The 144,179-nt window shown below is 35.8% G+C and overlaps 9 protein-coding genes, 1 long non-coding RNA gene and 3 pseudogenes across 10 annotated transcripts in view; 4 read left to right on the top strand and 9 right to left on the bottom strand.

Moving 5' to 3' along the window:
- The window catches only part of LOC124828086 (Zn-dependent exopeptidases superfamily protein), a 17,120-nt gene extending 315 nt beyond the window's left edge, over positions 1 to 16,805 (bottom strand). Inside the window, exons 1-11 of the mRNA XM_047301305.2 lie at positions 16,613 to 16,805; positions 16,392 to 16,527; positions 16,218 to 16,296; positions 15,108 to 15,310; positions 14,945 to 15,017; positions 5,278 to 5,400; positions 4,931 to 5,086; positions 1,083 to 1,256; positions 777 to 851; positions 563 to 703; positions 1 to 55 (exon numbers count right to left, since the gene is read on the bottom strand). The exon at positions 1 to 55 is cut by the window's left edge and continues 315 nt beyond it. Of these exons, the coding sequence (XP_047157261.1) occupies positions 1 to 55; positions 563 to 703; positions 777 to 851; positions 1,083 to 1,256; positions 4,931 to 5,086; positions 5,278 to 5,400; positions 14,945 to 15,017; positions 15,108 to 15,310; positions 16,218 to 16,296; positions 16,392 to 16,527; positions 16,613 to 16,694 (1,297 nt within the window). The 5' untranslated portion in view covers positions 16,695 to 16,805. The remainder of the gene's footprint in view (positions 56 to 562; positions 704 to 776; positions 852 to 1,082; positions 1,257 to 4,930; positions 5,087 to 5,277; positions 5,401 to 14,944; positions 15,018 to 15,107; positions 15,311 to 16,217; positions 16,297 to 16,391; positions 16,528 to 16,612) is intronic.
- Positions 16,806 to 21,260: 4,455 nt separating this feature from the next.
- LOC148203672 (uncharacterized) lies at positions 21,261 to 21,995 on the bottom strand. The gene has a single exon (XM_088107709.1). The coding sequence runs from the start codon at positions 21,993 to 21,995 to the stop codon at positions 21,261 to 21,263; it is 735 nt and encodes a 244-aa protein (XP_087963835.1).
- An 11,993-nt stretch (positions 21,996 to 33,988) lies between these two features.
- Positions 33,989 to 38,887, top strand: LOC124828085 (transcription factor GTE10-like). Its single transcript, XM_047301301.2, has 11 exons — positions 33,989 to 34,249; positions 34,443 to 36,058; positions 36,400 to 36,448; positions 36,547 to 36,705; positions 36,909 to 36,982; positions 37,085 to 37,154; positions 37,269 to 37,349; positions 37,426 to 37,541; positions 37,804 to 37,870; positions 37,963 to 38,093; positions 38,172 to 38,887. The coding sequence occupies exons 2-11, from the start codon at positions 34,748 to 34,750 to the stop codon at positions 38,442 to 38,444; spliced, it is 2,331 nt and encodes a 776-aa protein (XP_047157257.1). The 5' UTR covers positions 33,989 to 34,249; positions 34,443 to 34,747; the 3' UTR covers positions 38,445 to 38,887.
- Positions 38,888 to 39,522: 635 nt separating this feature from the next.
- Positions 39,523 to 50,722, bottom strand: PDE312 (Nucleic acid-binding, OB-fold-like protein). Its single transcript, XM_047301300.2, has 12 exons — positions 49,949 to 50,722; positions 49,157 to 49,216; positions 49,032 to 49,061; positions 48,593 to 48,666; positions 46,894 to 46,975; positions 45,524 to 45,597; positions 45,335 to 45,401; positions 44,673 to 44,765; positions 40,673 to 40,849; positions 40,546 to 40,596; positions 40,218 to 40,369; positions 39,523 to 40,136 (listed from the first exon to the last, which is right to left on the bottom strand). The coding sequence occupies exons 1-12, from the start codon at positions 50,699 to 50,701 to the stop codon at positions 39,704 to 39,706; spliced, it is 2,046 nt and encodes a 681-aa protein (XP_047157256.1). The 5' UTR covers positions 50,702 to 50,722; the 3' UTR covers positions 39,523 to 39,703.
- A 10,466-nt stretch (positions 50,723 to 61,188) lies between these two features.
- LOC148203671 (uncharacterized) lies at positions 61,189 to 64,447 on the bottom strand (annotated as a pseudogene).
- Positions 64,448 to 67,040: 2,593 nt separating this feature from the next.
- On the top strand, positions 67,041 to 67,526 carry LOC148203670 (uncharacterized). Its single transcript, XM_088107708.1, has one exon. The coding sequence runs from the start codon at positions 67,041 to 67,043 to the stop codon at positions 67,524 to 67,526; it is 486 nt and encodes a 161-aa protein (XP_087963834.1).
- A 1,002-nt stretch (positions 67,527 to 68,528) lies between these two features.
- LOC124834352 (uncharacterized) lies at positions 68,529 to 73,797 on the bottom strand. Its single transcript, XM_088106474.1, has 8 exons — positions 73,120 to 73,797; positions 71,890 to 72,048; positions 71,357 to 71,452; positions 71,198 to 71,272; positions 70,963 to 71,061; positions 69,957 to 70,094; positions 69,492 to 69,809; positions 68,529 to 69,084 (listed from the first exon to the last, which is right to left on the bottom strand). The coding sequence occupies exons 1-8, from the start codon at positions 73,618 to 73,620 to the stop codon at positions 68,800 to 68,802; spliced, it is 1,671 nt and encodes a 556-aa protein (XP_087962600.1). The 5' UTR covers positions 73,621 to 73,797; the 3' UTR covers positions 68,529 to 68,799.
- A 10,172-nt stretch (positions 73,798 to 83,969) lies between these two features.
- Positions 83,970 to 91,165, bottom strand: LOC148203669 (uncharacterized). The gene is made up of 5 exons (XR_015784079.1): positions 90,836 to 91,165; positions 90,578 to 90,704; positions 87,331 to 87,389; positions 84,730 to 85,084; positions 83,970 to 84,221 (listed from the first exon to the last, which is right to left on the bottom strand). It is a non-coding gene; the product is annotated as an uncharacterized LOC148203669 (long non-coding RNA).
- A 10,022-nt stretch (positions 91,166 to 101,187) lies between these two features.
- Positions 101,188 to 104,083, bottom strand: LOC148203668 (glyceraldehyde-3-phosphate dehydrogenase, cytosolic-like). Its single transcript, XM_088106473.1, has 12 exons — positions 103,950 to 104,083; positions 103,787 to 103,810; positions 103,571 to 103,671; positions 103,320 to 103,435; positions 103,126 to 103,225; positions 102,760 to 102,906; positions 102,606 to 102,666; positions 102,418 to 102,515; positions 102,159 to 102,301; positions 101,927 to 102,010; positions 101,707 to 101,796; positions 101,188 to 101,535 (listed from the first exon to the last, which is right to left on the bottom strand). Exons 1-12 carry the CDS (start codon positions 103,951 to 103,953, stop codon positions 101,487 to 101,489), a joined length of 1,017 nt encoding a protein of 338 aa, XP_087962599.1. The 5' UTR covers positions 103,954 to 104,083; the 3' UTR covers positions 101,188 to 101,486.
- Positions 104,084 to 113,849: 9,766 nt separating this feature from the next.
- On the bottom strand, positions 113,850 to 116,696 carry LOC124824686 (glyceraldehyde-3-phosphate dehydrogenase, cytosolic). The gene is made up of 12 exons (XM_047297162.2): positions 116,562 to 116,696; positions 116,430 to 116,453; positions 116,223 to 116,323; positions 115,975 to 116,090; positions 115,772 to 115,871; positions 115,426 to 115,572; positions 115,298 to 115,358; positions 115,107 to 115,204; positions 114,848 to 114,990; positions 114,613 to 114,696; positions 114,385 to 114,474; positions 113,850 to 114,171 (listed from the first exon to the last, which is right to left on the bottom strand). Exons 1-12 carry the CDS (start codon positions 116,563 to 116,565, stop codon positions 114,123 to 114,125), a joined length of 1,017 nt encoding a protein of 338 aa, XP_047153118.2. The 5' UTR covers positions 116,566 to 116,696; the 3' UTR covers positions 113,850 to 114,122.
- A 1,549-nt stretch (positions 116,697 to 118,245) lies between these two features.
- On the top strand, positions 118,246 to 119,626 carry LOC148203667 (uncharacterized; annotated as a pseudogene).
- Positions 119,627 to 120,300: 674 nt separating this feature from the next.
- Positions 120,301 to 138,743, bottom strand: LOC148203666 (uncharacterized; annotated as a pseudogene).
- Positions 138,744 to 139,994: 1,251 nt separating this feature from the next.
- Positions 139,995 to 140,492, top strand: LOC124841480 (uncharacterized). The gene is made up of 2 exons (XM_047317759.2): positions 139,995 to 140,204; positions 140,304 to 140,492. The coding sequence occupies exons 1-2, from the start codon at positions 139,995 to 139,997 to the stop codon at positions 140,490 to 140,492; spliced, it is 399 nt and encodes a 132-aa protein (XP_047173715.2).
- Positions 140,493 to 144,179: the final 3,687 nt, after the last annotated feature.

Raw genomic sequence — 144,179 nt, 5'->3', positions numbered from 1 at the left:
CAAGAATAGGACCAATGGTTGAACCACAAGACATGTCATTGCGCACCACAAAGTCCTACAAACATCAATGTACCTTGTTATATAATCCATTATTGCTTACCAAGGCTTACACAACTCTAGGCCTGACAAGAACAAATGTGTCTTCCATTCCTAGACTTCCAAACAAACTTGTTTTTTATCCTCGAGCTTTTAACTTGATGGACTTTAGTCCTTTTATTTTAGAAATATGTGAATTTGGTCCTTTTGTGAAAGTTAAAAACTGTCATTAAATAATAAATTATGTGAGGAGGCTAAATTCACACATTTTGTTAGAAAACTACTTTGTCAATTTGAAAATGCATGAACCAAAATTAAGTTTGATATAAAATACAGGAATCAAAAATACATTTTTCTCTTGGGGATGATTTAAAATAGGTAATAATATTGTTCCTTGAAATATTACAAATACTATAGTTGAAAAGTCTTTTCTGATAGTTAGATTGCCTGGTACAAGCAAATCTATTCCAATTACAATCACAAAAGATGAAGAAAAGTGACAGATTAAATTGTTCACTTAACTTACCTGAACGGGGAGGTTATGTTTTGTTGCTATTTCCCTGAAATAGAAGGATGTGACAGCATTGGTTGCATAGCGCTGGTTTGCATTGTTTTTAATGACAAGTCCTCCGTGTAGTTTGGGTTGATGGTTTGCTTCATGCTTCTCCTGCAAGAAATTTGGTCATGATAAGGAGCAACAGTTTGAATTATTTGCAATCAAAGCATATGGGAAGACTTACCATGTAATTTGGGTGCAGTGCATGTGCCATATCAGCAGATACAAGGTAGCTTCTTTGAGCTGCTTTCTCCAAAAGCTAAAAGAAATCACCGCAACGAAAACTAATTAAATACTGAAAGCACAATTAGAGTGTGGTTATTCCACTTTTCACAGTTGAAATATCTAAAATGCTAAAATGGTGGAATGGTGCTGTAAATTATGAGGGCTGGCACGACAAAGCCATTCTAGATTTAACTAATTGTAAGTAGTAAGATCATCCATGCAGTACACCGGAATAAAAAAGAGTAAAGGAATAAATGTATTATACGTTGGGATTTGTGCCAAAGGTATTGGTAACCCTAGTCACAGCATTTAGCATAACAGGAGAGCCAGCTCCTTGTGCAGAGGCAGAACCAACTTCCTCATGGTCAAATAAAGCCACCATTCTAACTCCCGTCTCTTCCTCTAGACTGCTTTCAGAGGATGTAGCATCTATTAAAGCCTGAAATAGAAACCAAGATGTTAGCGTAGGATAATCAACAACGAGTACATCATGCAAACACATTTCCAATTTCCAGACAGATAATCTCACTGTCTTTTAAGTCTTTAGATTAAGCCCCAAAAATGCCTGAGTTTGATGCCAAAACAAAACCAGCAACCGAAGGCATACACCAGAGGCACTAGAACTTGTGATAGTGTGATGCCATCCAAACCACACCTTGGTTGACACGGGAAAAGATAATATTTAATCTTAAGTTGATTGGCATTTTCCATAGGACCACGGTAATTGACAAAGGAAGCCAAACATCAAGGTTATGCATACCCTTTTGAGAGGAAAAGTCACCAGTTGAGGGGAAAAGAGGTAAAAGGCCCAAGGTCATACATACCCATTTGAAGCACGCAATAGAAACAATGTGGGAGATAAACAGCTCAACACAGCCTGGGTAACCCCTTGTGGGTTGGCTGTTCAGGCCAGGGTCTAGTCCAGTGACCCTAGTCCCAAGGGAATACTAAAATGCCAACATTACTGCTCAAGCTGCATATTTGTTAGAGATGATATTTAAGCTTTAAGACCCTGTGAGATAAGCTTGAAAAGCCCAACCTAAAAGCTAGTACTGAAGAAAAGAGCTCGAAGTAATATGTGGCATTCATACCACTGTGAGACTCCTCCAATGAAGCATAACCACAGAAATAGATTTTGCATGTATTATACTCTTTTAAATACTGTCTTGTCTAGTCTGTTTCTATAACTAGGTAAAAAGGTGGACAATGACTCATATACTTGGGGTTCTCTCAAGATCCTTGTTGCAATAGTAACAGCCATGAGAGGGTTCACATAGAAAGCTACCACTTTGTCCACAGCAAAAACACTACCTAAGCATAATATTCTTCAATAAAATAAAAAAACGAGGAACCAGATTTCATAACCTAGCATGTATTACGTGTGGAAAATGACAGGACATTGAAAGCATAAGCAAAGTAAAGATTCAGGATTGCATATAGGAGTAGAGACTGTCATATTATATTGAGTGTAAAGCATCAATCTTGTGCTCCGAAGAATAACACGTCACCACATCAAACATCCAAAAAGTTTTTTTTTACCAAATTAGTCCCTTAATACCACATCAAACATCCAAATTTTCCCTTTTGTGTCACTAGTCTTCCATAAGAATTAATATGGTACCATTACAGATCTGATAAATGGCTAATTTGACGAACTTAAGACAAATTCTTTAGAGGACTAATGTGGTAATTACACTAATATTGGAAGAATAAAATAAGGGTTCAAAGGTAACCAAAAACACCTTACAGCCGCTATGTATTCACACCCCATATGGTTAACATCATGGTATAGATACATTCATCTAATAAGCACACTTTCCTGTTCTCTGCCATTACAGGACTGCAATCAGAAAATTGCCTAACTTCATGGATTTCCATCATCAATTGTTTCTAGAAGATACAAGGTTTTCTCAGTTATGTATGGACTGATTTATCAAATATGGAGGAAATCAGGACCAAACTCAAGCTCTAGAGTCAGCAGGTGTCTAGAGATCCAAATGCAGTGTTTGGTAAGATCAAAGCCTAAGCAGTGACCTCATTGGCTTATCTGGACGGGATTTTGGTAAAATACCAATTGCAACAGCACAACCAAAGTATCCCTTTTAAAGGCCTTCATGGAAGGTATCGAAGCCCTGTTTAAATGTCCAACAAATCCCTCCACTATTTAGGAAGTTAGCAGGCAAGTGGCTGAAAGGGATGAAGAATCTAATGAAGGAGAAAAGAAACTTCAAGAATAAATAAAAGAAGCATAACAAAGAAGAATAAAGAAGATTCCAGGGGAGATTCACAAGAGACAAACTAAAAAGGAGCAGAAGAAGATATAGAAGCTCTCAATTTTGTAAACTTAGATCATTAGAATATTCCTTCCTTCTCTTGGAATATTCTACCATTCAAGACTCACCAAGAGTTTTGTTGGACAAATTTGGTTTGTTCAAAAATAACATGAAGAGTTACTAACCAACACATGTCACTTTCATCAGTGTAATGATGGTTCATCGCTTTCAACTAACCCATGTGTCACATGTGCTTCTCGGAAGTATAATGATGAGCTTTTACTTAATTTTAGGAGCAACTGTGTGTTTTTTCCCTAATTTTAAGGAACCGCCCAGGTGCTAGGATTAATTGAAAGTTAACTAAGTATTGAACATTAGATTAGTTGAGTTAACTTTAGTTTAAGCAGTCTTATGTTTGTATTTGGACCTCCTAATGTTTCTAAACACTTGAAAGGAGTCTTTTCCTCTTCAAAACCACGGCATGCTCCTTATGAAAGAGAACCAACCCTCTTGTAAAATCACTTGTGAAGATTGAATGAAATCCTTGTGAGTTCACTTCGAAAGTCTAGGTTCTCTAATCTTTTCTTGGTTCTTATCTTGAGAATCTTTCTCAAGTGGCAAATCTCCGTGCTTGTTATTTCTCATTTCTATGTCTTATTTTTTTAATTTCTTTGGCAAGTTGGGTGATGTGGTTTATGTTAAAAGTCAAGATTATGGTTTGAAGTCACAAAATCCTTTAACCAGAAGATGTAGTCAAGCATGACCTATGCTATATGGGAATTTCTAAGTCCTGGAAAAAATTAGAGAAGTGCTTACAAGATTGTTAAGGAAATCCATTTCTTCCCCACACGATTTCACCTTATTAATCTCTTTTTCATCCCTACTATAACAATAGATATGTAACAAAGGCACAAAGTGTTTGTTTGGTTCTACGATCCATTTTTAATGCAAAAACAACTAGTAATAGTGCTGGCAATCCACATTCAGCAAGTCCCAATATGCTCCCAAACAGACTAACATAAAAACCATTTGAGTTTGAATTAATGAGCTATCGATTTAGAGATTCGTAGAATTGGAGAAGATGAAATTATACCTAGAGATCATGGGCTGAAAGCATTCCATTAGGACGTAACTTATAATGATGTTATTAACTGATAGACTTCTTTAGTCAAGAAGACTGTCACCTACGCTGTAAGGCACACTCTCACACAAAAGAAGAAAAGAATGTGTATTTCTTCAGTAGAAAACAATAACAGTGTACAATATATCCACCCTCAAGGGAGTACTCCCCCTCCACAGGAACTAATATCCTGTCTATACAAAAGGAACTCAAAACTGAAAAACCTTTACAGTAACTCCTAACCTTCTTATAAGGTTTTCCCTCCTATCCGCCTAACTGTTAACTGAACAGTTAACCGTCTTACACATTCATTAACCACCTAACAACCCTATTAATTCTTCTTCCTTCTCTCATATACTCTTAATATTCTATCATTAACATATAAGGTAATGCTATTCAGAAATGATTTTCTATTCCTTGCAATACAGAATAGCTGCCTGAACTGACCCAGTTATCTAGACTCGTAAACTTTAAAAATGAAGGTTATATTTTGAAGTTCATATCTAAACTATACACAAGTATTTGAAATTTTACTTAAAAAAAATATATATTCTCTATAAAAGTTAAAGTTCAGTGAGCAAAATGACATGGAGAGATTATCAAGTCGTCCTGAAAAAATGAGTCTTTTGCGGGCCCACTAACATTTTGAAGTTTATATATCTAAACTATACATAAGCATTTGAAACTTTACTTGAAAAATAATCTCGATGGAAGTTAAACCTTCAGTGAGCAAAATGACATGCAGAGGTTATCAAGTCGTCCTGAAAAGATGAATTCCCTTGCAGCCCCACCAACTGTACTTGGTTGTGTATCACAAGCTTGCAATTCAAAATCATAAATGTCATCTGGTTCACATCCAAGCTTACTTGCAAGCAACTGGTGAAAATGGGAAAGAAGAGAATAACCAACAATGAGACTCTACATCGTCATATATACATCCCAGACCCAAATTAAGAAAGTTACAGATTACAACTACATGTGACTGGTGTTAATACACACAACCCAAGAAAGGCAACTGAAATAAAAATAACAAAAATACATTCTCAGATTCCAGGTCAGCTGTTAACCTGCAAAAGAAGAAGGTGGTGCTTCGTATTGGTGGTGCCTGTTTTATCAATTGCTTTATTTCCATCAGTCTGATTTCCATTTTCAACCGGACCATTTTCAGAGGACAATTTATTAAGCTCACCCTGCAAGACAAAGATCAATGAACGTGTAAAAGCTAGATCTAAATAATTAAAAATGAACACTTTGAATCTGAATATGCACTGTTTGTGGTAGTTTTACTTCTGTCAATTAATAACAAAGTATAAATGCATAGTATAACAGTCCAAAACCATTGCATCAAATGTTTAATGAAAACACAAACACAATATTAAGTAACTTGCAACATTGGATAGGTTTAGTGGCAAGGTTTATGTGAGAAGAAATAGAGGTGTTAGGTTTCTTAAGAGTAAGAAACCAATGTATAGATCATATATTAGGATTAAACACTCAAAACTGACAATTCAACGTAAGTTCACATTAACATTAATGGAAAACGTAATTAAGGGAATATTCAACAGCATCCAAGGGAAATAAATCCCTTCATACAGGATAAACCCTATCCAAACTTAAGAAAATACAACCCAACCCACCAGGAGGAACCATTTCCTCCTTAAAAGATAACCCTACTAAACTTAATAACTACCTCTAACCACCCCTAAACTGCCCAACCACCGTTAACTGTCATGAAATCTTCTTATTTTGAAACCTTCTTCCATATACACGTTAAAGGTCTTATCAGGAGGCAGGTAGTTATAACCTCCTAGCAGGTAGTAATAACCTCCAATTGTGTTGTGTAATTATCTTTTATATTTTTTTTATGTTAGATGATTGTGGGCGGTTTTTAGTTGGTTGTTGGGGTGAAAATCTGGAGAGACCGGTTCTCTCAAAAGACTTAGAGAATTGCATGTTGATATTTTCTGTTTTTACCACTTTGGTAGAACAATTTGTGGTTTCTAATTAAGTTCTTCTGTGTAATCTGTTTTACATCTATTTAGTGATTTCTGGATACCACCGTTAACTGTCATGAAATCTTCTTATTTTGAAACCTTCTTCCATATACACGTTAAAGGTCTTATCAGGAGGCAGGTAGTTACAACCTCCTAGCAGGTAGTAATAACCTCCAATTGTGTTGTGTAATTATCTTTTATATTTTTTTTATGTTAGATGATTGTGGGCGGTTTTTAGTTGGTTGTTAGGGTGAAAATCTGGAGAGACCGGTTCTCTCGAAAGACTTAGAGAATTGCATGTTGATATTTTCTGTTTTTACCACTTTGGTAGAACAATTTGTGGTTTCTAATTAAGTTCTTCTGTGTAATCTGTTTTACATCTATTTAGTGATTTCTGGATACCTATCAATTTGGTATTTAGAGCCACTTTCTTGGTCCTGTGAGGGCGTGTGAGGAGTATGGTTCATACAAGAATGGAATCTAGATTAGATGTAGTGGACAAGATGCTGCAAGAATTTATCCAAGATAAGGACAGACAGGAAAATCAGTCTAATGAGCGCTTCCAGCGTTTGGAGGACATGATTCGAGGCTTAACCACCGTGGTTGAATCGCTGTCTTGTAGGGCTGCCAAGGGTGAAACTGCTTCAGCGATGAATGTTGGTCAAGGGTCACGTTGGGAGGAAGAGACAAGTCATCATTTGTCTTCCTCCAAATGGAGAAAACTGGACATTCCAGTTTTTGCAGGGGAGGAAGCGTCTTAAACATTATTTTCAATCGAAGGAAGTCAAGGAGGAGGAACAAATGTAGGCTATCATAGTTGCTTTGGAAGGGAGGGCCTTAAATTGGTTTCAATGGTGGGAAACCAGCAATCCAAATCCTATGTGGTCGTTGTCCGCCGTTTTCAACCCATGATGCTTCAAAATCCTTTTGAAATTCCGATTGGCTTGCGCCAATCAGGGTTGGTAGAGGATTATATTGAGCAATTTGAACAATATGTTGGGTTTCTGAAGGGGATTCATCAGGAATATTTGGTTGGCATTTTTTTGAATGGGTTGAAGGAGGAAATCAAGGCTGAAGTTAAGTTGTATAAACCTAGCACTCTTCATGAGTTCATGATGAAGGCTCAAATGGTGGAGGAAAAGGTTCGAGTCATCTCAAAAGGTGGACCTTTCCATGTTCAACGCAATAATAATGTCTCCAAACCTATTTCAATGACTCACAGTTATTCAAAGAACGGGGAAGTTCGCTAGGCTTTAATATTTCCAGCAATGGTCGGGGGGAAAGCAACGCTTCTGCAAGTACTTTTCATAGTGTGAATCACCCAAGTCGAACGCCTTTTTAGAAATTGTCTCAAGAGGAATTACAGGATAAGATTAAGAAGGGTCTCTGTTTCAGGTGTGATGAAAAGTTTGGTCCTACTCATATTTGTAGAAATAAACAATTGCATATGTTGCTTATGTTTGAGGAGGAACTATCTTGCCTAGATACCCTTCAAACTCCTACTGATACTCAAGAGGAAGGGAAGGAAGAGATAGGTCAGATTTTACAACTATCTCAATGTACCATGGCAGGGCTTACAACTAGGAAGTCCTGGAAACTTTAGGGAACAATTGGTCCTGAGAACATAGTGGTTTTGTCGGACTATGGAGCCTCACACAATTTTATTTCAACAGATCTGATTGCCAGATGTGGGTTACATCAAGAACCAACTCTTCCTTATGTGGTAGACATGGGGGATGGACATAAGGTGCATTGTCAGGGGAAGTGTCATGGTTTTATTCTAGAAGTACAGGGCCTGAAAATTCAACGAGATTTTTTTGTTTTCACATTGGAGGGGTGTGAATGTTATCTTGGGATTGGAATGGTTGGCTTCAGTAGGGGAGGTAAGGGCTGATTTTGGTAGTTTACGATTAACAATTGGTAAGAGGCACGAGGTGCACATCCTTATGGGTGATCCCACTCTATCCAAATTTGAATCTTCTTTGAAAAGGTTGGTGCATGATTTCAATAACAAAGGCTCATGTTATGTTATTAAATGACCAGGAGAAGGAAGCGAATGGTAGTACTGTTCTTGAACAACTTCTCCAATATTTTGGAGTTGCATAATGAAGTTTTTCAAGATCTAGTTGGCCTTCCTCCCAACCGCCCTTATGATCATGTTATACATCTTCATGAGGGTGCATCTATCCTAATCTTAGGCCCTACAAATACTCTCATCAACAAAAGAATGAGATTGAACGCTTAGTCAAAGAAATGTTACAGGCGGGAATCATCAGACCTAGCATCAATCCTTATTCAAGCCCAATCATATTGGTCAAGAAGAAAGATGGAGGGTGGAAGTTTTGTGTGGACTATCAAGCTCTCAATAAGATCATTATTCCCAACAAATTTCCTATTCCTGTCATAGAGGAATTGTTGGATGAGTTGGTTGGTGCAACCACATTTTCAAAATTGGATTTAAAATCTAGTTATCATCAAATTCTCATGAGAGAGGAGGACATTGAGAAGACTTTTTTTCAAACCCATGAAGGCCATTATGAGTTTTTGGTTATGCCTTTTGGCTTGACTAATGCTCCAACCACTTTTTAGGCTTTAATGAATCAGATTCTTCAACCATTTTTAAGGAAGTTTGTCCTCGTTTTTTTTTTATGACATACTGGTTTATAGCCCTACTATGGCTACTCATGTGCCTCATCTAGCAGAGGTATTAACGTTGTTCCAATGTCATCAATTAAAACTTAATCATAAGAAGTGTGTTTTTAGCCAACTACAATTGGAGTAGTTGGGTCACATCATTTCCAAGGATGGTGTGGTTGCAGATCCAACTAAGGTGGAAGCTACAACCACTTGGCCAGTTCCAAAAAGTGCCAAGGTTTTGAGAGGATTTTTGGAGTTAACCAGATACTATAGAAGATTTGTGAAAGGGTTTTGTCAAATTGCCAAACCTCTCACACAGTTATTAACTAAGGAGGGATTTTGCTGGACAGTTAAGGCTCAACGGGCATTTGATGCATTGAAGGGTGTTGTTTCGCAATTGCCAGTATTGGTTGTCCTAGATTTTTCCAAATCTTTCACCTTGGAAACAGATGCATCTAGCAAAGGATTGGGGGTTGTTTTATTGCAGGATGGTTGACCTTTGGCTTTTTAGAAGGCTTGTTTGAGAGGGGTCAGCAAAAATGAGTGTACGAGCGGGAGTTGATGGCTATAGTCCAAGCAGTTCGGAAATGGAAACATTACCTCATGGGCAGTCATTTTGTTATCGTTACATACCAAAAGAGCCTTATCATCTCAAGGAAGTGGCAAAGTGTCCTTATCTTCTTCATTAAACTTAAATTTTGTTTTGTATATTCCTCATTGTCCTTATAATTTAATCTCCTTGAGTCAATTGACACGTTCATTAAATTGTTCTATAACCTTTACTGCTACTTCCTTTGTCATACAGGAATGGTACGAGTCGTCGAATTGGAGAAGGATATGAGTCAGGAGGACTATATTTCCTAAAACCTAACTCTTTTGTTTCCTGCATTTCAACTTCATCTCCTAAAATTTTACATGATCATTTGGGTCACCCAAGTTTGTCTAAGCTGAAGTTGAAGGTTCCAAGTCTTAAACACATTCCTGTCTTAGATTGTAAGTCTTCTCAATTAGGAAAACACGTTAGATCTTCTTATCCAAAGAAATCTGAGACACGATGTAAGTCTATTTTTTCTACCATTCACTCTGATATTTGGGGACCGAGTCAAGTTACTTCCTTTGGTTTTAACTATTTTGTAACCTTCATTGATGAATTTTTTCGGTGTACGTGGGTTTATCTTATGAAAGAGAGATCTGAACTTAGTCATTTTTATGTCCTTTGTTAATGAAATTAAGAATCAATTTGGAAAGACAATTAAAATTCTCAAAAGTGATAATGCTAAGGAATATTTTTCTGCTGCATTTTCTTCATTTTTATCTTCCAAAAGAATTTTACATCAGTCAACATGTCCTCACACTCCACAACAAAATGGCATAGCTGAGAGAAAGAATAGACATCTCATTGAAACAGCACGTTCCCTGATGTTAAATACTAATGTTCCTGTTCATCATTGGGGGATGCAATCCTCACTGCTTGTTTTTTGATCAATAGGATGCCTTCTTCATCTCTTGACAATAAAGTTCCTCACTCCGTAATTTTTCCATTGGTCCTCTTTACCATGTCTCTCCACGTGTTTCTGGGAGCACTTGTTTTGTTCATAATGTCTCCCCAAGTCTTGATAAACTTTCTCCCAAGTCTATTACATGTGTCTTTTTGGGATATTCTTGCATTCAGAAAGGATATAGATGTTATTCTCCCTCCACAAGAAGGTATTATATGTCTTTTGATGTCACCTTTTTTGAGGATACACCTTTCTTCTTGTCTTCCAAGGAGGATCGTTCATCTGTTCAAGAGATACTTCCTATACCATCATGTGATCCCTTGGTCATTCCCGCTTCTCCATCTTCAGCTCAAACTCAAAATGCACAAGATATTGTTCAACCACCTTCCCCCTTGCCTGAAGATCCTCGAGACTCGGCTCCTTCTCCATCAGATTCCCAGACCATGGATCCTTAATCCTCCTCGTCCTCTCTTGACTCAAATCAGGCTTGGCCTATTGCTCTTCGAAAAGGTATTCGATCTACTCGTAATCCTTATCCTGTTTATAATTTTTTAAGTTACCATCGTTTGTCTCCTACATATTTCTCCTTTGTTTCCTCCCTTTCTAACATCAAAGTTCCAAATAATGTTCGTGAGTAGGGATGGCAACGGGTCGGGTCGGGCACGGATAGTGCCTACCCGCAACCCGACCCGCCGGATAAAATCGTACCCGTTACCTGACCCGCTACCCGTCGGGTACCCGTTTAAAAAATACCTGCGGGTATTTTAAAACCCGCAGATACCCACAAAAAATTAAAAAAAAAATTATTTAATACATTTTAAAAATAAAATTTAAATAAAAATACAAATATATATATATAATATAAATTAAATTAAATGTAAATTAAAGTTTAATTTTAATTAAATTTAAACTAATAAAATATAATTTTATTTTATTTTTAATTAAATTTAATTAAAAAATATATAAATTATTTATTTTTTAATTTTTTGCGGGTAACGGGTACCTGCGGAGCGGGTAGTATACTACCCGTACCCGACCCGTTTAGAAGCGGGTATTAAAATACCCGCTACCCGCGGATAGTTACTACCCGCCTCGGATTTTACCCGCGGGTAAAATTGCCATCCCTATTCGTGAGGCACTTGATCACCCTGGATGGCAACAAGCCATGATTGATGAAATGCAGGCACTAGACAATAATGGCACTTGGGAACTTGTACCTCTTCCTCCTGGTAAGAAACCCGTGGGATGTAGATGGGTATATGCTATTAAAGTTGGTCCTACTGGTGCAATTGATCGTCTTAAAGCTCGTCTAGTCGCAAAGGGATATACTAAGGTTTATGGTCTTGACTATTGTGATACTTTTTCTCCATCAGTAGTGTTCGTCTTTTTCTTGCCATGGTTGCCATTTGACAGTGGCCACTTCATCAATTGGACATTAGAAATGCCTTTCTTCATAGTGATCTGGAAGAGGAGATATACATGGAGCAAACTCCTGGATTTAGTCGTGTTGCTCAGGAGGAGTCTAAGTTAGTTTGTAAAGTACGTCATTCACTCTACGGCTTGAAACAATCACCTCAAGCTTGGTTTGGTAAATTTAGCCATGTTGTGCAACAATTTGGATTGAAACGATGTGAAGCAGATCATTCAGTATTTTATGGGCATTCTACACCTGATAAATGTGTTTATCTTATGGTTTATGTTGATGATATTGTGATTACAGGAAATGATGTTGCGAGAATTGCTCAATTAAAGGATCATTTGTTCAACCACTTCCAAACCAAAGACCTAGGTGGTTTGAAATACTTCCTTGGTATTGAAGTGGCACAATCAAAAGAAGGAGTCATCATTTCACATAGAAAATATGCCCTTGATATTTTGGAGGAAACAGGTTTGACAGATTGCAAGCCCATTGATAGTCCTATGGACACAAATAAAAAATTAACGAGAGACCACGGTGAACCTTTCTCAGATCCAGAAAGATACAGAAGGTTGGTTGTAAAACTAATCTATCTTACCATAACAAGACTTGATCTCCAGTGGGAGTTGTGAGCCAATTTATGCAAAAACCTCATATTGATCATTGGAATGTCGCGGTACGCATCCTTAGATATGTAAAAGGGAATCTAGGACATGGATTGTTGTATGAGAACAAGGGAAGTACTGAGTTAGAAGGATATTGTGATGCAGATTGGGCTGGTTGTCCGAATGATCGAAGATCTACCACAGGATATTGTGTACTCCTTAGAGGGAACCTTGTATCATGGAAAAACAAGAAACAAAGTGTTGTTGCTCGATCTAGCACAAAAGCTAGATACCGATCTATGGCCATAGCTACATGTGAACTTATTTGGATCAAACAACTCCTTCAAGAATTAAAATTTTGTGAAAATAAGCCTATGAAGTTGTATTGTGATAACCAAGCAGCTCTTCACATAGCCTCCAATCCAGTGTTCCATGAAAGAACAAAACATATAGAAATTGATTGTCATTTCATCAGAGAGAAGTTGTTGTCCAAGGATCTCATTACAGAGTTTGTCAATTCTAATGAACAATTTGCAGATATTCTAACTAAGTCTTTAAGAGGGCCTAGGATTCAGTTTATATGTTCCAAGCTTTTGCATATGATCTATATGCTCCAGCTTGAGGGGAGTGTTGAAATGTATTAAGTTTATGTTGTTTTGTGTGTGTGCACCCAACTTAAGAGGTGGGTTGTATTCTGTCATAGTATTTTATATATATAGAATACCAAAACCTTGTTAGGGTTAATGAATGAATAAAATGTTTCAGTTAGTTCTCTAACAAAACGGATGAATGGGAGACTTGGGAAGCCAAAATCCAACGTGATCCTAAGCTGGTTTCTCTCATCCACGAGTTATTGTTAAATTTGCGAGCACGTGCAGGGTATGAGTTGAAGAAAGGAAGATTGTTCTACCATGGGATACTGGTGTTACCCAGGAACTTTAGGAACTTTTCTCACATTCCTGGCATCATCATGAAGCTGCATGAGTCTCCTTTAGGAGGCCAAAGTGGGTACTTCAAGACATTTAAAAGGATAGCAGGCGTAGTCTACTGGGAAGGGATGAAACGAGATATCAAGAAGTTTGTGATGCAATGTGCGGTATGCCAATGCAACAAAACAACATTGGCCCCTGCAGGTCTATTACAACCACTGCCTATTCCTACACAGGTCTAGTTAGATATTTCTATGGATTTTATTAGGGGGTTACCCAAGGTGCAGGGCAAGGATACTATTTTGGTCGTGGTGGATTGGTTTACCAAGTATGCTCACTTTTTGGCCCTCGCTCATCCTTTTACAACAATCCAAGTGGCTCACTTGTTCATCAAAAAAGTGGTAAAAAACTCCACGGGTTCCCTTCCAAAATAGTTTCTGACAGTGACAAGCTGTTTTTGAGCAATTTTTGTCGTGAACTATTTAGACAGGCTGGCACAAGTATAAGTTTAGCACAACCTACCATCCCCAATCAGATGGCCAAACCGAGGTTGTTAATCATTGTTTAGAGACTTATCTAAGGTGTATGAGAGGGTCTCAACCCAAGAAATAGCCATAGTGGTTGCCCTAGGCTGAATTTTGGTTTAATACCAATTATAGTGCCTATACAAAAATTCCCCTTTAAAAGCTCTCTATGGTCATGACCTTCGTTAATTTTCAAGGGCAATATTATTCCTTCTAAGGTCCAAAGTGTTAATCAACTCCAACAGGAACATGATGCACTCTTGAAGGAGTTAAGGGAAAACCTATGCAAAGCCCAACACCAGAATCGAATTCAAGCTAATAAGCATAGGCGAGAGGTGGAGTTTCAGATTGGTGACTGGGTTTATCTTAAATTGCAGCCTTATAGATTAAGGTCCTTGGCAAGAAGACCAGATGAAAAACTAAGTCCAAGGTTCTATGGCCTTTAAAAGGTGCTTGAACATATAGGGGCAGTTGCTTACAAGTTAGAACTTTCTGCTCACTCCCGAATACATCCAGTCTTCCATTTTGCAGCATCTCCCCTCTTTAAAAAATAGTTGGGAAGCAGTAGCTACTATCAACAAGGAGTTTCCTAGGATTCACCTTGAGGACAAGGTGAAACTTCATGGAGGGGGTATTGATAGGTTTAGTGGCAAGGTTTATGTGAGAAGAAATAGAGGAGGCAAGTAGTTATAACTTCCTAGCAGGTAGTTATAACCTCCTGCAGTTGAGTTGTGTTATTATCTTTTATATTTTGTTTATGCTAGATTATTGTGGGAGGTTTTTAGTTTGCTAAGGGGAAAATCTGGAGAGACCGGTCCTCTCAAAAGACCTGGAAAATTGTATGATGATGTTTTCTGTTTTTACCACTTTGGTAGAACAGTTTGTGGTTTCTAATTAAGTTCTTTTGTGTAATCTGTTTTACATCTATTTAGTGATTTCTGAATACCTATCACATTGCATGCTATTATAAGTTTAAAATCCATATTTAACATAGCCACGTGCAAGCACTTAAATAACATTTCAGATAGCCTAACATTAAATGCATTTAATCCGCGGGACTTGATATATTAAACCAGGGCATCACAATAATAACTATTTCCATAGAATAATCAGTAACCACTACGATTACCTTCAGCGATGTTGCCAAGATTGGAATGAGGTGTGTCTCGTTGTTGAATTTGAATCCATCAGAAGAAACAGTCCTGTACACGATGAACCAGACGAAAATGATAAACCCAAAATAATGATCAAGAAAGCTAACAGACAATGCATCTCAACAACAGTGACAGAACCTGTCCAAGTGAATTGCCAAAGTTGGGATCCGCATTATAGGTTCCTCAATCCTAACAAGATGATGCGAGTATGAAACAGAGCCTGCATTCTCTTCTCGAACAATGACCCTCCCCGCCACAGTCAAGTCTCGGTCAAACCACGTGTGCCACAAACCACCTCCATAGATTTGAACACCTACCTCCAAAATCCCACCCTTAACCACCTGCACAACACACACCACTAATTAAACATGTCTTCCACTGCATCCATATAATAACATATCAAACTCAAAATCCAATACACTAATTATGAATTCAAATTTATTTGAGTAAACAGAAACTCCATCCTTGAGGTTGGTGAGTGCTGTCACATCATTCTCTGAATAAAAAAATTAAAAAAATCTTGAAAACTATCTATCTCAATCACATTAGTCCAACACATTTAACTTAAATGATAATATTAAAATAGAGTAAACGATCACTTTGAACCCCTAATTTCCTGAATTGAAGGAAATTAGAAAAAAAAATCCTCAAAGTGTAAACTTATATAACCCAGATTCTATGGAAACCAAAAGTGTATTATTGATAGAAAAAGTGAGGAATAGTATAACCATTGTACCCAGAGAAAAGCTCCTCATAGAAAAGATCATTCTCTCTCTCCCCAACCCATACGGTTTCTAACAAAAAAGTTACAGAATGAATTACAAGCATTTCCCTCTCCCTTCGCGTACCCCAACTAACTGCCACCTCAGCAGCTCTTCTCAAAGTACTCTATTCAACTCAGTTGCTTGTTCAGGCCCAAACTCAATATCCTTACATAAACCGAGAATCACATAAATCTACATTTCAGAAAACGTGTCACTAAAGAGATAGTGAGTAATCAAACTGAGGAACTTACTCGACATCTTAAAGAACTTATTTAACATTTCATTAATCACAGTGACTAACATAACTAGACCTACTAAAGTGGTTGTTTTCACTCTGTTGACATGCTTTCAGGGACCAAAATGACAATAGCTGCTTAAATCGTATACTTAGATTAAACCACTTACAAATACCTATCTGACATTTTTCTAACTTTACTACTACGACAGACCCAGAACTTGGGAACCTAAAATAGAAATCTGTTACCTTGGAGACAGGCTTGAGTTTGAGACATGGACTATCCGTGTGAGCGCCAATTATGTAGAATCCATTTCCAGCAACGTACCTGAGAAGAAGTTGAAAAGGGAAGCACCATTAGGAGTATTGGTGTTGTTTCGTGTTTGGTTGAAAAAGAGGGGGACGGAACGGAACGGAACGAACTTTTTGCCGACGGCGAATGCTACAACGGTGGAGTGGTTTCTGGTGAAGAAGTACTTGTGGCCAGGTTGCAGATCCCACAGTTCCCTCTCGGAAAGTTGTTGGAACCCCGCGCTCTTCAAACGCTTCTTCGCCTCATCTGAAACGAAGGAAGAAAGAGAGAATGAGGATTTGCGATCCGGCTAGTACAGAAGGAAAGGAGAGAGAGTTAGTTATGGTGTTACCGACGGCGTGGAAAGCCGTTGGAGAAGCGTTCAGGAAGTCGATAAAATCGGAAACGACGTCGTAGCTCTGCTGCTTCGCCATTGTCGTTCAGATGCTAACACTGGATCCGCGATTCTGAGACCCTAAAACCACATCTCGTTTTCACCGTAACGGATATATTGAAAATAAATAAAATAAAAAGCATTTAAACCGTGAACGTCTCCACGTTCCTTAGGATTTGATAGTTAGAAAAACAAGAATTGTTATTATTTATACCTAAATGTTGTTTCTATATTCTTTTGTCTATACCTAACTATTTTTTGTGGTGTGATTTTTAATTTCTCTAATATTTTTAATTAAAAATTATTTATTATTTAATAATTTAGAGAATCCACTAATTTGTTAATGCAAAAGTAATTATAAGATTCATCAATTCAAATATTAATTATGTAATTTTATCATCGTTAACCCTACAAAATTATATATTTCTTAAGCTTTTAAAATTATAATATTTTATTGTTGTGATGGATAAATTATAATAATTAAAACTTGTTTTATTATGTTAATTTATATGAAAAATATTAATTTATAATTAATGAGCATTAATTATAAGTTTTATATTATTTTTATAATTTTAAACAATTTTTCTCACTTATTTTTTAAGTTAGTTTAAATGCATAATGATTTTATTTGTGCAAAAAGTTTCTTCAATTTAAGATGTTTATAAAAAGTAAAATCTAGTGGCATATTTGTAAATATAACAAAGTTAAATTTAAAAAAAAGTCAAATCACAACGTTTGGATTTAGAATCATCGTGGAATTGAAAAATCACGATGGTTTGATGAAGTAAACGTCATGAAATTGCTAACGAGGGTTAAAACTATTTTACCTTTTAACTTATGTGTATGCCTAATTCATCTTCCTGCCTTCGAAGCACACTGCATCATTATCTTTTCTTCATTCTTTTTCGTCATTCCATTTGTTGCCCTTTTCGCACCACTAAAGTATCGTTGTTTCCTCACCTTATTGTGATTTTTGCCTTGCACCCAATCCTCGTGCCTTAGTGGTTTTGCGCAATATTCTCTACCATTGGCCCTCCTTTAGCACATCATTCATCGTGTTTATCTCTTCAAGCACGGAATGATGGCAATGTTCTAGCTAGGACAAGCCAAATCTAGAAGCAACCAAGGCAAGAAGAACAAGATGCTTAAGGTTTTAGATGGAGTGCGGAATGGTGATGGTATAAGGTGGAGGTTGTCACGATTTTGGGTGTTTGAATGGTGATTGAAGGGTGTGTTTGGTGGTTCTTTAAGAGAGGTTGGGTCATCTCTTAGAGGAAGGTGACTAGAGGAGACCACTTGGGTTGCTCTAGCCTAGGGTGACCTTAAAAGAGTAGTATGGCACAAAAATGGCAGGATAATTGTACTTTAAATCAAAGGTGATTACATGATGGAGGGCACCTCTATTTATAGGCTACAGTGTCTCAAAATGGACATAAACTTTAACTTGAAGGAGCCACCTTGGTTGGCTTAGAGAGCAAGGAGAAATCCTCTCCAATAGGAAGGAGACAAGTGGCAAAAATTCTCTCAAATGAGAGAGTGACATGTGACCACTACTTATGGAAAAACTCTTCATTCCTAGAGTAACACATGGTCACTAACTAGGAGGAAAACTCTCCAATGGAAAGCCTCCACATGCCTAGGACGACATCTTTCTTCCTTGTCCTCCAAGCTTAGCCAAAATGTTGACCCCTTGGTCAACACACCCATTTTGGATGTCCAAGCATAGTCAACTTTGGGCTTTGACCTTTGTTGACTTGTTTGGTCAAAATCCTATTATACTTGGCATAAAATACAAGGCCTAATTGAAATTATACATTACTAGACCCATAATACAAAGTCCGAATAAAATCTAGACTACTTCGTCCAAAATATAAAGCCCAAATAAAATCTAGACTACTTCACCCAAAATACAAGGCACAAAATTATTCTTACTCTACTAAATTTTCATGATGACTTAAGATGGCCCAAGAGAAAGAGTTTAGGCTCATCTTTCATAGATGCCTCTAAATCTTCCATAGATGCCTCTAAATCTTCATGAATGTGCTAGGTCATGGCAAGGGGTATGCCATCAGTTTGTCTTCATAGTTTGTCGTTCTTCTTCCTTTTCATTCATTGTCGGTCTCTTCGTCTTCATTCCTTCTGTCTTCATTCCAGGTGAGTATTTTTTATATTGTTTTAATTTTTTTAGGCTTAATACCCTCTTTGGTCCCTAGTTTCAGTGGTTAATGTCAATTAAGTCCCCATTTATGAAAGTGTTTTTAATATGTCCAAAGTTATTCAAATTAGTATCAATTTTGTCCCTTCCGTTAACTAGTAGGAAACAGAGTTAATGCGTTGATGATGTGGCAGTAATTATTGGCAATGTGGTAATAGATTGTTGTGTGTGTGGTGACGTGTATGTTAGTAAGTGAAGTACCCCTAAACGTGGGGAGGACACTGATCTAGGGCATAGAAAAAACCAATAAGGGTCTTCTTCTCCATTACGGCACAGGTACAGTGGTAGGGTTAGGTCTTCTTCTTGAAATTTGTCTTCTTCTCCTCTGTGTTGTTATTGTTTACGGTTTAGATGTTACTGTTGTGAGTTGGTAGTAAGGTGGTGGTTCGTCTTTGGCGGTTCGTCTTGGGCGAGTTCGTGTTTGGTCGTTCATAGTTGGTTGGCGAAGTGGTTCATGGTTGGTGGTTGTCTCGCTTTGAGCTTCGCGACGTACTGGCAATGTCTTTCAATCAAGGTTGTTCGTCTTGCTCATGGGGGAGCTCTCGTGGTGCTTCATCGAGGGGATTCGTTGCAAACCAAATATGCCATTGCGGGGAGGTTGCTGTGTTGAGAGTGGCAAGAACAGTTAAGAACCAGGGGAAGCAATTCTGGGGCTGCCCTAATTACAAGGTTTGTAGTTTAATTTTTGTTATAAATTGTTTTGGTGATTAACTAAATGTTTATGGTTGGATACTTTGAACAGCGGACAAGAAATGAAGAATTTTAAGGATGCAACTTCTTTAAATGGCGTAATGATGATAATGTAGATGATGGTGGTAGTATTATTGCTTGGCAAAGGAGAAAGATTAATACTCTGAAGAAATCTCTTATGGGTTGTCAAAAAAGGGAGAAGATGTGGTTAGGGAAAAGATTAATACAACTGAATGTTTACAAAGAAGCCAATAATGGCTATAATACTTAAGCTAAAGTTGATCATATTGTGATGTCAATGTTCAAAATACAAGTGAAGTTGTATATAACTTCTAAAGTCCTGTTGTAGATGGTTGGGTTTGAGGTTCCTGACTTGGTCCTGAAGTTGCATGGGTTTCAGGTTGCTGACTTGCTTCACATTGGTTTGTTGGATGTCGTTGTGGGCATGTATTTCTTTTGTGACCAAGTTGTCTGCATATGGAACATCTCTTACGAGTTCCATTTTGCTTTAGCTGTGTCTCATCCTTCTTCAGTTCCCAAGCCTCTAGCCTTCTCTTCTTTTTTTGTCTACCAGGTAAAGTCCTTTTAGGTGGGGGCAAAACATCAGGCTGAGATGTGATTTTCCACAGTTGATGACCATTGACAAGGTATATGATTGGGATGTATGTTTCTTGGTATGTTGACCTTCTAAACCAATTTGGCACGTAGTTTTCTCCATTGATGTTTAAGAAATTCATTGCAGCTAATGCATGACAGCATGGCATGCTTGTTAAAGTCCACTTTCTACAAGTACAGTCCAATTGGTCTATGTCAACCACATACTTCTCACCAATCATTGAAGTGTGTCTGACCTCAAAAATTTTATCTCCTGCCCAACTACAATGACAACCAATTTAAATAAGTATATATAGAATAAAAAATTATAACATCAACATTAAATCCAAATTCTTATGTGCAGATGTTCACATACCTAGGTATCCAAAATTGAGTCATGTGCAATTCCTTTTGAAATCTTTTTTTTATCTTTGGGCAAAGATGACCTTCAAGTGTAGTTATTTTCTATCTATTTGTTGACCATCTCTTCATGAGATACAAACGAATGTCTTCCATCATTGTAATGATGGACTTACCTCTTGCATGTAATATGACACTGTTAAAAGCTTCAGACATATTATTCACTAAGGTGTCACATACAGCTCTACCCGTAAACCTTGAACGTGACCAAAATCTAATTACAGAAAAAAAATAGTTACATATAATCAACTAGGCAAACAAACAAGAAGAATGGATTTCAATATATGTTACCTTGGTGGAATTGATAGCAAGTGTTTAAATGCATTTGGATTTACATCTTTAATATCTCTCATCACTGCCTCCCATGATGCAGGGTGTGTAGATGAGGCTGCCTTCCATAATAGACGTCTTAGAATTTGGCCAGGAAATTTCTTCCTAAAATTTGCATAAATGTGGCGAACACAAAATCTTTGCTCCACACCAGGGAGAAGTTATTGTAATGCTGGCAGAAGTCCCTATTAGAGTTCCAAACATGAAGTTATACATGGTATAATACAAAACAAGAAGCTTTGAAAGATATATAACAGCATTGGGCTATGTTACTTTTTGTTGATCTGAAATATATGTGTTAGTTGAACACAGCTCTACACCACCAAGATCATCAATGAGCAATTGTAAAAACCAATGTCAACTGTCCTTATTCTCCACTTCAACAACAACATATGCCAAAGGACACATTTGGTCATTCCCATCTCCTGCAACTACAGTTAACAACTCACCTCCATATTTTCCTTTTAAGAAACAACCATCTAAACCTATAATAGACCTACAAGACACAAAGTTGTCTTTACAGGCCTTCAAACACACATACATTCTCTTGAATATTGGATTGTCCTCATTAGGTTCAACCTTTACTTTCACAGTTGAACCAGGATTAGACCGGAGCAATTCATTTGCATAATCATAAACTCTTTTATATTGTTCTTTAAAATCACCCTCAATTCTTTTAAAAGCCATTGTTTTTGCCCTACAGGTAGTAGACCGAGAAACACCAATGTTCCACTTCTTAGAAACTTTGTTTTGGAGGTTATATAGATTAATATTGGGATTCTCTTTGATGGTCTTTTCTAACCTCCCACTCAACCATTTTGAAGTCATTAAACGAATGTTAAATTCTCTACTGCATGTGTGCTTGTCTATAATCTTCCTCAACTGCCATGTATCTTCAGCTGCTTTATATGCACAATATGCATACCATGAACATTTACCTTTTGCCCCACAGCATCTGACACACACTCTTCTTTTGTCATTTTTGTAAACTTTTAACTTCCTTCCATTCTCTACTTCATATGTTCTTATAGCTTCTGTAAAATCTTTTTTCTTAGCAAAATAGGTGCCCACTTCCCATTCATATTGCTCCATACTTTTGGGCATTGAAAAAGTACTGAAATCACCATACCCATCTCTATCATCATCATTTGTGTTATCACTTTCAACAACACTGTTCAAACTCTCAGATTCCCAATCATTTTCAACCCCGAGGTCCCCCGAGTTATATTTGGTTACCAGCTTCAAATACATCACATTCCACTTCATCTCCATCGTTAGTGAAGACATCCTCTTCAGACCTAGTCCAACTTCTAACATCATACTCATCAGCATGTACATCACCCTCACCCTGTCCATCCACACCATTACCATCTACCTCAGTCACTCCCTCTACCTCAACTTGTACATGAGGCTCTACATAAGCCACTCCCTCAGCCTCAACTTCTACCTCACCTTCTATCACACCTTCTACACAATCTTCAACAGCACCATTTACATCACCCACTGCCTGAACTTCAACTTCTACCTCACCTTGTACCACAACATCTACATCAACCACTGCCTCTACTTCAACTTCTACCTCACCTTCTATCACACCTTCTACATAATCTTCAACAACACCATCTACATCAGCCACTGCCAGAACTTCAATTTCTACCTCACCTTGTACCACAACATCTACATCAGACACTGCCTCTACTTCAACTTCTACCTCACCTTCTACCAGAACATCTACATCACCTACTACCTCTACTTCAACTTCTACCACACCTTCTACTTGTACTTCAGCCTCTACCTCAAACTCTACATTACCCACTGCTTCAACCTCTGGTTGACCAACCTCCATCTCAACACCCAATTCAACACTCTCTCTGTCAACTTCTGCTTCAGCACTAGGTGCCACAATTTCTGGTTGAGAAGAGTATTCCAACTCTAGAATATACTCAGGCTCACACACCTTGTGTATAACATAAATGTGACCTTGACCATTCAACATAACAATATTCACTAAATGACATGCACCTTTGTCATCTAATAAAGGTTCCATACAATCTTCTAACACAGGACCACAACCCAATGAATACCACAAATCCTTTACATTCATATAACCCATCTCCTTAAGAATGCTTAATATTTCAAAATAACTCCATCGATCTAGATCAATTTTTAAAGTTGTGGTTTGACCATAATGGTATCTGAATGTTCCATTATTCTCAAATTTCCCCACATGGTGAAACACAATTTCAACGTCTGAGTTGGCCATCTAAACTAATATAAAAATTGTTTAAAGTTAATGATTGCTTAACCCAAATGTTATATACCCAAAAAAACAAGTAAAACAAAGCAAAAGCACAATTACAAAAGCAGAATTACAAAAATAATCAAATATTGTCCACAAACCAACAGGGGGGACCACAACCACAATGGTGCAACAAAAAACAAAGCACATGCACAGATAATGGGGGACAATAAACAGACAGACCATAAACAAACTTTTGAGGGACCATACGGAAAGCAACCAAACACAGATAAAAGGTTACCGTAAACGCACCTTGGAATCGCGATTTTCGTAATACCCACAATACCGTAAACGTCTCAACGCACCTTCCAAATCCAACGAAGATAGATCTATCCACGATTTCTGTGCTCGCAATCTTCGTCAGCGACAACGACTCTATCTACTCTATCTACTCTCTCACACTTCCAATTGCCCTAATCTCGCGTATCAGTGCCCTAAATCACATTTTCCCTCTCTTATAAATCCCAATCTTTATTACAGCAGGGTTACTTCACTTACTAACATACACGTCACCACACACACAACAATCTATTACCACGTTGCCAATAATTACTGCCACATCATCAACGCATTAACTATGTTTCCTACTAGTTAACGGAAGGGACAAAATTGATGCTAATTTGAATAACTTTGGACATATTAAAAACACTTTCATAAATGGGGACTTAATTGACATTAACCACTGAAACTAGGGACCAAAGAAGGTATTAAGCCATTTTTTTATTAGTGTTTACTTTTCATAAAATTATGTTTGATTAATCTTTCTTATTTATAAAATATAAATCATATATCACGTGTATGATTTAGAGATATTTGATTAATTTTATTATTTATAGATATTTGATTTATTGAATGCAAAATTCCTAGTTAGATAGTTCAACGTGTTGGTATTGAGTCCACGGGTGTCTGACCCTTAACAAATATTATTTATTGTTTTGTTATCTTGCATTCCTTAGATATGCATAAAAGAAAATTAATTATGTTCACGTACCTACATAACATAAATATGAATCGGAGGTTGATCAATTTAACATGTATAAGTGATGATTATGAAAGAGGAGTAAAAGAGTTTATATAGTTTTTAACACTCTTGGTGAGATGCCACATGTATTTTTTTTTAAAACACCAATGGTATAAAACATCATCATCATGAAAACATAACCTTTCTTTTAAAATACTACAAAATATAAACGATGTTCTTACAAAACATGAAAGTTTCAAACATAACTTTTACAAAAAACACCAAGTCTGAAATTTAAAATTAAATAACTATAGCAAATCCCCAGAGAAACTATTTCCCCTTCTCTCGACAGGCTACTGCAAACTAGCTTCATTTGCAACATTGTCCACTCTTGTACAAGTACAATCATCGCAAGTGGAAACCACAATCACAAAACATGCAAGGGTGAGCAACCAGAAAGTCATATCATATAACACAATATAAGCACATTAAACACAGATTAGTTTAGAACATAACATCATATCTCAACATAGAGCTAATATCACAACCAAACCAATCAGAAACCAATGTTGTTTCCTTGCATTGTGTCGTTATAACATGTTCTTAATAACAGGCGATTCAAGTCGTCTTCCATCACAACTTCAGACCTATCTCCCAGACTTTTCAAGGACTAACGAGTAAAAACACTAATATTATGTGCACCGATGCATTATACTCAGCACGAGCTGAAGTCTTTGGGTGATACATCCAACCCTCTCGATTCCTCACATAAGAGGAAGGATGTCACTCAAATCACTATCTTTATGCGAGACTCAAACTCCTTAACATATTGCAATACGAAAAGTTCAGTCAACCCACGACATTGCGAGGAAATAACATAGTCGTATACTCGCATCACAATCCATACATATTCTCAAATCAACCAATCCCAAGATTTTAAAACTCAATTATCAATACATTACATTCATAATCTCAATAATACCCACCAAATTCAAGGCATTAAGATACAAGAATAAGTATTTAATCTAAATAAATAGTATCAAGAGGCAATTAATCTCAAATGAACCCACATAGGTACAAAAGCACACTACTCATATGCCACACGAGCCCAATAGGAAAAATGGCACATCAAGCTTACCTTTGAATCACACTTCCCACTCACAAACAAAGATGAAGCCCTTGGATTTTCCTATACAACAGAGTCCTCCCTGGTTAGTGATAACAACACCTAACTACTGAGATAACAATTTTATTTCATTTTTTTCTTCTCATAAGGTGGGTCCCACACCATTATCTACCCATTTTTTTTTGGAAAGAAAACCACGAACCTAAAGGAAATAAAACCTTCCTTTCTGCATCCAACAAAAAAGTAACTCCTATTTTTAAGGGTGTAATAAAACTTATCAAAGAAAATGTAGTGGGCCCACGTGGGTCCCTAGCTCTAAAAAGAAACATTCAACTCTTTCTTTCTTAGCCCTTGTACGTAAGTTTCCCATGCAAAACATCACACACTCATTTTCTATTCCTTCTTCTTTATAAACCTCAACCTCAACCTCCTACTACTACCATTTTTTAACTCTAGAACCATTCTTTCCTCTCCTTCGTAACAACCCCGGAGCTACTACTCCACATTCTTTCCACCGAACCTCACTCTTCATTTACATTCTCTTCCAACCTTTTCATCACTCTTTCTCATATATTTATTTTTCTTTCTTTCTAAACCCCACTCCTATCTCCTTCTAAATTTCCAAAACGATATAAATATGCACAATTCCCCTCCCTCCTCCTTCTCTTTTCCCTTAGTCCTTATCGTATAACCCTCACTTTCTTTCTTCTTCATACCACACTTCCCATGTTCCTCCTCGCTCCTTGCCAACCACACGCCTAATAGAGAAATTTTCTAGGCTTATGTGTAAATTTGAAAAAGTAAAGAAGGGTTAAAATGCAATTTTGGGAGAAAATTCAGTTGAAAGATAATTAAATATGGGAATATCAACATAAGATATCTCCCAAATTTTTACAACCCATTTTACAGTTCTGAAATCCTAATTTTTGGAGAGGAAGAGAGTTGTCATGTATGGTAGTCTCTCATCGGATAGTTTAATCTGGTCAAAATTGGTCAAATGATAAGCTCTGGTCAAGGTTGGTCAAAGGAAAGGGACTAAAGTACAAATAGAGAAATTTTCTGGACTTCTGGACTAAAGTACAAGTAAAGAAGGGTTGAAAAGCAAATTTGGGGAAAATTCAGTAGTTAAGATAATTAAATATGGGAATATCAACAGAAAATATCTCCCAAATAATTTTATAATTATCTAAATCTATTAATTATTTGGAAGATATCAGATAAAAGATTTTATCAACAAAATAATTAGAATCCAAGCTCCATCAATTCCTATATAAAGAGACACAAGAAAAGCGTCAATCATTCATCACTCATTCATTCACTGAGACTCCTCAACTAGAAAGCAACTCCACCACTACTATCATTTTATTTTACCATGTATTTCACTCCATTAATGAAGTGTTAAGCTTTTAGGGTTATTCCACTATAATTTCATTATGGATTGTGAGGTTAAGTTGAATTAATGTAACTATTTCTTTTGATTATTGATTTGAGTTATCCTTTTTCTTGTCTTTCATCTCTCAATCGCATTAAAAGTAATGATTTTTGCATTATAAGATGTTTGAAACTACATGCATATTGATCATATGAGTTCATATTTCGAGGTTTGATTGAGAATGTACTTTTATTGAATTTAGAAACTTTCATATGATTAAACGAGTTTTTGCTATTAATTGAGAATGTACTTTGATTAGTGGTAAGAATTTTAACTATCGTTAATTGAGAATTTACTTTGATTAATTAACTTCTAATTTGGTTAGGAGATTTAAGAATAGACATGGTTAAACACAATAGGATCCGATTGAGAATTTACTTTGGTTAACTTCATTGTGAATAATCTATAAAGGTATTGCTTTTGATTGAGAATCTACTTTAATTAATTGTAAGATTGCCATCAAGTTAATTAAGAATGTACTTTAATTAATTTGAAACTTGAATAATAATCAATTGAATGATAATCTATGGATAACCGATGATTAATCTATCTTGGAAGAGTAGTAGAATTAGCCTATTTCATTACAATATTGTTTCTATGTTTTCTACTAGTTCTTCATTTAAACTCAAACATTCTCCAAACATTAATTCTATTAGCGTAGCTTTTCACTTTTATTTTTAAGCATTCCATAGCGTTTACTAGCCTTTCAGAGTCTTCATAAAAATCAAGTATTAAAAAGTAATTCCATATTCGTTGGGAAATGACTCAGGGTTACTTTAACCATATCTCGTTTGTTGACTATTAACTTGGAAATACTAAAGTTGCCTTGTAAGGTAGTATTAATTTGATAGCTTCAACAACAACGTGTCACCCTTCAATGCGAGAATTAGATACACAAAAGAAAAAACCTAATTCGAAAACGAAAACCCCAAATCCCTAAATCGCAAGCCAAATGTGAGAACAGAAAAATCCCAAAATGCAAGATCATGAACCTTAAGCTCGTACCAACAATTTGCAAAGAGGAAACAGGAAACCCACCCAAATCGCAAAATCAGAAAACCCCAAAATCCCTAAATTACAAATCAAGAGAGCAAGAACAGAAACCCAATCCCCCAAAACGTGATGCTCATCGTTGCCTTCGCCAGCCACTGTGACACTACTCTCAAATCCCCTCACCAATCCCAAATGTAAGAACGGAGCATAACCACCTGAAATCGCGAGAGCAAGAAACCCAAAACCCAAATCAAACCCTAACCCCCAAAATGTAAATGCCCTATCGTCACCATGAAACTGCAATAGAACGCATACCCTCGCGCCGCGAAGACCTATCGTCGTGATACCAACCATGTTGCAAAGATGGAGGTCACTCCTAGGCACTAAAATTTGTCTCTCCTTCCTATGAAAAACACACCAACACAGAGTAGAAGAAGGGAGTCTCCCCTCCCTATGAAATACAAACCCTAACCAGGGAAGGAGAAACCGAAAAATGCTCCCCTAGCCAACTCCTTGTGCAAGACCAAAAAGCCCCCAAGATTGGGTTATCCGAGAGAAGAAACCAGGATTGAGGAAATGATTTTGATTAGGGTTCTTAAATTCTATTGTAAAGCACCCATTGGGATTTAGAACTAACAAAAATGGGATTTAATTAGGATTAGGGAAAACAATCTGATTTGGGAAACCCCAACCCTAATTGATTCCTAATTATAATTAGAAGAAAAACCTTAATGCTATTGTTATGTTCTTTCATAATTTTTGTTTTGCAGATTTGATTAAAATTAATCCATTAACTATCTTGTCACATTGCAACCAGCAAAATTGCCATTTATTCATATCATTTTTTTAACATTCACACCCTGATACAATTAATTCCAAGTATGCATAAAAACAATAAACCATGATTTAATGGTCCTAGAACAATACTTTATGGTTACATATACTTCTAAAATTCATGAATCACCCAAATAAAACACCAAAATCCAACCATCTTTTAAGGCATTCAAAATTAAATTAACAACTATAAAGATCAATAATTAAATAAGGTTAGCTCCCATGGCCAATTTTAGGGCTTTATCTACACAAGATTAATAAATCCCCAATCTCTCACTCTTTGACTATTTATATAGAAATTCCTTTATCTTTTTAAATTTCAATCTTTTTGTCTCACAATGCTCTCTTTTTTTTCCTCTTAATTTGTATGTGTCTCCCTTTTTATTTCTAGTTTAGTAAAATCTTTTTTTTCAAATTAAAATCTATAATAAACTAAAAGTAACCGCCTAAATAATACTTCTTATAATATCCCAACTGGTTTTCTAAAAACATACAACTACATTTTAAATCTTTTATTATTATTTTTAGCTTATTTTATTTCAAGTGTAGACCTTTACTTCCTATGTCCCATTTATAATTTCTACACCACAAAGAGAAAAGACATTTTTGTCCTTAAGCAAAAATATAACTAAATAAACAAAGGTTTCCCATTAAACCTCTCTTCTTAGGTTTTGAACTCCCATTAATTTAATTCTTAGCAACCATTTTTATCAGCAAGCCTACACATTACATTGAAAATATCAAACATCACAAATTTAACAACCATACAATAATGTTGCATATCAACAAAATAAATAACTAGCATAATATTTATGTTATAATAAAAAGCTCTTTACAAGTGAGTTACACAAAACATGTAATCTCTTAAAAAAATATATATACTCAAGTCTCAATACTATTTTATTCTAAAATCCTATATTTTTCTTAGATCTTATACCTTAGTATAATATTATAATCGATTGACGTTATGTATTGTTTTTTTAATATATTATAGATTTTTTTTACAAACATTCTATTTTGTGTTAAATTATTTAATAGATCTCATGCACCATATCAATAATTTTATCTCCTACAATTATTTTTAAATTAAATAATTAATAAACCATTTTATCTCTTAACAAGTCTTCTAAACGAAACATATCTTTTAAATTAAATAATTAATAAACCAATTTATCTTTTACAAAATCTTCTAAATAAAATAAACTTTTTTAAATTAAATAATAAATAAAAAAATTATCTCTTAAAAAATATTTTAAACGAAATAAATCTTCTAAATTAAACTATTAATATATCTCTTAGAAAATCTTTTAAATGAAACAAATTTTTTTAAACTAAATAATTGATAAACTAGTTTATTTCTTAGAAAATAATTTAAATGAAATGATTTTTCTAAATGTCTTTGAAAATCTTTTAAATAAATGAGAAATTTTTAAACTAAACAATTAAGGTTTAATACATCATTTGGTCCCTACTTTTGAGAGTTTTGTTCAAAATGGTCCCACCTTTTGAAAAAGTTCAGTAAGGTCCCATATTTTGGTTTAAAATGTTCAATTCGGTCCTTTTCGTGGACGGCGTTAGAAACTTAACGGTGGTGGTGCCACTGTGGCGAAATTTGAGTGAACTGTTATGTTTTGATGGTTACGTGGCACTGTAAATTGGGGAAATATCCTAAATTGGGGACCTTAAGTGGAAATTAGAATCAGAAGCCCTAAATTGGGGAAAAATCCCCAATCTTCTCCTGCTTTTTCTTCATCTCTACTCCCTGCAACCTCATCCAGACTAGACACACCTTCTTCACATTCCGAACCAGCACTGCAGCAACTGCGGTGAACACTCTTCTTCTACTTCTTTTTCTCCTTCGCTAGACGATTGATTTTAGCTTTTGCTTGGTTCAGCAGCCACTCCACGGTATTGCTAGCTTTGTCAAAGCCCAACATATCTTGCAAACCAAAAAACCTCCTTGCAACATTAAGGGAAAGTCTCATTCTCCTATCCCTCAATCCCCTGCGGTGCTGTTGGAGGGAAATATGAGAAAGACTAACCGGTTGAGGGTCGGGGTTTTGATATTGGGGATTTTTCTCCAATTTGGGGTTTCTGATTCTAATTTAGGGTTTAGGGTTATTAAAACTTTAGGGTTTTCCCCAATTTAGGATATTTCCCCAATTTACAGTGCCACGTAACCATCAAAACATAACAGCTCACTCAAATTTCGCCACAGAAGCACCACCACTGTTAAGTTTCTAACGCCGTCCACGAAAAGGACCGAATTGAACATTTTAAACCAAAATATGGGACTTTACTGAATTTTTTCAAAAGGTGGGACCATTTTGAACAAAACTCCCAAAAGTAGGGACCAAATGATGTATTAAACCAACAATTAACATACCATTTTATTTTTTAGAACTTTTTTCAAATAAAACAAATCTTTTTAAACCAAATAATTAATGAACCAGTTTATCTCTTAGAAAATCTTTTAAATAAAATAAATCTTATAAACGATTGACTTTTAATTTTTTAAGTTGGGTTAAATATGTTTTTAGTCCCTAAACTATTGACAATTTCTGGTTTTCGTCCCTCTTTCAAAGTAAGGTACAATTTGGTCCTCATTCTTTTCGAAAACGTTCGTTTTAGTCCTCGAAAACTAACACCGTTTAAAAATTTGGTCCTCATTTAGCAACAAAATGAGGACTAAAATCAAAGTTCCGAAGACTAAAACGAACGTTTCTAAAAGAATGAGGAGCAAATTGTACCTTACTTTGAAAGAGGGACGAAAACCAGAAATGACTAATAGTTTAGGGACTAAAAACATATTTAACCCTTTTAAGTTCTTACACTTGATCGCGTTCATAAATAATTAAACATAGTTTGAGTCCTTAGACAAATTGATATAGAATACACTTTGTAAATCTTTTTTAACCCTTATTTTTTTACATTATATATGGTTGACCAATTTAAATGAGAAATTTATGAAAATGATCTTTGGAAAGTATTTTATATACTTTGTTTATTAGTTTATAATTACATTTTCATCAATCTTTTAGAAAACTTGGTTGATAATGTTTTTGTGTAGCATTAAATTTTGTTTCTTAATGTTTATCAACTGAAGCTTTGCAATCAATTCTAAAAAAAAATTTAAGTACACAATTCAATCCTTCATTATTGTATATTATTTGTATTGAATATCATTAAATATTTTTATACATTATTTGATCAATATCCGTTTTAATTTTTTCAATTGTTATACTTGGAATAAATAATTGTTATACTGAGTTAAATATGTAATAACCAAAATGGGATGAATAAAGCCCTAATCACTAATAATCATGTACTTATATATTTGTCAGATTATATATTTGTATTTTATATTTTACTTTAGAATTTTTAATAAGTGACGATACTTATCTTTGAATTCTTTGCAATTTAATATATTGATAAAAAAGTAATTACATATAAGTGATCATACTCACTCTGTTTCTTTGTTTTCTTCTTTAAAATGGCAAATGATTTTGATGATAATATTTACTGTGTTCTTTTTTCTCTTTGATAATTATTTTAAATTCATCAAATTTTAGTAGACGTAATTATTATTTTATTTAATTTTAATTTATAAAAATGATATTTTAAAATTCTTTTTTAAACATCCAAATCAAATAATATATTTATTATTCAATACAAATAAAGTAATTATATATGGTATTCTATATTACATTTTTCATCCAAGTATTACAACATATATTAATATTAATGGTATATCTGAATCAAAATATATTCTAATTTTATTAATTTTATAATTAAAAATAAGGTTAAATATTGATTTCGTCTCTCTTTCAAACTTTGTTTTATTTTTATTTTCTCTTCCAAACTTTGTTTCACTTTGATCTTCTTCTTTAAGGAAACTATAATTTTTTGTTTGAGGTGACTACCGGTGTGCCTCGTTATCCAAAAACTTCCACTCTTTGTTTGAGGTGACTACCGGTGTGTCTCGTTATCCAAAAACTCCCACTCTCCAAAAACAATGAAAGAGTGTCACATCAGTAACCTTAACACATTAGCTATCACAACATCACCATCTTCCCTCAGGAGTGAAACCCTAGCCGCCGCCACCAAAAGCCTAAGCTATATTCGTCTTCCTTCATCAACTTGAAACACAAAAAATATTCACAAAACGCAGAAATAGTGAAACCCTTGCGCAAATGCCATGGACCACCTAGCGCATCCATAAACAAATGACATCTTCTCCTGCATGCTTCTGAACCCGATAATAAGAGGAAATCGCGAGTGCAATTTAACAATTCTTCTCGCCCCTTTCAGCGTCGCAGTACCCTATCCCCAATTCGTGTTTTCCATTCGAAAGCCCCAAATCAAAATCATGATACCTGCAAAACCCCAATTCGTTCGTCAAAGTTCTCCAATCTACACCACGAGTTCAAATAACTTGCAGGAAAACTAAGAACAACAGAACAAGACTACGATAATCATCTTTCTCACACCTACATAAAGTGAGGATCCTTCAATAAACTGAGGAAGACCTAGGCGAAGGACTGGAAGAGAACCCATTTCTGCACTATCTTTGGGCCGTCACGATCCAGTTTGGTGAAGGCGGGGTAGGCCACAAAGAGGGACTGGGCGAGGAAGTTGAACGCGACTTAGTCATTGGAGGTTGTGGAGAGACAGAAAGTTACCTACCTTAGACAAAATTTAACACGATTGCTTTTGTAAAACTAAAAATTATAATTTTCTTAAGGAAGAGTATCGAAGTGAAACAAAGTTTAGAAAAGAAACAAACCCCCAAAAGTACTTGATAAAATTAAAAATATATTTAACCCTAAAAATAATAAAAATAATTTCCAATTATATGTATTACAACATATATTAATATTATTGTTAATTTAAATTAATAAATATTCTAATTTTATTAATTTTATTGTTCAAATATCATAAAAATCATCTGATAATAATTTATGTAATTATGAGTTAAAGTAAATATACAAAAAATTATTATCAAAATGATTTTAATAATAAAACGAATAAAATTAGAATTTTTTTTATTAAGAATAACCAACAATACTATAAACAAAATTGAGTCAAAATATATAATATATTACTAAATTGAATCATCAAATCTTAAAATATATTTATCGTAATTTCTCAATTATTATAACTACACATTTTATGATTTAAAAATTCAAAATAAAAAGAACCAGCACGTGAATCCTGCTTGATTAATAAATATAATAGATTTAAATTCTGAATATAAAGAAAGGAAAAAAGGATTAATATGCATATAGGTATATAAAGAAAAAAGTATAAGTTGCGTATATTATATTATATACATAAAAATGCTGATTAAATATATTATTATAATTACCTAAAAGGAAAAGTGTGGTATGTATATATATATATATATATAGAGAGGGAGCGAAGGAGAAAATGCATCAGTGAGCGTGCGATTAAGATGGAGGCGTGATGGAGTGTGGGCCGTGGGATCTTGAGATTGAGGAAATGAAAGGAGTCTTTAAGTGGAAAGAGGAGAGAGCGATCTAACCCTTTTGGCATCTCAGCGTTTGCGTTTCTTCGCGATTTGCTTTCATTCTGTGTTGCGCTGAGTTAAGAAGAAGGTGGTGAGCGTCTGCAATGGAAAGCCGTCGCTGTTAGGGTTTCCCCCACATTGCATTTGGGACGTCACGCTATACACACCCAGGTTCTCGATTGGATTCTACTTAGGGTTTCCAACATTTTTCTTTCCCTTCCATCGCGCATTCTCGAGATCTAGGGTTTATGCTTCGGTTATTCTTTTTACTTTCCTTTCCGTTTTCGCAATTCTTTGGTTTCTTGTTTCTCTCCTCGATTTTAAATAATGAGCGTGTCATTGCTCACTTCGCTGTGCCAAATAGGGATTTTTGAGGAATTTCGCATCTGAATAAGTCGCGATTGCTATTGCGCCCTCGAAGCGGAAAGCCTCGTCTTTCTTTCGACATTTTTTTTATTGGAAGCGAATTGGGAAACGGACAAACTGACATAAGCCGATAGGGTATGAGAGAAGTACACCCGTCACTGGGTTTTATGATATTTTGCTTTAAAATTTGGAGGATAAGACTTGATTTGTGCTTCGGGGTATTGGGTTTTTTTACAGAGATTATTGTGTGGGAGTAAAATTTGTTGTCGGCGTTGATATGTGCAGTTGTTGGAGTTTTATCTTATGGCACCTACTGTACCTATAGAGTTTGCTGGACAAAAGGAATCCAGAAAGTACTCTCATTCACAGAATATGGGGAAATCTAGGAAATATTCCAAAGCTTATGCTACTGGTTTTGTTCCTGATTTTCGGCATGCTGTTGAGACTATGGGTGAATCGGAAGGGTTGGGCAGCTTGGGAAGGGTTGATACCGAGCTTACGGCATCAGCAGATTCTTGTGCACCAAAGAGGAAGTGCCCTGGTTTGAGCACAGGTGGTTATGGTAGTTTTGATGTACCTTTTCAACTTTTCTCTTTGTCAAGGATGTCGGGTTTTGAGAGAAAGGATTTGAAAACAAGGTTGACATGGGAACTTGAACAAGTAAAGGAATTTCAGAAGAAAGTTGAAGCTATTAACTCAAATGCTCTAGTGTTATCACCCTCCAGTGACATTAGGAGCTGCAGTGCAGGGCAGAAGAGGCCTAAGCTGGAGAGCCAGCCTTTGGCAATGGAAGTATCGGTGCCACATGGTAAGAAAAGGCCCTTACCAGGAAATAGTGGTCCCAGGACAAAGAAAAGTATATCTGGGCGTCCTGAACTTCCAAAACCTGCTGCGCCAGTGGCCTCACATGCTGCGATGATGAAACCGTGTGAGTCATTACTTAACCGATTGATGACTCATCAATTTGGTTGGGTTTTCAACACACCTGTTGATGTTGTTAAATTGAACATTCCGGATTATTTCACTGTCATCAAACATCCAATGGATTTGGGTACTGTGAAGAGGAGAATAACCTCTGGTGAATACACGAATCTCATGGATTTTGCTGCTGATGTGCGACTGACTTTCTCAAATGCAATGACATATAATCCACCTGGCAATGATGTACACGTCATGGCTGATACCCTTCATAAAATTTTTGAATCGAGATGGAAGGCGATAGAAAAAAAAATTCCTGTTATTGACTGTGTCCCATCTGAGCCTTCTAGACCTACGCGTATGGAAACTGAAATTTCTGATCGAGTTCCTCCCTCAAAAAAGAAGAAAATAACATCAAATAATGTCAAGCCTGAGCCTCTTAAAATAATCATGACTGTAGAGGAGAAGCATAAATTGAGTGTAGAGTTGGAGGCCATGCTTGGAGAGCTGCCTGATGCTATTGTTGATTTCTTGAGAGAGCAAAGTTATAATGCAGGGCAAACCAATGATGATGAAATTGAAATCGATATTGATGCTCTTAGTGATGAGACCCTGTTCAAACTGCGGAAGCTTCTGGATGATTATTTGCTGGAGAAGCAGAGATCTCAGGCAAAAGCTGGACAATGTGAAATGGAGGTCTCTCACCCCCCCTCTCTGTATAACTAATACATTTTGTCCAGCATATGTGATATTTTTGTGACAAATTTTATACCCTCAATTAAGTCTTTTATTGAATAGTTGTTCTGGAAATTTATATTAAAAGAGTATGATACCACAAGAAAAGGTAGATCGACTAATTTTATTTTCTATCAAGTTATAAGAAGAGTTGTCTTATGATGACCGCTAAATTAATTCATGAAATTTGACGCCAAAAAAATTCAATGTAGTGTTTTGAGAGTCTTAGACAAGATAGGTGGTTCCTTGATTATGTGTATCATATGGACTGACAATTTTTTGCTTGCTTGATTTTTATACAGCTTCTGAATGAATCAGGGTTCAGTAATTCACCGGTGCAGCCTTGCAAAGGTATATTCTTTTTATTGTGCTGCTATGCTTTTCGTACCCTTACTTTATATAAATAATTGACACAGTATGTGGTCTTTTATTTCTCCCCAAAAATGCAGGCAATGAACAGGTGGAGGAGGATGTGGACATTGTTGGTGGAAATGATCCTCCTATTTCAACTTATCCTCCATTAGAGATTGACAAAGATGGTACCAATAGAAACAGTAAATGCAGTAGTTCAAGCAGTTCTAGTAGTGAATCTGGCACTTCATCCAGTGGTTCGTGTAGTGCATACATGTTTCACTTTTCAGGATTTGTTTTTCTTTCAATAGTTTCTTTTAAATTCATTAGATACTGGCAACTCTGCTTGTTTGGTTCATAATCCTGGCAAAATTAATCACTTATAATACGAGTTCTATGTTGGAATAATTTATTCTTGTCTGTCGTATGCAAATGATTGAGTGCTATTGTGGTGCAACAGATTCAGACTCGGGTAGTTCATCTGGAAGTGAATTGGATATGGCTAAAACATCAGAACCTCTTAGTGGTACCAAGGTAAATGGATGCTAACGGTTTTAGATGTCATGGTATTCAGATAAAATAGGAAAGGGTAGTGATTTGACATTATCTTTGCTTACACAAAGCTATATATTGCAGGAAAATGTAGGTTCTGGTTCGACTTTAGATCAAAACAAAGGGGATCCTGGTAATTCGGACACAGGAAAGGGTAGGTACCAATGTTGATGTCTGTAATGATGTCCATATTATGGTTTGTTGGCATTATTTTTCATGAGGATGCCTCAGCTACTGTTGCCTTCTTGCTCATGATTTCTTTCTTTAGATTCAACAAATGTGGGAGGCCAAGTTGAGCAGACTTTCCAGAGTAAGCTTGTTGCTTCTGAACCAGAAAGCCATCAAGAGGGTAAGCTTGAAAAATTGAAGAAACCTTTTGTTTGTTTTGAGGGTATGATCTCACCGTTCATGCTGTGACATTTTAGGGGAGAGTGCTGCATCTAAGAGGCAAGTCTCTCCCGAAAAGCTGTACCGTGCAGCTTTATTAAGGAGCCGTTTTGCTGACACCATTCTTAAAGCTCAAGAGAAAGCCCTTGAAAAGGTTTGTTAAGGGGGTAATGCACTGATTGCAATTTTAATTCCTTGCATCAATAGAACGGGTCTATTGGGTGAAAAAACAGACATTTGATAAACATAAGTCTTTTTTTGTTCTTTCTTCCTACCAATAGAGCATATCTGTGGCTGCTAAGGTATCATTAAATCTAGTAATTACCAATTTACCAACATTATTGTCTTTCATGAAAGCTGTGCCAGCATTTTTTTTAAGTTTTTTATATTTGTTATTCCATCTGTATTGATCTCAGGATGAAAAGCGGGATCCTGAAAAACTGAGGTTGGAGCGAGAAGAACTTGAAAGGCGGCAGAAAGAAGGTATGTTCGTTATTCTAAATAGAGTTTTGTTAAAGTATTGCCTCGTATTCAAGATTCAACTGAGTTCTAATTTTGTTTATGATGTGCATTAGAGAAAGCACGGTTACAGGCAGAGGCAAAGGCTGCAGAAGAAGCTCGGAGGAAGGCTGAAGCAGAAGCTGCCGCTGAAGCCAAAAGGAAAAGGGAACTGGAAAGGGAAGCAGCCCGTCAAGCTTTGCAAAAGGTAACTATTAAAAACCAAAGTATGTTAGGATGCAAATGCAGCATTCCTGTATGTTGCACTGAATGATTCTGTTTGCAGATGGAGAAAACTGTCGATATAAACGAGAGCAGTCAATTTTTGGAAGATCTTGAGATGCTGAGTGCTGTACATGACGAACCTATGCCAAGTTTCAAAGAGGAGACAAGCGCAGATCTACCTCAAAATGGATTGGGTATGATCAACCTACAGGGGAATCCCTTAGAACAACTAGGTTTGTATATGAAGGATGATGAGGAGGAGGAAGAGGAGGAGCTGCCTCTGAGTGGTGCTGCAGGACCATCAAATGATGTGGAAGAAGGAGAAATTGACTGATTGTGACATTATTTTGGGCAAAAAATACACAAACGGTGGTTCTTGCCCCCAGTTGCTTGACTAAGGAGGGATGCTGCATTTTTTGTGGCTATGGGGTGCGGAATATATCACTATTTGTATGGTCTGATGCTAGTTCACACCTAAGTTTGAAGATGGATAGCGAAAACTTATAGAAAAGAAGTGAATATTGGTTTTGGTTTTGCTTCTTTCTGATTATTTTTGTTTTAACTTGAGAAATGATTTCTGAAAATGTGGATAGCTAGCTCGCGGCCCCCATTTATCGAAGGGCTTCGGATGGGAAGTTTGTATCAATCAGGATGTCCAATTTTGCTTGTAAAAATGAACTCATTTGTAACGAGTTCTGTGTCTGACTTCTAAGTAGTTTAGCTTCTCTGACAATGTAAAATATTTGAGCCAGGGTAAAAATCAATTCTTTCTATTTATTCTTTCCTTTGATTCCGATTGTTAGTTTGTTATTTTCCTAATCTTTGGTTTTCTTGAGCTGCAAGATTAAAGTAGCATATTATTTAAAAGCAAGTAAATACTTGTCTTGATACAAAAATTGTAGATTGATTATTTTAGTCCACAAATTCATGACGTGTTGTGGCTCATGTCTGGAACTGACTCTTGGTCGGTGAAACTAATAGCTAGAGGTACGTACTGGTGGGTTTAATGTCAAAGATTAAATTTATGGTAAAGCAAAGGTTGTGGTTTTGGGAAAAGGAAAACGACCGCAATGACACTATTTTCACGGACATGTGCTTATAACTTAATACTGACCATTTTCTATGCGTGTTTCAATTAGCGCTAACTCGTGAATATGAGCTAGAGACCAGAATGAGGGACATTAGGAGAACAAAAATGATAACCTAATAATGCATTTTGAAGCGTCGTTGAATAGATCAGGGGTTACCAGAAACACGTCTAGAAAAAATATCCCGCGTTATTAATAAAAAAAGCATCCCATAAATCGCAGTTAGTTACATTTCTTAAATAGCAAAAGGTTCGAAACAATTTTACAATAACTTAATTTAATATTTTGCTTAAACAGTAAAGTTCACAACTGCATGGTTGAACATTTTCACAGAATGTCTTGATACAGTGATATATTTTTTCAACTTGATAAAAGTGCATGCACAGGAAAATTTTCGTACAAATAAATTAGATTGCCATTTTGAATACATGAGACAGCCAAAAATTTTGCACATTTCTCAGCCTAACTGTACATTCTAATTTTGCTACATAATGCTCTGCATACATCAGTCCTCAAACATGCCCTCACCTGAGACTGTAGAAGACTCGGTCCCATTAACATGAGGCTGATCTGGGAAATTAGTATCTACACTGTTCAGAATACTGAAGTCAAAATAGTCCTCGTCATCCTCATCATCCTCATCTTCATTTTGATTATCCTCACCTTTGCCTTCCTGTTCCTTTGGCTGGGCTTCCCTTTCCATCTGTTCCTTGATGCAATCATCGTAAGACATTGAATACCAGACATCTGCCTTGCCCACAATTTTTTTGTTATGAATATCAGTCATCCGCTCTTGAATGCTCTTCTCTGAATTCTTAGGTTCCCCCCAGTAGTCATAACGATACAGAGGACTCGTCGGATCATATTTGTCTTTATCAAAATGACTAGCATCCACATATCTTCCAGGCTCTTCCAATGGAAGACCAAGAGCTTTGCGACTGCAAAAGGGAGAAATAGCAGTTAAATAATCAACGCATCATTACAAGGAAGTATGCTTATCAATATCAACAGAATAGTACCAGCTTATGTCTCTAATCAATGCTTCTCTTTCCTCAAATGATCTTCGCCAATGCATGTAGTCATACTCATCCATCTCAATATTACGCCTCAGTTTGGTAATTTTGTATTTTTCACCTCTGTCCGTTGCTTCTTTCCTTAGTTTAACATGGTGCTGCGTACCAGAAGGGTAACATCAGATTTTGAAAATAGGAACTCTACAATTTGAAAAAAATATCAATAATAAAATTAAAGGCGTTTCCGCCTGCAAAAGGTGGCCCTTCTTAACAAGCTCTAAAATATGCATTGCAACAATAACAGAAAACGCTTTAGCCAAAAAGGATAGGTGACCTCACGCTCGGCAAGTGCAGCCTCCAAATCAAGCTCTTTTACGCTTGTTTTCTGCCAAAGTGTTAAAAGTCAAAACAGGTAAACAAATCCCCAACCATAGATGCAAATTCACAAGAATGATACTCACCAGAGTAATTTTTTGTATTACTGTATTTTTATATTTAACTTCGGAATGCTGAACAGCATTTTGTTCATCAAAATCTTCATCATCACTCAAATCTGACACCTTTTTACCTTTATATTTATCAGGATTAATTGCCATATCATCCAAAATCGTTTGTTCAGCCGCATTAATTTGCCACAACTGCAAAATAAAGACAGTAAGTGAAGATAAACAAGGATAAGACACGGCTATGATCAATGTAAAATTCAAAGCACTCATTGAAGAAGGCCCATGCCACAAGACTTAAAGTTTCTAGTTAAGTTGTATATCAGCACACAATTTAGTGGTCTGAATGTTGTTCAACTCAAACATAGCAAAGGAAAGATATTATGATGATGAATTTTTAGTTTTTTTTTAGGTTATAGAGTATTGCAATGTGCAAATTTGACTTTAGTAAGGTTAGCACAGATAATATGAAATTTTTTTCACTCTTTTATGGGGTTAGCGGTTAGGTACAACTTGCCGAATTTGAAACAAGGACAAGTATTCTTGAAATGCACCAGGGTCTTAATTCAACCAAGAATTTGTAGTTTTTCTTTATCTCTTTCTTGAACAGCGCTTCCAGATCAACCATCCTCCGAGCTAAAGTAGGGTCCCCTTTTATGGTTCTCTTCTTTCCTCCTTGATTGAACACCATGGTTAATTCCCTCAGTTCAATGTTACCTCTCCTAGCTTGGCTAACCACTCCACCCCAAGTATCACATCAACTCCTCCTAGTTTGAACAAATAGAACTGTTCGGTAATCTCGGTCTCTCCCATGTGAATCACTACCCTCTCACAGCATCCCCTTGTCTTCTTCTGTCCATCTCCCAAACTCACCAAATAAGGTGGAGTGTCCACCATGGTCAATCCCAATTTTTTTACCAATTCGTTACTGATGAAGTTGTGGCTAGCGCCACTATCAATCAAAATCAACACCTGTTTTCCTCCTATCTGTCCATGCAACTTAATCGTTTTGGGCTGGGTTAGCCCTCCAGCCGAGAAGGCTGACAGCTCCATCTGCATCTGGTCAAGTTCGGTCTCTTCTTCCTCTTCGTCTTCTCCCTCATCTTCTGCCAATATTGTCATTTGTAGGCTCCTTTCCGAGCATTGGTGGCCTGGACCAAACGGTCCCCCACACCTAAAACATCTTCCTTCTTCCCTTCGTTTCACAAATTCCGCATAAGGTAGATTCCTTATGGTTCTTTCTTTGTTGTTGACGACCAGTCGGCCTATCGCACTCCTGTGTGATCCATCTCTCCCTCTTGCGCCCCTGTTCTCCGTGGTTCTGGCTCGGTTTCCTACAGTCACTCTCGATCGGCTTTGGTTGGGTCGACTGGGCTCCAAACGCGTGCTAGACCCGTTCGGTCTTCCCCGGGATTGATTTCTGCTCATACTTCCACCTCCCGTTCTCGCGCCTTCGTGGAGCTCCTCTGCATCCCTTGCCATTCTCATAGCGGTTATCAACTCCTGTGGATCTAGCAGCCAAACCTGTAACCCTCCTGTAACCCTGCCATGAAGTATGTTCCTCAGGTACTCTGGACGTCTGTCCCACCAAGACTTCGAAATCTTGTATGTAATCTTCCACTGACCCTGACTGCCTATGGGATGCCAACCTTTCAAAGATCGTCCCCTGGCTTCGACCTCCAAACCGGACCACCATTGCATCCTTTAACCCCATCCATGAAAGATTTCTGGTTTTTTGCCTCCAAAATCTAAACCAATAACAAACACTCCCTTCCATGCTGATGTAAGCTAGGCGCAACTTTTCTTCCTCGCAGATCCCTTGTAGTTCAAAAAATTTGCCAGCCCTATTGATCCAATTCAACGGATCAACCCCTTCAAAATTTGGCAATTCCACCCTTTTCTTCCAGTTTAGATCCTCTTGGCGTCCCCCGTTTCTCTCGCCCTCTTCATCCTTGTGTTGGTCCTCTTTTTTTCCCTTCACCGAATCCTGGCTTTCATCCACATTTTCATCTTCTTGTCGGTCTCGTCTTCCCATCATTTTCATCAGTTCTTGCAAATCCTTGCGGAGTGCTGTTGATTTCGCCGCTCTGGACATCTCCATGTTTTCCAGTTTCAGCCCCATGCCCTTCAGTCTTCCTTCGATCGCATTCACCCTTCCCTCCATGAATTTCTTTTGCCTCTTTCAACAGTATCGAGCTGGTTTCTCAGTCCTTCTTATCAATCCGGCAGGTCGGACCAATTGTTACGTATCCGAGTATGGAACGTAACTAGAATCTTTCCTCACACTCTCACAGACAAGGAACAATGGAAAGTAGCTGAATAAACCTCTTTTATTGAATTGAAATAACTGAATCCAAGAAAACAAACAATAACTGGGAGCACAATCTCCGTGAGTTACCTGAGAGCATAACCTCTCTTACAAAACTCACAAATCAAAAGCATGCCTTTAACCCTAGGCTTCCCCTTTATTTATACTAATTAATTCCCTCCCAAAAAGTACTGAATATTAGAAACTAATCCTAGTTCCTATAATTATCTGATATGAATACTTATTTACTACAATTATCTGATACGAATATATTTAGCCTTATTTACTCTATTTAACTTATACTGAATAATATACTAAGATATGGTTTTGTTACTCTAATTATCATTTGCTGAATAACTTCTCAGAATATCTATCTTATTAATTTCCCGCTCATCCTAACTGTTGCGGCAGTTAGTATGTTTCCTTGCTGCTTCCATCGTTTGACCTGGACGCTCCCCCTCAACTACTGCTCGTCCTGGTCGCTCCCCATCTTCTACCGCTCGTCTCGGTCGCTCCCCCTCAACTACCGCTCGTCCTAGTCGCTCCCCTTCTTCTAGCGCTCGTCCCGGTCGCTCCCCCTCATCTAGCGCTCGTCCTGGTCGCTGCCCCTCATCTAGCGCTCGTCCCGGTCGTTGCCCCTCATCTAGCGCTCGTCCCGGTCGCTCTCCCTCGTTTAGCGCTCGTCCTGGTCGCTCTCCCTCGTTTAGCGCTTGTCCCGGTCGCTCCCCCTCATCTACCGCTCGTCCGGGTCGTTCTCCCTCGTTTGGCGCTCGCTCTACTCCTTTTCTCTCTCCCCTATACCTCCTTCTCTCATATACTTTCCAGCCCCTAACAATTAGCTTTAGTTTCTTGTGCCTTTATTTCTGTCAGTATCTAGTAGATATATTAGAATTCTATAGATATCACAAATGTCGATATTAGGATCAATCAGATTGATTTTATATCGGCCTAAAATAGAGTAACTGAGTATTTTGTAATTATGTTTTCTCCTCTACAATAGGTCCGTTGTGATTTAAACTCAAAATTCATCATGTCTTTTCGTTCTCTCTTCTCAACATTTTAAAACATCAAGTCTGAATAATTAAAAAAGCTTGAAAATAGTACTTGAATCTTTTCCTTCACTTGAAATACATTACTTATGCCAACCTTGTACACAAGCCGGTTTAGCAAATATCATTCATAGCAAGTGCCTTTTAACCTTCAGAGTTCAGATTTATCTTGCAATCAGGGATTTTAAGCAAAAATGTAACTGAAGCACACGTTTACACTGTTAGAAGATAGTTGTAGTTTTTATGTATGACCGTTGTTCATGCAAGATTCAACTAAACATCCACCCATTCAGGTTAACTATGGGTGAATGTGAAAAAGGCATAAAGTTCTTGCTTCTCACATTTATGCAGAGGTATGAATAGTGTCCTGCACAGGTTCCTTCAACAAATTAAAAATGAGGATGCAGCCAGTTTAAAAACTAAAAACAAAGTCATCGTCACAAGGTATTTGGATCTACCATGTGTGCTTATAGACATATCAATTCCAAAAGAGCAAGTTGGCATTACCTTGACCCACCATTGACCTATAATTATATTGACTGGTATATTCTTGAATGGGATAAAATTTGGTTTAAGAGAGAAGCATAAAATGCAAGAGCTAAACAGCTCACCACAAATGTTCCTCCTTGCAACTACTAAAAGAAATGAATTTATAAGATACCTTTTCAACATATGGATGATTAGACAATAGAGGTTCTTCCTCGGGTTTGTCTTCCAAATCTTTTCTAGGAACAGGAGGTCTTCCACAGTCACGCTACAAATTGTGAAATCCCAAATCAAGAGAATATCTATCATAATAACACTATTTAAAAACAAACCACATTTTTGACAGATTCAAAAAATGAACTTAGAGGAAGTTGAACCTCATTAAAAATTTAATATTATGTATTGAAAAGGCACTAATGCTTTTTAAAAAATTGACCCTCTCTTACCTACTCTTTCAACAGTATCAATGTAATACAAATGTTTCCAATTGAAAAATCTGGATTAATATATTATATTAAATTGAGTGATATATAGTATACGTGATTTTGTAAATAGCATCATGCATCGAAGCATCAGTATTGAGTCTGCTTGATTGTATAAAGCATTGTAGGAGCAGATACTTTATCTGAACCAAACCTCATGAAAATATCTTGAATTAAATAAACTTAGACATTGAAAAATCCAGAGAAAAAGAAACATTCGAATGCCTTCCCATAAAAAGTAAGCATGAAAGAAATCACAGCAAAGTTATTGTGGAAGAGTTTCATGAGTGCAGAGTAAATTTTATTATGCAGCAAGTTTGACGTGCTCTGGTATAACAGGGGAAGGTGTGCAAACCCGTAATTCATCTTCATTGGTATCTTCATCACGGTAAAATATTGGTGGGAATTCAAATTTGTGAAAGCTGAAGTTGAAAATAAAACAAATGTCAAATTTACAGTTTCAATCATATCAAATTAATAAAGATTAAACTATGCACTATGAATGAGTTACAGAATATTGAATACCAAAAATATGTATTCATACATTAGATGATCTACATTCGGATCAACAAAACGAAGTTCAATAGGGAAGCGGAAGCGATAAGGATCTCGCTTTGCCTGCAGAACAAAATGTGAATTGGTGAACTGATGGTAAAGGAAATTCATTTATGTTTAAACACAGAAAACATGGAAACCAACACTATAGTAATTAAAATTGATCTGATATTCAAATTTGTCAACAAGCAATTTATGGATATGGATGCAGAAATATCAAACATATGATACACAAGAAAAAACTTCAATAACATATGGGCAATGGTGTGGTTAAAGTTATATCAGTGGTGTGTTAATGCAAACTCAGAAGCAAGATAGTTTCCATAGCTTAGTACCAAAAATAGGTTAAAAAAAGTCAACCAGCAAACAGTAAGTACTGTGCCTAACGCTACACTGAATTTAGGGGTGCCCAAGTTAGGTCCTTAAAGCAGCCACATGGGGGATAGGCTTGAGCTTGGGTCCTCAGTTAAGTGTATCCCGCTTCTATCAGGGATAGAGCCAATGACACTGAACTGTAAATTCAGCTATTACTTCCTTGCCCAAAAACTAGGGTCAATGTCTCTGATGATATCGGAGGGTCTTATCCCAGCTGTGCCACAAACCAGAAAATCCATACTTAGTACCCTCTCCGAAAGAGGCAGCAAGCACGGTTGAGAGGGAAATTTTAGGTCCTTAAAGCAGCCACATGGGGGATAGGCTTGAGCTTGGGTCCTCAGTTAAGTGTATCCCGCTTCTGTCAGGGATAGAGCCAATGACACTGAACTGTAAATTCAGCTATTACTTCCTTGCCTAAAAACTAGGGTCAATGCCTCTGATGATATCGGAGGGTCTTATCCAGCTGTAAGGCCACGAACCAGAAAATCCATACTTAGTACCCTCTCCCAAAAAGGCAGCAAGCACGGTTGAGAGGGAAATTTTACATGGCATACTACATGTCCAGCTAAAGTTTCTATTTCAAAACATAAGTAAAACAATATGAGCAAAAAATGCAGCATTGACTAGCATATTACCAATGAATTGACACAAACTGCAATTTGGTGAGTACTAATATAAGCTAAAAGTTTCGTAAAATAATAATATATTGGCAGACAGCAGACAGCAGACAGCAGAACAGTTACATAAGTTGAATTGTGACTGTCATGGTGACAGTTTAGGCCAGAAAGTTAATAGCAGATTTCTTTTTATTAAATGTGTATAGAGAATGCATATTATTATTAAAAGTTAGTACCTAGAGTTTATTATTTTCTAGTAATTTGCTGTATTTATTTATTCTAAGTGAATTAATATTACTCTTCTCCAATATATAAACATTTAGTGACAACCTATTGAAAATTTTCAACTAGTGACTGAAACACTCACCATAATTTCAACAATGACGGGCATACCCACTTTTATGTGATGGCGAAGCCAAAACCAATCGTTCCTCCTTATAGGAACCCACCTAAAACACAACATGGTAGGTGAATCTTCTAGAAGAAAACTAACATAAAAATATAAACATCACATAGTAACACTGAACAAGATAAACATGCTACAATCAAACTTACTGATGCTAACAATGAGAGCGCTAGAAATACAGCTACTGGAAAGGGAATATGTACTAAATAATAGCTCAATATAAATAGAACACAATCCTAAAGTTTAACAAGAAATAGAATAGCCTACTAACAGATAGGTCTCGTATTAAATAATAATTGTTTTTTCTCTACCAAAACAATGGAACCAAAATCAAAATATTTAACTAGAGATGTCAAAATGGGTTTCAACCTGTGAATCAACCCATTTCTCCATGCGTTCGAGCCAAATTGGGTTAAAAAATAGTTTTTTCAAATGTGGATCAAACTGGACTTGACTTATTTAACCCACTGATTAAATGAGTTTGAGTCAGATTGAAGGTGGGTTGACCTGTAACCCACAACCAACCCTTTATGAATTTTTTACCATTTTTTTCATAATTTTTTTATTATAATTACTCTTTTCCCTCTATTTATATTTGACTCAAGATGGTCTCTATATTTTTTAGAAAAGACTCAATGTAACTAGATCAGCGTTAACGTCATTCCTCCCATTTTTCCTTTGGGATTGGACAATAAAAAAGTAAAAAGAATGGGTGATTGTATTAGCAGGTTCCAATTCATCATCCTCTAAACAAAGTCAACACTGATCTAGAAAAAAGGAACACGTTGAGTTTTTCTAAAAAATATAACCACAATGAGTCAAAAATAGAGAGAAAACATTGAATCATTTCTATAAATATATGGACCAACAATGCTCTTAAGCATATAATTATTTTACAATTTCTAATTATGTAGGTTGACAATTTGATCTTTTAAATAGTAGAATGTTATTCAATAATGCTTGAATAGTTTGAATGTTTAACTTATTTGTTTGTCAAAGTTATGCAGGTTGACACTTTAATTTTCAACTAATGTTATTTATAATAAAAGTTTTGATGAAATTGGTTAAAGCTTTGATTGTACTACTATTAAAAAATTGAATCAAGTCAATCTACTTTGATTGTACAACAATTAATATATAAAATAAATTAAAAAAACAAAACATCCTTAAGTGAGTTATTTCACTAACCCACCAACTCGTGATGGGTCAAGTTAAATTACAAATTTTTTGACTCACTAAAAAGTGAACCAGGTTGAATTGACTCATTTTTAGCTGAACCCATGGTGAGCCAACTTGTGTGAGCTAGGTTGGCTCACTTTGACAACCCTAGATTTAACTAGTCCCAAGATGTTCACATCCTTGGCTACCCACGTCAATAAAGCATTTCAGTGCTACAAATATGCTTATGAAGTTGCTTTTCACCATTTTAGAAAATGCATCTAATAGTTTCTTTTGTCCCATGAGAGACTGATTACGTATAAATTAAATAACCTGACACATTCTAAAAGTGTAGTAACTCAATTAGCAAGATTATGATAGTGGAAGTAACTTGTTATCATGTGAGTAGTAGAACAGCATTCCAAACAAAATGGAAATTACCACTCTACAAAAAATATTCAAAGAACATTAGAAAGGACGAAAAGAAAGTATTGATAGCTACCCATCATGTACCCCGCCAATGTCAACAAATGCCCCTTGATAGAGATGCAACATTGTCACTTTCCCAACACAAATCTGCACATAAAAATGTCCCAAGTAATTAAAGACAACATATTAAATTTACTTCTAGGTACTTTTATTATGAATTATGTCACAGAGATTACAGAAAAAAGTATGTCTGAACTTTGAATTATATGTAAGCGTGACTATGAAACCAAGGCAAACAACAATAGGATTATCAGTATCCATCTATTGGATTAAACACAATTATCCAAAGAGGACAATCACTGAGCCAGGAGGGAAGACACAGTACTAACACTCTAAAGACACTCTTTAGAAATCTTAGGATAGATCATAAGTAAAGTTTCTACTTTCTACAGTCTCGTTCATGAGAACAACATGCTTCAAGATTAATAAGAAAGGTGAAATCGCATACTTACTTGACCAGGATAATAGAACGGAAGCTCATACTGCATAAAACGTTAAAAAAAGGTAAGACCAAGAACCACGTTTTCATTAACCCTAAATACATTTAAAGGAAAGAACAGTGGAAAAAACTGCCTACCATGCCATCCTTGTAGTCCTTCCCTCTTTTCCTTCTACCAGGGTAATAATCTTGGTCTTGCTGTCACAACCACATTCACATTAACATAAACCATATTCAAAAGAAATAAAGAAAAATCTTAACAATTTATTTGAGAAAACACTTTCAATTTTTAATTTTAATCACAATTCTTTCCTAGTAACAATAAGGCAAAGTGAAAGAATGAAATTTAAAGTTTCATAGTGGATGATAATTATGCTAAAATCCAATACATATATAATAAACTCCTTTTGGTAAAACCAGGGCATTCTCTAACTAAGAGCCATTCTGATTTCTTGAGATACAAAGATTTATCAATAGTGTGCTGGGATTAACTTCGTGGTGACAAATAATCAATTGATTTTTCACGGAGAACGTAAAGTGACAAATAGTTGCTTCTACTTTTTCAGGCCATCACTAGATTTGTAGGATTGTATTGATTTTAGTCAATGTTTCCCAACAAATGCACTCTAATAAATGGAGCTAGAGATCGAAATACCAACTATATACTTATGAGATGTAAGACCATCTCCCAATCATTCCACAAAACCTCTGCATGTGTATATATAAAATAAACTCTAAAGTTAATTAGAATGTTTAGATGTGATTTTCTAATGATTATTATTACATTTCATCTTTTAAAGTTTACTTCACCTTCACCCGCACTTTTAGAGGTATCAAACTGAATTTGTAAGAAAAAGAAATAAGAAAATGTCTTCACAATCGAATCCAAATAGCAAAAAGTTCAGCATTAGTTTGAAGTGAAATTGAAACCTTATAAGATTCCTCTTCCAACCTATCCTTGTTAGCCTCCACCCACTCCTTATACTGTTTCAGAAACACCTTATACCTATCCAAGCACACATCATCGGTGTTAGTCCTCACTCCATTCTCCACCTCCTCCAGGCTCACCCTCTTCGCCTGCATCTTATGTGCCTCGCGAATAAACGCCAGCTCCTTCCGGTCAACGTGCCACCCCCGAGGCGGCCAGTCGCGCGGAGGCACGAGGCGAACCACGAGAGGCCCCGACCACGTGGTCATTAGCGGGTCCGGAATCTCGCCCTTGATCTCAAACTGCTTCGCGACGAACTCCTCCTCCGTCAGCCCCATCTCCTCCCTTTTCTTCTTTCGGTAGCTAGGCTTCAGCATTTTGAAAGCTTCGATGGCTTCGGGGGATTTTAGGGGAACTTCCTCGCCTTCGTTGAGGCTCTTGCGTGCAAAATCCGCCTCCGGAGAGAGGATTTCCTCCCACGGAGCCCATCCGCGCTCGATCCAGTTTCGGCGCCGGGCTTCATCCTCGGACTCCTTGTCGTTGGGGCCGAAATTCTCGGTGAAGCTATCGTCCACCGGGAACTCTTCCGTGCGGAAGGATTTTGGGACGAGGAGGGGGCTGGAGAGAGGGCGTAGTCGGAGGATAAAGGGCGGAGGATGGTGGAGAAATGGCGGAGGACGGTGGTGGAAAGGAGGAGGGGAAGGGTTTAGGGGTTTAGGCAAAGTGAAGAGATAAGAAGTTTGCAGCACTTGCATGACTGAAGTAGGAATGACGCACTTATCTTTGTTTTCTTTGTTTTTGAAGAGATTAAGTGGATAAAGTTTTTGAATTATTTTTTTCTTCAGTAACATTAGAATTTTATTTTTCTCGTATTTCTTTTTGGTCAAAATGGTGTCTTTCAATTGTAACAGCTGTTCTGTATTGTGAGGAGTAAAATCTATATAGTAAGGATTAAATTTGGAAAAATATAAAGCCGAATACAAATTTACTTAAAAAAATTCAGATACCAGGTTTTGGGGTTAATTTAACCACTTAAGCTTAATCAACCATATAAAAATATATCTCTTTTGACAAACTTTTTTATTTTGCTGATTTTCAGTGAATCATTATTTTCAAATCTAAAACTCAACGTGAATAATTATTAATGTTTCGTTGAATTATAAGCGAGATAACGAAGACAGAAACTATTAAGAAAAAATATAAAAATTATAAAAAAACAACGGAAAAAGTATGACTTGAATAGGAATACAAAATGATCATAGTTGGGTATGAATAAATATGATAGTATAAATAAGGTTTAATACATTATTTGTTTCCTACTTTTAAGGGTTTGGTTCAAAGTAATTTTATTTTGGTTTAATCATTCACGAAGTCTCTATTTTCGCGTGGAATATCAATTTAGTCCCTTTGTTTTTGGAAATCTCAATTGGGTCCCAAATTTATGAAAATTGCAACAATTGGATCCTTTCTGTTAAATTGTGTCCAACGACGTTAGTGTGTGTTTGACGTGGCACGCTGTAGTTGTTGGCAAAAATCACCTATGAAGTTTTGATGATGAACAGAGTTGCACAAGTCAAGACAAATTAAGGATTTATGTATTTTTATAAAGCTTTTGTAATAATCTAAGTTGATGAAGTAGTGCTCACAAATGTATTAGGACCAATTATTGTAATTTACATTTAAATGCTGTTGAGATTCGTCAACATTCTGTTTTAATCGATTAAACCTAGTTTTAATCGATTAAAACCGAGGCTGGCCCTGAAAACCCAAGTGGCACTGGAATAATCGATTAAAGTGTATAATAATCGATTAGCTAATCGATTAATCCTGAGAATAATCGATTAACACTGACCGTTGGGGTTTTTCAGATTTGAAAAACTAGCCGTTGTACTCATTTTAATCGATTAGTACTTATGTTAATCGATTAAATGCGTTAGATGGCCCGTTTTCAAAGAATGGAAGGGCATTAGGCTGAGTCTATAAATTGGCTCACTATTTCTCTCAAAAGGAACTCTTCCCTTGTGCTCTAGTACTCTGAACTCTTTTGAGAACTCTGTGAATTTGCTGAAGCTAAGGAAACTCTTGTCTGCAAAGTCCTGAAGTGGTATTGCGGTGACAGAGGATTAGCTGGTTCATCCTTGGTGTGTTTGAGGAAGTGTTTGGAAGAGAATCATCCTTCGTGAAGCATTCGAAGGAGGTGATCATCCTTTGTGAAGATTCAAAGGAGGTGTAAGTTCATCTCTTGTGGTTTCAAGAGAGGTGGTAATTTCTAAACTGTTACAAATTATTTTTCTGTGTGACTAGTATTTGTAATTGTTTTGTGATAGTGAAAAAGGTTTATCTTGTTTGAGATAAGCGACTGGACGTAGGATCCTAGTGATCTGAACCAGGATAAAATACCTGTGCATTTTTTTCTCTTTCCCTTACTCTCTTATTTACGTTTAATTATCTGCTTAGTAAGAAATTAAGAGAAAAATATTAAAAAGGCGTAATAAAAGGATATAACCAATTCACCCCCCCCCCCCTCTTGGTTTGTTACCACGCTAATAATTCCGCTGCAGCGATTCTAACAATTGGCATCAGAGCTTGCTTTGATAGTCATTCAAATGGCAGGATCACATCAAACTTTTGCAGAGGGTGCTTCAATCAATAGACCCCCACTATTTACAGGTGAGAACTATGCATTCTGGAAGGTAAGGATGCAAATATTTATTGAATCTATTGATTGTGAAATTTGGGATGTTATTGCGTCTGGTTCTTCTGTTCCCACTAACAATATACAGGAACCAAAGCCACGTGGTCAATGGACCATTGAAGAAAAGAAAAGAATTCAGAATGACGTTAAAGCTCGGAATATTATTGCATCAGCATTGACTGTTGATGAGTTCTACAGGGTTTCTGTCTGCAAAACTGCTCAAGAAATGTGGGATGTGCTCAGAGTGACACATGAAGGAACAGATGACGTAAAGAGGGCAAGAAAGAATTCCCTGATTCAAGAGTATGAAATGTTCCGGATGAAGCAAGGAGAAACAATTTCCGACGTTCAAAAACGCTTCACCAACATTGTCAATCATCTCATTGGATTGGGTAAGTCATTTGATACTGATGAATTAAACATTAAAATCTTGAAGTCTTTAGACAGGTCGTGGCAACCTAAGGTGACTGCAATCTCGGAGTCACAAAACCTCAACACCATGACTATGGCGGCATTATTTGGAAAGTTGAGGGAACATGAATTAGATCTTGGAAGACTTGATGAAGAAGAAGCTAAATCCAAAACCAACAAGAAGAGTTTGGCGTTAAAATCAGAGGTTGATAGAAGCAAAGGTAAATCGGAAGATGAAGACTCAGACGAAGAGGAAAACTTAAGCCTTGTGATCAAAAGATTAAACAAATTCTTGAAGTCTAAAGGTAAAGGAAGGTTTAGGTACGAAAAGAAAGATAATCAGGCATCTTCCTCAAATTACCGATGCTACAGCTGTGGAGAAAAGGGGCATCTAAAGGCAGACTGTCCAAATCAGAAGAGAGGTGAAGACAAAAAGGAGAAAAGATTCTTCAAGAAAAAGAAAGCATACATTGCATGGGAAGACGATAATGAGTCCTTTTCAGATTCAAGCGATTCAGATGAAGAAGCAAACATCTGTTTAATGGCAGATGATGATAATGTCAGCCAAGTATTACAAAAATCAAGAAAAGTCATGTGGTGTCTTGATAGTGGTTGCTCAAAACACATGACAGGAGACATAACAAAATTTACAAACTTTAAAGAAAAGGAACAAGGCTTTGTTACCTATGGTGACAACAACAAAGGAAGAATTCTTGGAAAAGGGGATATAGGAAGCAAAGACACCTTGATGATCAAAGACGTGCTATATGTAGAAGGACTGAGGCATAACTTAATTAGCATCAGTCAACTGTGCGACAAAGGATTCAAGGTAACTTTTGAGAAGAATTCTTGCACTATTTTTAAGATTGATTCTTCTGAAATTGCTTTAAAAGGAGTTAGATATAATAATATTTATCTAATTGATTTAGAAAACGTAGTAAATAAAAATATTTCATGTTTAGTTGTTAAAGAGGAAAACCCATGGTTGTGGCACAGGCGTGCTGCTCATATACATATGCAACAACTTAACAAACTAGTATCTAGAGAACTAGTAATTGGTTTACCAAAATTAAAGTTTGTAAAAGATAAATTATGTGATGCATGTCAAAAGGGGAAACAAGTTAAAAATTCCTTTCATTCAAAAAATATTGTTTCTACTTTAAAACCTTTAGAACTCTTACATTTGGATTTATTTGGTCCTTCAAGGATAAAAAGTTTTGGTGGAAACTATTATGCTTTAGTTATTGTTGATGATTTTTCAAGATATACTTGGACCCTGTTTCTCATTCTTAAGAGTGAAGCTTTTAAAGAATTTAAGAAGTTTGCTATTTTAATTCAAAATGAAAAGGATTTAAGAATAAAAGCTATTAGAAGTGACCATGGTGGTGAATTTCAAAATGAACTATTTGAAAATTTTTGTGAAGAACATGGTATTTCTCATAACTTTTCTTCGCCTAGAACTCCCCAACAGAATGGAGTAGTAGAAAGAAAGAATAGATCATTAGAGGAACTTGCTCGTACTATGTTAAATGAAAATAATGTTCCTAAACAATTTTGGGCTGATGTTGTAAGTACTGCTTGCTATGTTTTAAACAGAATGTTAATCCGACCTATTTTAAAACGTACTCCTTATGAACTTTTTAAAAATAGAAAACCAAATGTTTCCCATTTGAAAATATTTGGTTGCAAATGCTATGTTTTAAACAATGGAAAACAGAATTTGGGAAAATTTGATTCAAAAGCTGATGAAGGAATTTTTCTTGGATATTCTTTAACTAGCAAAGCATATAGAGTCTTTAATAAAAATCTGCTTACAATAGAAGAATCCATACATGTTAATTTTGATGAAATTGTGGACCTTGAGGCAAAACCTCTTGAGTCAGAAGAATTTGATGCAGGAACAAGTGAAAATTCATCAAAGGAGACAAATGAAGAAAAGAATAATGACGATCCTCAAGATGAAGATTTAAATAAAATATGGCAACAACCTAGAGGATTATCTTTGGACAACATAATTGGCGATATCACACAAGGGGTAAACACAAGAAGTAATACTGCAAATTATTGTATGAATGTTGCTTTTGTGTCACAGATTGAACCAAAGAACATTAAAGAAGCCCTTCAAGATGAAAAATGGTGTATCGCAATGCAAGAAGAACTCAACCAGTTTGAAAGAAATCAAGTATGGGAATTAATTCCTAGAAAAGACACTCATCAAGTAATTGGAACTAAATGGGTGTTCAGAAACAAACTGGATGAAGAAGGAAACATAACCAAGAATAAAGTTAGGCTTGTCGCAAAAGGATATAGTCAAGAAGAAGGTATAGATTATGATGAGACATACGCTCCAGTTGCCAGGTTAGAGGCAATACGCCTACTTCTTGCTTATGCATCTATGATGAAATTTAAATTATTTCAAATGGATGTTAAAAGTGCTTTTCTAAACGGTTATATCAAAGAAGATGTATTTGTTGAACAACCACCTGGTTTTGAAGATTTTAAAAACCCAAATCACATCTACAAATTAAAGAAAGCACTATATGGCTTAAAACAGGCACCTAGATCTTGGTATGAACGTTTGAGCAATTTTCTAGTAGAAAATGATTTCAACAGAGGAAAAATTGATTCAACTTTATTTATTAAAAAGAATGGAAAACATTTTCTACTTGTTCAAGTATACGTAGATGACATTATTTTTGGTTCATCTAACGCAACTCTCTGCGAGAATTTTGCTAAGTCAATGCAGGGAGAATTTGAGATGTCAATGATGGGAGAACTTACTTTCTTCCTCGGACTTCAAATCAAACAAATGGAGGAAGGAACCTTTATCTCTCAAACCAAGTATTGCAGGGAAATTCTTAAAAAGTTTGAGATGGACAATGCCAAAGAAGCATCAACCCCCATGGGGACATCCTGCTACTTAGACAAAGATGAGACAGGTAAAGAAGTAATCCAGACCAAATACAGAGGTATGATTGGCTCTTTATTATATCTCACTGCTAGTAGACCTGACATCATGCAAAGTGTATGTGTGTGTGCTAGGTTTCAGTCAAGCCCTAGGGAATCTCATCTCACTGCTGTAAAACGTATTTTTAAATATCTTAAGGGGACAACATCCTTTGGGTTATGGTATCCTTCAGGCGCTGAACCTAGTCTTGTAGGATTTTCTGATGCTGATTATGGAGGCTGTAAAATAGATAGGAAAAGCACCAGTGGAACCTGTCACTTTTTCGGTAGCTCCTTAGTCTCTTGGCACTCTAAGAAACAAGCCTGTGTAGCCTTGTCAACCACTGAAGCTGAATATATTGCTGCGGGTAGTTGTTGTGCACAGATCTTATGGATGAAACAGCAATTAGAAGACTACGGTATTCATTTGGATCATATTCCGCTTAAGTGTGATAACACCAGTGCCATTAAACTCACCAAAAATCCCATCATGCATTCTAGAACCAAGCATATAGAAATTAGGCATCATTTTATTAGAGACCATGTCCAAAAAGGTGATTGTGAAATGGAGTTTATAGATTCTAAGCATCAATTAGCGGACATTTTCACCAAAGCTTTGCCCAAGGATAGATTTTTTGAGCTTAGGAGAGATCTTGGAATATTAGAAATAGTAAAATAGGCATATTTGGAATTAATCTGGCATTTTTCGCTGTTTAACGCATTTAATCTGCTTGCAAATCGATTAAAAACGCTGCCTATAGATTTGCGACTGGATTAATCGATTAATCCAAGTATTAATCGACTACGTAATCGATTAAAACTTCCTTTAATCGATTAAATACGCTCCAGGAAATTTTTTAAAACTCTGTTTTCGAAATCTAGCCGTTGCCAACGGCTATAAACGGCCATATTCTCCAAATCCAACCGTTGGGACACGTTTTCAAGCCTATATATACACCATATGGTCCCCATTCTCATTACTTGCACCTACCTTAAGCCTATTTCTTCTACTTTCTCTCTTTTTTTCACCCAAATCCTTGCCTTTCCTTTATTTCAATGGCTGAATCTTCAAGAAGGAGGAGAAGAAGAACCAGTGTTGTGTCGGAGAATCCAGTCCCAACAAGAGATGCTACCGTAGACGGGTGGCTCTCCGATGAAGCAGATCAACTGTCTTTCTCACGATTCTGGAAGGAAAGGAAGCTGATCAAGCAGAAATTCATTGATCTATCATGGTATATATCTTACACCTTTTCCTTCCCAAATCTCATCATTGAACAAGGAGTTCAACACCTTATGGAACTCCGTGGAAGGTATTATCCGGATCTCGTTCGCACTTTCTATTACAATTTAAAGATCCGGGATGGGCTGTTTCAAACAAGAGTAAAAGGAGTAGACATTGTCTTGGACAATGATATTTGGACTAATGTTGCAAAGGTCCCTGTCTTAGAGCATTCTCAAACTATCCCAGATGACTTTGCACAATTCAACAAGATAGCGGTCTACCAGTCCTTTCTCCGCAATCCTCGTCAGCACAATGCGCGTCTTTTCCTTGCAGGTGGACTCAAGATGGAAGAACGTCTCCTGCACTACCTCATTGTCTGGATTTTGTGCCCTAGAGGATCCAACCATGCCCAATGCTCTGAGACTGATCTCATCATCATGTACGGTATTCTTCAGAGCATTCCTCTCAATTGGCCTCATCTGATTAAGACAATTATGTACAAGGCCAAAAGGTTAGATGTAGCCCCTCTTCCATATCCTCTCCTAGTTTCCCAAATCTGTGAGTACAAAGGAGTGGATATCACCAATGAAAACCATGAGACTGTCCTCCCTGGTCATAAGGTTGGAGATAATTCCCTAAGACAAATGGGTTTTATCAAACAGGGACAATCTTACATACATCCTGAGGATGCTATTGAGGGCAATGAAGATGAAGCTGAAGATATTCCAATGCCTGATCCCACAAATGTTGCTGGCCCATCTCAAGTCCATGAGGAATATAGTCTAGAAAGTCTCTCTAGACAAATGACTGAGATGACTCGTCTTCAATCTGAGATGATGAACATCCAAAACATTCGCCATGCAGAAATTTGTACTCATCTCAGAAATTTAGACACTAGGGTTTCAGGTTTAGAGCAACATCTCTTTAGTGAAAGTGATGAATTCTAAGGGATTATTTGCTTGTCTTGTTTGTTTGATTTTATGATTATGTGCATCCTTAATAAAAAAAAAAAAGTGTTGTTTATTTCATTTTTCAATATGCCTTATCTCTTTTTATTTAGGGGGAGCACGCATTTTTCTTCTGATCAAAAAAAGGGGGAGAAAACAAGTTTAAAATTATTATCTTATATTAATCTCTTTTTTTTGAGTTGTGACTGTTTCAGATTATTAAAAAGCTTTAAACTCAGAGGAATTTTTTGATCATCATCAAAAAGGGGGAGAATGTTGGCAAAAATCACCTATGAAGTTTTGATGATGAACAGAGTTGCACAAGTCAAGACAAATTAAGGATTTATGTATTTTTATAAAGCTTTTGTAATAATCTAAGTTGATGAAGTAGTGCTCACAAATGTATTAGGACCAATTATTGTAATTTACATTTAAATGCTGTTGAGATTCGTCAACATTCTGTTTTAATCGATTAAACCTAGTTTTAATCGATTAAAACCGAGGCTGGCCCTGAAAACCCAAGTGGCACTGGAATAATCGATTAAAGTGTATAATAATCGATTATCTAATCGATTAATCCTGAGAATAATCGATTAACACTGACCGTTGGGGTTTTTCAGATTTGAAAAACTAGCCGTTGTACTCATTTTAATCGATTAGTACTTATGTTAATCGATTAAATGCGTTAGATGGCCCGTTTTCAAAGAATGGAAGGGCATTAGGCTGAGTCTATAAATTGGCTCACTATTTCTCTCAAAAGGAACTCTTCCCTTGTGCTCTAGTACTCTGAACTCTTTTGAGAACTCTGTGAATTTGCTGAAGCTAAGGAAACTCTTGTCTGCAAAGTCCTGAAGTGGTATTGCGGTGACAGAGGATTAGCTGGTTCATCCTTGGTGTGTCTGAGGAAGTGTTTGGAAGAGAATCATCCTTCGTGAAGCATTCGAAGGAGGTGATCATCCTTTGTGAAGATTCAAAGGAGGTGTAAGTTCATCTCTTGTGGTTTCAAGAGAGGTGGTAATTTCTAAACTGTTACAAATTATTTTTCTGTGTGACTAGTATTTGTAATTGTTTTGTGATAGTGAAAAAGGTTTATCTTGTTTGAGATAAGCGACTGGACGTAGGATCCCAGTGATCTGAACCAGGATAAAATACCTGTGCATTTTTTTCTCTTTCCCTTACTCTCTTATTTACGTTTAATTATCTGCTTAGTAAGAAATTAAGAGAAAAATATTAAAAAGGCGTAATAAAAGGATATAACCAATTCACCCCCCCCTCTTGGTTTGTTACCACGCTAATAATTCCGCTGCAGCGATTCTAACAGTAGTCAGTTTCTTAACTGACGTGGCACGCTGTAGTCAGTTTCTTAACTGACGTGGCTGACTGAAGCAGGGGTAGTGAAGCACGTGGATAATAACAATTTTTTAAGTAAAAAGAAAATAAATGTTTTAAACCAAAATGGGGATTCAGATTTTGAATTGATCGAATTAGGGATTGGGATTCTTCTGAGTATTTCTAGGGTTCGTCCAAAGTTCATTCCATTTCACAAATTGGGGTATCAATTTTGGTATTTAGGGTTTAATCGAAGTTGTGGTTGAAGATGCATCCATGTTCGTCTTCGTCATGCAGCGGGTGGCGGAAGCAAGACAGTAATGTGGTCTGTGGTGGTGCTCGAGCAGTTAAGAACAACAATGGTGGTCTGTTGTGCTATTGTGGGATGAAATGTGTTGTCAGAACTGCAAGAACAGTTAAGAACAGAGGCAAGCAATTTTGGGGCTACCCTAAGTTCAAGATAAGGTTTTTTGTTGGGTTTTTCGTTGTTCTTATTTTGAGTTCGAGGGTGCCCTGATTGGTGTTTTGTTGTCACATAATGGTGGTGAAGATGGTGGTTGCAATTATTTCACATGGTGTGCAGATGATGGGGTTGTTGAAACGAAAACGAGTGCAAAGTGTGAAGGCAAGTATGAGTCTTTGTTGAACAGAGAAGCAATGGAAGGTGGATGGAAGATTATAAGTGATTTGGACTTGTCTGTGAAGAAATTGGGAAATAGGCTTAATGTCTTGTTAGGGATTGTCTATGTTCTTGTTGTGGTGAACATTATTGTACTTACAATAGTGTTTTTTCGTTCATAGGAATGATTTCATTGTACTTATGATGGAATGTACTTAGAATGCAATGAACCAAAGTTATTTTGACTATAAAAGTTTGTATTGTTTGTAACTTTTGGTAAGGAAGTAATTCAAAGTATTGATTGAAACTTTTGGCCAAAATACTCTTCGTATTGAACTGTCAACTAATAAGCACAATCATATGAAGTGGTTTCAAAGTGAACTAATAAGCACAAATTACATAAACTTCATACAATTTTCATTAATCTCAACCACTATATAAAAGTAGAATGTGTTGATCTTTCTGAGTCATGTCCATTTTCGGTGATTCCTGGAGATTTATGGATAGTAATTGGCAGAACATTTCATTAATCTCAAGCAAAAACACACTAGAACTTTTATAACCATGTTAAAATCAGAAACATAACCATGTTAAAAGATCAACATAACATCAATGCACAACAGATAAATGGAACCAAAAAAAGCATATCTGCTGAAATTTAATTAATCTCAACCACTATATAAAAGTAGAATGTGTTGATCTTTCTGAGTCATGTCCATTTTCGGTGATTCCTGGAGATTTATGGATAGTAATTGGCAGAACATTTCATTAATCTCAAGCAAAACCACACTAGAACTTTTATAACCATGTTAAAATCAGAAACATAACCATGTTAAAAGATCAACATAACATCAATGCACAACAGATAAATGGAACCAAATTAAGCATATCTGCTGAAATTTAATTAATCTGAAGTAGTACATAAAACTGCTGTCATACAGAACAAATTAACCATAAAAACAGCATCAAGTTCCATCAGTTATCAACTGTAGTACCACAATAACGTTTTCGTACATCTACTGCTTTTGTACATAATGTTTTGTAGCCTAAAAAGATTACAAAATTTCATTCCTACTGTCTACTACGGTTGATTCCCAGAGTGATGTGCTATTTCAGATTGTTGAGTGGATGGAATTGCTTGGGTTGCTGATGTACTGGGCACAGTTCCTGCTTGGGTTGCTGATGGGCAACGAGTTCTGTTATGGCCATGTTCTCTACATATGCCACATCTCTTCTGCAAGCCAGATTTGGTCATTCTTGATTCATCCTTCCTCATTTCCCATTGCTCTAGTCTTTGTTTTCTCTTTGGTCTTCCAGGCAATACTCTTTTGTGTGGTGGAGACACATCAGGATATGGAGTAATGTTCCACATGTTGGCTCCATTTAAGGGATATATAATTATTGAATATGTCTCCTCATATCTGGACTTCATGTACCAAGAGTCAATAAATTGTTCTCCATCAATGTTGAGGAACTTCATTGCAGCCAATGAATGACAACAGGCGATTCCAGTCATCATCCAAGTTCTGCATGTGCATGAGGAGTCATCTATGTTGACTACGAACTTATCTCCATTGTTAGACATGTGACGAACTTCAAATAGCTTGTTGCCTAACCAACTGTGTAGAAGAAGACAACAATAATTATTAACCACAGTAGTAAATTAATATAACATAGAAGTGATTATTGGAATTTACCTAGGAATCCAATTTTTAGTTAACTGAGATTCCTTTCTAAATCTGGATAGGATATTGGGACAAATGGATCCAGTAAATGATGATATGCTTGACCTGTTCTTGGCCCATCTTTGCATGAGGTAAAGTCGTATCGTCTCCAACAAAGTAATTATGGGTTTACTCCTGGCAGAAACGAGGACACTATTGAAGCCCTCACTCATATTGTTTACTAAGGTGTCAGATTTAGCTCTTTCAGTGAACCTTGATCTTGACCAATACCTACAACAAATAATAGAATTATTATTAACATTATATGAATAAGGAATTATGTTCTACTTTTGAAGACTAACCTTGGAGGGATGACAATCAAATGCTTATAAGCATCTTCGTTCACTGCTCTTATGTTTCTCATTTCCATCTCCCATGTTTGTGGATGTGTGGCTGTAGTTGCCCTCCACATTAAACGCTTCAGGTTTTTACCGGGGTATTTCTTCTTGAAGTTGGCATACATATGCCTCACGCAAAACCTTTGATCAACTCTAGGAAGCAATTCATCTATTGCATGAAGTAGACCCTGCAATACAATATACAAGTAATGAATACAGCCAACAAATACTTAAGAACCTAAAATTAAAATGTACAATTACAAATTAATGATTACTATTACCTTTTGTTGGTCTGATATAAAGGTAAATGAAGAACAAATTTCAGCCCCTCCAAGGTCATCTACCAACAGTTCCAAGAACCACCTCCATGAATCCTTGTTCTCAACTTCAACAACACAGTATGCAATTGGCAACATCTGCTCATTCCCATCTCGACCCACAGCTGTTAACAACTCACCACCGTACTTACCTTTCAAAAATGCTCCATCTAAACCAATAATTGGCCTGCATGACATAAAACTGTCTTTGCAAGCCTTTAAACATACATAGAATCTCTTGAAAACGACTTTACCCCCCACATCCTCAACCTTTAGTTTCACTGTTGACCCAGGATTTTTGGCCACCAACTCATGGGCATAATCATATAACCTGTTATACTGCTCTTTGAAAGAGCCATCAATTTGCTCTGTTGCTATGTTTTTGGCCCTATAGGCCATACACCTTGAAATACCAATGTTCCATTTCCTTTGAACTTTTTCCCTTATATCCACACCCTTAACTGTAGGATTATCTCTAATAGTTTTCTGTATCTTTTTGCTCAACCACTTGGCATAAATTAATTTAAGGTTGAACTCCCTGCTACAGGTATGGTTGTCCACCATTGTTCTCAATTGCCATGTTTTCACTGCCTTCATATAACCACAATATAACTTCCAAGGGCATTTACCTTTTGCACCCACACACTTCAACCTCATTCTTTGTCTATCATTCTTAATAAACTTAATATTTCTTCCATTATCCAACGCATAATTTTTTATAGCCTCCAAAATGTCTTGCTTTTCAGCAAAATATGTCCCAACTTCCCACTTAAAGTCAACCATACTTTTTGGCAACACAAATGTTGCAAAAGTCCCATAACCCTCTACATCGGTATCGTCTTCATCACTTTCTGCTCCACTAATTAATTGTTCAGATTCCCACTCATCATCTGACAAACCTCTATCATTCCCACCCTCCACGTTAACATCAAACATGCTGTCAGAACTCACACTGGAACATGGTCCACTAGAGTCATTTGACATACTTTGGACTTCCATTTCCACATTTCCCTCAAAATCTGCATGTATATCATCATCTATATCACAACCAACATTGACATCAACAAACCCCTCCAACTACTCATTATTTCCATCACCACTACCATTCTCAAAAGAGGAATTCCAGCTTCGGATTTCCACATCTGCTTCAACTTCATTCTCTTCTACACCTTCATGTTCACCATCACCACCAACTTTCTGAACTTGTTCAAGTCCATCAACCTCTTCCTCCATAACAGCCTCAACTTCCACTTGTTCACCATCACCACCAACTTCCTGAACTTGTTCAACTCCATCAACCTCTTCCTCCATAACAGTCTCAACTTCCACTTCTTCACCCATCTCTTCCAACACACCACCAACTTCTTCAACTCTAACAACCTCTTCCTCCATAACAGCATCAATTTCCACTTCTTCACAATCAACATCACCACCAACTTCATGAACTTGTTCAAGTCCATCAACCTCTTCCTCCATAACAGCCTCAACTTCCACTTCTTCACCATCACCACCAACTTCCTGAACTTGTTCAACTCCATCAACCTCTTCCTCCATAACAGCCTCAACTTCCACTTCTTCACCCATATCTTCCAACACACCACCAACTTCTTCAACTCTAACAACCTCTTCCTCCATAACAGCATCAACTTCCACTTCTTCACAATCAACATCACCCCTCTCTTCAACTTGTCCTTCATCATTACCAACATATTCCAGCATATGTATGACCTCGGGTTCAGAAACAGGGTGTATCAAAAACACATGCACCTCACCATTCAGCCTAGCTAAATTAACCATATGCATGGCACCAGTGTCATCACACAGAGGCTCTAACTTATCATCCAACACTGAAGCCCCTCCTACAGAGTACCACATATCTTTAAGCCCATGGTATCCCAAAGATTTCACTACGCTAACAACCACGAAATAACTCCAAACATCTGGGTCAAACATAAACCTAGATGTCTCCCCCCTTCATACTTAAGCTTCCCATCGTTAACTAATTTCCCTCAATGGTGAAAGACAACCTCAATATCCTCGTCCATGATGCAAAACACTATATATAAGTATTTATACACCTATAATGTAATCAATTGACGACAAAACATGTATTAAAACCATAACCAAAACGCACTCACACACACACACACAAACAATTATCACTTTAAACATGGGGGGCATGGGGGACCACAACATTGCAATAAAAAATGGAACACAATCCGACGACGGGGACCACAACGTTGCAATAAAAAATAAAACACAATACATAGACGAGGACCACCACCTAACATCGCAATATAAAGGTTTGAAACAAAACCAAACTTTTACTAACCTGGCCACTCCAGATTGCAACTCAAGAAGGTCCCACAACTCTGATGACGACGACAACTGCACACTCTCTCAAGGTCAACTTCGATTAAACCCTAAATACCCAAATTGATACCCCAATTTTGTGAAATGAAATGAACTTTGGACGAACCGAACCCTAGAAGTACTCAGAAGAATCCCAATCCCTAATTCGATCAATTCAAAATTTGAATCCCCATTTTGGTTTAAAACATTTATTTTCTTTTTACTTAAAAAATTGTTATTATCCACGTGCTTCACTACCCCTACTTTAGTCAGCCACGTCAGTTAAGAAACTGACTACAGCGTGCCACGTCAAACACACACTAACGTCGTTGGACACAATTTAACGGAAAGGATCCAATTGTTGCAATTTTCATAAATTTGGAACCCAATTGAGATTTCTAGAAACAAAGGGACTAAATTGATATTTCACGCGAAAATAGGGACTTCGTGAATGATTAAACCTTTTATTTTTTAAGAAAGTTCAGTAAGACCCTTGTGACATCTTATAAGCACGTGACACACGTTAATAGATGGACTTAAATAATTTTTTAATTTAAAAAAAACTTTCTGCCACGTCATCATCATCATCTCCCGACAAACTCTAATTTCTCTTCAAGAAACCCTATCCGCCGCACCATCCAGCGCCGTCATCGCCAGCAACCGTCCTCTCCAACGCATCACACGTCACCACCAAAGCTATGCGACGAGAACCCGAGAAACCCTAGGTCTCCACGGTTTGCTTGCAGGTCTGATTGTGGTTGCAGGTGGAGGCAAGCAGCGGCGCGATTAGTGGTGGAGAAGAGTGGCGATTCGCGATCTGCAGCAGTTGGCGATTTGGCTGGTGGTTAGTGGTGGACGATTCTGTGATGGAGATTGGACAATAGTGCTGCTGGTGCGACGACGATTTGGCTGGTGCGAGGGTGAAAATGATGAAGATTGGTGGTCGCGGCATAGCAAGGGATCGCGTTGGGTGGTGGCGCGAGAACAAAGGTGAGATGCGAAGGTGAGGTGCAATAGAAGGAAGAAGATGCTTTGGTGGTGCCGCGTGATGTGTTGGAAAGGACGACGGCCGACGAGGATGGCGGTGACGACGCTGGATGGTGCGGTGGCTAAGGTTTCTTGGAAAAAAATTAGGGTTTGTCTGGAGATGGTGATGATAACGTGACATTTGCACCGTTATGTTTTTAACTGCGTGAGCAGAAAGGACCAGATTAAACATTTTTTAACGAAATATGGGATCTTTTTGAACTTTTTTAAAAGGTAAGATTATTTTGAACCAAACCCCTACAAGTAGGGACCAAATGATATATTAAACCTAGAAAGAAATACATGCAGTGTAATAAAACACTTTTACATTAATTAAAGGGTTAAATATGTTTTTAGTCCCTGAACTATCAAGCGATTTTGGTTTTAGTCCCTACTCAGAACTTTGATGGTTTTTAGTCCTTATTGTTTTGAAACTCTGAGTAATAGTCCTTAAAATTGGACGGTGTTAAGTTTCAGTGGATGTGGCAAACGGCGTTGCCACGTGATCACTGATCTGCTCTATTCTCTGTCTGCCACGTTGGATGTTTAAGTGTTTGAACTGAGATTAAGTTAGTTAATTACGTTGTTCATTGAAATCAGATATAGGGTTCACAATTTGTGAAGTTAAATTTTTGAATTGGGGGAAAATTAGTTTTACTCGAAGCATTGTAGTGGAAACCTTTCAGAGGAAGCATTGTATCTTGGTGGTCCTTGCGGTGGTGGTTGCGGTGGTGGTTGCGGTGGTCGTTCCGGTGGTCGTGAAAGTCAAGCGTTAGTGAAGATGATGACAGTGAAGAGGACAGTGAAGAGGGACAGAATGGCAGTAGAAGAAACTTCGGCTGAAGAATGTATGGATGACAATGAAGAGGACAGAATGACTAATGAATCATCTATTTTTAAATATATATTTTAAAATACATAAATAGTTATGTTCAAACAATGTTTCCACATATTTCAAAACTGTAATTGAAAACTCTAAACCAGGAGCCGTGACTTACCGAAAACTCCGATGCACCAAGAACTACCACCAGGCACCACCGCTGAGCACACCACAACTTTTACAAACACTACAACACCAACAAATGTAAATGCCTAATGAATTTAATTTCAGGAGGGTAAATTTGAAATTTATAGAGCTGCAAGTTAAAATTTGGGGGTGGAGGAAGAAATGCCCTTGGTTGGCTCTGGTATGGATATTTCAATAGTACGTCTTAGAAGCAGAAGGCTCTGGAACAAAGGTGCCAACTTTAGCTACTTTCGGATCCCACCAAGAACCGTGTCCATTCCCCATGTCAAGAGGTTGGCTATTGTGTACCAAAACCTGGGCAACTGGTCAACCCTCTACTACAATTTGCCAGGTTACTCACTCATCTCTTCTGTTGTTGGTTTTCTGGTTTTCGATGCCTCAAATGTAACGGATACAAGTGAAAGAAACCTCACTCTCAACACAATGGGTCAGCCTATTTCTATTCAATTTCCTAACATCACACTTACGGGTAGGGGACACATCAACTCAAGGGTGAGATGTGTAGCTTTCAATGCCAATGGTACATTTCAACTTACTCAGATGAGTGCCCCTGGAGTGTGTTACTCAAGAGACCAGGGTCACTTTTCGGTAGTACTCCCACTGGAGAAGAAGAGGGGAAGACGGTAGTACCCCCAATTCAAAAATTTAATTTCACAAATTGTGAACCCTATATCTGATTTCAATGAACAACGTAATTAACTAACTTAATCTCAGTTCAAACACTTAAACATCCAACATGGCAGACAGAGAATAGAGCATATCAGTGATCACGTGGCAACGCCGTTTGCCACATCCACTGAAACTTAACACCGTCCAATTTTAAGGACTATTACTCAGAGTTTCAAAACAATAAGGACTAAAAACCATCAAAGTTCTGAGTAGGGACTAAAACCAAAATCGCTTGATAGTTCAGGGACTAAAAACATATTTAACCCTTAATTAAAATATGAAAAATTGTAATATATTACTCCTTTTCTTAATATAACATTATTTATTACATAAAAAAATCATGTGATATAAAAAATAGAAAGAGATCATTTTTCTCATTTTATTTCAGCTTAGGCGGACGTGTTTTCTAATTAAATTATGTTTAATAAAAAAAAATGCTGAAAATCTAATAAAAACTAAAAGTAAGAAAGTAATAGAACGTTAATAGTTAATAACTTCAAATTATTAAGCTAACTAATTAAATTATAAGTATTTAGTAAAGTTTGTTAAAGTAACAAATATATATACCAACACACAAAATAACATTATAAAAGTAACCCTTTAAAAAATCAATAACTTCATATTTTGTTAATAAATTTCAGTCTTTCCAGAACATAAGTCAACCATGATAATAAAAAATAAAATAAAATAAAATTTGTTACTATCATACGATTAACAATTGACACTTGCATACGACTGGCCAACAATATTTTCTTTTTCCTAAATAAAAATAGTTTTAGATAAACTCTTTCAGGCAAATTTAGAAGTTGAATTCTATAGTCTAACTGTGAAAAGTTATTTTTAGTGCATCGATAAACGTGTTTATAATAAATAAGGAATAAAGCATACAGCAGTTCAAAGTAAAACATTTATTTACACAATCTAAACCTAAGCTCAAAAATACTCATGTCATGTAGGATCTAATTTTAAATTCTTCATCCAAACTTTGGTATATAAATACTTATGCAGTATAAAGTGGCGATGCTGCCAAAAACAGCATTGCATAGATAGATAGTATCGACTATTTCTGGCAATAAATAAATAAATCTAAAAATAAGGATTTCAAGCATTATGCTCATCCTTCATCAACAACTTATATATAGAAGCATACTAGATAAATAGCAATTATCTGTACATAGAATTCATGCCAAGTGAGAAGAAGGAATGGCCATTCTTCAGAAACATATCATGTCTAAAATAATCTTAGGCTACACAATAGGAGACTGCCTGAATTAATTCTACGCCGTTGCATCCAACTCTCAATCAACAAATCTTCATTACTTTTAACTTTGAGGTAATCATCCATATCATACCTTAATCCTTTGGATTTAGCTGATAATGACTGGTCCGTGTGACAATAAGCATCTCCAAATTTACTGTATACATCTTTTCCAACATACTCCTGAAGGTAATCAGGGCTCCAGCTTCCACGACTGCTAATAGAAATGCTACCTTGATCTTCCACTTTGATGTTTTCCTATGACCCATGAATAAATTTCAGCAACCCAAGTCGTATTAAAAGGAGATAAGAACTTTAAACATAAGAATATAAGGGTAAACAATTGTTGGCACAGTTTAATGTTAATGGCCATTTTGTATAATGTCTTTCCGATCCCTTAAATTTAATTTTGCTATTCGGTAACTCCAGATTATGCAACATATGTGGGTAAATGTCCAGAGAAAATGGCGATGACGATGATTGAAAGAATCATACCAATTTTCGAGAGCTACTCTCTTAACAGTAAATTAAAGCGAGATGGTAAAATATATGAAAGTCACATGTGAAGATACAACATATAATTTTCATACGGTCATGTTTCTTCCACAAATTATCCAATCCCAGACATATTTTATTAGAAAATAATTTGAGAGAACTGTGATAACCTGAGTAGAACTTGAAGTTTTTGGAGTGACTGCCATACGTGCCTTATTCAGGCTTGTCATAGGAGAAGCATCATTCCCTGTCTCCCATTGCAACCATGGCAATGCAACTCCATCCATCAAAACAGGAAGAGATCTAGTGACTGGAAGGCTATTAAATGTTTCTGGTTTTATTAGTCCTCCAATGGATGAGCTTGCATCACTCCTTTCACCATCAAGTGATGAAATATCTGTATCTTCAACATTTGAAATAAAATCCTCAATATATCTCTCAGCCTCCTCAGTCAACCGCATTGACACTCGGCTTCTGTCATTACTTCTCTGGACAGAGAAATAAAAAAAATTGAATAACACTGTTCAAATAAATCAAAACAACTAATTCGTCATCTCTTCCTTCACGAAGAAATTCTAATATTGTTAAAATTATATCATCATTATCAGAACTAGAAGCATAATAGTGATAAGCACCTTCCTGATTCTCGATGGATTTTGTATATGATTGTCCTCCTTGGCAGGAATCAATTCACTAACAATCTTAGAAAGTTCTCTGCCTCGCTGCTCCTCATACACTATTTCAGCTAATAATTCTTGTTTTCGCTTCTCCGACTGTAATTTTAAACCAAAAAAAGGTAAAATATGATTTTCTTGGTCAAATAACTTCTACCAGCAAACACAACATATTTCAGTGTTAAAACAGTCCAAGGTATGCGATGAGAGTGGCCTAGCCTTCCTGTTGACATTAATGGAAAGTTACAATGTTTGGATTGATAGAAAGTGAAGGAATGAAATGGAACAAAATGAAATGATATTAGGTTCCATTGTTTAGATGATTTAAAAATAGGATGGAATGATATAACACTTGATAGATTTGGAATCCATCTGATAAGCCTCTTTTTCTTCTTCAAATGGAGAGCCTAAGTACGGGATGGAACAACTTATTTCCAATAATGATAACTTTATTTCACTTGACTCCATTTTATTCTATTTAATTTCGTTTCACCTCACCGTTAGATATGTAAAGATAACTAAGTGTACAACAGGAGTTACTTCTCCAGAATGTTCTGGTGTGCTTGTTTCTGCTTATTGGACCTCCGCCATGTACAATGTCAGAAGAACAAAAGAAACACGAGTCCACGATACTCAGTTTGGTAAATCCATATAGAAAATTAAGTATTTCACAAGTGTGTGGGCCCTCCAACAAAAACAAAGCAAAGATGTTCCGTTTACATTACAGAAGTGCAAGTCTCAATAGCACAGTTTAAACTGAAAGGAAAACACTTTTCTTTATATGCCCAGCTCGTAGATCATTAGCAATAATTTGATTTTCTACGCACATGGTTGAGCTTGCCAGCTAAAAGTATAATTATGTTTTGAAGTCAGCAAAGACTCTTCTTACCCAGACTTTCATACAACTCAATAAAAGACTGTCATCAGTATGAAAGAAAGAATTTTATTGTATTTGAACTTTTATTACCTGTTCCAGTTCAGTTTCGTAGCTACTTCTGATAGAAGAATTGCTTGATAACAAATGATCACCAGTGGATAAAGTGGAGGTCCTCGGTTTTACCACAGCCTAAAAGCGGAAGTTTCATAAAAAAGTAGGAATTTTCTTCAGTGAATGAGCAGAGGACGCAATCATAACAATGCTAGGCATGGCAGAGACCATACAATACAAACAAGAAGATTTACGTAAAACATGTTTCACGTACCTGTTCAGGTTCCATATTCCTTAATACTTTCTGCTTTGCTTTGTGCAATCCTTTATCCATGCCAGTAAGTGGCACCTGAACATTTTTTAAAACAGTAAGAATATGAAGCAAAATTCATCAAACTGAGCCAGTGCTCTTGTACCACTGTAACTCTTCAACCTTTTTCTGTGCATGAACTGCCCGTAGTTTCGCAACTCCACTTTTATCAGAGTGAGCTGTTGCTGCTTCATCATCCGTGAGAGCAGAAGAATGACTCTGAAAAGAGACATAGTCAATCTCAAATTTGGGTAAAATACAAACTTATATGTTGCTGACGAATTTCAGAAAAGGGTGAATACATGGAGTTAAAATAACCTTCGCTGTTTTCTCTACTTTTAATTCTTGTTTTTAACGTTTGCTATATAAACTAATAACAGAAAACATTTTCTCAAACCAACTATCCTTGAAATGTAAGTTACTTTTTAACCTTTATCTTTTCTTAACTATACTTCCTTTGACTTGAAAAGTTCCTGCCAATTCCCTCTATCTTTATTTTTGACATCCAAACAATAGAAGAAAAGGTTACCATTTCACTCTCCTAAACATGGCATGTGAGTGTTTTAATTTATGGATACTTTAATAGGAAGAATTACTGCTACAAACTTCCACAGCAAGATATAAACAAGTATAATCCTGAAAATTATCACACTTACAGAGTAGCCATCGTACACCCTCAAATCCCTCTGACTTAGGGACTTTCTGAGCACTGGTCTTTGATCTGAAGCAACTGGCTCATGCATTAGCTTGTTCCCGACATCAGCATTTTTCAGATTGGAACGACTTCTAGAATTCTGAGATTGATCCAGGTCACTCTGTATCATGCAAGATATGTACATGCATAAATAAATTATTTTTTAATGCAGAAGTTAATGAGAACCATAACAAATGTCGCCAATCACCCAATTGAGGAGTGGGTGATAATTTTAGAGTACAAGCAAGACAGGCTGGTTGGTATTTGGTTCCAAAATCAAGTATTCTCAAAAGAAACTCGGCACAACTTGAGCTAGATCTTAGTTATTAATAATTTAAGCATCAAACTTAAATGAAAAAAAAGAGAGTAAAAGAACAATAATATCAAATAAAATACTAAGTAAGACACTTAAAAACATAGGCTCTGACCAATCAAACAGATTAGATGGCGGACTTAGCCAAATAGTTTGTGTTAAAAGAAAACGATGGCCATTACATAAAAAAAATCAAGCTCTTTTTTTATGAAACAACATCAATCTCTCTAAAAGCAAAAGTGAATTCTCTCAAGCAGGGAAAGCAACAGTATGATATTTTATCATACAAGGACCAACCATAATCATTCATATGGTCCACCAATCGCATTCAAAGTAAATTGTCTTTTTCAATAAAAAAGGAAACTAGATCCATTTTTTCAGCTATTAAAAAGATCGTTCACTCTTTCCAACAAAGCTGAAATGACATTATAAAACGAATTAGATAGGATAGATTTCACCAGCAGAAACGAAATATGCAATTAGCAGCGCCTAGTTTGAGAAGCAAATAAGAGGGGAAATTACGCCTAGGAATGAGGTGAGTCCTAGCATTATAAATGTAGTGGAAAATCGTCACTAATTTTTCAGTCCTTTCACTTCATTCTCCTCTTGAGTCTTCACTCTACTTCCCAAATAACTTAAAAGCACGAAAAAACAAAACATTACGAATGTATTGACCTCCTGACACCTAACCACCAAACGATTCAAAATAGACATCCAAATTTGAGCAACCATTACCTACACAGAAAAACTCAAGAACACTAAAAATTCTCCACCTAAACGTCGTACAACGGATTATTATTTACTTCGAATTTATAACCAACATTGAAACTAAATCCAATCCTAAAAATTATAGCACATAAAATACGTTCAGTGGAATACCTCGGAATCGCTAATTTGATACCTAACCACCGATACCGATCTCCGTCTTCTCGAATTCGCATCGGCTACAGGTCTTACCCCACCGCCACCGCCACCGCCACCGCCAACACTGCTCCTTCTATCATCTCCGGTTCCGGAACTCTTCCTTGAGACCGACCTCCCTCGGCGCTGCGTCGCGCCGGCGCCGGCGGGACTGGCCTCCGACTCGGAGGTTCTAGAACCGCCGAAGCGGCCGCGATTCGCGGACTCGAAGAACTCGATGGCGAGATCGTCGAGGCTGATCTCCGGGAAGACGGAGCCGCGGACGGTGTTGACGAAGCGACCTTTCGGAGCGCGGCGATCGGCGCCGTCGTCGTCACGAGAGGGGAATGTGTGACGGGCGGGGCGGCTGAGGCTCCGGGAGCGGCGGTGGTGGAGGGAGGAGGAGGAGGCGGAGTCGTCGGCGGAGGAGGCTCCGACGGAAGTTCTCTTGGTGGTGGATTTGAATGCCGCGGTGGCCATCGGAGAGAGGGGAAATTGAAATGCAGAATTCTAGATTTTTGAAAATTCAAACTTCATTCATTGCTGGTAAAGAAATGTGACCTCAGTGTAGTGAGGACGGAGAAAAACATTGGCGGAGAGACCAGAAAAGCCAGAGAGATTTGAATATAGTAAATTGTCAATTATATTTGGTATTGAGGCATTATTGGTATTCGCATAGTACCATACTATATAATAATAAACATATTTATATTTTAGGTAAAAGTTAATATAATAAATTAATTTAAGGTTAAACCTTTAGTTGTCCGATTTAAGGTTAAAATTAACACTTTTAAAAACTAATAAAAAAGAATTAAATTAAAAAAAATTCATATATAAATAAAGACAACTAAAGAATTTAAACCTTAATTTAATACATTCATTTTAATTAAAAAATGTTTTAATCAATCCAAAAATAATTATTAATAAATTTTAAAGACTAAATTAGTAGTTTAACGAGAAAATAATCGTTCAAAAAATAATTATTAATTGATAATTAATCTAAATAATAATAATTATTAATGAATATTTAATGAAAATAACAGTCATTAATTAAAATTTAATAATAATAATATCTATAAATTTATGTTTAAAAAAAATTAAATAATTAATTTTTATTATTCATATTTATTATAATATTATTATGCAAAGCTACTAATACACTCACATGTAATTAGAATAAGAAAGAAAAAGAGAAAATACACAAGCGTAACTTGGATAATAAGATACGAGTAAGAACTTCATCCAATCTTCGTAATAGCTTAAATTATTTAAATAACGAAGCTCAATTCTTTATTGAAACATAAATATTTTATATTAATAATTAATAATATTTATACAAAATTTAGCTTCTTATAATTTATGCCAGCTAATAAAAAGTTAACAAATGCCTTGGATGTGAAAAAAAAATATATTATAAAAGTAAATAATTGTATTCTATATATGTGAGAAAGTGAATGAGGCATTAAATTGTAATCTAGAAACTACTTATACGGTCAGTACATTCAATTAATTAGTTTTGATAAAAATAAATAAATTAATATTAAATGTAAGCAAAGTTCTTTAGATTTTCTGTCTAATCCATGGCGTGTATTATAATTATAAAGTACACAAAAACAAATTATGTTATAGTTTGACATTTTGAAGTTTAACCTTAGATGAACTTTAATACTTGAAGAAAACAAAAATAATATAAATATATATATAATATTTATTCGTTTTAAAAGTAACTTTGAATGCTTACTTCAATGAATACATTTCTATAACATTAGAATTTTATTACTTAAATTATTAAATTTGGTTCCATAATCTCAATAGTTGTACGTGCTAAATCGTAAATAAGTTAAAGGTTGTGTTCATTTATGAAGAATACACTGCATGATTTGTGGAGACGGATTGGGAAGTAAAGTCATATTCATTTGCAAGGATTTGGAAGAAAGAAAAAGCGCAGATTTGCAAAATATATTATTTTTTGAATCATCGTAGATGTACAAGGATTTATAGTGATTTATGAGTAATTTACATGTTTGTCTTCCTTCCATTTGATAATGGAGTAATTGAGTATGAGTAATCAAATTTTGAAGAGAAAGACCAAAATCCACATCTTGTATCCGGATAGCACATATTCAAATCCAGACTAGTGTATTCGAATTGTGGAGCATTATTTAAATAATAATAATAATAATAAGAATAATAATAAATAATAATAATAATAATAATTGTAACATCCCAATATATATAGTATAAACTATAATAAGGAGAAGCAACATGCATGATAAAGTAGTACAGTTATCCATCTAAGACATAAAGTAATACCTTTACAGTCATCCAAAAACAACTATAAATTTAAAACTTTATATACAAACCGAAGATTATTCCAAAACTATCTACAAGGCTATAAAGAGCCAAACATAACTACTCAGCAGCAACATCACCTCCATCCAATGCTTGCTCCAAAGAGACCTCTTTCTCTGCTGCTCACATCCAAAGGATGGTCATCGTAGAAGAAGAACAACAGAACATACAAAACATAATCACACAACAGGGTAAGCTAGTTGAAACAAAGATAAATCATACAACAATTTAGTTAACTTCAAACAAGCATATTATGCATTCACATCACTTAAACCCTTCACACATAACACACTCTGACTCTGACTGTCCGGACTTAGAATGATTGTCGAGCTATGGCGGGTCGTGCACTCGTGGTGGCTTCTACTGCTTTGCAAAGCCATTGCTAATGGATTTCACCCTACCACACTCACGAGGTTAGTCCGTTATCACTCACCTTGGGCCATACTGGAAGCACCCAAGACTAGGACCTCCTGCTACTCCTCACGACATGGATAATTCCTCTCTATTTGAGAATGAAAGACCATTGGAGTTTCAGGATAACCCCCAAGACTGAGCTCCTGCATCCATTCTAAACTTACTTGAATCTCAACTAGAGATTACACTTTGAATCACAACATAGGGCATCACCATGTCTCCTCTCCTTGAGGAGCATGGAATTACGTCCATAAACCACACTTGAACTTTACACTTTTGATTACAACATACCACAATTACCACATATATTACATGATACAACTTCAACTTACTTCATACAACACTCATTGATACATATTAAACAACATAAGAATACACAATACTTGAACTAGAACATACCTCTCGCACAGCGCACCCCTTCGCATAGCGAGACCATAAGCTTCTCGCACAACGACCTAACTCGCCTTGCGAAAACCCAAGACAGAGACCAACTACTCTAGATCTCTCGCATAACGACTAAAATGGCTATGCGATTAAAAGATGAAAAGCATCAGACCTCAACCTCTTGCAGAGCGAGACCCACTCGCTAATCAAATAAACTGAATAATAGTTCCAGACCCTAACCAGTCGCACAACGATCCAATTCGCTTTGCGGCTTGTCAAACAGAGAGCAACCCTCTCAATTCACTCGCACAGCGCACCCATTCGCTATGCGGTTTCATTGGCAGAGAGCACCTCGCCAAGGTAACTTGCTATGCGAATCCATTCGCACAGCGAGTCTGCATAATCTGCAGAACGAAATTCTACAGAATTACACAACTCAACCACTCTTTACCCATTCCACTCAACTTGGCCAACTTCTAACCCTCCTAAATCGATGTATATACTAAATTAAACTTGACTAAAGGATTCTAAGCATTTCTAACACCAATCTAAAGTGTTTATGCACCAATCTCTACTCTAAAACTTCCAATTTCTCAACTTATAGACCCAAAACCAATTCTACTAGTTTGAACCTGTTTTTGACCATTCTAATGACTTAAACCAGTCCCATATGACCTACCTACACTATCCCAGCAGTCACCAACAGCCCTTGACCACCAATTCTTAATTTCACTACCTCACTTCCTCTAACTACCCTAAACCAGTCCAATTTACTTCACACTATACTTCTTCATTTCCCCCCAACAGTTCTCCTATAGCAATAACCTCCAATTCACACAATTCACAGCACATAATCATCCAAACCAGTTCATCAACACAGATCACAGTTTCATAATCTCATCTTTCTAGCACATTCAATTCATATTGCTCTAGAACTAACTAATTTAGTCTCAAACAGTCAAATACTAACAAACTCAACACATAAACAGTTCATACAACAATTCAAGACAGTGGCTAACTTCCCTTACCTCAGAGACAAACAATCAGCTCACAGAAACGCTTCAACCGTACCTTGCACAGCAAGGAAACACAACAGAAACCTACAACTCACCAATTGGTGATAGAGAAACATACTTAGAACCTAAATTGAGCTAGAATTGGAAAGAAATAACCACTAATCACATGCAACCAGAATCGTTGCATGCTCACAGTTGAGAGGAGAACGGACCGAAAAAGGGAGACGACTTACCAGCTGAAGAACGAGAAATTAATCGGTCCAAACTCAAGCCCTCAACGCTAGGATCGCCTAGGCACTTCCTGATCGTTGAACAGATAACTCAGCAAGAAGAAATCTTAGAGAGAACTCAGAGAACTCTGAAGAATAAAGTTCTAGAGAGATGAAATGTTTTTAGAATAATGAGAAGTGTTTATAAGAACTTTGTTTATATTATAAGATTATATATTATAAGATTATTTTAAAGTAAAATAATCTATCTCATTATTGTAATACACTAATCTGCTCTATAATACTCTATTTTTCAGGTCTTTACAATAATAATGATAATATTAATAATAATAATTAATAATAGTAATAATAATTATTATTATTATTTCAATTTACTAAATTACTATTTTTATACATTTTAATAATTAATTTTAATTTTTTTTCTTCTTATAAACATTTTTACAATTAAATATAACACTAACAATTATCATTTTATATTACTTTAATAACTAGGAATATTTTGGTAATCTTCAATTTCTATCAATTATACAAAAAATCGTACACTAATTCTTATAAACTTTACTTCTAAATCTACTCTCATTTACCTCCAAACTCACTCAAATAAACAACCATTAATTCACCTTAAAAACTCTTCAAATTCATTCACTCACTCTCCGTACTTTCCCTCTCCTCCAAGTGAACAAAGCATAAATATTTATAAATATATTATAAATGACATTATATATATATATATATATATATATATATATATATATATATATTTAAAAGTCTATTAAATTATTTTACAATAAAACTGTTTGAGAAAAATACTAAATAATTTTTAAGTTTTATAAATTTAATCTCTAATACGAAAATTCAGATTTTTTTTAAAACAAATAAATCACAAGTTCATAAACTATTAATAAAATTATAATCTAATTAAAAACAAAACTAGACCTATACGATAAAACTTGTGAAGCAAACAACCTGTCCAGCAGCTTTTGGCTTACAATCAGGTTTTAAATACCACCCTTTGAATCAGAACTCTCAAGACACAATATGCAATAGCTATCAAAACTACCACTCTAGATTAACATTACATAGCGAAATATATCATTGCATCCAACTTTAGCCCTCTTAATTTTAATTTTAAGTTTAAGTTTATCTAACATAATGCACTAGTAATATTACCACGACGGCCACAAAACATTTGAACAAGAACTATAGCTTATCTTTTAACCAAAACAACATAGCCCGATAAGAACCGCAGAGAAAATAAGCATGCCCATAAAACTATGTATACAACATCATACCAAACATTAAAAGGGATAGCTCCCCCTACATTGTTTCCAAGTTCCAACTAATTAGAACTCCCACACTCTTACAAATAAATCACTCAATGCATACAATACCCTGCCCAACAACATTAAATTTCTATCCTAGAAGGGTAAATAACTTGTCTGCACCTGCTGTCCATGCACTCAATGCCACGCTTTACAGAACAGAAATATATTCTACACTATTACCCAAACATGCTCATACAATTTTTCCTTAAAACCACTTCTGGTTTGGTCAGACAACAAGCAATAATCAACAAATAACCCACAAGGACAACAGTAAAAACAATAATCCTCACAGCCACATATACACGTTCAAACACCTAAGTTCATCAAGTCATAATCCACTAAACAAAAGCCAAGTTCAACTCCCCTTACCTTGCACTCAAACAGCCACAACAGAGTCAACTATAACAAAACAAGACTCCTTCCACAAATACCAAACAACACTTCTCATTTTACCCACAACAAAATATAGAGATGCAAAGCAAAAACTAAACAAGCTCACTTTTCAAGGTCTCAAAATTTTTTCAAAACTAACACCCAAATTTTAAGAGTATCACTAAAACACAACAAAATTAAAAATTTTACAATCGAGAATAAATTTTCAAATAAAATGAATCCAATTAATTTTTACAACTCAAATATTCAAATTCAATTGTCTACAAATACATAAATGTGTAAAACTTCCTTAAAGAAATAACAACATCCATTTTATAAAATCCCTACGAAATGTTTACCCCGTATACCTAACACTCGCATATATCTGTATCTGCTCCGGTATAACACAAACGTTATACAATCATCGCCAGACACACAAACATGTATGGGTGAGCTAACCGAATAAACATCCATACACCAATACATCATTTATATCTTAGTCATTTAGTCACTACCACAATCCTATCATACCAAATAGCACCAACACATACCTAGTAATACCATGACAAGTCATACATTCCCTTAAAAGGAATCCTGATCAACCCATTAGCTCTACACAATCTATCGATTACAGGCAACTCGTGCCAATACCCACCATTTCTATAAACATATGTGTTCCTCATAACTTCACAGTATCATTCCTATTTACCAAAACAGAACAATTCGAGTGGTCCTCCACCACAACTTCAGACTTATCTCCCCTGCTTCTCAAGCTATTCACATCAGCTCTAAAGTCAACATGAACCAGAACTCTACGAGTGAGACATCAATCTCTTTCTACCCTCTCGCAAGAGGAAAGGGTAGTTGTCAAATCCCAATCCCTTCCACCACTCATCATGGACAAAGAGACACATCTCTTCCACTATCTTTTTTAGACAAAGAAATCCACCTTTCTACCCCTCGCAAGAGGAAAGGTGACTGTCTTTCTACCCCTCGAAAGACGAAAGGTAAACCCCAGATTAACAAAGTATAGTCAGAAGACATACTCAAAACATACCCACCATCACACCACATGGTTGGTTCAACATCGTGACTTTCTCACTAAGTTAAACAATGATCATGGAAAATCATTATCACTCTTCTCGTAACCCATCCTCTTCCCTAGCCTCACATAGTCGCTGAGGACCACTTTCCACTACATCATACAGAAAAAAAAGACCCTAACTTTAAGAGTATCACCGTCAACGCACTAGATCACTTTCTACTCTTAACAAGTCAAGAGTAGTCCTCTAAGTATCCCATAACATAACTCCCTCACACAAAGGTGCCTAATTTCTATCCAATCCCAAACTCGCTCCAAAATAGTATATCCATGTTACTCAATGAAATATTCAATGAAATAGTCTAGACAACTTCACGCAAATTCATGTAATATGCTCCTGACAACCCATATATTATAAAAATAACCTTAAAACCATAATAGCACACCGTATGAATCTGAATCTTGCTTCCAGATTCAATCATCCAGTAGTTCATATCTTTTTTTTTTAATGTTTATGTGTTATATGTTATTTCTCTCTCGATTTTTTCCTTATTTTGTACTTTTTGATATTTGATCATTGTAACTAGCTATAATTCAAGCTCCTCAACCATCACTCACTAATGAAACTCTAAGATATTTTTGATGAGGTTCTCTTACCATTTCTTGCATATTTAATATTGTAAATTATTTTCTTTTCAATTTATTTCTTGTTCATTTGCTTTTCCATGTGATTTTGCTCTTCTTTATAACTCGTTTTTATTTTGATTCCTTGTATGCGCACTGGAATGTATCCCTCTTAGTTTCCCAATCATGTCTTTTGATAGGTATGCCATGCACAATACAAAAATATGGGATTTTACCAAGTTTTTTTTCATTACCGGCGGTTTTAACTCCTAGTAAATATATTTCCCGTGGTTGGAAAAACAACTGGGAAAAGCACCGTCGACAAATAATTTATGGCCATTTTGTGTGTAACCGCCGCTACTTGCAGGTTTTCTAAAAATTGTCGTTACTTGCGAGGGTTTTGTGAAAACTGCTAGTACTTGTTGAAGTTCAATAAAACTACTAATACTTATGAGGGTTCACCAAAACTACCGATAATTACTGTGTTGTCGTAGCTAAAGTTTCCAGAATCGTTGGTAATATAAATAATTTAATTTTTTTTATTATTCAAATGAATTTGATGATCATAAAAATTATTTTAATAATAAACCAGAATCTGAAACCAAAATTAAATATTATTATATAAAATAAACTATAAATGTTAAAAATACAATTAATTGTTTAACTTGAGAAAAAATATCTAAAATTAATTTTGTCTTCATCAATTTTGTTGTTCTTCATTGTCTTCATAATTTGATACACTTCTTTCATCATTTGATACACTTCCTTGATAAGATACCTATAATATAAAATAATATTTAGTAGTTAATATATTAATGGTGTGCATTGACTTTATTCAGATCAATAAATGTTCCACTTCTAAGTAAGTTTATTCAGATGAGAAAAATATCATAATATCTATATTAGTGAGAAATATATCATAAATCAGTAAGTAAAAAAAAATCAAAACATAAGAATCCTAAATAAACTAAAATATGTTCCACTCCTTGAGAGATGTCTAAATTATAAATGTCTTCCTCTTCTTCCTTTTATATAATTTAGTCCATTTTAAAGTAAATGAATATGTTATCAATTTTGTGGACTTCAGCAGCAGAGAGAACAATATTTTGAATCATACCACCAAATCTTTTTTAAATCTTTGTTCATAATCTTCATTTCAATTTTTAGAGTGATAAAGCTTTTATGAGAGGTTCAAAACTAATTATTAATAATGCCAAGTGTTATAAGATTAGAAAAAAGTTACCCTATATGAAAGTAGATTAAACTATAGCAACTAAATATATTAGGTTTGAACTTTGGATTATGCTCTTCACCAAACTAGGAGGGATATTTTGAGTTAACTAATGCACTAGACACATAACAAGAAGACAAATGACAAAAAAACCAATAATTCAAATTTAATAGGTATTGAAAGCAAAGAATTATAATAGAGCTAGAATATCTTTAATATGTTCGATTTTGAACATCTTTCATCAAATCAACTTGTAAAATTTTCATCACACCTTCTAATGAAAATTGTGCATCTCATCGTGAAACTAAATACCTATATATGGGTGTGACAGTGAGTAGCACAAATACACTAATAAAATCAGAATATCCATTATAACAAATTAATGCTACCATACACAACAAATCATTATAGAAGAAAAAGGTTAAAGATAATTGTGAACAATGAAACAAAAGAAAAGGTAAAAGGTCGATACAAAATCATATGACTCAACATGCATATAAGACCTTTTCTTAACTGTTTATTAGAAAAAGTAGAGGATTTCATCCATAAAACCATGTGTGTTCAATAAATTCTCAACTGTAACACAATCTGAACCTATTACCTATTATCACCCACAAAGTCGGTGGAAACCACATCATCTTCAATGTCACCCAGAATTTCCTTTTACTTTTCTTCTGAACAATAAGACAACAATTTTATAATGGAAAAGGAATGATTGTAAAATATCAATACATGAGTATAATATGATGAATGTAATGTACAACAATGTTGTTACTTTTAGGAAAATCGTATTTGTGAAAAAATAAAAATAATAAAAAATAACGTTAAATAAATGTAAAAAATTTGTCTATGTCAAGTTATTATTATTTATTAAAATAACCATGAAATATTAAATAAATGAAAATTTTATTTTCAAAAGAGAGAATTTTTACCTGCCTTCAAAGTTTCGACCTAGTGTATTATTGTATATTGTATAGGACTAGATAATATTGTATGGAAGAAATAATATTCTGAGAACAATTACTTAACGAGATTACTACATTAAAACAAGATAAAATATATACAATAAGGTATTAAGACATCCTAGACCAAGTTAATCTTAAAACATTTAAGTAACAGTCCATTAAAGTACTATAAATTAAGCACATTTTATAAGATAAATTTTTGATTAATTATTATATTTATTATGTTTATTTTATATAGATATCCAAATTCATCTTTTATTACTGGTGGGAATGATGTACAATGATGCAGTTCTTCCTCATCTACATTCTCTTTTTGCTTGGTCAATCTGATTTACAATACAGAAAGAGGAACTTGACTTATTTAGATGAACATATATATTAATGAACACTTAAAAAAAATGAGTGGCGTACAGAATAAAATATATTAAACTCTTCCCATAAACTAAAATTAGTTTGTCATCTAATCTTTAGGATATATTGGATGAAAACACTTTTTTTTTATCAATAGTGCAGTCAAGAAAAACGATATCGGTTATTTTCGTCTATGGACCGTGATTCTGGAACCGAGACATATATAGGTGAGGCAAAAAGTCTACCCCTTTTTACCTCGGTTGTGGACCGAGACAAAAGGAGTAGGATTTTGCCTCGATTCAAAAGTAACTAAGGGAGTAGGATTTTGCCCCTTTTTTTAAAGGACTTTTCGCCTGGTTTTCTTTTGAATCGAGACAGTATATTGGAAAATTCAATAAAAAAAAGACTAGCCAATAAAATAAATTTAATACTCAAATATCAAATCAAACTATTTATTATACCTAATACTTTTAGCAAATATTATACAAGCATTGAGCATATGCTAAATAAAATAAAATAAAGATATTAATTATCAAATTTAACATTTAATATTTAGCATGGTGTTATGGTGTCATGTCCAGTTATCCCAATGAAAAGTAAACTTCATCAATCACACAAAACTTGAAGTTGTTTTATTTCCTCATGAAGAACCAACTTTCTACTTTAAAAAAGTAGCTCGAAGATCGGATATCATGATTAAGCATTATCCCTTCTCGTCATAGTCAACATATTCTCCACTTGACAAGTCAACATTCTCAAATTTGGTTCCCTCAAGCTTCAAAATTCAGGTTGCATTAGTCAGAAATATGACCAACATGTAGAAAATTATGATATTACTAAATTTATAGGACGTGTTAAAAATATGGCTATAGGTTTAATTTTTTTAAGACTGGAATAGAATATTTTGAGATTAATCACATCAAATTCATCACAGTTTTAAGTTCTTAGAAAAACATTACAAACATCGTTTCCAGTATTGATAACAGTGAACAAAATAAATTGAATCATTAACAGTAAGCATCAATAGAGGAAAGTGAGTATATGAACTATATTTGTTTTCAATAGAGGAAAGTGCACATGATGCCATTAAGCTAACATATTTGTTTTCAATAGAGGAAAGTGAGTATATGAACTATATATACAATACAAACTCATATGCTTACATGTCAGAAGCAACAATAAACAATCAAACCATAAGTTATGCCACCTACACAACAATTATTAATGAATAAATTAACTAACTAACTAACTCATTCTATAAACTGTTTTCAGAATCACCATACCATGTGGCGGAGCTCCCATGTCAAGTGCTTCTAGAAGATATCCAAACTTTGCTTCAGCCTGAAACAAATCACATGCCAATTATATGGTTGTACTTGTACATACTGCTGCCAAATTATCAGAGAAATATTATACAAAATAAATGAAGATAACAAACAATTCTTATATAGAATACTTATATTTTCTAACTCCTTTGCCACTTGTCCACCTCTAACACACGTCCTCTTCCAAACAATTCTCTCACACACGTGGCAGCTTTACCACAACCTTGTTGTCTCTGTCCCAAAATTAATTCCATAGACTACAACATCTTTCTTCTCCATATGTTTCTCCACACCATGTGTATTTATTCATACCCTGTTAGACAAAAAAAGAAAAAAAATCATCCAGAATAAAGTAAATAAAAGAAGTGGAAATACAAGAAGCTGGACATCCAAGAAGTGGAAAAAAAATCATCCAGAATAAAAGAATAGATCATATTATCCCCTTTCCAATCCAACTACCTCTCTTGTTCCTTCAGCTTCTTGTTTAACACTACAAAGTTTTCTTGAGAATCATATTGACCAATGATAGAAACATATTTCTAGGAATTGCTCTTCTCATGGCAGTTCTCTCTGAAATTTCACAACAAAACATTAAATATGTAGCCTAACCATAACCATGATAAACATTAAGATGTGATAATCACCTCTTATCAATTCTACAAGTGAGGTTCCTGCTAACCATATTTCTCAGTTCTGCATCAGTCATCTTACTTCGTGCGTAACTGGTAACACTCTAGATTTTCATATTTTTCTTTGCTAAAAATCTTTTCTTAGGGTTCTTTAGTCTTTAATTGTTTAGAAATAGGTTAATTTTAGATTTTTCTTTTAAATCTTTAGAATTGTAAAATTGTAGTTAAAATTAGGTTTTTAGGAGTAATTTTTAGTGTTTGTAAATAATTAGGATATTAATATTCACTACAAAAAAGTTGGGCATTACCGAAGGCCAGAAGCCCTCGGAAACTGTCATAAGCCGTCGATAAAGGGTGTTTACCGAAGGCTTATCGACGGCCGAAAATCCTTCGGTAAATCTCTTGTCGCTAAAATTACCGAGGGCTTTTGCCCTTCGGTAATTACCGAGGGCCAAAAGCCTTCGGTAATTACCGAGGGCCTAAAGCCTTCGGTAATTACCGAAGGGCAGAAGCCCTCGGTAATTTCCGAAGGGCGAAAGCCTTCGGTAATGACCATACGAGGGTATTTACCGAAGGGCAGAAGCCTTCGGTAATGACCTACTGTGGGCATTTACCGAAGGGCAAAAGCCTTCGGTAAATTGCAGAGAAGGTTTCAGAAAAATGGTAATTCTTGTGCAACCCAGACCTGTATATCAAATTTCAATTACAAACAGACCTGCATATCATTTTTCAAGCACATACAAACATGCATAATGTGCATCTCAAAGATGCAATCAATTATCAATATCCATTGAACATCAATTAATCCAACGAACATCCATTAATGTATAGATAATGTAATTATAGTGCAAGACTGAATCCAGAGAGTTCAACAACCAAGCTGTGAACAGTCTCACAACCTGTGGAGTTACATGTGGATGTGCTTCTAAATGGAGTTGCAAAACAGAAAGTTCAACAGCTGTGTTGTGAAAGTTCCCACAACCTGTGGAGTAATCTGTGGATTCACGTAAGAAAACAGAACTAAAGCAGAGAAGAACATAGGCAGAGTGGGGAGTTTTCCATGGGCTGTGAAAGTTTCCAGGAGCAGTTATTGAGCACTTATTGATCTCTTTTATGACTGATTTAAAAAGATTAAATTAAAGGAAAATTGGAGGAAGTTAGGGAAAAGGAAAACCACTCTCCTAAAAAGGAGGAATTTGTGGAAATGATGGGGGAGGAATGAAAACACGTGGAAGGGGGAGACAAAAAGGGGATTTGACACATAACAAAGGGGCGCTTCTTCTTCGTCTTCTTCTGGGAGCTTTTGGCTGCAACTTTTTGTGGAACTTTTTGCTTTTTAATTTTTCTTTTTCCATTATGCAAAACTAAATTTTCCATCAGGGTGCAGTCCAGTTTTACAAACATTTTCCAACTAAGGTGGCATCTTAGGAAGTGGACAAGGAGCACAATTTGTCAATTCAAAGGAGCTGTCCAGCAAGGAAAATTGATGAAATTGGCAACTTCGATAGCCAAATATTCACTCCTAATTTTAATTTGGGCAAACAAAATAATAGCTGGAAAGGGATTCAAGTTAAGAAGAGTTCAAAAGTATGTTGAAACTCTGGATTAGCTGATCATTAAGAATTCAGGGGACTTTTATCCTTCTACATCAATACTTTTATCCTTCTACAACAAGTAGTAAGAATAACAGTAAATCAATCCTAAGTTCAGTAATGTATTTAATTCACTCACACTCATACACTATAATTTGTTCTTACAAGGGATTTCCAACACTTTTTTCTAACCATTATGGGATCACTCAAACTATGACAAAAAGGTAATGAATTTGGAAATCATACTTTACTTGAGCATGTGAAGAAGAATATGCAATTTTGTAACACTACATACTAAAACACAACTTACAAAAACAATGATTTAGTTTAGCCATTACCTTGAGATCAGAGAGAGCAATCACACAAGCACAGTCCACTACTTTAGCACCAGCAAGTTCTACAATTGAAAGCAAACTTAACCATTTTAGGGACAACAACAAAAATTGTGGGTTAATTTAAAGTGAACCATGGTCTACAATCATGAGAAATCAAAGCTGAATGCATCTTTACTTACTCACCACATAAATACATTCACTTAATAAGACATTTATTCATGCAAAAGAGAATTTAGGATAAAAGAGTACTTTCAATCGTAAAAGGCTGCAAGAGGAAATCACCTACAGCTCTAAGTGCTGCTAATACAGTTCCACCTGTGGCCACCAAATCATCAATAATTATGACATGTTAGCTGGACTGAACAGCACCAACATGCAACTCCAAACAATCATTTCATTTCTAGAACATATTTTTTCAGAAATTACTTCCCCTAAACAAAGATTCAGCATGTTCTTGGCCATTTTCAAAAGGAATTTGAAGGTGGTGTATCTGCTGAGAATTTTGGTAAGTAGAATAATAAAAGTCGAAGCATGTATTGATAAATGAGAGAGCTATCTTTGCGTTGATGAAGTGATGTTGTTGTCTGATATGAATAATATTTTTCAGGTGCAAAATTTGGTGGTTATGGTTCCTTTTTACCTACCCAAGAGCGCTCCCCTCGTCTATTATCTCATCCAACAACTCCACAAAGAAACCACAGCTCACCAAAGTTTAATAACAATCCTCACATGGAGGTATAGGCATATATATATTTTACTATTTAATATGAAGGCAATATATGCTGTCAACTTATTTCAGCTTAGAAATAATGCAGATTGATTGAGTGCAGTCAGTTATATTGTTATACAGGCTGTGTCTCATAACAAAAAAGCACCTACAAATGTGCCTCATCCTTCAAGGATTGAAAATGGTTCTCCAAGTTCACATTTATTTCGTGATTTAAGAGAAGCTTCAGCAAATGATTTAGTGAAGAAAGAGCAAGGAATTTCTTCCTGTGATCAGGCTGAGAGGTGCACTTTGAAGGATGATACTACAAAAAATACAGAGAATTCAACTGATCAAAGGACACTGAAGTTGCGAATAAAAATGAAATCTAATATCTTAGCACAGAAGAATGCAGAAATTTATAGTGGCCTTGGACTTGATGACTCTCCCTCATCTTCAATGGATAACAGCCCTGTGGAAAGTGAAGGCATGCCACCTATATCTCAAGAGAGTGATGAAGATTCTCCAACTGGCATGATTCAGGTATGGGAGCTTTTCTATTCCTATACTGTTTAATATCATTACAAATATTGAAGTATTAACTTCTTATTTGATGACATAGGTTATGAGTTATTTTCCTATCCCTGGCAGTGTTATGATATCTCCTCTACACGAAAGTGTGCTCAACCTGATAAAAAATGATAATAAAGCTATTGGGGACAGCAGGTTTTCGTACCCTCTTAATGGTCATCGAGATCCTTGTTCCATGTCTATTGATGAACCAGATTCTTTTGTGCGGGCTGGACATTTGAAGAAGAACGCAGTGAGAATGGTGAGACAAAGTGAAAAGCAGTTGGAATTGAAGCATCCAAATGGCACCCTTTCTGAGAAGGAAACTACATTGCATAAAAAGAAAAAACTAAGAAATAGAACACTAGATTGTAAAGATTTCCTCCCTAATGAATTGAAATGGACACCTCTGTCAAGCTCAATTTGTGATGCTGGTGAATTTGCTGAAGTCACTGCTAAAGCTTTTGAAGCATCCAAGGAGGTTAATGAGAATGGGGTTCTGGGCAGAATGGTTTAAAAAATGAATGGTGTATGATGCAGCGTGAGCAGTAAATAAAATAAGATTATTGAATGGTGCAAAAGTTTGGGATAAGATGGTAGCACAATGAAAGGTACGGGCTCACCTTCTCATGAATACAAAAACAGGTACTGCTGTACATAAGAAATACAATACATACAGTATTATACTATACACGTTCTCTTAAACCGAAGGCTCCTCAAACCCCTTCCCCACACTCTTTACTCTGTCCTTTCTATTTCTCTCTCTTTCTCTACAAACACCACTTCCACCATTTTCAGAGTAAAAATGGACCCGGGAGGAATTATGGACCTGGGAGTCTAAAGAGCTCACGTGAGTAATGATACTCTCAATGATGTTTACACTAAGCTGTACTATCTGTTCATCATGGTTCATGAACCAAAAGTTTCTGATGGTTTTAAACTCAATTTGCTTTCATGTATATCTGAATTATGTGTGATCTAATGAGCGATGTTTGTTGGATCAGAATGCCCTTCTGAATGCTCAAGAAGATGTAGCCAGGCACAGTACCTAGCCATGCATGTTCTTCTGTCAAAATTGGTGCAAAACTTGCCTATGTCTTCCCCCTGGCTACTATGGGAACAAGTCTGTGTGCCCCTGCTACAACAACTGGAAGACCAAGCATGGAGGACCCAAATGCCCTTGAAGTTACATAAGCATGATTTGACCCACAATTTTATATTACTCAAAGTGGAACCACCAACTATGGCCATTGCTACATGTGTTTCGGGTAACAGCTAGTACAATTGGGTCTTCACTAAGACTATTACTAAGTTAACAATCTTGTTCGAGACCGTCAAATTAAACCAATCATTAATTTCATGAAGAATCCTGAACAAGAGGGTGTTGTTCTTCTGGTTAATGAATTATATTTGTCATTGTTCTATTACATATAATGAAGTTATTTTATGATGTGAGTCATGTAATGTTTACGATAGATATGGGATGTAGGCGAAAGGATCTGAAGATCCAAGCTTATTTTAATTGTTGTGCCTTGTGATTCTCTACAATTTCCTATTCCCCTGCGTGTAGAATCTGGCATCTGCATCAGAAGCAGGGCCACTGGTGCATAAAGTAGTGATACTTACAAATGTTATTGTACGATATAGTTATAAAATAATATTTGATGCACTGTAAAGATGTCCTCCTAAAAGTCGGGTATTTTGGAGACTCAGTTTTTCTATAACTAAGGATAAAATCCAATACATAGTTTTGACATACTGATGTACAGTTTCATATCAAATCAAGAAGTAGAAGCTAACTATATTTGATGGTGTTCGACAAAAACAAACAAACAACTTTGTGCATAAATCTTCTGTTACATTTTGATATAATGTTTAAATTCTTCCAAGAACATAAATAACGAAAAATCATGCTATTATCCAACACTAAAAGAGGAACTTCTAAATGCAGTTAACTACAGCGGTGGAAGAAACCTGATAAAAAGCTCCACAGCACCCTCTGCAATGGCAGCCCCAGCCCAAGTAGACCACCACTTAAAGCAACATCCACAACACGTCACCACCGCAATGCCCTCGTCACGATATCCACGAAGCACGACCCCTGCTGCCACAACCACAATCCAATATAGAATGACTTGCAAGGAATTGCAAGAATTTGGAAGCACGAAAACAAATAGAAATCAATTAAGGAGGAAGCCCCAAACCTAAAATTCAAATGAACAGAACACTAACCTTACGGCAATCCTAGCGGCAACACCCTCCCTACTCCACGGCAGCCGCAATAAATGCCCCAATCACCGCCCACCAACACCCTTCCCAGAGAATCCCTCAACAACAGCTCCAAGCCTACCGAATGAAGGATGACACCTTAATCACCAACCCTCCTACTCCACGGCAGTCGCCTCAATCACCAACCGTCCTCACACCGTCAACGACAACCACTGTCACGCCGCCTCACTAACACGACCGAATGAAGGATGACGCAGTTACACCCTCAGAACAACCGTGACGACAGAGACAATGCGCCTGAGGAGATGATTCGTAGGGAGAGGGAAATAGGGTTTCGTTGACGAGCTCGAAATGGGAGAGGGAAATCAGAAGTTTTGGTTTTAAAATCACCAGTTCATTACCGAGGGCCTAAGGACCTTCGGTACAAAGCCGCCGGTATTTTGCGCTATTTTTGTATTCAATACCGAGGGACCACAGACCTTCAGTAATAGTATAACTGACCGTCGGTAAATTACTTTTTCCGAAGGCCTTGAGGCCGTCTGTAAATACCCTTCGGTAATCCACCAATTTCTTGTAGTGATTTTTTAGAAAATCTTTTGATAAAAATTATCTCTTTTTACTTGTTAAATTTCCTTTACTTTCTTTAATTTTGTACTGATTTTTCTTTGTTGCAGAAATCTTGGGTTGAATGGATTAAACTTGGGCTGTTGTTGTTGATGCATTGATATTGGGCCTCACCTTGGGCAGATTGAATAAAATTGGGCTGCTACCATACTTGAGATTGGGTTGTTGCCACACTTGAGATTGGGCTGCTGGACGCTATTGCTGCAGGGGTGTTGCTCCCTCCACCACCACAGCCTTCTCCCTCCACCTCCCCTTTACTATTTTGCCCCTCAGTAAAATTTTATTTTTAGAATTATTGTTTTTTAATTTTACTCATTTATAACATATTTCACTGATAACCTACGTAGTTCCTTGTATGAGTAAAATATTTTTCTGCAAAGCTCAGTGATCGTGAAAAGAATTATCAAGCAATCTTACTCTTGCTTTCGGTGCAATACGTGGTGCAGTGCGTTTGTGGTGTAATGTGCTTGTCGTGGTTCCTCTCCAGGTACGTAGTCATAATCCTTCCAATAATCCTAAACCCTAAACCCTAAACCCTTCCAATAATCCTTCCAATAATCTTTCCAATAATCCTTTAACCCTAAAACGTAAAATGAAAACGAAGCCTAAACGGATGACATCCTTCAACGGATGTCAACATCCGTTTAAGGCGAAACGGATGTCGACATCCGTTTTGCCTTAAACGGATGTTGACATCCGTTGAAGGATGTCATCCGTTTAGGCTTTGTTTTAATTTTATGTTTCTGTTATTATTTTATTAGATATTTTAATATTTTGATTTATTATTTTTGAATATCTTTTTAATGTATTTTAATAATGTATATTTATATTAGTTTATATTTAAATATTAAAATATTAAAATAATAAAATAATAAAAATAAAAAGTTTTAACTTTAAGGATATAATTGGAATTAAAGATAATTGGGGAGGTGGAGGGAGAAGCCTGTGGAGGTGGAGGGAGCAACACCCTTGCTGCAGATATTGTTTGGGCTGCTTGTGCACTGGATTCTGGGCAGCTGGGTTGGGCTCCCATTTATTGAAGTGCACCGTTTTGAAGCTGAGTGCAGTTGCTGCCTTACTTGGGCTCCAATTAGTGAAACTGCAGCATTTTGATTATTGATGTGGTGCGTTTTGGTGAAGAGGGAAGTTGTTGGTTTGGGGGGCATAACTCGAGACATTCATTTGGGCAGAAGCATTCCCTCTAGCTCGGGCTTATGCGAAAGAATGAGAGAAAGAGAGAAGACGAAATCGCGATACTAACCGAAGAAGATGACTTGACTGGAGCTGATCGCTGGAGATGATTGGATGGTCAGAGGGGAAGATAGAAAAAGATGAAGTGTCGACCATTGGATCATGAAGCGCGAAGTATCGAAGAGGTCTTCTTCCCCTTTTACTTCTACCTCTGTTGTTCACCCTATAAAAGAGGGGTTTGTAAATAATTTTGAGGGTATCGAGTGGAGGGTGATAGAATCCACTCTAGTGTGGAGAATGGTGGAGGGTGACAGACTCCACCTGTGAGAGGCGATTGTGAGAGAGCGTTAGTGTTGAGTAACGGTGGGTGATAGACACCGTGAACAAGTTCTAGGGTTCGATCAATTCATTAGCTTTATGTTTTACGTGCTTTCCGTAGAGTAGATTCAGATTCTTGAACTTTTGATCGAGACTCACGGTGGTGACAGCCCGTGAGCATCTTGGCGTTGCTTTTAAGGTAGCAATTTCTTGTAGTTTTCATTTTACGTTTAATAAAGTTTCCATTTCTGGTTGATTTTCTTATTGCGATGATGTTCTCCGCTTCCATTTGATTTTTCTTGATGTTTAATTGATTCTAGAGTTTACTTTCGTTGTAATATTGTTTTATTGCATTTGGTAGTTGAATATAGATTGCAATTTTAGGTTATGATATGTGATTTCAAGTTTAAGGTTGATATTTGGTTCTTACATTCTGATATTGAAATTTGATTTCCATTTTTTTTATTTTGGCAATTCTCATTATGTGTTTCATGCATTGTGAACTTTTATTTTCTCTGCATTGATAATTACATTTCTAGTCCATTAATCCATTTTTCTGTTTCATACATTCATGATCACATTCATTCAACATTTAGGATTTGTATTAGCTTTGGATTTCTAAATTCAATTTTGTTTCTTGTTTCTTTTGTATATTTGCCTATTATAGCCTTAGTTTTAGATCAACTCAGTTGAATTAATTCTCATATTAGTTTAGCTTCTTTTGTTGTTTTAGTTAGTTTTGAATGTTAATTTCTTGTCTTATATTTCATTTCATTTTATATTTCTTTCTTTCTTTTAAGCAGTTTGTAGATCAACTTTTATTTTCTTTTTAAAAAATTCATTCTTTCATTTCTTGTCCCCACATAGTTTAATACTAATAGTTAGTAAATAATACAAGAATTAATTCACATTCTAAAACTTAATTTTGTTGAGTCTACGGATTGATATCTTGGTCAGCCCTATATTACATTAGTAGGGACCAATTTTGTTATGTTTTTGTGCGACCGAAAGCAGTTTAACAGTAACCATAGATGATGAAGTGCTGCCAAAAACCAAAGCATCAGCTCAATCCAAACACAAAAAAAAAATACCATCTCATCAAAATCTAACCTTAGAGACACAATCCTCAGAGTAAAGTTGATGGAAGACGCCTGAGGAGAAGATCTATTGGAGTTGTGTGATCATGAATCGAACATCCTCAAGCTTCCTCGTACAGAGAAACGCAGCAAAATTTGACGAAAACTCAAAGAACCTTAAAAGGAATCGAAGAAGCGAAGAAGAACAGTGCAAACCCTAACCGGACACAAAAGTGAGATCAAACTCACTAGAACACAAGAAGCTAGGGTTTGAATGGTAGAAAACCCTAGAAACACGAAGAACCCTAAAATGGACCGTTGGAACCCTAGAAAAGGGGGGAAACATAAACTGAACCGATTAATCGGTGTGAAATGGAGATTGAACGATGAGAATGGTGCTAATCGAAGAATCAATCGAATGAATGGTGTTTAATCGGTGGAAAAGGTGGAAAATGGATTTTAATCGGTGAAAACAAAGGGAAAGGCGAAATGGAAGAGAAACCCTAACAGAGTATGAGGTTTGGTGTTGGAGGAGATGCACAAGGTAATGAAGACGATGATGATTCGGTGGAGAAGAAGAAATACCTTGAGGCGCGAGATGTGGTTGAAGAGAAATGAAGTTCTTTGAAGAAAGAATGTAGACGCGACGAAGACGAATTGAGAGAAATGAAATGAGGTTGGGTGGACTTCGGTTCGTAAAAGACCGAAGCAGTAGGGCCTCGTAGAGGGTTTTATGCTTCGGTTTCGTAAATAACCGAAGCACTAGAGTGCATAGACTTCAGTTCCCACTAAACCGAGACATATAAGTTCGTCTTAATTACAAAAAAGTCACCGCGTTTTAATATGTTTCGGTTTTGTGAAAACCGAGACATATTAAGCGCGTTAAAAGACTGTTTTTTTACTAGTGTATAAAAATTTAAATATATAAATTTAATTTAATTTATTATAATAGCAAGTTTAACTTTAACAAACAATTAGTATGATTAGACAGTTATCAAGTGAGTAACTATGAGTAACTAGTTATGAATTGAACAGTGGTCATCAGACCCTTAACAATGTTAACTTTTCTTAACAATTAAGACAGTAAGTCAAGCTTTTATATAAATATTTAATATATATATATATATATATATATATATATATATAACTTAATTGTTATTTTAATCATATTATTTATCTAAGTAAGTGTCATTTTCTAACAAAGTAGTATTACAGTTGAGAGAGTTCGAGTGTCCGAATGAGAAAGAGATAGTGAGAGAGAAATGGTCAGCCTAGCAAACAATATGTATATGTCTCAGTTGATAAAGAAAATCAACTTTAACAATTGAATTGTGTATATGAGAGTTATTCTTGGATTCCAAGATGTGTGGGATGTTGTTGTGAATGACTATGAAGAGCCATCGTAAGATGAAGAGCAGACAGCAGCCCAAGCTACTTCATTGAGAAAATCATGTATGAAGGATCAATTAACTCTATACATATTATACTGAGATGTTGATAAATTTGGTTTTGAGAAAATATTGAATGTTAGATCTTCTAGAGAAGTGTGACATATTCTTGAAAAAGTATATAAAGGCGATAATCGTGTATGGCAAGTCAGACTTCAAACTCTCAGAGGTGGGTTTGAAAGTCTGAGAATGGAAGAAAGAAAGCAGGTTGCCAAGTATATATCTCAAGTGAAGGCGGTGGCGAATAACTCAGTAGAAACGGAGAAGAGTTTCCTATCATTCGAATTGTGAAGAAGATCATAAGGTCGTTGACTAAGGACTTCGAGAATATTGTGTGTGTTCTAAGGTCCTGAAAAATAGGGGTTTTAGAAATAAATTAATCTTGAGACTTTGGTGTTTTTATTTGATAATTAGTGTTTTTGAATGTATATAATTGTTATGTTATTTCTTTGATTTTATTTATATTTTTCTTAAAGATAAAATGGTATTTTACCTTTTATTAATTAGGTACAAGAAATTAAAATAAGGGGTGTAGAAAGGTAAAACATGGAAAATAAATAATATGGAAAATTTTTTTAGAACTTTAATTGTTGTTATTCTAAAAAGTGGTTGAAAGAAAATAAAAGAAATAATCTTGGTAGGTTTAGAGATCAAAAGAGATATTATTATTAAGAAAAATCATTATTAAATAATGTTAGATATTTTAAAACATATTATGAGATATTGTTAATTAAAAGATATCTTAATATTAAGCTAAATTAGCCACACAATTCTTACAAAATTGTCAAGCTCTCTACTGTTTGGTGTTTGGTATCACAAGGACGTGGTGTTTGGCTTAGGACAACAACAAACATCTATCAAAACTGTCAACACTTCATTGTTTTGGCTCTCAAAATTGACAGAATTTAGTGATACCTAGCTTTGACAGACCACGGTTGTAGGTTCTTGAAAGCCACCACCACCTAATATGCTACCAATCTATTGATTTCCCCTTCCGAAGTTGTTTTGTAGTTTTCAGATCACACCAAAAAACTAGGACAACCAAGGAATAAAGCAAGAAACTTAGCAATTAAGAAAAGTTAAACCAAGTAGCAGATTTGTAATTTGACAGAACGAAGGAATGGAATATACTTGACAATCAAGAAATTAAGGCTGCTGAGTAATGACAAACACGTCAATCAGATTGTCCTATAGAATGGCTCTAGATTAATAGGAACAAAGTAAATTGAACCAGTCATGACAAAATTTAAAATATACAGTCGTCCAACAAAATTGTTTGTAAAAATGCCTCAATGAACTGCTTAATAATGCAGATTTATGATTCTGAAAACTCTATAGTGCAGATTTATGATTCTGATTGTGAAAACTTTATAATGAACTGCAATAAGTCTTTGATGCCTTTTAACTTTATCACATCAACATTAACAACTTAATTGACTCAAAGATACTAACTTATCACTACAAGTAAAATATCCTTAGGTTAATAATCGAGACCCATTAAGGACCACAATTAATAAAATACTCTTACAAATATAACTTTAATCAAATTTTAAACTTTACTTTTCGCATTAATCTTCTTTGACCAAATCTCTAACTCTTAGTATTGACTTTAAACTCTTTCTTCTCTTCTTCGTTATAACTCGTCTTGTTGAACATGGTGAGTGGGAGACCTTCAAATTGATGGTATCGGAGGGGGTATTTTTCGAAGAGTATAGCGCAGCGGAATTAAAAACTCAGAGAGCGGAAAGCGTATTCGATCACAATTAAAATTAATTTTGTCCTTTTAGTAAAAATAATTTTCTTTCAGAAAATTAATCAAACAGTTGATATACGTAAAATAATATGAGTGTAGAGAGCAAGAAAATTCAACACAGAATTTTTATCCTGGTTCGATTCAAAAGAATCTACGTCCAGTTGTTAATCACTATAAAAAGTTATTAACGTTTTCACTAAAAACAGTTTTACAAATTACAATAAGAGTGAATAAAAACAAATAAAAAACCTTCCTTCGACGAACGAACCGGAAGAAGAACACTCTGCCAACTCGAAGAGAACCGCTCCGACTATCGTCAAACGAAACACGAGCTTCTCCTATTCACGAGACCAGGCAGAGCACCTTGCTAACTCGAAGAGAGCTTGCTCCGACTATCGACACACGACACGCGAGCCTCTCCTGTTCACGAGACCAAGCAAGGGAACTTGAACTATAGCTTCTGAGAACTTCCTCTGACAAACAGTATTCTGCAAGAGCTTCTGTTCAACAACGTTACTAGTGATCTTCACAGAAACCCAATATATAGCTAGCTGTTCTGAATATCTAAGGTTAAGTCTCAACTGCCACGAATAATCGATTATTGTAAGTGATAATCGATTATTCAAGTCCGTTACAGGGTTTTCAAAATGTGATAATCGATCATATGATGTGATAATCGATTATTCCTGTATGACTCTGTGATAATCGATTATAGCCATTCCATAATCGATTATTGCAGTTAAAAATGCAAGTTTACAAGGTTTACAAGAATTTCCTACTACATTTAATTTCTACAAATTGCTTTTAACTAATTCTAATATCTTCTTCAACTAAAACTTCTTGTAGCATCATCAAAACAAATTTCTTCAAGATTTACCAATACTCCTTATTGGTAACACAAATATGTGACCTGATTCAAAGTATCTATACATTCCAAAAAAGTTTTGTTCGTTTCAACAGAAACACACCATTAAGTTCTGAAAATCAGGGTACACCCAATATGAACTAAGACAATGTCGATTTATTATTTCAGCCACGAGTCCATGATTCAAATCAAGCACGATCAAATGAAAACTTTTAGAATATTTATCCTAATTATCATGATTATATTGTGTCTAGAGTTACCTTATTTATCATGATTATATTGTGTCTAGAGTTACCCTATTTATCATGATTATATTGTGTCTAGAATTACCCTATTTATCATGATTATATTCCTTATTTATCATGATTATATTGTGTCTAGAGTTACCTTTTTATCATGTATTTTGTATTAATTTATTTTTATAAATAGAAGATTATGAGAGGGTTCAATTAAGCCCTCAAGAATTATTTTATACTTTCAATCTCAAGTTGGTATCAGAGCAGGTTCTCTGATCTTCTTCCGGGTCTCTGCTGTCTGTCGGCGGCCGGCCGCCATGGCCGCCGGCATCCCCTAAAATTTCAGTTTTGACAGTCCATTTTCTCTTCCTCTTAAATCTTAGCACCCAGAATCAAAGGGACCTAAAGCCTCCTGGGAACAGCCGTCGCGAGCCGCAAGCCAGACCCAGTGTGCCACTGCTGTCGCCGCCACTTTCCACCGCCGTCGCTGCTATCGTCGTCGTCGTTGCCGCTATCCGCCGTCGCCGGCCACCACCGTAGTTTTAGCCGGTAACCTGCGGATCTGGACCGTCTCTTCGAGCGACGGCCAACCACGCCGGTTTCGGGAGCCACTTCTCAGTCACGTGCCGCCACGAGCATTAGATCTCTCCGATCTACGCCGGCCACCGTCACGGTTTCGACCGGTGACCAGCGGATCTGAAGCATCTCCTCGAGCAACGGCCAACCCCGCCGGAGTGAAGACCAGACTCCTCTCCATGCGCCTCCACGCGCCGCCTTCTCGGTGTCGGCATCAAACCGCGCCACTGCTGGTCGTCTCGCCGGACCTCCCTCTCTCTGTTCAGACCCTCCAGAGCAGTGCTGCCATCTTCGTCTGTCTTTGTCTCCGCCGTTGATGGTCCAGGCACCGTTTTCCGCTGTCCAGGCACCGTTTTCCGCTGTCCGCGCCGTTTGCCGCTGTCCGCGCCGTTTGCCGCTGTCCGCGCCGTTTGCCGCTTTCCGCGCCGTTTGCCGCTGTCCGCGCCGTTTGCCGCTATATGCTTCCAACCACTGTAGGCCCCCATCACCTCGTCAGTTAGTGATGGCAGTCCCTGTAGTTTTGTCGCTTCCAGCCACTACAGGCCCCATCAGTCAGTGATGGCAATTTAGTCCCTGCAGTTTTATAGCTGTCAACCGCCGCTGTAGTCGCTACCGTCTCAAACAAACGCAACTGCGTCAGTTCTTCTTGGGCTAGAGTTTAGCCCGATCTTCTTGTGATACACTGCTAAGTATCACCACTTGGGAGTTGTCCAGCAAAGAATTTTGGACCTCCAACATGTCTTTGGATCTTTGATGCCTTTGTTTCAGCATTGTAGCTTAATATTTTGTTTTGTTTTAGTGGTCCAGCAACTATGATATTTCACATTTCCGCCCTTCACACTAAGGGGGAGTACGTTTCCAAGACACTGCAAGTCACATAAATATGGGTGTAGTCCCTTTTGTAGATTTCAGCTACTACTGTTGATCACGTCACCCATCCATCATTGATGAGGATTTAGTGTAGTCCCTGCAGTTTTGTAGCTCTTAGCTTTCAGCTACTACTGTTGATCCTGTCACTTATTCATCATTGATTGGGAATCAGTCCTTGCAGCTTGTCATTGTCCACCACTGCTCTCCTTCATCCACTTTTGAAGTTGAAGTTTCACAAGTTGCTTGTTAGTCCATCTATGTTTGCCTCACACTCTTGAAGACAAATCATCTAGTTCAACACTGAGTTCATCTATTCCAAGCTTAGTTCATACAATTTGTATGCTCCAGCTTGAGGGGGAGTGTTAGATATATTATATCTTTTATCTTTTAGTTAGTTTGTTATTATTTCTCATTTGTATTTTGGGCTTAGTCCATATTTCTTCTATTATAAATAGAGAACCCTATGTGTGTATTTAACATAAGGGAGATTTCTCCTAATCTTCTTCACTATATTCAATATGGTATCAGAGCATTTAGACCCTTCATTTTTGTCGCATTTAGACCCTGCAGGCTCCATCATGCAGTGATGACAATTTAGTCCCTGCAAGCCTCATCCTTACTTAATGGCAATCTAGTCTTTGCAGTTTGTCGTTGTCTACCACTCATCATTCACTTTTGATGGAAATCAACTTTGTCAAAGTCATCCTACTTGAAGGTTCATGATGCTAGATGAAGTTTCGTGGTTGTCCAATATTATTCTCCATAAGCTTATGAGGAGTCTCTTTGGTTATGCTGGTTTGTGAGTCCATTTTTGTTTATAGACATTCTCTTGATGGTCTGAAGCATATGTGCATCTTGTTCGAAGCCAAAGTTACCATGTCTATTGTCTCGACATTCGAGACAAGTTCATTTTGTTGGAGTGAGTTTATTTATTTCAAGCTTGGTAAATTACATACAATTTGTATACTCCAGCTTGAAGAAGAGTGTTAGAATATTTATCCTAATTATCATGATTATATTGTGTCTAGAGTCACCTTATTTATCATGATTATATTGTATCTAGAGTTACTCTATTTATCATGATTATATTGTATCTAGAATTACCCTATTTATCATGATTATATTCCTTATTTATCATGATTATATTGTGTCTATTTATCATGATTATATTCCTTATTTATCATGATTATATTGTGCTAGAGTTACCTCTTTATCATGTATTTTGTATCAATTTTTATCATGTATTTTGTATCAATTTTTATCATGTATTTTGTATCAATTTTTATCATGTATTTTGTATCAATTTATTTTTATAAATAGAAGATTATGAGAGGATTCAATTAAGCCCTCAAGAATTATTTTATACTTTCAATCTCAAGTAAAACCACAAACGAAAAATGGAGGGTCAAATATCCAATATAGCAATCAATAGAGACAACTACATCAGCAAGTACATAAAAAGCCAAAGTACATTCGCAATTATCTAGAAATCCAAAAACTACATCCCCTTCGTAAGACAATACCAAATGCCCAAAAAGAGCTCATGCTCCTCCTCACAGGGTACATAAATACCACTGCATCAACAATCCGATTATTTATTCAGACCTCTCACTTTTGCTCCAGAAAGACATTACTGGACGCAGAAAATCGTAAACGCAGAAAATCGTAAAAACAAAGTACTACTGTGCCGTCCAAGTTTAAAGAGAGATCTTGGCAACGTGAACAAGCAGGTCAATCACACGTGAGCTGCAAGACATGGAACCCAGCAGGTATTAGATCTAGCCCAATGAATAATAATAAATCAATACCTGATTCGCGTCATTAATACATTGGGTTAATAATTAATCAACCAAAAATCTGTTACCTCGCGCACTACCACACTGTTATATATAATAACGGTTTCAAGTGGATTATTACCTGTATCCCCACTCATTGTCGTACCACGAGACGAGCTTCACAAAATTTTTGTTCAATGCAATTCCAGCCTTTGCATCAAAAATACTTGATCTGGAACAATGATATGACAAAATATTCAATAAATTGTCAACAACACAAGGCAACAAAAACTTGGAAAGGAAGCATCACTACAGTGACCCATGTATGGTGAATAATTTCCCAACTATGGCAAAATTTATACCTGCTGTCACCCACAAAGTCGGTGGAGACCACATCATCTTCGGTGTAACCAAGAATTCCCTTCAACTTGCCCTCGGATTCCTCCCTGAGAAAGACAACATTTATATAAGACAGTGGGCAAAAACCAATCCCGGAATGGACGCACCTCTTGAATTGAATTTCGAATAGCAAGAGTCACAAATATGTGCAAAAGATTCAACACCAAAACATCAGTAAGAGTATTCTGTCCTTACTTGATAGCATTTTTAATTTCGTCATAGCTAGCACTCTTCTCCAGCCTCACTGTGAGGTCAACAACGGAAACATCCACGGTGGGAACACGGAATGCCATTCCAGTCAATTTTCCATTCAAAGAAGGAAGGACTTTCCCAACAGCCTTGGCACAGAAAAATAAGAATCGTAAAAATCAAAAAGAGAGTTGTCTATACACAATTAAACATCAACCTTATGGCAAAGCCAGAAACACCAAACTATATTGGTTGAAATATTAACCTTGGCAGCTCCAGTGCTGCTAGGAATGATGTTAAATGAAGCAGCTCTTCCACCTCTCCAGTCTTTGGCTGATGGTCCATCAACAGTCTTCTGGGTAGCTGGTTTGCAAAACAATAACATAAACCAGACTTAGTAATTAGCATGTATGAGTCAAAACATGTAACAGAAAACCATTTAGAGAGACTCACCGGTGATGGAATGAACTGTGGTCATCAAACCCTCAACAATGCCAAATCTGTCATTAATAACCTGCAAAATTAACAGGAAACAATTAGAACTATAGTAGTCACAACACAACCAACAAAATAAAATATATTACACGTAATCAGTCAAACAGCAAACCTTGGCGAGAGGAGCAAGGCAGTTGGTCGTGCAGCTGGCATTGGAAATGATATCGAGCTCTGGCTTGTACTCGTGCTCGTTGACACCAACAACAAACATGGGAGCATCCTTACTGGGGGCAGAAATAATAACCTTCTTAGCACCACCCTGTAAAAAGACATAACAAACAAACATTAAAATTCCATCTTACACTAAATACTACAGGTATATGTACACTTCGCATACAAATATAAATCTCAATTCAAAATATATTTGAAAAAACAGGCAGTTAAATTAGGATACAGAGCTTCAAACATAGACCACAGAAAACAACCAACGCGTGGAAATATTTAATAGAGGTAAAGGTATAGTGCTGTAAATAGAAACCTTTAAATGGGCGGCGGCCTTGTCCTTATCGGTGAAAACTCCAGTAGATTCAACAATGATATCGGCTCCAGTCTCACCCCATGGGATCTCCTCAGGGTTCCTGAGGACGAACAAAAGATTTAACAAAAAAAAGTGAACACTTACAATACACATAAACAAATATTGGAACACATGAAAAAGGGTGAAAAATAGACCTGTGTCCAAAAACAGCGACTGGCTTCTCACCGAAGAGAAGGGTACTGGAGTCCTTAACGGTGACGTCGTGATGCTTCCAGTGTCCGTGAACACTGTCGTATTTAAACATGTATGTCTACAGACGGAACCAAACACCGTGAACAACCAGATCTAACGGCTAATAACAATATAGAAACGAAAAACCTTGCCGATCTGAACAGTAAATGATGTTATATAGTGGTCACAGCGAGGGAAAAGAGAAGGTGTGTACCATGTAATCGGTGGTGATGAAGGGATCGTTAACAGCAACGAGTTCCACATCGTCTCTCTGAAGAGCCACCCTGGCCACCAAACGGCCAATTCTTCCAAATCCTTTTACATTTCAAATAAATAAATTTCAAAAACAAAAACGAAAATGAAACAGTTGAAAGAGTGTTGAACTGATCTGAAGGAAGATAAGGGAGAACAGAGGATGACGATGGTGTACCGTTGATTCCGATCTTGACCTTGCCTGATCCACGCAATTCATTGGAAAAGAAAAGGAAAACGAAACAGAAAGAAGAAAAAGGTGAGAAACGGAAAAGAGGTGAAAACGAATAGAAGAGAAAATAAAAGAAAAAATGGAGAAAATGTGGTGACTATTTGCATACCCATAACTGGAGAAGAGAGAAAAATTAGGGATAGAAAAAATAGCAGAAGTTGAGAACAGAACTAAGTATATGAGTGAGGTGATGGAGTGCTTTGGTGAGGTAGGGTTTTAATAAGGTAGAGAAAGAGAGACAGAAGAGTAAAAGACCGGAATAACCGGTATGTGCGTTAAGTAAGTTCCGTTGAGAGTGACTATTATTACCGGAACTCCCAGTCATAGGTTTCACTGCAATATGCGAATATTCCATTCTTTCTATTTTAATAGTTTTATTAAATGGTTTTGTAATGTTATTAAAGGTTTAGGATTTTCTGCTATTTACTATTATTATTAAAAATATTGTTTTTCCATAAATTCAAACATCTATGCTTTTTTTTTACTTAACTTGTATTGTTAAAATTAAAAACTAATCAATCTATTATCCCGTTAATAATGGAAATTTTACTTTTAGTAGGTTTTTCGGCGTTTCCATACAAAAACTAGTTAAAACCATGTGAATTGAAAACATTTTATCAAATTTGGTAACAAAAGAATGCATTTCTCTATATACAACGTTATATGAAAAAGAATCGTCAATGTATTGTTGTTTGTCATCTTTCTCTATGTATAATTTACAAATATTTTATATGAAAAATAATATAATAAGATAAAGTCAGCATTTGTTAAAATAAATAAAAATTAAATATTTTATTATTATTATTATGATAATTTTTTAAAACTTTGCCATCTAATTTGAGTGTTTCTAATTTGATCAATATATACTTTTTATAAAATTGATACTAATCTTATATTAATCAATAAAAGTGACATAAATAATTAATTGCAAAAAATAAGTAGATTTTGGTACAATTGTTCAAACTCTACTAGACTTAATATATTAAGATCTAAGTCCCTTTTACATGACAAATTAATTCATTATAGATTATTAAAATAATTGTCTTTGACACAAATTCTCTTTATAGAAATTTCCATTGACTCTCACTATCTAGATATTTCTATCAATGTGAATTTGAATATTTAGTAGAATCTAGATAACTTAGTTAATAAATTCTTATTCAACATATCTCATAAATCATACAATAGTGTATTTCCACTAAGGAAATACTCCATACATTTCACATGCACAAACATTCAATATCTTGGTAGATTTTAGTCACTACCAAGTTCTACTTAGCATCACATAAATATGTATAGGTCTACAAAAGATTATATCCATAATAGAATTTGGCTTTCTTGTAAGGCTTAATTAACCTATCACATTTTTCCTATTTAAAAGAATATTATTTTTCTTCCCAAAATCTTCTACCTCTTATTAAGTGAACTCTCTAGCTTGCCCAATAAAAAAAATAGGTGGGATTTTTTCAACTAGATTCCTAAGGACAACATCAACTATATGCTTGAGATCGATGAGATAATCTTTCTTATGATAAATGTAAAGTTCATTTTCATAAATGAATAAATAATTTCAGTTATTATTATTAACCTCAATCAACACTTACAATTTTAGACCATTCCAATATGTGGACATAAGAAACCATTATGAAAATTGAGTTTAAATGTAGTTTGTAATAGAGCTGTCAAAATGGGTCACAACTCGCGAGCGAACTCGGCCCACCACGGGTTTGAGCCGGGTTGAGTTTGAAAAAATTGTATTTTTTTATGTGGGTCAGATTTCAACTTGACTCATTTAAACCTGGCTCATGCGGGTTGAACCCGTGGTGGGCCAGGCTGGCCCACCAATCCACTTACCTATTCTTAAAAAAATTATTTAAGTTCTTTATTTTCAAAATTAATTAAACACCCATGTTGGGGAGTGAAATTTGTTTAGATTTGAATTATAGAAAATTTTTATTTTTTTATTTAAAAAAATTGTAATTAAGTGAGTCACTGAGTCAACCCATTTACCCACCAACTTGTGGTGGGTCGGGTCGAGTTCGAATTTTTTTGACTCGTAATAAATGAGCCGGGTTGGGTTGGCTTACTAAATTACCAACCCGTGGTGGGCCGAGCCGGGTAGGACTGGATGACCCGTTTTGACAGCTCTAATTTATAATAAACATATAACGAAAAATGCAAAGAATAAAATCAGTTACTTTTATTTTTATTTAAGCGTTTTGCAAAATATGCAAGGGCCATGAATTTTATGTTAATAAAAACGCAAATATTTAAATGTTTACAGAACATCAAGTTTATGTTTTTAAATCATGTTTTACAATAAAATTAATACTTAAAAAAGGATAACTAACAGAAATAAGGATTGCACAAAATTGACAAAAATCATATATTATAAAGTAAACGTGTGATTTCCGCAAACATCTTTTGATTTCATAATGTTGTGTTTAACTCTCATCCAATAAAACGTGAGCTGTTGCAACGAAATGGAGTAATCTTCTTATTCATTATATTTAAAAGTTATATTAAAAGAAATAAATTTCGTATTTCATGTATCAACCGTTTAAACAAAAAATTTAGAATTCCTATCAAAAGGAATGAAGAAATTAAAATAAATTGTTTTTAAAGGCTAAAATTAATTAAATAAAGAAACTTTTGAAAAAGTTAGAATTTTATAAAAGTGACATGCATATGTTGAAAATTGAATCTAAGTTTTACATTGGATAAAAATAAAAAAGTAGAACAATATATAAAGATAAAAGACTCATTAACTCATTAACTCATTATCTTAAGGTTTTGGGTAGAGAGTGATATCAATCCCTTATATGATTAAGTTCATTATTAACGCTCTCTATTTTAGTTTCGTTGCTTTCTAACAGCAACAATATGTTATTTAGGTTTGTTATTCTGTTATGGGTTAGGGATTTTCTTTACCAAAATCCCTCGTCTTTCTTATGTTTTCAGGAACCCTATATCTAGGGTTCTTCCCCCTTTTCCGTTTTTGGTACAAACAAAAATATACAGAGTTTATGTTCTTACCTTTTTGCTTGTCTTCTTCTTCTTTCCCTGGATCTCTCTTTTCTGTCTCTACATCTTGGTTTTGGTTTCCCAGAGATCGTGCTGCTGCCATGGAGGTCTCCAGAGTCTTCTCAGCTTCTATACGCGAGCCTCTTTCCTCGTCTTATCCAATATACCACTTTAATATGGTATCAGAGCTGGTCTAGTACCTGTTCTGCCTCTGTTGCGCTCTATTCTTGGTTTCTTTCCTTTTCTCTTGGCAATTCTTGTATCATGGAACAAACAGATCAGACCAACAACCCTTCCAGCCCTTTCTATTTGCACCCAGGAGAGAATCATGGCCTCACTCTCATTTCTCAAGTCCTTAATGAGACCAATTATGCTTCTTGAAGTAGAAACATGAGAAGAGCTCTTCTCTCCAAGAACAAGTTAAAATTCATTGATGGAGGGATTAGAAAACCCTAGAGAGATGACCCTCTTTTTGATTCCTGGGAGAGGTGCAACATGATGGTGCTCTCTTGGATCATCAAGACTCTTTCATCACAGATTGGAGAAAGTGTTATATATGTCGAGGATGCAAGAGAACTATGGGAAGAACTTAAAGAAAGGTTTTCTAAAGGTGACTACTTCAAGATTTCTGACTTATTATAAGAGATTCACTCCATCAAACAGGGAGAAAGAACCGTAAGTCAATTTTTCACTGATATAAAGATTTTATGGGAAGAATTGGAGTCTCTTAGACCCATACCTTGTTGCACATGTAAAGTTCCTTGCAGTTGTGATTTATCCAAAATTTTTCACAAATACAAAGAAATGGAGCATGTTTTTTGCTTCTTGAAAGGTTTAAATGATAGCTACAATGTTGTGAGAACACATATTTTACTAATGGAGCCCCTCCCTAGTATTAATCGTGCCTTTTCCCTTATCATACAACAAGAAAGGCAAGAAAGACATGATTCTGGAATCAATAACCAAAATACTGAGATTAAGGTCCTTGCCAACACTACTGACAAACAAAATCAGTGGAAAAATTATCAGAATTGGAAGCCTAGTGGACGTGGGAATGGGCCTCGCAGTCAAGGAAGAGGAAGGGGAAGAAATCCCAACTATGGAAAACAATGTTCCTACTATCATAAGATGAACCACACAGTGGATGAATGTTACTCCAAGCATGGGTATCCCCCTTGGTACAAAAAAGGGGAGAACAACAACCAAGAAAAGGGAGGACAAAATGAATGGAATTCTGTCAATTCTGCCTCTGCAGAATCACATCATAACTCTGCCCAAGCCAACATTAATTATGCTTCCAATATTTTTACATCATAATAGATGCAGAAAATATTACAGATGATAGAAAAGGTTGACAATCCTTCTCACAGCATCAGTCAAATTCAGAGAAACACCATAGAGGACAAACAAGGTATGTTTTCCTGGATTATAGACACAGGGGCCACTAATCATGTGACCCATGACAAAAACAACTTTGTCACTTTCCATAAGATAAAACCTATATCAGTTAGGCTACCAAATAATGACATTATCACTACTCACTATGCTGGAACAGTTCAATTTTCAAGAAATTTTATTATCTTTAATGTTTTATACATACCTGAATTTTCTTTCAACCTAATATCTATCCAGAGTTTAACCGGGGACATACACTACACACTGACTTTTTCTTCTAAGTTGTGTAAAATACAAGACAACTCTACATTGAAGATGATTGGATGTGCTAATGTCTACAAGGGTCTTTACTACTTGAAATCTTTCCCTGTCTCTGACCCAGATTTAACTCTTAAGTCTGTTTTCTCCTATGAACATGTAAACATAAACTTGTGACATTATAGGCTAAGTCATCCTGGACACAGAATTGTTGAAAGAATATGCAAGAATTTTCCTTATGTTCAAACTGATTCTAATGATGCTTGTGATATATGTCATTATGCCAAACAACACAAATTGCCCTTTCCTAAAAGTACTTCTGTTTCAACTAATTGCTTTGAAATTATATATTGTGATATATGGGGACCTATCTCCATTCCTTCTATTAATGGGCATAAATACTTTCTCACCATAGTAGATGATTGTAGTAGACACACCTGGGCTTTTCTTATGCAAAATAAAGGATAGGCTAGAGATTTACTACAGAGTTTCATTGTAAAAGTTAAAACTCAGTTTGACAAAATCATTAAAATCATTAGAACTGATAATGGACCTGAGTTCAATTGTCCTAATATGTATGATTCTCATGACATTGAACATTAAACTAGTTGTGTTGAAACCCCACAACAGAATTCTGTTGTAGAGCGAAAACATCAACATATATTGAATATAACCCGTAGCTTACTTTTTCAATCTAACATTTCCTATGCTTATTGGTTTTATGCTGTGTCCCAAGCCATATACTTAATGAATAGGCTCTCATCCCCTGTTATTAATGGAAGAACTCCTTTTGATGTGTTATATGATAATCCTCCTACCTATCTAAACTTAAAGGTTTTTGGTTGTTTGTGCTTTGCTTCTACATTGGAAAATAACAGAGGTAAATTTGATTCTAGAGCTAGAAAATGTATTTTTCTAGGATTTAAAAATGGTGTCAAGGGTTCTAGAACTAGAAAAGGTATTTTTCTAGGATATAAAAATGGTGTGAAGGGTTACATTATTCTTGACATTAAAACTAGGGAGATTTTCATAAGTAGAAATGTGATTTTTTATGAAGATATTTTCCCATACAGAAGTGAACAAAACAATGTTCAAAATAATGAAGAAGATAGAATGTCTTTTCTTAATAATATGTCCTACATCTATGATTCTGTGAGCAAACAAAACTTGGTTGAGAATGGCAGAAATGGCCAAAGCACCACTGAGAATGTCAATATCAGTGCTGATAACACTGACCCTATGGAGGATGAGGAAGTTCACAACCAAAGAAAGTCCAACATAATCAAAAGAGCTCCTGAATACTTGAAAGATTACATCCTTGAAGCTGACCAACCTTCTTCCACCTCTCTATGTATTAAAAATAGTTTAAAGACTCCTTATCATATCTCTAATATTTTATCTTATGGGTCTTTGTCTGAAAAACACCTAAAGTATACCCTGGCTATAACTGCCAACAATGAACCTAGTTCATATGATGAAGCTAAAAATAGTCCTGAATGGACAAATGCCATGCAAAAGGAAATTAAAGCTTTGCAGGACAATAACACCTGGTTTTTAACTCAACTTCCTCTTGGAAAGAAACTCATTGGGTGTAGATGGGTTTACAAAATCAAGCATAGAGCTGATGGTACTGTGGAAAGATATAAGACCCATTTAGTGGCAAAAGGCTATACTCAATAAGAAGGAATATATTTCCTTGACACTTTTTCCCCTGTTGCTAAGCTTACCTCTCTTAGAATGATGCTTGCCCTTGCTGCCTCAAAGAATTGGTTTCTACACCAACTTGATGTGGATAATGCTTTTCTACATGGGGACCTAAATGAAAATGTCTATATAGAACCTCCACCTGGTTTAGATGCAGACACTAAAGGACAAGTTTGCACACCAGTAGGCAATGGTTTGACAAACTTTCTACCTTTCTCATTTCTAATAATTACATTCAATCAAAATCTGATCGCTCTCTCTTCATCAAAAGAACCATTGTTTTGGCAGGGAACTCTATGGCTGAAATTACTCACATAAAGACTCTTCTACATCATCAATTTTGTATAAAGGATATAGGAGAACTCAAATACTTCCTAGGATTTGAAGTTGCTAGATCTAAGAAGGGCATACATCTTTGCCAAAGAAAATACGCTCTTGACATCCTTGAAGAAACAAGAATGTTAGGAAGCAAGCCTTGTTCTACTCCCTTTTTGAGTAACACAAATTCTTTGTACAAAACCGAAAATTACTTGGATAATCCTAGTCTTTATTGCAGATTAATTGGGAAATTACTCTATCTTACTAACACTAGACCTAATTTATGTTTTACTATCAATTTTCTAAGTCAGATTATGCAGGAACCTACCATTCATCATTATCAGGCTTTGCAGCATGTTCTAAGATACATAAAGTACAACCCTTCAAAAGGAGTCTTCTTTGCTGCTGACTTAGACACCCAAATAAAAGCTTTTAGTGATTCTGATTGGGCTACCTGTCCCAACACCAGAAGATCCACCATAGGCTTTTGCATCTTCCTAGGTTCGTCCCTCATCTCTTGGAAGTCGAAGAAACAAAGTACTATTTCGAGATCCTCAACCGAAGTTGAGTATCGAGCTCTCGCTACCATCGTATGTGAGATACAATGGCTTCGCTATCTTCTTCAAGACTTTCACATTCAATCTACTGCTACCACTTCTCTTTACTGTGACAACAACTCTGCTAGGCACATAGCACACAACCAAAGCTTCCACGAGCGGACCAAACACATTGAACCAGACTGTCATGTTGTGAGAGAGAAGATTCAAGCGAAACTTCTGTGTCTCCTCCCTATTCGATCGGAAAAAAAACTTGGCGATGTTTTCACAAAGTTTCCTCACCGTGTTCGTTTCAGATCTATCATCTCCAAGCTTGAATTAGTCAGTATACACCATCCAACTTGAGGAGAGACTATTAGTGCTCTCTGTTTTAGTTTTATTGCTCTCTAACAGCAACAATATGTTATTTAGGTTTGTTATTCTGTTATGGGTTAGGGATTTTCTTTACCAAAATCCCTCTTCTTTCTTCTGTTTTCAGGAACCCTATATCTAGGGTTCTTCCCCCCTTTTCCCTTTTTGGTACAAACAAAAATATATAGAGTTTATGTTCTTACCTTTTTGCTCGTCTTCTTCTTCTTTCTCTGGATCTCTCTTTTCTGTCTCTGCATCTTGCTTTTGGTTTCCCAGAGATCGTGTTGCTGCCATGGAGGTCTCCTAAGTCTTCTGAGCTTCTATTTGCGAGTCTCTCTTCTTGTCTTATCTAATATACCACTTTAATATTCATATCTCATTAGTATTGTGTCTTTCCGGTAAACTTCCTCCTCCTCATTGTCCCAATAGCATAAGGAAAAAAATCCATTTACTTTATTTTTACCAACAAATATTTGGGTATATCATAGCCTTAAATTATAAAAACTAACTCGATATTCATTAAATTACTGAAAACTAATTCAGTCATGTACTAAAAAGATGAAATTTGATAATCCTAGTTTACAGAAAAATAAATAAATGTAGGGTGAATAGATGGTTGGCGTAAGTATGCAACAGTGTTCCGTTTGTGCTTTGTGTTTTAAAAGGTCAACGAAAGGAAGTGGATCAGATTCAGTGGGCAGAAAGGATTTAAATGTTCGCATAGACGTGTGGCTTTAGATTTGGAGCCACACATTCGCCTTTTGCTTTCTTTTTAGGGTTCCAAACATGTGGCAGCGATTAGAGGGTGCCAGATATTTGATTCAACAAAACAATGAAATGTCCCAAAATTGGGATAATAGGACATGCCTGCCTTAATTGTTTCACCGTGTACTTTTGTCCTCTTCCCATTATTGCCTATCTCAAACTCAATTCAGATTTTCTTCTCAAACAACTTCGTAAATCTAGAACTTCCCCACTAAGCATTTCTTTAGTTTTTAAATCGAATAAAATTCATTCTAATTATATTAAAATATATGTGTAGTGCAAAGAATTTATTCCAAACGTAAACTCAACAAATCTTTTGGTTTGTGAACTTAGGATTGGACATTGATTTATGTACCAGTTTGTCAAAATATATTTTGGAAATGTTAAAAAACAGAGCTAACTTAAACTTTTTTTTACTGCCGCTGGGCATGACCGAAAAACAAAAGAAAACAGATGGAATTCTTTAATACCATTACATAAAATAATATACTTTTAAAGGAGTGAATTCGTAAACTACTTATACTGCATAAACCCACACATTTTGATCATTTTTTTAAAAAGCTAAAACTGAATTTCAAATATTTTAAAAAGACAAAAAACCTATTTTACATTTTTGAACCTTCACGTTTCTATCACTAATATTATCAAAACAACATACACAAAAGCTTAAAATAATAATAAAAAAATCCTCATATATCTTTCCTAATTTTAAAGAACCCATACGAGTAAAGCTCACATTAAAATAATAATTTCTTTTAAAAAATAATGAGATATTCTTAGTTATAAAGTCAAAATCATAAATAAAGTTTGAAATTCAAAATTTTGCTTTACAAATATTACACATATGCTATCTTAGCTATTAAATTAATACATAATTTTTGTATTGTCAACAATCTAGACAGAGTTAAAGTAGTCGTTTCCTAAGGAATACAAAATTAATTTTCAACTACTCTTACGAAGACTCTTAAAGATAAAATGCAATGTCCCTGAAAATCTATGTTAATAAAATTAATGTTGAAGGATGTTGTGAATTTAATTTTCCATTTGGGGGTTGAACATGATCTGCACGAGACGAGTTAGGGTTTCGGACATTGGGTGGTTATTGGTGGTTAACGGCGATATTCACAGTGATGGCTTGATTTTGAGAAAACGAAAATGGTTGTTGGCTAGTGGTCCGACGGGAAGGATGGCAGAGGCGCTACGGTGGAGGTTGACTGCTAAGGTTTCTATGGTGAAGACGTGACAAGAGGCAATGATGTGACTAAGTCTAATTGATCTATTTGTTGTGTTAAGGATCCTGATTATGTAGCTTCACAATGGTCATTTCTCCTTATGGTGGATTGCCACGTAACGTAATCTAAATGAGTCTAAATGAATCTGACTTATAAACGCTGACTAATGAACGTTGACTTATGAACGTAGGAAGGATACGTATAGGAAATTAGGAGGTTTAGCAATAAATGCTGTTTATATGGTCCATTGTTAAAAAAGGAGTGTACTTGTAAAATTGAAGAATGTGTTTAGCTCTCTGCAAATTCAAATAGAGATTAATTTAGACTTTTTGTAACTTTGACATTTTAATTTTACACTTTAAAAAAATAAACTAAAAATAAACTAAGTCAACAAACATTGTAATATCTAAAAATATAACCATGGATGTCAACTATTATCATAAACAATAAAGCCGAGTACAACAGCAAAGTACATAAAAAGCCAAAAAGCTCAATCCCCTCCCCCACACAGAAGAGGCAAAACAAAAAAGAGCTTAAAGCTCCTAGCAGGGTAACAACAATGGTTCCTGAAACCGATTTATTCAGACTACTCATTTTTGAGTGAGCAAGACACTAAGTTCGCAGCTAGAAATAAACATACGGTACTAACGTGTAGACATGCTACCACGAAGTACCCGCTTAAAGAGAGTTCTTGGCAACGTGAACAAGCAGGTCAATCACACGTGAGCTGCAAGACCAGGAACACAGCAGGTATAAGATCTAGCTGAATTAATAAAAGTAATAATGATACAATGATAATAAAGCATAGCATGATTAGATTTTTGGCCAAATTTAATTACTAATTGGGTTAATTAATCGACTAAAAATCTGTTACACGACGCACTACCACTCTGTTGCACTACCACTCTGTTCTACACAAGAAAGGTTTAAGGTGGTTTACCTGTATCCCCACTCATTGTCGTACCACGAGACGAGTTTCACAAAATTTTTGTTCAATGCAATTCCAGCCTTTGCATCAAAAATACTTGATCTGAAACAAAAATAAGACAAAAGGGTTCAGTAACAGGTACATGAATAATGTGAAAAAAAAGATAAGAAAAACTTGGACACTAAGCATCACTACAGCTACCATGTATGAATAATTTCACAACTGTGCCAAAACTTATACCTGCTGTCACCCACAAAGTCGGTGGAGACCACATCATCTTCGGTGTAACCAAGAATTCCCTTCAACTTGCCCTCGGATTCCTCCCTGTAAAAGACAACATTTATATAAGATAGTGCGCAAGGACCAATCCCAAAATGGGCGCACCTCTTGAATTGGATCCCGAATAACAAGAGTCACAAAAATTTGCATAAGATTCAACAACACCACAATATCAATAAGAGTATTCTGCCCTTACTTGATAGCATTTTTAATTTCGTCATAGCTGGCACTCTTCTCCAACCTCACTGTGAGGTCAACAACGGAAACATCCACGGTGGGAACACGGAATGCCATTCCAGTCAATTTTCCATTCAAAGAAGGAAGGACTTTCCCAACAGCCTTGTCACAGAAAAATAAGAATCGTAAAAATCAAAAAGAGGGTTGTCTATACACAATTAAACATCAACCTTATGGCAAAGCCAGAAACACCAAACTATATTGGATGAAATATTCACCTTGGCAGCTCCAGTGCTGCTAGGAATGATGTTAAATGAAGCAGCTCTTCCACCTCTCCAGTCTTTGGCTGATGGTCCATCAACAGTCTTCTGGGTAGCTGGTTTGCAAAACAATAACATAAACCAGACTTAGTAATTAGCATGTATGTGTCAAAACATGCAACAGGAAAACCATTTAGAGAGAGACTCACCGGTGATGGAATGAACTGTGGTCATCAAACCCTCAACAATGCCAAATCTGTCATTAATAACCTGCAAAATTAACCAGACAATATTAAAATTATAATAGTCACAAACCAACAAAATAAAATATGCAAACCTTGGCGAGAGGAGCAAGGCAATTGGTAGTGCAACTGGCATTGGAAATGATATCAAGCTCTGGCTTGTACTCGTGCTCGTTAACACCAACAACAAACATAGGAGCATCCTTGCTGGGGGCAGAAATAATAACCTTCTTAGCACCACCCTGGATTAATAAAAAGACAAACAAAACAAACATTAAATTCCACCTCACTAAATCGCCTAAAAATATAAATCTCAAACAATATTTAAAAAAAAAAAGCAGCAAAATTAGGATACAATGCTTCAAACATAGAACACAGAAAATAACAACGCGTGTAAACAATTACTCAATAGAGTTAAAGGGTAGTGTTGTAAATAGAAACCTTCAAATGTGCGGCGGCCTTGTCCTTATCGGTGAAAACTCCGGTGGACTCAACAATGATATCAGCTCCGGTCGAACCCCATGGGATCTCTTCAGGATTCCTGAGGATTAACAAAAGATTTAACGGCGCGAAGAGACGAACAATTACAACATAAAAATGCAGAGGAAAACAATGAAAGTAATGAAAAAGGGTGAAAAATAGACCTGTGTCCAAAAACAGCTACTGGCTTCTCACCAAAGAGAAGGGTATTGGAGTCCTTCACGGTGACATCGTGATGCTTCCAGCGTCCGTGAACACTGTCGTATTTAAACATGTATGTCTACAGACGCAACCAAACACCGTGAACAACCAGATCTAACGGCTAATAACAATATAGAAACGAAAAACCTTGCCGATCTGAACAGTAATGATGTTATAGTGGTCACAGCGAGGGAGAAGAGAAGGTGTGTACCATGTAATCGGTGGTGATGAAGGGATCGTTAACAGCAACGAGTTCCACATCGTCTCTCTGAAGAGCCACCCTGGCCACCAAACGGCCAATTCTTCCAAATCCTGTTACATTTCAAATAAATAAATTTTAAAAAAAGAAGCGAAAACGAAACAGTGGAAATAGCGTTGAACTGATCTGAAGGAAGAACAAAGGATGAAGATGGTGTACCGTTGATTCCGATCTTGACCTTGCCTGATCCATGAAATTCATTGGAAAACAAATGAAACAAAGAAGAAAAAAGTGAGAAGGCAGAAAACGAAGAGAAGAGAAAAGGCAGTAGGTGTGGTTGTTATTGCATACCCATGAGTGGTTGGTTGGAGTTGAAAGAGAAGAGTTGAGAATGGAAGTGAGTGAGTAAGTGGGGAGTGAGATAGGGTTTTAATAGAAAAGGGAAATGAAAAGTAGTAGGTGGTGGGTGACACCTACAAGACCGGCGTAAGACCCGTGTAAGATTACCTCATTCCATTTTGTGCCATTTCAACGTTCCGCTCTAATTCTTCTTTTATAATTTACTCTAAAATAAGTAAAACTGAGATTAGGTTACCCTTTGCTTCCAATTTAATTACACAAATTTTTAAAATAAATTAATTTATATTATTAAAAATGTTATTTTTTTCTTCTTGTTATTCGTTAATACGAAACCGAATACTCGTAATATTTATTAAAGATAAATTGTGAATTATTTAAGAAAATCTAACAATTTTTTTATAAATAAGATATATTTCACCAAATTATTTAAGCAATATTAATACTGTTATATATAATAAATTTATTGATTTTATTAATAATAGCGTAAAAGTTATGGTTATTGCCGCTTTTAATTAATTCAAAATCTTAATTATTTATCATTATTATTATGCCCGAAAAGGAATCCAAATGCAGGTGTCAAGTAGGAAAAAAATAAATACAAACATGGAAAAGAAAACTAAAGGAAAAAGGTTATTCTGCAAGGGGTTATAACGAGGATGTTGGTTAAGCCGAGCAAGAAAAGAATGAGAAAGAGAGTTTTTGCATGTCTTTACGCTCGAAAGAGAAAGTAAAAGTGAAGAAAATGTGTGTATATTTTTAACGGTTAAATATGTTTTTAGTCCCTTAACTATTAAGCGATTTTGTTTTTCGTCTCTTTTTCAAACTTTGGTACACTTTGATCCCTCTACTTAAGAAAACCATAATTTTTGATCCTCCAAAACAAACGGCGTTAAAAATCAGGTAAGGTGGCTAATGTTTGGCCACGTGGGATGACATGTTTCCTTTCTAACGTTTGCCACGTGTGTTTACATTTTAAACGACATGTGTTCAGTGATTAAATTAGATGATGGAGATTAGGGTTTTTATACTTAGTAAGTATTGGGATTTTGTTATGCGAATCAAAATTGGGGTTGGTAATTGTGTTTTATCTTGAAGGTAAGTCACGATTAGGGTTTGTGCTCCATCAATTTGGTTTAGCGATTGTTGTGGTTCCAGTGTTTGTTGTGCATTGTGTGTGAAAGAAAGACGATTCGAAGAAGGTAATTTTGTTCTTTTCGTTTTGGTTTAGTGTATCTCCATTGCTTGTTGTGCATTGTGTGTGTAAAATTTTCATTTTACAATGTAGGATTAGAAGGGTTTTTGACGTTTCTCTGCATCACATGGGGAAGTTCATGAACAATAAGGGAATAGAATATGTGGGAGGAGAAATACATGTTATAAAAGGAATTGATCCAGACAGGGGGTCTTACTTTGAAGTAGTGAGATTTGTTAGAGAATTCAAGTATGATGTAGAGTTCAAGCTATGGTGGAATGGGTCGAAACAAAAGGCGATGAACAACCTGATAATACTCAATGATGACAGGGAAGCAATGTTCTTGGCTAACTATGTAAAGGCAAATAATGATGAGGTTGAAATCTATGTCCAACATGTGCAACCTAGTCAGCCAGTTGAAGTTAAGTTTCTTAGTTTTGGTGAAGAGGCAGTACACATACAGGAGTGGAGGAAGAGGTAAATATGGGTGATGAAGAAGAGGTTATTGTGGATGAACAACATGTGTATGTTGTTGAAGAAGATGTTATTGTGGATGAAGAAGTTGGTTATGTTGGTGAAGGACATGGTTATGTGGATGAAGAAGATGACACAGTGGATGAAGAAGATGCTTATGTTGGTGGGGTGGAGGGGAATGTGGAAGTAGAAGACGTCCTAATGTATTACCAAGAGGAAGAGGGGAATGTTGGGGCCGAATATGTAGAAAGGGGTGAGGAAGAGGCTTATGCTGATGAAGAAGAGGAAGGGGAAGACGGAAATGTGGTTGATGGCGAAGTGGTGGAAAATGTGGATGATAGTGAAGAGGAAAGAATGACAAATGATGATGATGGGTTTGGGATGAAGGATGAGAGGGTGGAGGAAGAAAGAAGAAATATTAATCCTGTTTTAGAGAGGTGGAGTAGAATGAAAAAGAGGAAGAAAATTGTGAGGAAAAATGTCAGGAGAAGAAACAGTGGTGGTGAGGGGTCATTTATGATTAACAAAGATGTTGGACAACATGAGCATGAGATAAATGAAGATTACAATACAGATGAGTTGTCTTCAAATGTGGATAGTAATGAGGCTGTGAGTGAGAATAGGAGGAAGTTCCAAAGTATAGAGCAAATGATATGACCAAGAGCTTCAAATTTAAATTGGGGATGAAGTTTAAGTCATTGAAAGATTCTAAAAGTGCGCTATAGGAGCATAGCGCTTTAAATGGCAAAGAAGTGAAGTTTGTTAAGAATGATTTGAAGAAAGTGAGGGCAGTTTGTAAAAAGGGATGTGGTTTTGTACTTATGGCTAGCAAGGTAGGAGGTAGGTAGACTTTTAGAGTGAAAACTCTCGTTGGACGTCACAAGTGTGGAAGGGTTTTTGGTAACAAAAGTGCAAGTGTACAATGGATTGCACAAGTATTGGTAGACAAATTTGTAAATGTGGGAGGCATGACAATGAACCAAATCATAGATGAAATAAAAAAGAGTCATTTAGTATTGGAATAACTCCGTGGAAAGCTGGAAGAGCAAAGCAAATTGTTAGGGATTCTTTAGTGGGTGATGGAGAACGACAATATGGTCGTCTTTATGATTATGTGACTGAGTTGTTAAGAGTCAAGGCTTGAACCTTCAAGATTAAGGTCAATCAACCCTAACCCACTTTGCCACCACGGTTTGGGTCATTTTACATGTGTTTAGAGGGCTGTAAAGAGGGGTTCTTAGGTAGTTGCAGGCCATTCATTGGGGTATATGGTTGTCATTTGAAGACAACATATGGAGGTCAGTTGTTAGTGGCAGTGGCAAGAGACCTTAATGACCAATATTTCCCACTAGCTTTTGTTGTTGTTGAAAATGAATGCAAAGAGACATGAAGGTGGTTTTTGACCCTGCTGCTGGGTGATATTGGAGGCATATATTGTCAACGCTGGATCTTTATTTCGGATCAGCAAAAGGTAACTTCAAATTAAACTTTATTTTGTATTTTGATTTGATTATGTATTAAAGGCTACTGTCATTTGTTGGTAGGGATTAATGGCATTATTTGATGAGATTTTGAATGGGATGGAGCACAGGTTGTGTTTAAGGCATTTGTACAACAACTATAAGAAAAAATTTGGTGGAAGACTACTCATTAGAGACCTTATGATGGGGGCTGCCAAGGCAACATACTTTCAAGATTGAAAAACAAAATGAGTGAGTTGAAGATTGTCAATACTGATGCTTATAATTGGTTAATGACAATTCCAACTAAATCTTGGTGTGAACATGCATTTAGTGCTTATCCTAGATGTGATGTGTTGATCAATAATTTGTCTGAGTCATTTAATAGCACAATTTTGCTGGCAAGAGACAAACCTATAATTACTATGATGGAATGGATTAGGTCATATATTATGACTAGGTTTGCAACACTAGAGAAAAAGTGAACACATATCTTGGTGATGTTATGCCTAAACCAAGAAAAAGACTGGATAGGGAAGTTGAAAAGAGTGGGAATTGGCTTCCAATTTGGCAGGGGGTGCAAAATTTGAAGCCACTCATGGCTTTACAATGGACAAGTTTGTAGTTGATGTAAGTAATCATAGTTGTACTTGTTACTTTTGGGATCTGGTAGGAATACCTTGTAGACATGCTGTTGCTGCCATACATTATAAATTAGAAAACCCAGAAGATTATGTTCATCCATATTACAAGAAACACGCTTATCAAACTTGTTATGCACCTGAAATAATTCCAATCAATGGACAACAACTTTGGCCTACATCCGACACTGCACCACTACTACCACCCACTTATAAAACACCTCCTGGAAAGCCTAAAAAGTTAAGAAGAAGAGAAGCTGATGAATATGTCAACCATTCAAAGTTGTCCAAGAAAAATATTGGTATGAATTGTAGCATTTGTAATGCATATGGATACAATGTAAGAAGTTGTAAAAAGGGGCAGAAAAGCAAGGTAATTCTTCCTGGAGATGTTATTTACAAGTTCATTTATTTACAAGTATGTCAATTCTAACTACCTTACTCCTTTCACAGGCCACAAGGGGCGCATCTGCAACAACAACTGCATCAACTGAAAGGGGAGCACCTACGTCAACTGGAAGGGGAGCATCTACAAGAAGGACTGCATCAGCTAGAAGGGGAGCATCTGCATCAACTGAAAGGGGAGCATCTGCATCAACTGGAAGGGGAGTATCTGCAAGAAGAACTGCAGCAGCTGGTGGACCATCTGCATCAACCTCACAAGGTCCAACAACATCACGAATGGGAGCAGGCACAGATGCAGGGGCTGCATCAACATCACAACCTGGAGGGGCTGCAAGTATACGTGAAGGGGGAAGAAGAACATCCTTAAGACTGTCTGGACAAATTCTAGGGTCTCAAGCGAGTTGCAATTGATTTGCTAGTGTAAGGATGTGACTTTTTGTAATTCTATAATGTACTGAATGTGAGCCACTTGGGGAGACCATTAGTAGTGGACACAATATTTTTTGGACCACTTGTTTGTCATGTAGTGTAGCACATGCAATGTTAATTAAAGTAGTCAGGGACCACTTGTTATTGTCGACTGAATTGTTCTGTTATTTATAGTGCTTTAGGACCACTTCTTTTTGTTCAATGCAATGCTCTAGGACCACTTCTTTATGTTCAATGCAATGCTTAGGGACCACCTCGATGACATTTTATTCTTCATTGTCCATTTCAGTCATTGTGCTTTAAATTGGTTGTTGGAGTAGTTATTTTGAAAGCATTAGGGGGGTTGGAATCTCATAATAGACATAGTTGCTATTTTTGCTGTATCTTTTCAGGTTTAGTAATCTTTGGTGATTGATGTTATAAGTGAAAAACCTTATGAGGTTCAGTAGTGGTGCTTTTTGCTATCACATTTTATTTATACTTATCAGGTTCAGTATAATGGATTGTTCCAACCTGTTGGAGATAATTTAATAGCTTATATAAAGCATCCACATCGAATGATACTTGGTCATTCTCTCTAGTTGAAATAAAGACTTCATTCACATGTCCAAATTACGCATAACAATATAACGCTTTTACTGGTTGAGATTTTGGGTGTAACTAATTTTATAAACTATTCAGCATTGACAGACTTACATTAGGTTGTGAACTGTGGGTATGCTGTCAATTTATTTAACTTACAACCACTAGGAATGCACATAATGACAACACCCACTTATGTGTTCAAACTCTTGATTTAAAATGACAGCTATAATCACATAACACAAATGCACATAACACAAACATCATGGCAAAATTGAACTGGGCAGAATTGAACTGAACTTCCACATTTTATTGAATTTAAACTTCAAAGTACATCCACAACACAACATTACCAATCTAATTACAATTTATCTTCAACATAAACATAATAGAAAACATCACTGTTAATGCCCATGACAATACAAACAAGACCAACATCATTTTGAAAATTTTTCTCTCTTGCTCTATTTTCCTCTTCAACTTGTCCTTCTTCTTCCTTAGATCCAACACAATATTTTCTATACAGACTTCAACTTCTTCACTCTTCCTTCGTAAGCTTCCTTCAATTTCAGAATCTCCTTCATCAACCCATTCAAAGTAGTTACAACTTGAATTACTCTGCAAAAGAAATTACAAATCACGAATACAAACTTCACCACAATAAGTAAAACATTTTTTCTCACTTACTACCCAATTTCTACATCTATAAAATAGTCTCCCTTTCTTCTTCAATGTAGTTGCCTTCAACAACAACAATCTTTCCCCACAACCACAGTTTTTTGAAGCTAAGTGAGAGGAGGATCCACATGTTTGGGACATTCCAGAACCAATGCTCCTTCACATGCAACCATTTCCTCCTCTTTCTGCTTTTATTTCCCTTCAACAGTGATTTCGAAAGTAAATCAAGTTTGACTAGTCCCAACAAAACCCGATATCCCAAATCCATCGATCTATTCACAAGAAACGAAAGAGGAAAATGAACTTATGTGACCAACTACAACAATGCTCAAGAAGATAAAATCCAACCTTTTGCGATTCACCTTCAACCTTCTATCCAACTGAAATGATGATCTCATCTTTGCTCTTCAACCTTCAAACCACACTTTCAACCAAACTTTACCAATGAACCTAATAAAGCAAAGTTCTCAGTTTGCATTTTAAATGTAAACACACGTGACAAACGTTAGAAAGGATACATGTCATCCCACGTGGCCAGACGTTAGCCACCTCACCTGATTTTTAACGCTGTTTGTTTTGGAGGACCAAAAATTATGGTTTCCTTAAGGAGAGGGATCAAAGTGTACCAAAGTTTGAAAGAGGGACGAAAAACAAAATCTCTTGATAGTTTTAAATTTCGAACACCATTTTATACTTTTTAATTTTTAAACTTTTTAACTATAATACTTTCTTATAAGTAGTAGTTTTTTTTTCTAAATAAAAGTATTCTTATAGAAACATATTATATCCAAGACTTTCAAATATTAAATACTTTTAATATTTGTACTCGTCTTTCTCCTCAATGTTAGTTCTCTCGGGTTGTGTTTACAGAAGACATTTTAATGTTTAAGTTAGAATATGACGTTAACAAACAATAAATGTATAATAAATGAAACATAATTAACATAACTCATTAAATATATTATTTATATTTATTGTTTATGAGCTTTTATCTAGATGGATCTGAGCCCATTGACCCAAATATTTATTGCCTCCTGAATCATTATAGTCAACTATGGGCTATAGTGACTAAGTATCTTGTGTGATGTTGTAGTGACTGAATACGGATGGGCCGAGTACATTGTTAACTTATTAGTCTGACATGTACTGGTCCCAAGACGGGTCCTATACTATATAGTACAAAAATGAATATTTTTATCAACATAAGAATTTCTTTTTTAAAACTTATACCTTTCATTATTTTTAGTATTTTTTTTTATTTTTTATCACTTTCTCACAAATTCATCTTTTAATATTTTTCAACATTTTTTACAACTATCATGTCAAAATTAAGTATTAACACATGTTAAATAAAGAACAACTAAAAAGAACTGAAGTTTATTTATGTATCTAAAGACAAAATCATTCTTCTTGCAAATATATTTAATAGTCAAATAAAAAATCTGTCACATTATAGACAATGGATGTTAATGACACAAGATGAGAAAAAGGTATATGTTCCTATATTTGAAGAAGAAATTTGGCAATTTAGTTTTATTCAGAAGAAATAAAAAAGGAAAGATATATAGTAGGTATTAGCACTAGTGAAAAAAAAGAATTTTATGACGACTTATTATGACAGGTAAACTCCACGTGTCTTAATAAGGTAACCAGTGACATTTTCGTAATAAAAGAAAGGGTTATTACGACGTACTTTGAAATACCTGTCATAATAAGTAGTTGCGATGACAAAATTGAAATTATTTTAAAAATGTATTATGACAGGTATAAGAAACCTGTCATAACAGGTAGGAAGCCACCTATCATAGAATGTGAATATCTAATTCTATCTTCTCTTGACTTTTTGTCCATCATTTTTATGCATCACACATCCTCTCTTCCTAAGCTTGTCTTCTCTTATCTTCAGCTTGCGTTCTCTGAGAGTATGTCGTTGCCCCCGCACTCCGACTCACGACCACATCCATTGCTGCAACCTTATCACATACCCTTGTTGTTTCCCTTCCCATTCTCTCTCTTGTAAAATGTTGTAAAGTGCTATAACGTTCATATTGCAACGTTAAAATCTTTTTAAAATATTGCAAAGTAAAGGTTGTGCAACATTAAAATCATTTAATGATTTTTATTTTCGTTTATTTAATTAATTCTTCCCTAGCTCTATAAATAGAAAGCTCTTCCTCCATTCCAAAACACACCAAAATCAATCTTCTCTCATTCTCTTTTCTTCTTAAGTTTCATCCTTTTCTCTTTTCCTTTTCTAAAATATTGTGGGTTTATTTTTATACTCATTTTAGAGATCCTGGCTAGTTTTGAGATCCTCGAATACTCTCGAGAAGTTCCTGTTGTATCTTGGGGGACTTGCGCAATACACTACGGATAAGTCCTTAAGGATAGTGAAACTACACGCCTCAGGCAATACTGTTCGTGATTTTGTCAGTCATTTCTACAACAATCTTAAGGACTTATACATCATATATAGACACAAGCGATTGAAATCTTAGTCCTTTGGTTTCCGATCTCGTTATTGTCCAAAATTAAAAAGGTATGAAGAGCTAATTTGAATTTGTTTTATTATATGGGTGTGTATCTCTAAAAGAAAAACCTAAAATTCTCTTTTTGATTCTTGATTTGTGATTTTGATATTGTTTGAAGATTATACACATGTACAGTTTATAAAATGCTATGCCTTTTGATTCGAACATTATAATGTTCAGTGTTTGAGATTGTATTGGGTTCGGGAGATGATAATGGTATAATATTGATATATTCCATGAGAATGTAAATGAGTGTGCCCTGTTTTTTTTTATTTGATTAGAAAAAAAGAGAGAGAAAGAGAGGGAGTTGTATACATTGGAATTTCCGAAATGATACATAAGAGGAATGCCTATGTTTAATTGTTGTTTTCATTATTGTTTCTGCACAAGAAAACCTTATTGTTTGGTGTTGTTCTAGATGTTGTATTGCACTTAAATCATTTGCTGGTTGATGCCAAAAAGGCTTGCTATTAGCTTTTATAAATTTTGCAAATTCCTTGCTGTGTTAAAATAAAATTCTGCAAAAAAAAAAATTGTTGATGTTTTACTTTGTTTCTGCCATGAAAAATGATGTTGTTCTTACTTTATTTTTGCCATGAACATGTTGTTTTACCCTATTTCTGATAAGAAAAAATGTTGTTGTTTTTAAAGTTTCTACACCAGAAAATATTGTTGTTTGAATGAAAATACAGTATCAGAAACTTGTGTTTTGTTGATTGAATGAAAATGTTGTTTGGAATTTTAAAGCTTTGCTATTTTGGGTTAAAAATCAACAGAATATACTTGCTGTAATTGCTATAAAAATAATATAAAATACTTGATGTAATTATTGTAACTATGGCATAATATAATTGCTGTAATGGCTGTAAAAATTGCATAAAATGCTTGTTGGTTACTATTATGATATTGGTATAAAGCCTTGTTGTCCTTGCTGGAAAATAATTGCAAGATTGATGTTAGAAAAGTAAATTGATGGTAAGATTTATACATCAACTATGTGGTGGTTGTTAGATGATAAAACTTGTAATTTGTTGTCTTGTTCTGTTTAGATTGCAAAATCTTCATTAAATTGGTTGGTATGAACATGAGTTACTTTGTAATTAGATGATTGATCTTATCAATGTGATGGAATCACGTGTTGACATAGTTGAGATTGATTTGTATTCTGGATGAGCTGATTATAGTTCTCTGAGTTAGTAATTGCTATTAATTATGTGCTTTTCTTGACATGGGAATTAAGCCCAACATTCTTTGACCTTACTTATGAAATTAGAAGCTTTGTGGGATTTAACTTCTGGCGAGCAAATTTTTATTAAAGTTGTTCAATGATATTCAAACTAATTCCAGAATTTCGTTAATTGTTGTTATGTGATTTTTCGTGGATATAGAATATTTTAAGGTTCTTGGGCATATTAGATTTGGATGAGTACATGTGGGTATTGAATTGATGTGGTATGAATCTTCAGGTTGATTTATTGAATGACAGTTCTCATTTGAAAACAATATGAGTGTAGGTAATGTTACTTAATTATTCGAAGAAATAAATTTGGCTTTTCATAATGATATTGGTAGTATTCTAAATTTGAAAGTAGAGAATATCTCATTATATGTTTGTATGTGAATGACATGTTAATTTTTGGTACATGCAATGAGATTGTTGCTAGAACTAAATTGTTTCTCGGATCAAATTTTGAAATGAAAGACATGGGTGACCAATGTGATCTTAGGTATTAGAATCATAAGGAAGGGAAATAGTATATTAGTATCCAAAAACAATACATTGAGAAACTTCTTAAGAAGTTTGAGTTTTATGAGTTTAAACCAGTGAGTACCCCTTATGATGCTAATTATAAATTAATGAAAAACAAAGGAGAACCCATTTCTCAGCCTTAGTATGCCTAGATAATCGGGAGCTTACTTACTTGATGAGCTTTTCTAGACCTGATATTACTTATGCAGTAGATAGATTGAGTAGATACACTCAATGTCCAAATCAGGAACATTGGGATGCACTTGCTATGTTCAATGGATTATGCCATTGACTATAGTAGATTTCCCGCTGTACTAGAAGGATACAATGATGTTAACTAGATCTCTGATTCAAATGAGACAAAGTCCACTAGTTGTTATGTATTCACACTTGGGGGTGGTGCGATTACATGGAGATCAGCCAGACAAACAATTATTGTAAGATCAATAATGGAATATGAGTTTGTTACTCTTGAGATGATTGATAATGAGGCTGAGTGGTTGAAAAACTTCTTAGTGGACATTCCACTAGGAATGAAACCAACCCTATCAGTACCAATACATTGTGATTACCAATCGACAATAGATATAACTAAAAACAAGAATTACAATGGAAAAAATAAACATATACAATTGAGACACAATTTGGTGAAGCAACTACTAAAGAGTGGAACTATTTTCATTAATCATGTGAAGTCAGAACTGAATCTAACAGATCCTCTGACAAAACCCTGGGAAGACAAATGATATTAGAAACATAAAGGCTAATGAGACTTAAGCCACTTGCAAACAACAAGTTATGGTAACCCAACCTTTGTGATTGGAGATCCCATGAATAAGGTTCATATGGGTAAAAATAAGTCACTTGTTAGTTCTGATAATAGTAAATTGATTTTTAATCAATTATGTCCTTTCCTATGGTGTGTGAAAATTCTAGAGACTGCATTATTGAGAGGTTAAACTTTGTCATTAAAATTCTATGTGGTGAAAGAATTTTAGCCTAAACAAAAGTTTTAATGATTTTCATATCCCTTATGGGTGGTGTACGATTTGTAGCATATACTTGATGAAATCACCTATATGAGTGTCGAGTGGGTCAATTACATGAGATCATGGCATGACCTCTAGAGCACTCATGAATATCGACACACATGACCTAGTAAGCGCAACAGAACGATAACAACAAGAATAATAAGGGTGTATTGTGATTGATAAACCTCCAACACACTGATGAATCACTATTTTGTCCTATTCACTTAGCTTTCCTCACCAAATTTTATTAGTGAATTGTGTTTAATTCTCCATTATTGTCTCATTTTCTCTATTTGGGCTTAATTTGACTAGTAATTCTTATTTTAATTAATTTGAATTATTTGAGTTTAAGTATTCCCATTATTATTTGCAGGACAATTTTGAAATCATATTTTGGGACAATAAGAGTGTTGTCACATCATTTCCCATTATCTACGTCATTATATTTTAATTTCGTTTTTATTTTGTTTTTAATGCAAATTGGATCAGACTTGACTTATTGGGACCATTTTTGGTAAATTAGGAGAGGTCCATTTGTAGGGCAGATTTGGGGGCTTAGGTTTAAGTACCCAAGGGGACCAAAAACTCTTTCTTCTCTTCATTCTCGTTTTGGAGGCTTTGGTGCTCTAGACAGCTCCCCCTTTGGGGTTTTAGGTTATGATATTTAGATATTTCCAGTATTTACAATTTTTTGCAGTAATTTCGTTTATAGCATTTGGCTTCTTTGCACTTTCTCTACATTTTCAATTTTGTTCACTGCACTTTCAATTTCGTTAACTGCACTCTCAATTTCGTTTACTTCATTTCGTTTCCGAGTTCATTATGTTTATGAGTTCAATTCGTTTCTTTGACTCTACACTTCGTTTGCAATTACAATTTCGTATTTAGTTTCCTTTTCAGGGTTCATCTCCATTTTTCCAATTTTGCATTGCCTCGGCTCTGATGTTTTCAATTTCTAATCGTTGTTTCCATTTCCTTTTGATGATAACTTGAATTTGTTTGGTTGGTCAATACTGAGATTGCAACATTTCCATGAGATTTATGCACTATCATTGTGTTTTCACTGTCTTACCTTGCATCATATTGAATCTGTTCTGTGCTTGCAATTAGTTACAAGCTTAGTTGCCTAATTGGTATTTAATCTTTGCTAAATTGATTAATCTGTGTGATGCAGAAATTGATTAAATGTGTGTGGATTTGCTTAATTAACTTTTATGAAATCTAGGTTGATCTTCGCTTAGTTGGTTAATTCATGTTGGATTAGGGGTGAGAGGAGAGGATAGTTATTGTTAATTAGGGATTGGACGCATTGCAATTGAGCTAGTGACCAACCGTTTTTAATTAATGTTTGAATTCGTGTTTTAATCGGTTAATTTTTGGTTCACACAATCTGTCCAAACCCCCTACTACGTGTTTAATTTAATGATTGAACCAAATATTTGTCCTTGAGAGATGACCTAGGAGTCACTTCCTAGTATACTGCATTTCTAATTGCTATTGATTTGATTTGGGTACGACCTCAACCACACACGTCAAGTGTCTTTGGTTCATATAACTTACTATACTAACTGCATTGTGTGTTGATAATGGTTGTGGAGCTCATAAAGGCCTGGAAAAGCACCAGAAGGGAGGAATGCTCGAGGCTTGGGCACCCTTTTTGGAGGCTCAAGCGTAGAAGAGTGTCACGCACCACCCGGACACCCCTTTTTGGGCGCTTGAGCGCCAGAAGCACGAAGCTTAGGCGTCATCTCTGAAGCTTGAGCGTAGAAGACTGTCGCTCACCGCCCGGGCGCCCATTTTTGGGTGCTTGAGCGCCAGTAGCACGAAGCTGGGGCGTCATCTGTGAGGCTTAAGCGTAGGAAACCACCGCTCACCGCCCGGGCGCCCTAAGTGGGGCGCTTGAGCGCCAGCAACACGGGCCTAGGCCTTGATTTTGTTTTGTCTTCGCTCTATTTAAAAGACCCAAGCTTCCTAGGTTCTGTATCTCTGGCTGGAGCAGCACAACGACACACTCTTCCACTCTCTGAAGGCGGATTCGGATGCAGGAGCTTCCATCCTCTACTTTTAGGGTTTTGCTATCTTATGCTTTTCCATTATTCATCTAGTTTCACCATGTCTATGGTGAACTAAACTCTATTTGTTGTTGGTGGATGATGTAACCTTTTGAACTCTCATGTATTTGAATTGATTCTTAACTACATATGTTTTTTCATTAATTGTTACAGTAATTCATCTGTGCTTATTACATGCTTTGTTTAACTCATTCATAGCGTGATGTATGAATTGCATTAGTGCCGGGAGGTTCCTTACAATTCAGGTTCTTTTTGAATTCTCCCAAGAGTAATATTTCTCAAGGATGAGGGTTTGAGTCTTGGTCGTCTTAAAGCTCTTGATCTTCACATTTAATTGCTAGGAATGCTAGGAGTTGCATGAACTGGTGATTAAGGACATGCTTATTTCGTCGAGGGATTGGGTTTAGGTGATTTAGTGAATGACGTTAACATTAATGCATAAAGAAGAATTCTTACATACATGAGAGGTAACTTGGTGAAATCTAACCCCAGCAACATACTCATCTCATATTATAAACAACATTCGTTCCTCACTATGCTATTCTGCTATTGATCAAACTGCATTCATATTTAATTTTCTGTCTTTGCATTTTAAACCAATGATCTCATTTTCTTTAAGTCTTAATTAATCAAGTTATCACACGACTGTCTAATGTCGAGAGTCCTCTGGGATACGATACTTGATCTTACCATTTTATATTACTTGTGCGATTTGGTACACTTGCCAATCCATCAATAGTTTGTTGATATGGCTAATTTCAAAGCTTCAGGAGTAATCCCAGAAGATCTCAATTGGCAACAAAGAAAAAAAAATTTGCATGATGCGAAACAGTTTATTTGGGATGATCCTTACTTGTTCAAAATTGGAGCAGATAACCTTCTGAGGCGTTGTGTGACTAAAGAGGAAGTGGAAGAAATTTTATGGCACTATCATGACTCACCTTTTGGGGGGCATTTTAGTGGAGAGAGAACAGTTGCAAAAGTGCTCCAGTCAGGATTTTATTGGCCTACTCTATTTAAAGATGCTCATTATCATGCCAGGAACTGTGATAAGTGTCAAAGGACGGGTACTATCTCCAAGCGTCATGAAATGCCACCGTAAGGCATATTAGAAGTTGAAGTTTTTGATTGCTGGGACATAGATTTTGTTGGACCTTTTCCACCATCTTTCAGCAATGAATACATATTGGTGGCAGTGGATTATGTGAGTAAATGGGTGGAAGCTCTGGCTTGTCACAAGAATGATTCTAGCACTGTTATTAAATTTCTAAAAAGGCAAATTTTCTCCCGATTTGGAACACCTAGAGTACTCATTAGTGATGGAGGATCTCATTTTTGCAATTTTCAGCTTGCAAAGGTACTCAAGCACTATGGTGTGAGACGCAAGGTAGTTACACCTTATCATCCATAGACAAACGGGCAAGATGAGGTTTCCAATAGGGAGATAAAAAGGATTCTAGAAAAGACAGTTGCTTCATCAAGAAAGGATTGGTCTTAAAAGTTAGATGATGTAGTAACAATCAGTACTGTTATAGAGTCGCGCAGCGGAATAAAATACTTGTAAAGCGTGTTACGGTCACAAATCAAGTTTTGATGGTCCGTTTTAGAAAAACAATTTTCTTAGAGAAAATTTATCAAACAGTTAATATGCATAAAATAATAAAGAGAGTAGGGAGTAGAAAATTTGATACACTGGATTTTTATCCTGGTTCGATTCAAAAGAATCTACGTCCAGTTGTTAATCACTATAAAAAGTGATTAACGATTTCACTAAAATCAGTTTCAACAAATTACAATAGAGTAAATGAAACAGAAAAAGATAAAACCTTCCTTCGAAAGAACGAACCGGAAGAACAACAACTTTGCCAACTTGAAGAGAACCGCTCCGACCTTTGACCCACAAAGCGCGAGCTTCTCCTTTTCACAAGACTAAGCAATGCAATGAACTAGCTTTTGGAACTTCCTCAGATCACACTGTATTCTCAAAAGCTCTGTGTTCAACTATGTTTTTCTTCTTTCCTTTAATCTTAAAAAAAAACACTATATAGCCAGCTGCTCTGAATATCTAAGGCTAAGTTTCAACTGCCACGAATAATCGATTATTGTAAGTGATAATCGATTATTCAAGTCCGTTACAGGGTTTTCAAAATGTGATAATCGATTATATGAAGTGATAATCGATTATTCCTGTGTGACTCTGTGATAATCGATTATTGCCATTCCATAATCGATTATTGCAGTTAAAAATGCAAGTTTACAAAGTTTACAAGAATTTCCTACTACATTTAATTTCTACAAATTGCTTTTAACTAATTCTAATATCTTCTTCAACTAAAACTTCTTGCAGCATCATCAAAACAAATTTCTTCAAGATTTATCAATACTCCTTATTGGTAACAATCTCCCCCTTTTTGATGATGATAAAAAATTCAATTTTAAAAGCAATTTTGGCTTACCTGCAAAACATACAAGCTAACAGACAACAACAGAGTTAGCAATACCTGTATTAATTTATACTTCTCCCCTTGTATTATTCTTCTCCCCCTTTTTGATCAGAAGCAAAAAGATTTGATGTTAAAGGCTCCCCCTAAATATGATCTCCCCCTCAATTAAACAAAGCATGCATATAATCAAGAGATCATTTTATTTATGAAAATAAGGATTACATTATAAGAAGACACATAACAGACAAAATTATAACATAGATGAAATAACAAGCAAACAACAAAACATTCTAACATAGAACCTATATCTAAAACTCAGGACTAGGAGATCTCTCTGTAGGTTGAAGGTTAAGATGATTCTCGATGTTAGATAGGCGAACATCAAGATCAAGAAATTGATCAACCATGTACTCATCAACAGATTGTTGCCACTCATAAACCTCCTCAAAGTGTGTTTTTTGTGCTAGACTTATATCCTCTACTTGCTTAGATAATCTAGCAAAATGTTCTTCCATGGAGAGTGCGGAGGATGAGGGCATGGTAGATGGACCAGCATCAGAAGGAGTAGCAGCATTAACTGGTTCTGCCATATGAGTATCGATGTCATCATCTTCATTTTCATCAGGATGGTCATCATCTTTGTGAATGAGAACTCTTCCTCTAGTAATGAATCCCATCTGACGAAAGGTAGTATCGCCAATTTCCGAGCCAACAACTTGAATGGCTTGGACAAGTTCTCCTTCAACATTTACACCTTTGTACTCCAAGATTCTAGAAATAAGAAGAGCATAAGGAAATTGATAAGAGTGGGATTTCTTAGCTTTTACCATAGTGTCAGAAATGAGAGCAGGCCAATCGATGTGTATTTGATTTAGGATCCCATACAGAAGAAGTAGATCTTGTTCAGAGCATTGACCATGATTGGTTGCTCTAGGACATAGGATCCAGACAAGTAAGTAGTGAATCATCCTTTCTTCAACCTTGAAACCGCCAACAAGCAATTGCCTTCGATTAGTCTGTTGTTCAGGGTGACGCAGGAAGGATTGGAAAGTCATCAAGCAATCGAAATCTTGGAGTCCGAGATGAACTTTGACAGCATCATCCCAGATGGGTAGTTGGGCAACGTTGGTCCACACATCATCATCTAAAATTATGCGGACACCCTTGACTTTAGTGGAAATAATCCCATCTCGATATCTCAAGTTGAAGTAGAACACTCTGATGAGATCGGGATAAATGCAACCTTTTTGCTCCACCAGATTTGAGAGTCCTTGAACAGTAAAAAGCTCTGGAAATTGAAATCCATAGAAACGGAAAAAATCAAGGCGAATATACTTTACCGCCATGATTCTTCTTTCTTGCCAAGAAGTACCATAGTCCGCATGTTTTCCTTGATCTGAAATCCATCCATCAATATTTGCTGGACGTGGTTGAGAGGAAGAGGATGCTCCAGCAGCTCTGCGGCGATGTCTCCTTGAATCTGCCATGGAGAAAGGTTGAGGGAGTGATAGTTTGAGAAAGTGAGTAAAAATGGAGAGATTGGGAGCTCAAGATTTTGATTACAGCAGTTTCTGGGTGCAAAGAGATGTCTAATAATCGATTATAGGGGGCTATTTATAAGAAGAAGGGAAAAACTAGCCGTTTATGGCCGTTTTCAGCCGTTATGGGAGGCTCCAACGGCTCTATTTTCAAAACTGTTAGCGTGATAATCGATTATCGTAAGTGATAATCGATTATCTGCTCGTGGGTTACATTCCAGAAATTGTGTGATAATCGATTATGTATGAAGATGATCGATTATTTGCTCATGATTTTCTAGGGGTGAATTTGAAGATTCATAATCAATTATTGGGTGGGGTAATCGATTATCTCAGTGTAGAGGATGTTGTCCAGGTTGGGAATAATCGATTATGACCTGATGATAATCGATTATTAACGTTGATCTTACGAAAATACGCAAAGAATCAGAAATCTGGAGTCTAAGACATGTCTAATACCCCTAACTCTCTTCTAAGCTCATAGAATCTATCTTTAGGCAGGGCTTTAGTAAAGATATCAGCTAATTGATGTAATGTGTCAATGTATTCAATTTGGCAATCTCCTTTTTGAATGTGATCTCTCAAGAAGTGATGTCTAATTTCAATGTGCTTAGTTTTTTAGTGCATGATGAGGTTCTTAGTTAGGTTGATAGCACTAGTATTATCACATTTCAGAGGAATGTGATCAAGGAAGATATCAAAGTCCTCCAGTTGCTGTTTCATCCATAAGATTTGGGCACAACAATTGCCAGCAACAATGTATTCAGCTTCAGTAGTAGATAAAGCTACACAAGCTTGTTTCGTTGAATGCCAAGACACTAAGGAACAACCCAGAAAATGACAAGTGCCACTAGTACTTTTCCTATCAATTTTACAGCCACCATAGTCTGCATCAGAATAACCTATTAAACTAAGTGAAGCATCAGATGGATACCAAAGTCCAAAAGAAGTGGTTCCTTTAAGGTATTTCAAAATCCTTTTGACAGCAATTAGATGAGATTCTTTAGGATTAGCTTGGTACCTAGCACACACACATACACTTTGCATAATGTCTGGTCTACTAGCAGTTAGATACAGTAAGGATCCTATCATTCCTCTAAACATGGTTTCATTTACCCCTTCACCAGATTCATCCTTATCTAAATAGCAAGACGTTGCCTTAGGCGTGTTGGCTTCTTTACAAGTATCCATACCAAACTTCTTAAGCACTTCTCTACAATATTTAGTTTGGGAGACAAAAGTTCCCCCATTTATTTGCTTTATTTGCAGTCCTAAGAAAAAGGTAAGCTCACCCATCATAGACATCTCAAATTCACCTTGCATTATTTGTGCAAATCCCTCACATAATGAATCATTTGTAGACCCAAAAATAATATCATCTACGTATACTTGAACAATCAAGATATGTTTTCCTACTTTCTTAATAAACAAGGTGGAATCAACCTTTCCTCTAGAGAAATCATTTGCAATCAAGAAGGTACTAAGTCTTTCATACCAAGACCTAGGTGTCTGTTTAAGACCATACAAAGCCTTTTTCAACTTATAAACATGATTAGGATATTTAAAATCCTCAAAACCAGGAGGTTGACTAACATATACCTCTTCTTTAATAAAACCATTCAAAAATGCACTTTTCACATCCATTTGGTACAATTTAAACTTCATCAAAGAGGCATAAGCAAGTAACAATCGAATTGCTTCTAACCTGGCTACCGGAGCGTAAGTTTCATCATAGTCTATACCTTCCTCTTGACAGTAGCCCTTTGCAACAAACCTTGCTTTGTTCTTGATGATGTTTCCATCTTCATCAAGCTTGTTTCTAAACACCCACTTTGTTCCAATGATTTGATTATCATCTTGTCTAGGGATAAGTTCCCAAACATCATTCCTTTCAAATTGATTCAATTCTTCTTGCATAGCAACACACCATTTATCATCTTGAAGAGCTTCCTTTATGTTCTTAGGTTCTACCTGAGACACAAAAGCTACTGTTAAATAGAAATTGTTAAGATTGTGTCTAGTAATTACCCCTTTTAATATATCTCCGATGATGTTGTCCAGAGAAAGTCCTCTTGGTTTCTGATAGCTTTTGGGATCAACTACTTGATGTTCGTTTTGTGTTTCTGAAGGATAGTTTTCATTTAGGTACATCTCTTCAAGAGCTTCCCTCAAATAATCCTCATCACCTGCAAGTGATTGATTTAACTCAAGAGGATTCACCTCAAGGTCCACAATTTAGTCAAAAACAACATGCATTGATTCTTCAACTTTCAAGGTTCTTCTATTAAACACCCGGTATGCTTTGCTAGTTAAGGAATATCCTAAGAAGATTGCCTCATCAGATTTAGCATCAAATTTACCTAGATTATCTTTACCATTATTTAAAACAAAGCATTTGCATCCAAAAATTTTCAAATGAGATACATTTGGTTTTCTACCATTAAACAATTCATAGGGAGTTAGCTTAAGAATAGGCCTAATTAGCATTCTGTTCAACACGTAACAAGCAGTACTAACTGCATCAGCCCAAAAGTACTTTGGCACATTTGATTCATTTAAGAGAGTCCTAGCTAGTTCTTCTAGTGATCTACTTTTCCTTTCAACAACACCATTTTGTTGGGGAGTTCTTGGAGCAGAAAAATTATGAGCAATTCCATATTTTTCACAAAACTTTTCAAAAGATTCATTTTCAAATTCACCACCATGATCACTTCTCAAAGTTTTGATTTTCAATTCCTTTTCATTTTGAACACGTTTTGCAAACGATTTGAATGCTTTAAAAGCTTCACTTTTAAGGGTTAAGAAGAATGTCCAAGTAAATCTAGTGTAATCATCAACAATCACAAGAGCATAGTAGTTTCCACCAAAACTTTTAATTCTAGATGGACCAAACAAGTCCATATGCAGAAGTTCTAAGGGTTTTGATGTTGAAATCATGGTTTTAGATGAGAATGAGGATTTGGTTTGCTTTCCCTTTTGACATGCAGAGCAGATTTTGTCTTTCTCAAATTTTAAATTTGGCAAACCAATCACAAGATTTTTTGAAATCAATTTATTCAAATGTTGCATATGAATATGTGCAGCTCTTTTATGCCATAGCCAAGGGTTTTCCTCTTTAGCAACTAAACATGTTATATTATGATTAGATGCACTTTCAATATCAATCAAGTAAATGTTATTATGCCTAACACCTTGCAAAGCAATCTTAGTAGAATTTTTAAAATACACAGTGCATTTATCACTCTCAAAGGTTACCTTGAGACCTTTGTCACAAAGTTGGCTTATGCTTAGTAGGTTGTGTTTGAGACCTTCAACACATAACACGTCCTTTATTGTTAAGGTGTTTCCTCCTCCAATGTCTCCGGTTCCAATGATTCTACCTTTGTTGTTATCCCCATAGGTTACAAAACCTTGTTTCTTCTTCTCAAAAGATATAAACTTTTTCTTGTCACCAGTCATGTGTCTTGAGCAACCACTGTCAAGATACCACAATGACTTCTTTGATTTAGTAAGTTCCTACAAGACAAATTAGAGCAAGAACTTAGGTCCCCAATCTTGTTATGGGTCCTTGGGGTTAGTTTAAGTAAACAAATATTATTTCATAACTTTAACCCATTCATATTTCCCAATTGGTACACCAAAATGTTTAATGTTGCATTTATTTGATGTGTGACCATGTTTCATGCAGTAAAAACAACAAACCTCATGTACCTTATTTTTCATCAAGGTTCCTTTTTCAACCCAAACTCTACTAGTTCTTTTTATTTTTGACTTCTTGCTTTGATGCATGACTTTATTTTTTACATTGTTTTTAGTAGCATTTGTTTTAACATGTGATTGAGACCTGGTTGCCTTTGCAAGTAAATTCTCTAGTATATCAATATTAAACATATGACTCTTGCATGATAGACACTCAACAGGTTGTGCAACAACATCAAATTCAGACAACTTAGTTTCCAGATTACTAACTTTGTTTCTCAAAACAACTTCATCATCTAGTACTTTTTCATATTTCAACTTTAAATCATTATGTTCTTTCTTTAGCTTCGTATGAGCAACATCAAGTTTTTCCGATTCATTTAACAAATCAAGAAATGCCTTCTGTAAATCAAATTCATCACTCGACTCTAAGTTAGAGTCACTTACTTGGCTTCCTGCATCTTCTAAATCTGCCATTAAGCACAAGTTTGCCTCTTCATCTGAATCCCTTGAGCTTGAAGAACTTGAAGCATTATCTTCCCAGGCTATGTAAGCTTTCTTTTTCTTTGGAAACTTTCTTTCTTTCTTTTCTTCACTTTTCTTATTCTTTGGACAGCCAGTCTTCACATGACCTCTTTCCCCGCATCCATAACATTTAATGCTTGAAGAAGATCCATGATTTTCTTTCCTTTCTTCACGGTATTTGTCTTTTCCCTTTGCTTTCATAAATTTTGCAAACTTCTTAATCATAAGACTCATGTTTTCTTCATCATCATCGGAGTCATCATCTTAAATCCTTTTAGAGTTCTTTCCTTTGGAGATCTCGGACTTGAAGGCTAGTGTCTTTCTTTTGCCTTGATCTTCTTCAGCCGTCAATCTTCTCAACTCAAGTTCATGCTCATGGAGTTTCCCAAACAAAATTGGCATCGACATTTGAGTAAGATTTTGAGACTCAGAGATGGCAGTCACCTTTGGTTGCCAAGACCTGTCCAATGATTTCAAAATTTTTACATTCAATTCATCAGTATCAAAAGTCTTACCCAACCCTGTCAAGTGGTTCACTATGTGAATGAAACACTTTTGGACATCGGAAATTGTTTCTCCAGGTTGCATTCTGAACATCTCATACTCCTGAATGAGAGTGTTCTTCCTTGCACGTTTCACGTCCTCTGTTCCTTCATGTGTGACTCTGAGAACCTCCCACATTTCTTGTGCTATCTTACAAACTGAAATTCTATAAAACTCATCAAGTACAACAGCAGATGAAATAATGTTGCGAGCCTTAATATCAAATTGAGCTCTTCTATTTTCCTCTGGAGTCCAGTTGAAGTATGGTTTTTCTACTTCTACACCATCAATAGTTCTTTTTGGAATATAGGGACCATTTAGTACAGCTTCCCAGATGCCTCTGTAACAGACCTCATAAAAATTTCCATTCTGACTTTCCAGAATGCATAGTTATCACTAGTAAAGAGTGGTGGTCTGTTGATGGAAGCACCCTCGGCATATACTTGGTTTTGGTGACCGGCCATTTTCGAAAAATTTGAAAAAATATCAAAGCAAGCTCTGATACCAATTGTAGTAACAATCGATACTGTTATAGAGTCGCGCAGCGGAATAAAATACTTGTAAAGCGTGTTACGGTCACAAATCAAGTTTTGATGGTCCGTTTTAGAAAAACAATTTTCTTAGAGAAAATTTATCAAACATTTAATATGCATAAAACAATAAAGAGAGTAGGGAGTAGAAAATTTGATACACTGGATTTTTATCCTGGTTCGATTCAAAAGAATCTACGTCCAGTTGTTAATCACTATAAAAAGTGATTAACGATTTCACTAAAATCAATTTCAACAAATTACAATAGAGTAAATGAAACAGAAAAAGATAAAACCTTCCTTCGAACGAACGAACCGGAAGAACAATAACTTTGCCAACTTGAAGAGAACCGCTCCGACCTTTGACCCACAAAGCGCAAGCTTCTCCTTTTCACAAGACTAAGCAATGCAATGAACTAGCTTTTGGAACTTCCTCAGATCATACTGTATTCTCAAAAGCTCTGTGTTCAACTATGTTTTTCTTCTTTCCTTTAATCTTAAAAAAAAAACACTATATAGCCAGCTGCTCTGAATATCTAAGGTTAAGTTTCAACTGCCACGAATAATCGATTATTGTAAGTGATAATCGATTATTCAAGTCCGTTACAGGGTTTTCAAAATGTGATAATCGATTATATGAAGCGATAATCGATTATTCCTATGTGACTCTGTGATAATCGATTATTGTCATTCCATAATCAATTATTGCAGTTAAAAATGCAAGTTTACAAAGTTTACAAGAATTTCCTACTACATTTAATTTCTACAAATTGCTTTTAACTAATTCTAATATCTTCTTCAACTAAAACTTCTTGCAGCATCATCAAAACAAATTTCTTCAAGATTTATCAATACTCCTTATTGGTAACAGATGATGCTCTTTGGGCATATCGAACCGTAATGAAGACAACTATTGGATTATCTCCTTTCCAAATGGTCTATGGAAAGGCATGTCACCTTCCGGTAGATATGGAACATCGAGCTCTGTGGGCCTTAAAATTCTTGAATTTTGATCCTTGTGACACTGCAGAAAAGAGGAGAAGGCAAATTATTGAGCTTGAGGAGATGCGGCTGCATGCCTATGATTCTTCCAAGAATTACAAAGAAAAGGTGAAATTTTATCATGACAGGAAGCTGGTAAAAAAAGTCTTTAATCCAGGACAGCGGGTGCTGCTGTTCAATTCATGACTAAAGCTTTTCCCTGGAAAGTTGAAGTCCAAGTGGTATGGTCCATTTATGATCAAGAATGTCCTTCCACATGGAGCAGTTGAGTTGACAGATCTAGCCTCTGAAGACCCACAAAGAAGTTGGGTAGTCAATGAACAACATCTCAAGCATTATTTGGGTGGTGAGGTGGAACGCGTTTCCACAATCATGGAGTTGGTTGATCCAGATTGAGTTTAATGGTGTCAAGCTAAGGACGTTAAAGAAGTGCTTCCTAGGAGGCAACCCAACTTTCTAAACTTTTCCTTTTGATCATTTGTTTTGCTATTGTACTTTGCTTGAATGAATCACACTACTTTGATTCAACTGTGCTGTGTTTTGTGATGAGTATTGCTTTGAGATATTCTAGTGTATTGATTGATGTTGAGATGATGCATGATGTGCTGATATACAGGTGATGGCTCACAGTGTATGAAACAGGTGCTTGAGGTAAAACTTGATTGAGATACTGAGCATGGTTTTTTTCTGAATTCTGGGACTTGTGAGTTTACCTGTGTGAGATTTGGGCTTCACAGTTTTTTGTGAATAATTGCTATTAGTTTGGAAGCATAAATGTTTTTGCCCAAATTTTCTGTGATTGAATTACTTGCTTGCAGGTTTCATATGATCAAGGTCATCTTTTGTTGTCCCTTATTCTTTTAGCCTTCACATGAATTTTTACCAACTGAAAAGAGAATAAATTATTCTAACCTTTGAATCTTGAGCCTTATGTATGTTTGAAAAACCTTTTTTTGAAAATCTTTACCTTGAGTTAAGTTGAAAACGTTTGATGAGGTATTGATAAAGGTTCAAGTTTGGGGTTACTGGAAAAATTGAACAGAAAAAGCATTGTGCTAAGCAGTGAGTACATGAAAAGCAAAAGCAAAAGAAAAAGAAAGATGAAAAGAAAAGAAAAGAAAAGCTCAATGCAAGGGAAAGCTGGGAAAAAGAAAGAGAGTTTGTGCTTGAATGATGAAATCATAAATGCCTCTCTTAACTCAAGGATTTTGCTGACCAGAAAAACCAATTTCCTTCTTAGCCCAGCCAAGTTACAAGCCATGAAAAGCCATTGTGATGACAAATTGCTTGTGAGTATGTTTGATTGTGGCTAAATGAAAGACAAAGTTAATTTGTGTGACATTGTGATAGTAGAGTGAAAAAGTCACCAATACCTCACTATACACCTTTGAGTTGAGTGATACACTTTTGAGTGCTTGAGTGATACACTTTTGAGTGCTTGAGTGAAACACTTTCCTTGGTGAGGAGTAGTTCTTCGAATTTCTGATTACATTTTTGCTTGGTTGATTAATTATTCTTAAGGATAACATCTGTTGAAGTATATGAGCATCACATTGATTTTGATTGAAGTAAGACATCTACACATCTTGACTGACATCTGTATGCTGAGCTGATAAAAGTGATCTCTTGTCTTGGAAGAAAAAGTTTTTGAAAAATGTTGAATCATTGTAGTAATTGTTTTGAAAAGCTGTGTTACAATCTTTTTGCTTGAGCACAATCAAAGTTCTAAGTTTGGGGTTGTGATAACGGGTGAAAATACCGTTATCTGTGATGTAATTTACTAAATGCACCCTTTTTTGCTTAGAAACTTGCTTGGAATCATGTTTTTCTATTAAGTTGTGTGAATAAGAGAGTTGAGGTTGAATTTCATGAATTTATAACTAAATTCCCTTGTTTTGCCAAGTGTACCGGATCGTACAAGTAATATAAAATGATAAGACCAAGTATCGTGTCCCAAGAGACTCTCGACACTAGACAGTTGTGATCACTCGATTAATTAAGACTTAAAAGGAACAAAATTATTGGATTAGAATGCAAATACAAAAAATTAAATATGAATGCAGTTTTGATCAATTGAAGAGTAGCACAACGATGAATGGATGTTTATGCTATGAGATGAATATGTTGTTGGGATTAGATTTCACCAAGTTTACTCTCATGTATATAAGAATTCTTCTTCTTTCATTAAAGTCAACGTCACTCACTAAATTACTTAAAACCCGATCCCTCAGTGAAGAAAGTCTATCCTTAATTACTAGTTCATACGATTTCTAGCATTCCGAATAATTAATTCTGAAGATCAGGAGCTTAAGACAACCAAGACTCATACCCCCATCCTTGAGAAATACTGCTCTTGGGAATAATTCTACAAGAACCTGTATTGTAAGGAACCTCCCAGCACTCATGCAATTCATACATCACACTATGAATGAGTTAAACAAAGCAAGCATTGATCACAGAAGAATTACCCTAACAGTTAATAAAAGAATCATATATTATTAAGAATTAATTCAAATACATGAGAGTTTACAAGGTTACATCATCCCCCAACAACAAATAGAAGTTAGTTCCCCATTGTCATGGTGAAACTAGATGTACAATGGAGAAGAATGAGATAGAAAAACACTAAAAGTTGAAGATGGAAGATCCCCCATCCAAATCCTCCTTCAAAGAGTGGAAGAGTGTGTTGTTGTGCCTCCTCTGTCAAAGATACAAAACCTAAGGCGTCTGGGTCCTTTAAATAGAGCGGAATCATAATAGAAACAAAGCCCAAGCCCATCTTGTTGGCGCTCAACGCCCCACTTAGGGCGCCCGGGCATGCTGCGATACTACAACTGGCGCTCAGCTTCACTCGGAGGGCAAGTAGGCGTGGTTCTCCAGGAAAAGTGGCGCTTAGCGCTCCAAAAAGGGTGCATAGGTGATGTACGGTAGGCTTTGGCGCTGAGGGCTCTAAAAAGGGCGCTCAAGCTTCGGGTGTTCCTACTTTCTGGTGCTTTTTCAAATCTTTCTGAGCTCCATCTCCTTGGCACTTCAGCTCTGCTTTTATATTATCTCATTTCCTGCCAAAACAAGGGAATTTAATCATAAAATCATCAAGTTCAACCTTAACTCTCTTATTCACACAACTTAATAGAAAAACATGATTTCAAGCAAGTTTCTAAGTAGAAAAGGGTGCATTTAGTATCAAAATCACATCAGGGCAAGCGTACATTGGCATCACTCTGATTGTCGACATGGGGTTCTTTGTTCTGAATAACGATTATTTCTCTCTCTCGGTTATGTGTGCGCCTTCACCTTAACCTCCACGCAATTTAGGTGCGACAACGAATGGATTTAGATAACATGTTGTCCAACCACCACATGATTGATGAAACTCACTATTGTTGTATGATTTTCAACAAGTTGAACATTCGGTGGTTGTTATTTTCATTCCACCACAAAAGTGAAGAAGAGTAGAGGTTGAGACAAACTTGAAGAAGAAGACGAAATGCGAGTTAATTAAATTTGTAATACTTATATCCATGTTAAATGATTTACATTGATATAGCACCTAAAAATTAGCAATAAAATTTAGTTACCAAATTTGTAATACATTTAGTCAAATTTTGCAATAAAATTAGCCACCAAAATATATTGGTCGCTAAATTTTTTTTCCATTGATATAGCACCTAAAAATATTTTAATTAAAATAAAAAAGTAACCTATTATAGATTTAAAAATAATGGTTGATATATTATCACATTCGCAACCAAATTAGCACCAACTTTTTTTTTTTAAATTTAATAATATTTTCACTTTAGCAACAAATGTGGGGTCACTACTTTTTTTTTTGCTACCAAATTAACCATCGAAATTTTGTTGACTAAATTGGTATCCCATAGAAGAAGGTGACCAATCCTTTTATTACGGATTAACGACCGAAATTTTGGTTAGTGATAAATTTTTAATTTGGTCACTAATTGGTTTTTTAGTAGGGCTTTTTCTACCACATGTATATGTTCAGTAGTATTATTAGGTTGTGTATTTTTCTTGATAGATATTTAAGATATATTACTTATGAACGTATGGTGGTATTATTTTGTG

Source organism: Vigna umbellata, chromosome 2 (genome assembly GCF_029865625.1).
Source record: "Vigna umbellata cultivar VRB3 chromosome 2, Vumbellata_1.0, whole genome shotgun sequence".
Lineage (NCBI taxonomy): Eukaryota > Viridiplantae > Streptophyta > Magnoliopsida > Fabales > Fabaceae > Vigna > Vigna umbellata.
This window is presented reverse-complemented; position numbering and strand designations above follow the sequence as displayed.

What these genes read in the sequence shown, in the direction of transcription:
- LOC148203672 (XM_088107709.1), bottom strand. Translation starts at nt 21,995, where the DNA reads ATGGAGCAATATGAATGGGAAGTGGGCACCTATTTTGCTAAGAAAAAA.
- LOC124828085 (XM_047301301.2), top strand. Translation starts at nt 34,748, where the DNA reads ATGGCACCTACTGTACCTATAGAGTTTGCTGGACAAAAGGAATCCAGA. An exon ending in ACCGGTGCAGCCTTGCAAAG is followed by an intron (nt 36,449 to 36,546) that starts GTATATTCTTTT and finishes CCAAAAATGCAG; the next exon opens with GCAATGAACAGGTGGAGGAG. An exon ending in AACCTCTTAGTGGTACCAAG is followed by an intron (nt 36,983 to 37,084) that starts GTAAATGGATGC and finishes TATATATTGCAG; the next exon opens with GAAAATGTAGGTTCTGGTTC.
- PDE312 (XM_047301300.2), bottom strand. Translation starts at nt 50,701, where the DNA reads ATGCAAGTGCTGCAAACTTCTTATCTCTTCACTTTGCCTAAACCCCTA. An exon ending in CCGTCATTGTTGAAATTATG is followed by an intron (nt 45,598 to 46,893) that starts GTGAGTGTTTCA and finishes TTTGTTCTGCAG; the next exon opens with GCAAAGCGAGATCCTTATCG. An exon ending in TAATACAAAAAATTACTCTG is followed by an intron (nt 40,597 to 40,672) that starts GTGAGTATCATT and finishes ACACTTTGGCAG; the next exon opens with AAAACAAGCGTAAAAGAGCT.
- LOC148203670 (XM_088107708.1), top strand. Translation starts at nt 67,041, where the DNA reads ATGCCCTTGGTTGGCTCTGGTATGGATATTTCAATAGTACGTCTTAGA.
- LOC124834352 (XM_088106474.1), bottom strand. Translation starts at nt 73,620, where the DNA reads ATGGCCACCGCGGCATTCAAATCCACCACCAAGAGAACTTCCGTCGGA. An exon ending in ATCAAATTAGCGATTCCGAG is followed by an intron (nt 72,049 to 73,119) that starts GTATTCCACTGA and finishes TGCATGATACAG; the next exon opens with AGTGACCTGGATCAATCTCA. An exon ending in AAACTTCAAGTTCTACTCAG is followed by an intron (nt 69,085 to 69,491) that starts GTTATCACAGTT and finishes CATGGGTCATAG; the next exon opens with GAAAACATCAAAGTGGAAGA.
- LOC148203668 (XM_088106473.1), bottom strand. An exon ending in GCCTTGCTCCTCTCGCCAAG is followed by an intron (nt 102,667 to 102,759) that starts GTTTGCTGTTTG and finishes TTAATTTTGCAG; the next exon opens with GTTATTAATGACAGATTTGG. An exon ending in GAAATTAAAAATGCTATCAA is followed by an intron (nt 102,011 to 102,158) that starts GTAAGGACAGAA and finishes TGTCTTTCTCAG; the next exon opens with GGAGGAATCCGAGGGCAAGT.
- LOC124824686 (XM_047297162.2), bottom strand. An exon ending in GCAGCACTGGAGCTGCCAAG is followed by an intron (nt 114,991 to 115,106) that starts GTGAATATTTCA and finishes TTCTGTGACAAG; the next exon opens with GCTGTTGGGAAAGTCCTTCC. An exon ending in GACAATGAGTGGGGATACAG is followed by an intron (nt 114,172 to 114,384) that starts GTAAACCACCTT and finishes CTGGTCTTGCAG; the next exon opens with CTCACGTGTGATTGACCTGC.
- LOC124841480 (XM_047317759.2), top strand. Translation starts at nt 139,995, where the DNA reads ATGAAGACAACTATTGGATTATCTCCTTTCCAAATGGTCTATGGAAAG. An exon ending in CCAAGAATTACAAAGAAAAG is followed by an intron (nt 140,205 to 140,303) that starts GTGAAATTTTAT and finishes TTCCCTGGAAAG; the next exon opens with TTGAAGTCCAAGTGGTATGG.